The 135,609-nt window shown below is 38.7% G+C and overlaps 1 protein-coding gene across 4 annotated transcripts; it reads left to right on the top strand.

Moving 5' to 3' along the window:
• Window positions 1–20,012: 20,012 nt before the first annotated feature.
• On the top strand, window positions 20,013–82,135 carry Oma1 (OMA1 zinc metallopeptidase). Of its 4 annotated transcripts, none has more exons than XM_005326017.5 (9): window positions 20,013–20,126; window positions 28,770–29,291; window positions 33,119–33,347; window positions 35,739–35,912; window positions 36,010–36,117; window positions 38,719–38,847; window positions 41,408–41,482; window positions 61,560–61,709; window positions 81,685–82,135. In XM_005326017.5, exons 2-9 carry the CDS (start codon window positions 28,789–28,791, stop codon window positions 81,895–81,897), a joined length of 1,581 nt encoding a protein of 526 aa, XP_005326074.2. In that variant the 5' UTR covers window positions 20,013–20,126; window positions 28,770–28,788; the 3' UTR covers window positions 81,898–82,135. The 4 variants fall into 4 exon arrangements, with proteins under 4 accessions (XP_005326074.2, XP_077882476.1, XP_013214375.2 ...); XM_013358921.4 differs by lacking the exon at window positions 20,013–20,126 and adding an exon at window positions 20,237–20,830; XM_078026350.1 differs by lacking the exons at window positions 61,560–61,709; window positions 81,685–82,135 and adding an exon at window positions 54,627–54,976.
• Window positions 82,136–135,609: the final 53,474 nt, after the last annotated feature.

Below are 135,609 nucleotides of genomic sequence, written 5' to 3'. Positions count from 1 at the left end.
AATTGGAAATAATTCTGGTCCTAAGCATTTTGGATAAGGGATACTCTCATGTTATCAGATCTCCCTAACAGTTTTTTGTTTTTATTTTAGCTTATTCTTTTACCCTAATTGGCATAAGTGGCTGTATTATTCCTATAACAAAGGAGAAAACTAGGAGACAGAGAATGGCCCTTATGGGAGACAACCCAGAGAGTCCAATGTCTCTTCCCCACATGAGGATGCAGCAAAAATATGCTATCTCTGAGCCAGGAAGCAGACCCTCACCAGACACTGAATCTGCTGGCCCCTTGATACTAGACTCCCCAGCCTCCAGGACTATGATAAATAAGTTTATTTATAGGCCACTCAGTCTATGGTGTATTGCTAGAGCCATCCAGATGAACGTGGTTTAAAAGAGAGAACTCTATCTCTACAATCCTCGTCTTGGTTTCCCTTTTAAACAAAGTATTTTCCAAGGAGGAGAGAATGAACTCCTGGCAGAATTATTTCTATATCCCACATGGTGTCTTATGGGAAGCATAACATATAATGAGAACCCAGGAAACATGTTGAATTGAACTGGTGGGTTGCCAATTATTGAACACATAGACTGTGCCAATATTTTCATTCAAGCTCTAACCTCACAGTGTATATCACGGCAACCCGTGAATATGACGTATGTTATGTTCATTACTGTTTTACCAAGGAGGAAACCAGGATCTTAAACAAGAGGTCACATAGCTGGTAAGGAGCAAGGTAAAGTTCAAATGTGGGCTTGCCTTCTTCCAGAGATGTGCTCTTACCATTGCAGCCTAGAGCACAGCAGGACGAAGAACCCTGTCCCACAGCAAGCAGTGATGGTGCAGTAGTGAGATTTATTCTCAGGGACTTAGATGGACTCCCTCAAAGGACCATTCAGGAACTTAACAGATGTCTTTTACAATCAAGCATGTCATGGTGATCAGGACATTTCACACAACAGTGTCAGACAGCAAGGGAGTTCAGAGTGTGACGGAGACATCCAGTGTAGGGGCCATGAGGTCATACAGCTTCTCATGGGTTCCACTGATCTAGGCACGGTCCCTTTCCTCCCAAAGAGATGAGATGCCTTGGGAAGTTGAAATGCCTGTTGACTGCTGGCTAATGTGTTGACTCTTACTCTGGATCATTTCCTTCCCCTTACCCAGCTCAGCTGGACCTCCTTGTGCAGCATAGAACTGAGCTTTTACATTGAAATAGGAGAAGGGCTTGCCGTGGTACCAGGGGCACAGATCTCCTGTCTTCAGGGTGATTCCCTAACAGCGAACAGTACTAGCCCTGAAATTTATCCTTCCTGCCTTTCCAATAATCCTTTTCTTGAGCTTACCATGAGAGGCAATCATGAAACCCCGGGTGATATTTACCAGCCTCTGAGAATGTTTCCCGAAGGGAAATGACAACTGGAAGGTGTCCACCAGGACATGCTTGATTGTAAAAGACATCTGTTAAGTTCCCAAATGGTCCTTTGAGGGAGTCCATCTAAGTCCCTGAGAATCAATCTCGATACTGCACCATCACTGCTTGCTGTGGGACAGGGTTCTTCGTCCTGCTGTGCTCTAGGCTGCAGTGGTTGTCATTTCTCTTCTGGAAACATTCTCAGAGGCTGGTAAATATCACCTGAGGTTTCATGATTGCCTCTCATGGTAAGCTCAAGAAAAGGATTATTGGAAGGGCAAGGTGGGTAAATTACAGGGCTAGCACTGTTCGCTGTTAGAGAATTACCCTGAAGACAGGAGATCTGTGGCCCTGGTACCACAGCAAGCCCTTCTCCTATTTCAATGTAAAAGCTCAGTTCTATGCTGCACAAGGAGGTCCAGCTGAGCTGGGTAAGGGGAAGGAAATGATCCAGAGTAAGAGTCAACACATTAGCCAGCAGTCAACAGGCATTTCAACTTCCCAAGGCATCTCATCTCTTTGGGAGGAAAGGGACCGTGACTAGATCAGTGGAACCCATGAGAAGACGTATCACTTCGTGGCCCCTACACTGGATGTCTCCGTCACACTCTGAACTCCCTTGCTGTCTGACACTGTTGTATGAAATGTCCTGGCCACCCTATGAGGTTTTTTTTATTGTTTGTTTGGTTATTGAGTTATTTTTTGGTTGGGGGGGGGTCTGGAGAGTACTGGGGATTGAACCGGGGGGGGGGGGTCTCAGCCACTGTGCCACATCTCTAGCCCTTTTTATATTTTATTTCAAGACAGGTTCTCACAAAATTACTTAGGGCCTCACTAAGTTGCTGAAGCTAGCCTCAAACTTGCCATCCTCCTACCTCAGCCTTTCAAGTTACTAGGATTACAGATGTGTACCACTGCACCCAGCAACCTAGTGTTTTGATGTAAATGCACATTATCATATGCTACTGAACAATGTGCTACAGAATGGGGGGAGAAGTACTTGTTTTAGTCAGTTTTTTCATCTCTGTGACCAAATGCCTGACAAGAACAATGAGTGGAGGAAATTTTTATGTGGAAGCTCAGGGTTTCAGAGGTCTCCGTCCATAGATGACCTGCTCCATTGCTCTGTGCCAGAGGTGAGGCAGAACATCATGGTGGAGGGGTATAGAAGAGGAAAGCAAATCAAGACACGGCACCAGAAAGCAAAGGAGAGAGAGAGGGAGAGAGAGAGAGAGAGAGAGAGAGAGAGAGAGAGAGAGAGACAGAGAGAGAGAGAGAGACAGAGAGAGAGAGAGACAGAGAGAGAGAGAGACAGAGAGAGAGAGATCTCCTCTTAACAAGGACAAAATATATTTCCCAAATGCACACCCCTAATGTCATATCTCCTTCTGTCACATCCTACCTGTCTATGGTTACCATCCAGTCAACCCACTCAACTGGATCAATTTACTGATTAGGTTAAGGTTCTTAAGATCCAATCATTTCACCTCTCAACTTCTTTGCACTGTCTCACACATGAGCTTCTGGGGGAACCTCATATCTAAATCATAACAGCATTCATTAATCCAGCAGAGGAGACTTCAAGTCCTGATTCTTGCATTCTAACTGTGTGACCTTAAATACAGCAGTTCATCTTCCTGAATATCACCTTTGAATCATAAAATGAATTTAGTGAAGTCCACTCACTCTAGCTCATAGAGCTCTTATCTTCTTATCTTGCCTCAGTGGGACTGAGGTAAGCTTAGCCCAGTTTGACTTGGGCTGGCTATTGCTGGAGTGCAGAGGCTGCTTGCAATTGTGGTGGTCACTCTGGAGCAGTCACAAGTTGGGCCCCCTGTGTTTTTTAAGATGCAGAGCATTCCCAGCAGCTCAGGAGGCTGAGGCAGGAGAATCATGAGTTCAAAGCCAGCCTCAGCAAAAATGAGGCACTAAGCTGTACAGTGAGACCCTGTCTCAAAGAAAATACAAAACAGGGCTGGGGATATGACTCAGTAGCCGAGTGCCCCTGAGTTCAATCCCTGGTACCCACACCACCCAAAAAAAGATGCATTGATCATTTATCCATTCCTTCAAATACTTTTTGTTGTATTTTATGCATATATAGTACCCATTTGGGAATACAGGATGAAATAAACAGATGAAGTTTCTTTGGTGCTTATTTTACATTTTTTTCTTATCAGGAACCCCCACAACCTTCTCAATGGGAGAAATACCCCCATTTGTTGAGTCTTGGTGGGAGGCCAGATGGTTTGGCAGGTGGGACATGGGCATGTGACCTGGCTCAGCCAATTGAACACTCCTGCCTAGAACATTGTTCTCAAGGCCACAAAGTCATGATTCAGGCCAAATGAGAAATCACTCACAGCAAATTGACTTTGCCAAGAAGCACAGCTATGCTAGAGAAGGACCAATTGTCCACCAGTGGAGAAATACTTCTGTTGCCTCATAGCTTGACCTTGGCCATGTTCCCTGCTGCACAGCCTAACTTTAGTACTTGGTAATTTTCTGCATCTGATTTCTGCCTTCCCATTGATTCTTCAAACTTCCCCAAAATCCTCCAATAAATTCCTTTTTATGTTTAAGTGCAGCCAGAATCAGTTTCTGTTATTTACAATCAAGAATCTTGACTCCCAGAGTCTCTACCCTTATGGAACTTAAAGCCAGTTATTAACCACATAATCCCATAAGCAAGGGCACAATTACAAAATGAGACAAGAAAAAGAGCGACTATGGATTATGGGGAGTCACTTCCTTAAATAGTTAATGCTTGATCTGAGTTGCAAGATAGAAAATGTTATTTATGCATGAAGAAAAGCATTTTAGTCAGGGAAAAAGCACATGCAAGGAACCTGAGGCAGGAGGGTGTGGTTCATCTGATGACCTGAGAGTAGATCAGCAAGCATGGAACATGGATAGCGCTATGAACTGGTGCTGTATGAGGCTGGGACAGACTACGGACAACCATCTAAGCCTATGAAATGCTTTGAACCTTGTGCAAATGACAAAACCATGCCCTTCATGCAGACAGATTAGAAAAAAGCATTCTATATAGTTGTACTTAGGTTGCAGCATAGGACATGACAAATGCACCCATCACCCACTATAACTTAGCTTTGGCCGCTCCTCTGTCAAGAGCATAGAGATATCATTTAAAAAAAATAATTTTAGGAAGTAATATAATCATATTTGGGTTTAAAAATATCATTCTGGCTGGAATATGGAGACTAGGCTGAAAAGAAGCAAGAATGGAGATAAGGAAATAATACAAGTCCAGCAGTAGGAGCATTTTAGGTGATTGAGACAGCATGAACTAGGGATGGAGCATAGTGGTGCTGATGGGGGGATGTAGGGGTACTGGAGGGACAGTTAGGATGTAAAATCAATGGAACTTGGGCATGGAGTCTATATGGGGAAAAAGAGAGGCTGGATTAAGTGGCCAAGACTTGCCTAGGTACAACTTTGCAAGTAGCCAAGCTATTTGCCAGTGTGTGATCTTGGATCAAGTTACTTAACCTTGGGCCTCTGTTTCCTCACTTGCAAAGTGAGAACAAGGGTATATATACCCCTCCCCATAGGAATAGTGAGCGAAATAAAAACCTTAGTGTATATATACCTCTCTGACTAGTGCCTGGCATACCTTGAGCACTCATAAACCTTAGCAATTGTTAAGGTTTTCTGAAACAGGAATGCACCGTGCCTTTGCAAGCTCCTTGAAAGGGTGCTGCTCCTTTTATTCTCATATTTCATTGTGTAGAACAGTGCCTGGGGTATAGCCAATGCTCAATTATTAATGCTGATTGAATGGATGGATAGATAAGATGAGTGTAGATATCTCCCAGAAGGAGTCCTGGACTGTGAGTTTAGACAGGGCCAAATGTGTCTCTTTGACTGTGGGATCAACGGTTCAAGGGGGTTAGATTTCATAGAGTTCTATTTATATCTCACCACTGAAAATTATATTCAGAAACAAAAGGAAGAAAAAGAAAGCTACTTTGGATTCCAGAAGGTTTCTTAAGAAAAGCAACATAGAATGCAATTAGGTAATTTATGAGTAGAATAAATACAAGACAAGCGAAGAAAACAGTCAGTCCAATATAGTATGTAAAAAGTTAATAGCTTTAGTATATAAAGCTATTAACTTTTTAGTATATAAAGCTATTAACTTTTTAATTAATTTAAAAAACAGTTATCTAGTTCAGGCCTCAACTATATACCTTTGTGTAAATTAGAAAGGGCGCCCCCCTCTGGGCAGACAAATTAGAAAAAGGCATTCCATCTCTTTGAAGTGCTCTTGCAGGGCAGGACTGAGCAAGCATATGGGGACAATGGTGCCCTTGTAAGAAGAAACAAGGTGCTCCCTCCTGAGTTGAGGGTACACAGGTTGGTGACTGGAATCAGGCTTGATTTGGGCCTTTTGCACCCCCTTGGCCTTTGTGCGGCACATAACACAGAACAAACCCCTGAGATGACCCCGACTTTGGTAGAAGATGATCCAAGGTCATGAGTAGATAATTCCAGAAAAGGAGATTGAAATGGCAATTATTTAAATCTTTGAGTTTAAAGAACAGTGGATAAAAAACTTTCTTACAAAATTAATAAAATGGAATTGCCTCAGTGCTGGTGAGGGGGGTGTTAATTGATATGCCCTTTCTGGAAAACATGTAAACAATATCCATTGAATTGAGATGTTTTGGGTGTTTATTTTCTTTGACATCCTAATTCCATATCACAGATTTTATCTTAATAAAAAAAATGATGAAAACAAAGATTTACATAAAAGACATATTTCCTGCAGCAGTTCTAATAGTAAAAAGGTGAAAATAATCTAAACATCCAACAGGGGGATGGTTATACAGGTCTACAACTCCTTGAGATCTGGTACGTTTCAGAATCAGAAAGTTTTCAGATCACATCAAAACTTGGTGCATATATTATTTAATCTCAGCAGTGAATGGCATCCTTTAGTCACTACATCCAGATTTCTGTCATGAATCTTATAAATAATTCCACTAAATGATATAAATAGGCCATAACATCAATAGGTCACTTTAGGTCATCTTTAGTGACATAGGAATTTGCACCAAATTTGCAAAATAGCTTCTGGTTTTCAGAGCATTTTGGATTTGTAGGTAAGGAATTGTGATTTTGTACAAATTATGGTATAGTCCTTGATGACTTTTTAATATGGAAAAAATATACTCAGTGTTATTGTTTGGATGTGAGGTGTCCTCAAAAGCTCACGTGTGGGACAATACAAGAAAGTTTGGAGGAGAAACGATTGGGTCACAGCCTTAACTTAATCAATGAATTGATTCTTGATGGGATTAACTCAGTGGTGATTGTAGGAAGGTGGGGTGTGTCTGGAGGAAGTGGTTCATTGGAGGCGTGGCTATGGGGTATATATTTTGTATCTGGAGAGTGGAGTCTCTCTCTTGCTTCCTGATCATGTGAGCTGCTTCCCTCTGCCACACTCCTCCACCATGATGCTCAGTCTCACCTTGAGCCCTGAGGAATAGAATCTGCTATCTGTGGATTGCCATGAGCCCTCAAATCAACTTTTCCTCCTCTATGATTGTTCTGTTCAGATCTTTTAGTCACAAAAGTGGAAAAGCTGACTAAAACACTCAGTATACTATGGAGCTAAGTGAGGAGGGGAAATGTAACAAAATCACACAATGATTCTACTCCATTAAAAAAAAATGGGAACAAATTAAATCTGAACTGACCTACTGCTTTCCTCTCACTTCACATCCCCCACACCCCACATCCCTCTTTTTTAAAAAAATATCTTTGAGTAGAATGGTATGAGTGGTCTTCTTTAATATCTTTATTTTACTTATTTATTTTTATGTGGTACTGAGGATCGAACCCAGCGCCTTGCATGTGCTAGGCAATCGCCGTACCACTGAGCCCCAGCCCCAGCCCCTAGAATGATACACATTTTCTCAGTCGGGAAATCCACTGTTTTCTTTTAGTCTGTTTTGCTTCAATCTTGAAGAGCCTGTAAGAGCTGAAGCAAAGGAAACCTCCCTGTGTGGCCACCTCCTGTTTACTGAGACAGAGTAGGAGCCTTTGCACATACTGAGGGAGGCCCTGTGCTCAAGGGAGAGGCTAAAGAACAGGATTAGGAAAGATGTTTTGGACTCCACCGAGGAGGAGCGATGGGGGAGAAGATCACTTGCAGGAGATAGGACCACGTGTTAGTTTCCTGGAGATGCCATTCAAAGCACCACGAACTGGATGCCTTAAAATTGCAGACATTAAGTTCACATAGTTCTGGAGAAGGTGTCAGCGGGAGCATATTTTCTCTGAAGGCTCTGTGAAAATGCCCTACTTTGCATCTTCCAGCTCCTGGAAGTTGCTGACAATCCTTGGTGCTCCTGGGCCTGGGACAGTGTACCTGCAAACCCAACTCCCTTGCCATGCTGTCTCCCTTTTGCATGTCTCTGTGTCCAGGTTTCCACCTTCTTATGAGGACAGCAGCCACTGAATTGGGGCTCCCTCTGATCCAGCATGACCTCATCTTAACGTGATGACATCTGCAGAGACCCTATTGCCAAATAAGGTTACATTCACGGGTTCCAGGTAGACATGAGATTTTGTTTTTTATTTTTTAATTTTTTTGTGGGAGGGTACTCTTTGACTCAGTTCAGACACCTAGTGACACTCAAATGGAGCAGAAGGTACAGACATTTCTTCTACATCTCTTGCCCCCACACATGCATAGCCTCTTTGTGGGAGGCGGTCATGCTGAATGACTAGCGTTTTCCTTCCCGTGATGGGTAGAGGCTCTGTTGGTCACTTTCACAGTGATCTGGTCACTTTTACAGTGGTCCTAGACAGCTGCCCTGACCCTCAAAGTAGCAGAATGTGTCTTCATCCGTAGGCGTGCCTTCCTGCAGCTATACTCACCGGTTCCTTTGTGATATTACCCCTTTGCCCTGTTTGGGATAGAATGTTCCATGGAAATGCCCTTTGTGTGTCCCCTTCTCTTGCTCTGCCTTTCCGTGTGGCCTTTCTAGATGTCAGTCAACCTGCAGACAGCAGACATCATGAAGCTAGACTCAGCCCCTTGAAACCCGACCCCTTGCATCATTTGAATGGCTTCTCCTCAATAAAAGGGTCGGAACATCTGGCTCTCTCTTTCTGAGAACCCTTAAGTTCAGAGGAGCTGTTACAGGACTCCCAGAGAAAAAGGTATCTCTGTCTCTTGTGTGTTATTTCATACAGCCCAGTTCCTCTGGAGTGACCTTGAGTGTTTTAATTGCAAGGAACATGGCACCTCCTCCACTGTCAACATTCTCCATCAGAATGGTACTTCTCTTACAACCGATAAACCTGCATCGACACATTATTATCATCCAGAGTGCATAGTTCATATTAGGGCTTTCTCCTGGTATCATTCATCTTATGGATTTGGACAAATATATAATATCATGTATCTACTACCATAATGTTTTGACTACTGTGAAAATCTTCTGTGCTCTACTGTTCATTCCTGCATCCCTCCAACTTCTGACTACCTCTGATGTTCTTACCATGTTCATAGTTTAACCTTTTACAGAATGTCATATAGTTGGAGTAATACAGTCTGTAGCCTTCCCAGACTGGCTTCTTTAACTTAGTAACATGTGTTTAAGTTTCTTCCTTGTCTTTCATGGATCAATAGCTCATTTCTTTTTAGTGCTGAGTGACATTCCATTGTGTGGAAATACCACATTTATCCGTAGCCTATTAAGGAACATTGTGATTACTTCTAAACTTGGGAAATTATGAAAAAAAGCTGTTATAACTATGTGTGAAGTATTTTTTTTGACACAAGTTTCCTCCCCACCCCCCAACACCTTGGGTTAAAAATCAAGGAGCATGATTGCTGTATTGTCTGTTAAGAATATGTTTGGGGCTGGCGGGGGGTGGGGGGGGTGGGGGGGTGGGGGGGGTGGTGGCTGGTTGTGGCTCATCGGTAGAGCGCACTGGGTTCCATCCTCAGCACCATAAATAAATAAATAAATAAATAAATAAATAAATAAATAAATAAATAAATAAATGTATTGTGTCCAACTACAACTAAAAAGAATATTTTAAAAAAATAATGTTTGGTTTTGTAAGAAAATGGCAAACTGTATCCTAAAGTAGCTGTACCTTTTTGTAGTCTCACAAGCAATGAATGAGAGTTTATGTTGTTACACATACTCTTAAGAATTTGTTTACTGTCAGTGTTTTGAATTTTGACCTTTGCCAGGTATGAAGTGGTGGCTCACTGTTGTTTTAATTTGCATTTCCCTGATAACACACGATATGGGACTTTTACATATGCTTATTTCTTCTTTCATGAAATGTCTCTTAATGTATTTGGCTGAGTTCTTAATCAGAATGTTTGTTTTCTTACCATTGAATTTTAATTGTACATTTGGGATAACAATCTTTTATTTGACACCCTATTTTCTTCTGGTTTGTGTTTTTTCTTTTCACTCTATTGACAGTGTCTTCTGCAGATTAGAAAATTTCAACCTTAGTGAAGTCAGTTCATCAATTCCTTCTTGCATGGATTGATGATTTGTTGCATTTAAAAAGTCATTGCCAAATCCAAGGTCATCTAGATTTTCTCCTGTGTTCTTTTTCTCATTTGGTATTGTGTTAGTTAGGTTTTTGTTGCAGTGACCAAAATACTTGACCAGTTCAAATTAGAAAAGAAGTGTATTTTTAGCTCACATTTTCAGATTTTAGACCAAGGTGGAACCGAGTTTATTGCTTTGGGCCCAAGGTGAGGAGGAGCATCATGGCAGAGGGCATGTTGGAGGAAAGTTGCTCACCTTAGGGTAGCCTGAAAGGAGGGAGGGAAGGGAGAAGAGAGAGGAAGAGAGGGAGAGAATGAGAATGCAGGAGATGTTAGGGCAAAATATACAATCTCTAAGGCACACGGCCAGTGATCTGCTTCCTCCTGTCGGGCCCCACCTGCCTATAGTTACTACCCAGTAATCTATTTAAATTATTAATCTATCAAATGAATCTAAAAAGTGGATTAATTCATGATTAGAATATGGCTCTCATAATCTAATTCTTTAAATTATTGTATTAACAGAGGTGCTTTTGGGGGGAAACCTTATATCTAAACCATAACAGGTATTTTACATTTATGCCTGTGACCCTTTTTTGCGTTTTTTTTTTTTTTTGTAAAAAATGCAATCAGGTCTGTTCTTTATTCTCATTTTGCATTGTCGATGTCCTCTTATGTCAGCACTGTTTGTTGAAAACGCTACCTTTTCTCCATTGTATTATCTGCTCCACTGTCAAAGATCTATAGACTCTATTATGTGGGTCAATTTCTAGATCCTCAATTCTGTTGCATAGTTCTATTGTTTTTATTCTTTTGGCAACACCACTGTGTTGGTTACAGTTGTTTTGTGGCAAGTCTTGATGTTGAGTATTGTCAGACCTTTGATTTCCTCCTCCTTCAATATTGTATTGGTCATTCTGGGTCTTTTGTGTTTCCATGTAAATTTTGGAATCAATTTATCAATATTCACAAAGAAATTTGTCAGAATTTTGATTGAAATTGCATTGAATCTATAGATCAAGTTTTGAAGAATTAATAGTTTGACAATATTGAGACTTCCTATTCAGGTAAATGGAAGATCTCTTCATTTAGTTGGTTGTTTGATTTCTTTCATTAGATAATTGCACGTTGGCTTAGGGGTCTCAGCCTGGGTCTCTGCACTTGCATTTTCAATCTCAGTAGGAGCAATATGAGCTCCAGCTGTTTATAAGAGGGGAAACTCACTAGCTCTGGCCTAGATACATGCCAGATTGCCAGAGTTGGTGATTTTTGTCTTGTTTTGAATAGTGAATTAACCAGGTGATGGTAGAAAAGACATTTGTAGCAGGTGTCACTGGTGTTCCATTACATTTCCCTTCATTTTGGAGACCAGCCCAAATTTCTGCACATGTTGGTTCAACTTGCAACTGCCAACAGCTGAAGCTCTTTGCTTGAGGCTTTCTCTGATCAACAGAAGCCCACTTTGCTTACACAGATAGGAGGTTGAAAGTGCCAGAGGATTAATCACCTCCAGGACAGACTTCAACAAATGACTAGCAAAAGATGGTAGATAAATAGTCCAGCTCCTCATCCCTCAGTTGGAAAAACTCTGAATCATTTTTTATAGTGTTCCAGTCTTCCTCCTCAGGGTCAGACTCCATCTATCTGTTCTCATTTGCAACTTGGGTGTCAATACATCCTTTATTGGTGCTATTGCTTGGATGTTGAATGTTCCACAAAGCCCTGAGTGCTAAAGGCTTTATCTGCAGGGCAGTATTGGAAGGTAATGGGACCTTGGAAACCTTGTGAGAGACCCATAGGTCATTGGAGATGTGCCCTTAAGGAGTTTCTGAGACTCTGCTTCCTCTTTCTCTGTTGACTCCTGGCCTTGAGGGGGGCATTGTTTGCTCTGTCACGTGCTCCTGTCATGAGATGCTGCCTTGGTACAGGAACAAAACAATAATCAACGGATCATGGGACTGTAACCTTTAAAACTGATCCAAATAGACTGTTTCTCCTATGAGTTGATTACATTGGGCATTTTTTAGAATCATGCGTATCTACCTAACACAATTGGCTTCCTTTCCTTCCTTATCTCACTTCTCTACTCCCCAAATGGTGTCTCCTGGGATCACCTTCCCTGTCCCCAAATCACTTGCATTTGAATCCTTGTCCTAGAGTCTCCTTCTGGGGGAACCCCCATTAGGCAGCATTCCACACAGAAAGAGTGACATGTGCAAGAGCATGGGAGTAAAAGCATGGAGATCTCAAAGCAAATTTAAGAGGCTGTCCATCTTATTTGGGGATCTGCTGCTTGGTGATTTAATGTATGAAATAATCACCTGCAACTTTTTAATACATGGGCACCATGATGTAATGATCCATATTTTACTCTGGGGATTGTGCAATTGAGACAAGGCATTGAGGACTGCTAATTTCCCCCAAAGACCAGTTCTACACCATCTCTGGCACATAGCATATATTCCATAGTGTTATTAATCAATGTATTTGCCTATTGTATTAAAATCAGTGTACTAAAAATCCCCCGAATAGGGGTTGGGGTTGTGGCTCAGTGGTAGAGTGCTTGCCTAGCACCGATGAGGCAGTAGGTTTGATCCTCGGAACCACATAAAAATAAATAAATAAAATTAAAGGCATTGTGTTCATAGACAACTAAAAAAAGTATTTAAAAAAATTTTCCCCAATATAGACTATGGGCTCTGGATGATAATGATGTATCAATTTGAACAAATATACCACTGTGGGTAGTGAAGGAGACTGTATTTATGTGGGAAGAGGACATATATGAAAACCTTCCATGCTTTTCACTCAATCTAAAACTTCTCAAAAAAATAAAACTTGTCAGTTAAAAAATTCTAGTATGTATTATGCACTAGGATTCCTAATGCATGCTCAGAAAATAAGATTTGTCGAACAAAATGAAGGACCTTGGAAAACCAAAGGAATGGTTTTCCAAGGAATGTCTGCTTTTGAACTGAGCCACCTGCTGGTGACTTTTGACAAGGGACCTCTACAGACAGTGATTGTGTGCTCTAGAATTTTGGGGACTTTGACTTCAGAATTCATACTTGTGAGCAGAGTTTTTCATAACAGCAAAAGAGTACTAATGACTAAAGTGTTTATCAATAGAGGAATAATGGAGTTAATGATGCCAGTTGTTATGGTTTTGATCTGTAATGTCACCCAAATGCTCCTATGTTGAATAACTCGGTCCCAATGCAGCACTTTTAGGAAGTGATTGGATCATAAGAGCTCTAACTTCACCAGTGGATTAATCCAGTGATGGATTCATAATTTGATGGCATTATTGAGTGGTGGTAAAAATTAGGGAATAGGAGGTGGTATCTAATGGGGGAAAATAGATCACTTGGGGTTTGTCCTTCAAGGATACATCACATCCCTAGCTTTCCCTCTCTTTCTCTCCATCTCACTCTCTCATTCTTGGCTTCCTGATTTCCACAAGGTGAGCCACTCTACTCAACCACATGCTTCCTGCCATGATAATCTGCTTTGCAACAAACCCACACCAGTGGGGCCAAGTGATTATAGACTAAAACCTTTGAAACTGTGAGCCAAGACAAATCTTTCCTCTTTGGTTTTTCTCAGGTATGTTGTCACAGCAATGAGAAGCTGACTTACACACACATCCTTTGCACAGAACACCATGCAGTGAGTAAAATGGATTTAGTTGAGTAAAATGGATTTATCTGTATATATTGACATTCAAATTCCCCTTTATGTTATTCAAGTAATAAACTGGAAGTCACAGAAAATATATGTAGTTTGATTTTATCATGTTTTAAAACAGATATTTGGTTGTGCAAGATGGAAACTCAACAAGAGATGGGATGGGGTGATGAGGTGATTTTTGAGTCCCTTCTAGCTTTCAGATTTAGTAATCCTAAGAAATAAAAATTTATATTCCTTTTAAAAAATACTGCTTTGACCCATATAAGAAAACTGTAAAATGTTATAGAGAGACATAAAAGGAGACCTGGATAAAAGGAGATGCATACCAGTTTCCTGGATTGATAGTCAGCATTGCCAAGCTATAAAGTTCCTTAAAGTAATCTAAGATTAGAAACAATGACAAAATCAAAATCCCAGTGCATTTTGGGAAAAGAAAAATAGTTCTAAAGTAAAAAGAACCAGACAATATTTGGCAATAAAATGTAATGCATTCCACTGTTGTCATGTATTTAAAAAATAATAAAATCAGTTAAAAAATGTTCATTACAAAGTTACAATAGTTAGAATTATGTACTAGTGTATATACCACATTTTCTTTATCCATTCATCTACTGAAGGGCATCTAGGTTGGTTCCACAATTTTGCTATTGTAAATTGTGCTGCTATAAACATTGATGTAGCTTTGTCTCTGAAATATGCTGTTTTGTGGTATCTATACACAATGGAATATTACTCAGCAGTAAAAGAGAATAAAGTCATGGCATTTGCAGGTAAATGGATGGAGTTGGAGAATATTACGCTAAGTGAAGTAAGCCAATTCCAAAACAGCAAATGCCAAAAGTTTCCTCCGATATGAGGGTGCTGATGCATAATGGGAATGCGGGGGGCGGAGCATGGGAGGAATGGAGGAACTTTAGATAGGGCAAAGGGGAGGGAAGCGAAGGGAGGGGGCATAGGGGTAGGAAAGATGGCGGAATGAGGTGGACATCATTACCCCAAGTACATGTATGAAGACACGAATGGTATGACTCTACTTTGTGTGCAACCAGAGATATAAAAAATTGTGCTGTATATATGTACTATGAATTGAAATGCATTCTGTTGTTATATATAACAAATTAGAATAAATAAAAAACAAATAAAAGATATATACTAATGCCAGAACAGACTGATTGTGAAACAAAAGAGAAAATCTAGAAACATGTGAGAATTTAGTATGCAGCAAAAGTGATACTTCATCAGGCAAGGCTGGAATATTAGGTCAACTGTAGGGACATCAGTTGGCTTGGTGGTCCTGCCCATGGGGAGGACAATGCTTGTGTCTTTTGGAAAAGCTCTCTCAGCCTAATCATTCACAAAGAATTTTAGGTTCTGTTACTTTCTCTAATCTCATGCTGAAATATATTTCTAGTATATTAAAGCTTCTAAAAGACTTAAGAAAGAACAAAGTCATTAAAGTCCCACTAAAATATTGATAAAAATATAACATTGGGATAACATTGGGATTAAGACATAATATAAATGTTACCTCAGAGGCAGAGACCACAATGAAAAATAGATTTATTCATATCAGAAAATTGAAAATTAGGTACATTTGTATATGCAAATTAACAAAATTAAAAGACAACAACCAAGTGGGGGGAATGCTACATAAACCACAGACAACTCTTAAATACATACAGAAGTTTTATTAGTCAATACATTTTAAAAAATGAATATTTTATAGAAAGATTGGTTAAGGGAATGAAAAGGCTTTGCTGAAGTAGAAATTCAAGCAGCACATAAACATGAAAAAGTGTTTACCTTATCAGGAATAAAAAAATGCATATTAAAATAGCAGGGATCAATGTTTTAAGTTTTTAAATATGTAAAATAGTTTCATCTTGCTTTCATAGCAAAATGGTAGCAGTGTTCGTCACATTTCCAAAACTATTTGCTTCATTTGGATGTAGAAGACTGACAAGAATAATTTCCTTTGGATAAGCCCTCAGAAAAAGTGCTCCATTCTGAGCACTGCTTGATGAGGTGTGAGCATTTTTTGTAGGTGTTGCTTACTGATCATGCATGGTAGCGGAGCTGCTAAATGGGTTCTACAGAGGCATTTGTCCTGCGACACCAATGCTGCAGCGGGACCTTTACTCATTAACACTTACAGTAGACACTGTGCTGCACGCCAGATCCCATTCAAAGAGGCACCATTCCAGCAGGTGCCTGCCTCCTGGGAGATTTCACTTGGCAGAAGATACACCTGTTTCATCCAAGGATATGTCCTCTCCCCAGGGACAGCACTGTTCAACAACTAGTTGATTGGGGGTACAAAGTCTGGGACTCTGTACTTCAATGGAGGATAACTCTGCAGAGCTATCCCACTCCAGAACTCTTTCTGGGAGTAGCTGAAAAACTCCACATCTCCCTCTACCCTGGGCTCTTTTCCTTGCTTTCTTATAGGTGTTACTCCTGAGGACTCTCTCCAGTAACCTTGCACAGAAGGATTTATCACAATCTGCTTCTAGGGGATACAATCTAAGACAACTCAGCTTTCTCCAGTGGAAAGCCACCTTGATAGAGAGGGATATTTATTGATAACTCCTATAAGAAGTGCTGGAAATTGAATACTGAGTTACAGGTGATAGAAATGCCAAGAATTACGATGCATGACTTATTCTTTGACAGGTTCAGACAGAAGCTCAACACAACAATTGGATCTTTGCTGATCCAAATGCACACTGTGAACCAGTTGAAATGGCCCCAGAATTTGATGAGAGCGTCCCATTATTTGATGGGCTGCAATTCTTGGACAGCACCTTATTCTACTTAAATATGTGCCGACTGTTCAACATGGTGGAAGTGGATGGCGGTATATTTGAAATCACTTCAACCTGTAGGATTTGCATATCACCATTTACGTGCTCTATTCCAATAAAAATTAGTTTGGCATTTCCTTCATCCAGTGTGACTCCCTTTACTTTCTTGTCATCCAGATTGTTCTTCCCACATAACACAAGCAGATCTCCAATTAAAGCATTTGTCTTCTGCTCCAAAAGAATGGTCACACTGGGGCCCAGTATATTATATTTATAAGTTGTTATTTAGTTTATTATTATACCGGCTTCCTAACTGGTCTTCCCTGCCTCTAGCTTCACTCATTTTGTCTAGTTTTGTACCTACTAGGATCCAATTCCTGAAGTTAAATGTCAGAATGATTCAACATGGCCCAGCAGGCTTTAGGTAAAGCCAAAGGTGAAGGCCTAAACTCAAACCCATCCTGCTTATTCCCCAGAGATTTTTTTTCTTTAGAAATTCTAGTGGAACACTTTTCTAAGTGTTGGTGCAAGCAATTTTTTTTTGTTATACAAGCAAAATATTGATACCACAGAAAAGCAAAATAAAAAAAATTATCCTTACTTACCCCTACTATAGTCATCACTACCTTTTGATATGTAACTCTCTTGAAATGCCAGCTGGGCAGTGGGGGGCATAATTGACTGACAACTGTGCCTCTGATATTGTGGGTTCTTCCCCACATTGAAAACAAGCTCATGCTCACCCCAGGCTGCTCTAAACCAATGACTGGGCATAATGTGAGTTTTAGTAGGTACTCATTTTTGGGAGGTATGAAACTCCTCTAATAAATAAAAGAAGAGAGAGATTAAGGATGACTAGAATCCCCACAATCCCTTCTGAGGCACACCCCAGTGACCTAAGGAGCTCACACAATGTCCCGCCATAGTAAGTGGGAATCTGATGGAAAGAGTCACGAAGCCCTAGAGATGTTCCAATGCTTAGCCAAGGCAGATCTGAGCCCTGGTTGGGAAAACCTGAAGTATGGAATGGGACATCTGGATAGAATCCTTGAGGGTGTTGACTCTATAGACCCTTATAGCTTGTGGATGTGGCCAACTCCTCCACAGTAAGAGTGACACTTAACCTAAATGGCAAGGTCAAACCAAGAGTCTAATCACAAGGCAATAGGTGCTCATTCAGGGACTGCTCCCCATCTCCTCTTTGTTATCAGGAAGGGGAATAGCCAGGGTTCAATCCCAGCATCACTCAGTTAGAGATATATTGGGCCTGTTACAGAGGAGAGAGATTGCATAATGAGGCAGCTGCAAGAATTAGTAAGCATGTACCAGCAGGAGCTGACAGCAATTTTTGATTAAATTCGACTTTTTAAGGGTGCTTGATCAAGATATGCAAGAACATAAGCCAAGATAAATAACAATTTATTGTCTTTGGGAACCTTTTCTAGGGACATGAGATCCTGGTAAGACCCTAGAAGATAGGGTAAACTCAATGCTAGGTGATTCATAGCACCCAGGAGAGAGTCATGATTCATGCACAGTAAGGTAGAAATGTCTGAATTGCCCTAAGAAATGGTAGAGAAAGGAAAGAAGGAGCTGTGGGAAGTGGGCTTGCTGGGATGAATTTATTATGTGAAGGCAGAAGACCAGTCAGAGGCCTGTGTTCTGCCAGCACACGGATGCAAAAATAATGAATGGGGTGCACACAGATGAGGGGGGCACTGGCATCTAGGAAATTCAGAGGAGTCTGTCCTCTGTAGGCTAGGGATGAAGGAAAAAAATCAGTCACCATAAGGCTGGGCTAGATAATATCCAGGGGATAAGAGGATCCCAGAGTAATAGAAACTTGGTGGTGGCTTGAAGCATCAGAAGCCTGCAGGCTGTGATTACTGTTAACAGCTGTAAGCAAGCCTGGCCCTCCCTCTCTGTGCTTCCTATTTTGAGATAATGATGCTAGATTCTATATGTGCTTCTGCTATGACATGATGCCATCCATGGACCTCACCAGAGGCCAAACACATGGGGCTGCTTGATATTGTACTCTGAGCCTCCAAAACCGTGAGCTAGCTAGACTTCTTCCTTCTTAAAGTAGCATCCCTCCGACATATCTTATGGAATACCAAACTAATATAAGATCCTTAAACTTGAGTTAAAGTATTGGAGAAGACCAGATGGAAGTTGCTGGTGAAGTTGCTCCTTTTCCCAAGTCCAGATAATAAATAAAAACTAATATTTCCCCCAAGGAGGATGATGGTAGAGATAAGTGCTATCATGAAATATTTAAAGGATACAGAATTGGTTATCCCTGTCATATTTTCATTTAATTTGCCAGTGTAGCTTCTTTAGAAATCAGATGGCCCCAGAAGGAGGGCTTAAGATGGAGGCATTATTTGGTGAAGCACCAAGAGAGATGGAGGTGTTATCTGTCCAACTTACTGCTAAGGGACTGTCCCTGTAAGCACTTAAAAATAAACCTTGTGCCTTACATGCCACCTTCAGGTACTTTCTTTTGGTCTCTTAGCAACTTATCCCACTGCTCTAACACAACTGGGTTGTAGACAGTACAGAGGTGAACCACGTGGACATCCCACAGAATGCCTCCATTTATTACAACGATGACATCATGTTAAATAGGCATGATAAGTGGGCAGGTGCCTAGCATTCTGGAAACCTTGGTATGGCATATGTACTTCATAGGTTCAGAAAACAGCCCTAGAGAACTGAGGGAACTACTACTTCAGTTTTTAGGATCCAGGGGTCAGGGGTTTGCCAGGATGTTCCCTTCAAAACAAAAGGCAAATTATAAAATACACATAAGCCAGATAAAAGGAAAAAAATCACTTATAAATCCTCTGAAAGAGATACCTAAAATTGTTCATAGCGTTTATGTCCTTTGAATTTTTTTCCTTGTGCAGAGTCTAAATATGATAAATATAGGATCATACTACTCACCACGCTGATATCTTGTTTATTTATCGACGTACTTGTTTATTATCTACTTTCCTTTTTGTCATATAAGCTCTATGAGAGTCAGGTCTTTGTCTTGTTCATTACTAGATAACTGGCACCTAGAATGCAATTCGTGCTCAAGAATGTTATTTTGTGTGTGGAATGAAGTGCACTATATACACTCCTTTGTAGTTAGCTATTTTCAACTAATTTCCAGACACTTCAGGTAGTATTTCATCTTTCTTCATGTGAAAACGGAGTGCCCCCACACTCCAAAGATTGTGTAGCTTCAGAACCAAGAAGCTTGAATCTTTTGTAGCCCTCAAGTCTTTCTCCTTTGGCCAGTACTGCTTTAAATCTTCAGCAAGTACAGCCTTGCTCTAATCATTCTTCAAACAACCCAAATCAGCCAAAGCAAGTAGCAAGATCTGAATAAGTTAACTCACTCCAGGGCAAACCACCCAGCCCAGGGCCACATTCCTCCTCCGACCACACGGGGGCACTATAGCGCCATAGTCCGCACAGGGGCAGAGGTTTCCCCCAGGGAGGACGACTCTGGGCGGGAATATTGACTGCCCGGGGTGGGCGGAGAAAGGTTCTGGCCGAGCCAAGGGCAGGAAGTGAGGAGGCGGGGCTTCTCGGAGGGTTTTGCGCTTGCGCAGAAGTCGGTCCCGGAGGAACCCAGGTTTTCGCCATTGCGAGAGTCTGTGCTCACGGTGATGCCTTTGCCCTCTTCTTTAGTGTTGGGCGGGGCGGAGGGGACGGGGCGCCAAGTGGGAACTGGGGTGGGCAGGGCAAGGAGAGACGCTGGGTAAGAAGGGGACCTGTGAGGTTGCAGCGGGGCTGGGTGGCGAGGCCTGGGGCGCTGGAGAGAGGGCAGGTGCGAGGGCACAGCCTGGTCCTCCCCCGACCGGGATGCCAGGGAGCCAAGTTGCAAGTTGGCACAGCGGCGGTGTTTTCCGGGAAGATCCTCTCCTTCCCTCCCCCCACAGACTGCCCTTCTCATCAGCTGCCCTTAAGTGTCCCTTCCTAACACGGGACTGCGCGCCTCAGCCGAACCCCTTCACCTGTGCAAACCTCTTCTAGCTGCTTAAGGCATCTCAATGTCAGCCCCTCGCTTTTTTCTTCTTTCTGAGGGAGGAAAAAGTTTCCTGCCTATAGTCGACAGTGAAAACCAGAAAACTTCTTGCGTAAATAGTTCTGGAGAGTTTTAATAGTTTCTTTCTGAACTTGTCTATGAAATATCACTTTTATTCTATTTAAATGTCACCTATGTGTGTAAAATGGAGCAACAGTTTTACTGTGCCATGCAGTCCTCAGTTGGTCCAGGGACATGAAAATAACTCATTTGAAATTCAGGAGTTGATCAACTATAGTGACTGCGACCAAGGCCTTGGAACCCTAACTAAAAGGGTTTAAGGTTTGTATCAGTCATTCTCTGACAGGGTGAAGGGGGTGCAGTGTGGCTTTTGGAAGCTTAAGAACCCAGACTGCTGCCTTACATTTTTTTTTTTTAAACAGACTTCCGTTATGTGTGTACTTTGCTTGAATGATTATTTTAAAGTACTTGTCCTATTTTTGCCAATCTGAAAGCTGTTTCCATAGAAACTAGAGAAGAAATAGTCATTTTCAGCGAGAGTTGTTAAAACTGTCTTCCAGTCTTCAGCTGTGAGTGCCAGTGAGTGCTGTACTTGCTCATTCTGAGATGATACTTAAAGAATTAAGAATCTGAAATGTTCTTAGAGGCTCACAATTCAAATTGCTTAATTTTTCTCACATCATTAATTTAGTAATCCTAGAAGTCTGCCTGCTATGTTTGTTGACCTGTCTCAGTTCTTTGAAGAGGATGTGTCAGTTCCAATTCTTTCTTAGGTGCTGTATTGTCTAGTGATTGGCTCTTTGAAAATGTATAAATAGATTTCTTCCCCCATTCTTTACCCTATTTTAAGGATAAAGCAGGATTACAAAATATCAGGTACTGTTTCTATATAAATGACACTTGATTGTCAGTGATATAAATGGTAATGATTTAAATTATATATGGGTAGTATTTGGGGCTTTTGGCTCTGTTAGTAGAATACTTAAAACTTTTTACACAAGTTATGAGGGAAGAGCAGGAGTTTGCTTGTCATATGAGCAAAGCTAAGCAGTGTGAATAGATGCACGTAGGCATAGAGATGAGAGCTTTCTTTTCTCATGGGTACAAGTAAAGCAGAGATTCTGAAATTTAGGGATGGGTGAAGAAAGTTTGGGAAAAGTGCCTGGAGATGTAGTGGGGACAGCATTATGAAGGTTATTGAGCCTATAGAAAATGAATGGGAATAAAGTAGAGTTGGTTGATTTGGAGTTTATAAAAGTAATACATCCTGTAAAAATTTAAACTGCACAGAAATATGTAAGATGGAAATACTAAATCCTTATGACCACCATCCTGCTACTCAAAGCAGTCATTATAAATAGTAATCTTCCTTAAGATTTACTTATTTTTGCATACATTAACATATTTTAATATTACTATTTTTACAAATTGGGTAGGGATTTTTGTCTGTTTTGTTCTCTGTAATATCCTTACCACCCACAATTATGTCTGGCATGTAGTAGGAACTCATTAAATATTGAATAAATGAATAAATGAAATGAATAATATAATCCAGAGGTCAAAAACTGAATGAGATTTGTGAATATTTGGTAAAGGTGGTTAAAAAAATTATTTTGGTTGCCAGCATTTTACAATTGACAATTTTTAAGCCTGGATTTCTGCTGGTGGTTTTGAAACATTTGGGAACTTTAAGCTCAAATTCCACTATACTTGTATCTCCTTTAAGTTGGAGGTGAATCTGTGTTCATGTAAGTGTGGCTTTACTGATATTCACCCGCCTGAATCCTACAAACCTGCTGCCTGGTATGATAACCACTAGTCACACACAATATGGCCATTTAACTTTAATTAATTAAAATTAAGCTAGCTAAAAATTCTATTCCTTAGATGTTCCAAGTGCTCAATAACTACATGTAGGGGTTATCATTGGACAGTATAGATGCAGAATATGTCCATCACTGTAGAAAATTCTGTTATAAAATACTGCTTTAGATATTTCAGTTTGCCTTTCCTGGTATACAGAGTTTTTGCAAGTAGCATTTATTGTAATTATTTCTTAAATTCGCACATTTCTTGGTCATGATGTGGATCTCCATCTTTTTAGTGATTGTCTAATATTTAGCACCATATGATTTTATGTGAATTATGGAACTAAATTCTGTTGTCTAATCTGCATTTTAGAAAAGTTGCCTTGACTGTAGTTTGGGGGATGACCTGGAGTGGAAGAGATGGGGTGAAATGAGGCCAAATGATTAGAGACTATATAGTAATCAATGTTGTAGGATTGCAGAGCCCAGGAACTGGATTGATAGGAGGTGAATTCACAGGACTGATTTAATGTGGGCTTAGGTCTTTTGGATGTTACAGTCGCTGTAGAGATAATCCAGCATTTTCGGGAACTTTTGCAGTGCTGTAAATTGAGAGATTTGTAAAGTATAGAAGGCACATGAAGGTGGTTTCAATAAAGAACATATATAATACTAAAATGTTATCAATTTATATATAAATGAATGTGTAACTGTTTCATACCATGTAAATGTCTTTGAGATAATTTATTTGCAAGACACTCAATGAAGAGAGGGAATTATTTTAGGAATAAAATAAAAGCTTATAAAGCTCAATTAAATGTAGAAAGTACTGTAGTAATCACTTAGGAACCTGGAAGTTCTTATTCATTTTCCTGTGTCTCTATCTCTTGCTGGCTTCATGGCCTATCACTTGTCTCCTTTTCACACATGTATTCCATATTCCTTTCTGTATATCCTCCGCAAAGTTTTTGGTTTTCAGCTCTTGCTTGTATATTGCTTTGCATTTCTATAGCACCAACTATAGCCCCCCTTTATTCAAGCCCATATATTCCTGTGTTGAATACTGTCTTACATAAAACTTTTTCTATTTCAGATATCCAGTCTTAGTTTGGTGACCAGTGGCAGGGGTCATTAGGGACAAACATGACTCTTTAGGTACATCCCCTAAGTTGAGGTTGTGATTGGGCAAGTGTTTAAAGCTTATCTACCATATTAAACCCTCAGATTTGAAGTAAAGGAAGGAAAATGGATTTGTACTGTTTTTGCAGTTTGGTTTCTAGTAGAAGAACTTAAATACACTTTCCCATTTGAAACAATTCTTCAGAATTTTTGTCTCTTTACATCTACCCAGGTGGCATAAAGAATTATAGTTTTCTCGACTAGATTATAACCTCTGTTAGGGCAACGACTTTTTTTTTTTTATGCTGTTTCTATAACTCCTATGCTCCTATGCCTGCTAGACAAACTAAATACATGAGGATGGTCCCATTAAATTATAACAGAACTGAAAATCTCCCATGGCCTCATGACATTGTATATCTTATAATATGTTCCTGGCACAATATATTACTCACCTGCTTGTTGTGATACTGGTGTAAACAAACCTGCATTATGGGTCATATAATAGTATAACACCTATAGTATGTACTTTACATAATACTTGACAATAAACGACTATGTTACAGGCTTCTGTATTTACTATACTTTTTATTTTAGAGTACTCCCCTACTTATATTTTAAGAAGATTTGCTGTGAAACAGAATGCTATATTACTCTGGCAGCAGCCTCACACATTTTGTTTATCATGTCCCTCGATTGCCTTGAGAGGCCATGTTGAGTGTTTGACCTATACCATCTAGGTTTGTATAAGTGCACTCTATGATGTTTGTACAGTGATGAAATCGCCTAACAATGCATTTCTCAGAATGTATCCTAGTCATTAAGCAATGCATGACTACTATTTTTGAAAATGATTTTCAGGGTTAAATTATTTTACCACTTGTCATATTGGTTCAAAAAATAAAAATCCTATAAAACATCTTGTTAAAATGTCAAACTATTATAGATCAGCCTGGACTCTACTAATTAAAAATTGGTAGTAACTCAGAAGGGATTAACTTGGAGTTATTTTTACTTAGCATGAGCTTTATTCACTTTACACATTAATAGTATAAGCTCAGAGTATATAAACTACATACAAAATAAATTTGAATACTTTTCAAATGGTTTAGTATATAGATAATTTACTTATTAAAACTAGCAGTTCTAAAGCATCTCTTAGATAATGTTTTTTTTTTTTGAGAGAGAGAGAGAGAGAGAGAGAGAGAGAGAGAGAGAGAGAGAGAGAGAGAATTTATTTTTTAGTTTTTTCGGCGGACAACATCTTTGTTTGTATGTAGTGCTGAGGATCGAACCCGGGCCGCACACATGCCAGGCGAGCGCGATACCGCTTGAGCCATATCTCCAGCCCTAGATAATGTTGTATTAGCCAAGGTTGAGTTAGTTTTATATCTCCCCAATTTTTATTATAAAGATTTTAAAACATTCAGAAAAATTGGGGGGAAAAACATTTAAAGAACTCACATAGGGCTGGGTTGTGGCTCAGTAGTAGAGTGCTTGCCTAGCATGTGCAAGGCCCTGGGTTTGATCCTCAGCCCCACATAAAAATAAACAAAAAAAATAAAGGTATTGTGTCCAACTATAACTAAAAAAATAAATATTAAGAAAAAAGAACTCATATAACCATCACAGAAACAGTAATTGTTAATATTTACACTATTGGCTGTATGTCCTGTATGTATGTGCATTTGCAGTACAGTTTTTACAAAAGTAAGATTTGTACTTCAAGTATCTCTGGAATGAGATATTCACCTACATCACCACAATATCATTACCTAAGAAAATAAGTAATCATTATCTAAAATAACTTAAAAACAAATCCAAATTCAAATTCCTCCACTAGGTCTTTTAAAGCTGATGATTTTTTTCCAAACTGGATGCAATTTGTGCACATTGTATTTGGTTATTGTCTTTTTAGTATCTTTTAAATACTAAAAGATAGATAATTAATATGTAGTGATTTGTACATATGTAAACTGTACAGTGAAAGTTCTGACTTGTGGTTATCTGTAAAATCAACACTGTAATCAAGATGATGAACAAATTCATTACTGTTTGCAATGCCTTCCCCTGCCTCTTTTTACCTACCCATCCCCAGGTAATCATTGCTCAGATACTATAGATTACTTTGCATTTTTTTGCAGTGTATATTATAGATCTGGAATCGCAGAGTATTACATATACTTTCCCGGAGGGGTACATATGGTTTCTATCACTTGCTAGTATATAAAAATACAATATTTTTATATATTATTTTTGTATTCTGGTACCTTACTGAACTCTTATCATTTTTTGTTTGGATTTTCGATGTAGATAATCATGTTATCCAGAAGTAAAGACTGTTTTGCTTCCTTATTTTTGGTCTGGATATCTACCCTCCCTCCCTTCTTTCTTTCCCCCTTCTGTCTCTTTCTGACTAGGACCTCTAATGCAGTGTTGAGTAGAAGTGTTGAGAGCTGACATATATGCCTTGTTCATGATCTTAGGGGGAAAATGTAGTTTTTTTTAATCAATAAATGTATTATGTTTGCTTTCTGTATTGACTGTTTCCTCTCTTATGAGATTGAAGAAGTTTCCTTCTATTCCTAGTTTACTATGAGTTTTTTATTTTGAAATCTGTGATGGATGTTGAATTTTATGAAGTATTTTTTTCTGTGTCTATTGAGATGGTTATGTGGTGTTTCTTTCTCAGTCCATTAATAGGGTGAATTATTTTGATTTATGAATGTGTTACCATTCTGGGATAAATCTTTCTTAATCATGAGGCCACTTTTTTTTTTTTTTTTTTTTTGGTACCCAGGATTGAACTCAGAGGCACTTGCCCATTGAGTCACATCCCAAGCCCAATTTTTGTATTTTATTTAGAGACAGGGTCACTGAATTGCTTAGCACCTTGCCTTTGCTGAGGCTGGCTTTGAATTTGTGATCTTCCTGTTTCAGCCTCCTGAGGTACTGGGATTACGGGCGTGCACCACCAAGCCTAGCATTAGGCCACCTTTTTATACAATGAGTTAGATTTTCTAAAAATTTTTTAAGAACTTTGGTATCTATGGGCTGGGGATATAGCTGGGTTGGTAGAGTGCTTGCCTCCTTATGCACAAAGCTTTGGGTTCAATCCCCAGCACACCTTCCCCCTACCAGCCTTTCCCCCACAAAAGAACTTTTATATCTAGGTTCATGAGGGATATTACTTTATGGTCTGTCTTTAGTGTAGTTGTCTGGCTTTGGTATCAGGCTAATGGTGGTCTTAGGAATGTGTTGCAAATTATTCTTTCCTTTAAATTTACTGACAGCATTTATATAGAATTAATATTAATTCTTTATAGAATTCCTCAGTGAAGCCATTTGGGCCTGAACTCTTTTTGTGGGAAGATTTTTAACTGGACATTCAATTAAAAAGGTAGAGCTCTTCAGGTTATCTGTTTCTTCTTGAGTGAGCTTTGATTGTTTGTGTTTTTCAAGGAATTTATTCATTTCATCTAAGATGTCAAGTTTGACATTTTCTCTTTCATTGGTTTTAATAAATTATGATGTGCCTTGGAGTTGTTTCCTTTGGTTCATTACACTTTGTAGAATTGTGGGTTTATGGTTTTTATCAAGTTTAGGAAATTTTTGGCCATTATTTCTTCAAGAACTTTTCAGCTACCTCCCTTCCTCTGATTGGGAGGATTCTAGCTGTAAGCATGTTAGGCTGTGTGAAGTTATTCCATACTTCATTGATGCCCTATGCAGTTTTTTAAGTCTGTTTTGTCTCTTATATGTCTTCAGGTTCACAAGTCTTCGTTTCCACAATGTCTAATAAGGTGTTTAATCCTTTATGTCTTTCATCTTAGACATTATAGTTGTCTTCTTCAGAATTTAAATGTAGGCCCTTTAAAAACTATATTCCATGCCTCTACAGAACACGCTTAAATTTTCCTTTAACTTCTTAAACATGTAAAATATAGTTATAACTCCATGAATATCCTTCTCTACTAATGCTGTCATTTGTATTATTTAGGAGTGACTTCATTTCGATTGATTGATATTTCTCCTAATTATAGATCACATTTCCTGCTTCTTGAGAGCCTAGTAATTTTTAATTATAAATTATACCATGTTAAGTACTAGACTTTTTTTTTTTGATTCTTACATCTGTTCTTGAGGTTTTTGTTCTCTATTGGCATGTAGCTGTTTTATAGAAACAGTCTGATCTTTTAGGTATGTCTTGTGTGTGTTAGGATCAGAATAGCTTTCCGTGTTGGACTAATTTTTCTGTATGACTGCCAAACCCTTCTGAGCACTCTACCCAATTACCATGAATTGTAAGTTTTTCTGCTTCAGTGGGTGGAAACAGACACTGTGCCTGGTGCTGTGTAGCCTTGTGTGTATATGTGTGTGTGTGTGTGTGTGTGTGTGTGTGTGTGTGTGTGTGTGTGTGTGTGTGTGTGTATATATATAGTGCCCTTTATTCTTTTCAGGTAGTTCTTTGCAAACTTTAGTGGTTTTTGTTTTGTTTTACATATATGTGCCTACAGGACTCAGCTGAATGTGAGAGAGGGCTTCTCTGTAGATCTCCAGAACTCACTCTTTCTGCAGCTCTGTCTTTTCATTGTCTGCATTGTAAATTGGGCCTACTGGCACTCCCATCTTCATCTCTTCAGTTTATGGCAACCATTGAGCTTCACCTAGATTTCCCTGTCTGTATGGTCACCTGGAAACTCACCAGGTAGTATAGCAAGCTGGGTGAATAAAGGACTCATCTTGTTTGTTTCCCATCTTTCTCCTTTCATTATCTAATGCTCAATGTGTTGAAATGCACAGTTATTATATTATATAATCTTTTTTTTTTTTTTTAGGTGAGAGGGTAAATTTGGTCCCACTTTATTTTAATCCCAGTCAAAAGTCCTAGGATTTTATTTAAAAGAAAGACATTTGTATTTTAAAAGATATATTTTATCAGTTAATTTTTCTATCCTACTGCATCCTTCTTTTCCTATTATTGCCAACTGATAAAATTTTACTAGTGTCTTTTTAATCCTATCTATTCTTACTCCTCAAATAATTTACTATTAAAATAAAAAGTAGATTTCTTCTCAACAAAAGTTAAAAATAAAGTGAAAAAATGCAAGTTTTAAAAGTACATATTGTACAGTAATAGTGTTATACGTGTTCTTCTAGTTTGTTTTGGTGAAAGACATTACCATGGGGGTGATGAATAGAAGCCCAAGATAATTTAGGCTAAGATATGGCAAAAGAACTACCATCACACCTGTTTCATAAGTATTATGTTCTTGGTTTGGTGAATAAATTATTTTCCATAAATACTTATCTTTTATTTTTTTGTGTTCCAGATAATTAAGCAAAAGAAAGATGAGCTTCATCTATGGACTGCAGTCTGCTACTAGAAACTGTTTTCTCTCCCAATTTAATTCACTGACCAACTGGAGAAAATGGAATTCACCAGCAGTAACTTTAGTGGGCTGTTGTCAAGTACAAAATCTCCAAATAATTAAGAAGTATCAGGGTCTTAAATCATTCAGTCAGTGTGACCTGTCAACTTTTCTCCCTGGAAACTTTCATTTCTGTAGGACTTTCAGTAACAAAAGAATAGGATACATCTCAAGTGCCAAAAGTAAGGAAATTTGGATGGTTACTCACAAAGGTACTGCATGGAATGACTCTTTTCCAAGATGGGTGCTTACAAAAAAAGTTGCAGTTGATCCTGCTCTTGGAGCCTTGTGTCCACTGAGCTATTCCTCTGTCAGAGTTGGCAGGAGCTTCCACACTTCTTCACGGGTTCAAACTGCTCCAGTTCCTCTCTTCTTGATCATTCTGAAACCAGTGCAGAAGCTACTTGCAATTATTGTGGGCAGGTAAAATAATTAACAAAGTAACTTTTGTACATTTTGGTGTTCACATTTGTATCAACTTCTATGAAGTTTAATATTGAAAAATGGCACTTTTAAAGAAACCTTGTTTAGTCTTCCCCATACCATATTTAGCTCAAAATTGAGTTTTTATACAGTAGGTCCTACCCAGTTTTGTTATGTGTGATTTAATGCTCTCAAAATAATTTGCTGCATATTAATTTATGGTATAGAAATACAGTCTTGAAAAAGTTATGTATTCATGAGGCCCCTTTTGTTTAAAAAATATTTTTAGTTGTAGATGGACACAATATCTTTTTTTAAATTTTGATATATATGACAACAGAATGTATTATAATTCATATTACACACATAAAGCACAATTTTTCATATCTCTGGTTATACACAAAGTAGTGTCACATTCTTTGTGTCTTTTTACATGTACTTAGGGTAATGATGAGCGTCGCATTCCATCATCTTTCCTATCCCTATGTCCCCTCCCTCCCCCTTTCCCCTTTGCCCTATCTAGAGTTTATTTAATCTCTACCTACCCCCCAAGCATATTATGGATCACTATCCTTAAATCAGAGAAATCATTCAGCATTTGTTTTTTTGGGATTGGCTAATTTCACTTAGCATTATATTCTCCAGCTTCATCCATTTACCTGCAAATGCCATGATTTTATTCTCTTTTAATGCTGAATAACATTCCATATACCACGTTTTCTTTATCCGCTCATCTACTGAAGGGCATCTAGGTTGGTCTCACAGTTTAGCTATTGTTAATTGAGCTGCTATAAACATCGATGTGGCTGTGTCCCTGTAGTATGCTGTTTTTGAGTTCATTGAGTATGGACTGAGGAGTGGGATAGCTGGGTCAAATGGTGGTTCCATGTGGTTCCATTCCCAGTTTCCCAAGGATTCTTACTACTGTTTTCTATATTGGCTGCACCAATTTGCAGTCCCACCAGCAATGTATGAGTGGACACAATATTTATTTCTATGCTGAGGATTGAACCTAGTGCCTCACATGTGTGAGGCAGATTCTACTACTGAGCTATAGTCCCAGCCCATTTTGTCATGTAAATTTTAAATAGGAAAAAGTGTACCTTTTTAAAAGACTTTATAAGAAGAATCAGAAGTATTGACCATAGCTCATGCTATAGTACTTAACATTGCATTTTTATTTTGTAGAATTTGAGCCAGTGAATCATGAAACTGAAGAGCTTTTCTTTTTTTTTTTTAAAAAAAAAGTTTTATTTTTTTAAATACATGACAGTGGAATGCATTGTAATTCTTATTATTCATGTAGAACAATTTTTCATATCTCTGTTTGTATATAAAGTATGTTCACACCAAATCATGTCTTCATACATGTACTTTGGCTATTGATGTCCATCATATTCCTCCATCATTGCTAACTCCCTGCCCCCTTTCTTCCCCTTTCACCCCTCTGCCCTATCTAGAGTTTGTCAATTCCTCCCATGCTCCCTCTCCCTACCCAACTATGAGTCAGTCATCTTATATCAGAGAAAACATTCGCCCTTTGTTTTTTTGGGTTTGGATAACTTCACTTAGCATAATCTTCTCCAACTGCATCCATCTACCTGAAAATGCCATGATTTTATTCTCTTTTATTGCTGAGTTAATATTCCATTGTGTATATATGCCACATTTTTTAATACATTCATCTACTAAAGGGCATTTAGGTTGGTTCTGTTCTTACATAAGAAAGGGCTCATACCTAGTCAAGTTAACTTTTAAACCATTAATATGTAATTGTTCTGATTCTAAAATATTTATCTTAGTAGTCCTTTATAAAAATTACCATTTTTGCTTCATATAAATAAATTCTTTTTGCAGTTCTGGGAATTGAACCCGGAGCGCTCAACCACTGATTTATATCCCAACCTCTTTTTATTTTTAGCTTGAGACAGTATCTTGCTAAGTTTCTCAGGTTGGTTTTGATTTTGCAATATTTCTGCTTGACCTCCCATGTACCTGGGATTACAAAAAGTGCTTAAATAGTATATATTTTTTAAACCCTGGTTTTTCTTATTTCATTGAAATTGAAGAAAGCTCATCTCCTCATAAAGCTTTCTTAAATTTGGTAACTACAATGTCCCTTCTAGTCTTCTTTCTTCCTTAACAGCAACCCAATTTGCTTTTAATAAAAATAAAAAAGTTCTCTGTAGATTATTGTGTTCTTTATGATTTGGTGTTTGCACTCAGAAAATAAATAGTCATATTGGATCATAGGTTAAGTAACAAACTCTTCCCAGTTTCTTGGGATAATAGCTTTCTAATTTCTCATGTGTTCTCATTCTTTTAAATTTTTTATTTTTAATGATTTTGGTTTTGTTACAACTATCAGTTACGTAAAATTGTCTTTTAAAATATGTTCCATATACATTTTAATTAAGTAATAATGTCATGTAAATTTTAAATAGAAAATAAGTGTACTTTGATTTGTGTTTGATTTACTTATTTGTAGTTTGATTTATGTCTCTTCCGTTAGACCCTTTGTCTAAGGCATTTCATATATGTTATTGTGTTACGCAGCTTTCCATTATGACAAAATATGTGAAATAATCAAAGGCTTATTTTGCTCATGATTTCATAGGTTTCAGGCAATTGTCTTTTGGCCTTGTTGCTTTCGTCTTGTGGAGGTACAATGCATCATGGCCGAAGCCTGGAGGCAAAAAGGGAACTAGGAAGGGGCTAGGGTCCCAATATTCCCTTCAAGGGCATGCACTTCATGCCCAACTTCTTCTCACTAGGCCCCTACCTCTCAAAAGTTCCACCATCTCACAGTCCCAGTGGAGCCATAGGCTGTAACAAACTTTTTAACACTTGGACCTTTGGGGGTAACTTGTAAGCTATATTAGTAACTTAACAAAATTATGATAACTTTAAGATTTTTAAAGTAAATTTTTGTTGAGAATGATGTATACATATTAAATTTTTATTTTGATTTTATTGGTGAACTTATAAAGAAAACTTTTTATCCATTATTGAAAACATTACTTGTTGTCAAATGTTTATTGCCTGGTAGAAATTGGACCTTCTCAGATGTTATCTAGAAAATCTCTCATTTGCTTATTTATAGTGCTTCTGATCTTCTTTTTACCTCTCCTTTCTCCTGTTCTAGAGGGGGATAAAGGAGTTTTTGCTTCTGAACAATATTTATTTCCAAAATCAATGCTGAGGTAGTTTTCCTTATACCTTGCTGAAGCACTGACCAGAACTCTGAGAAGCAGTGGGAAAAATAGTGGTTAAAGGTCTAGATTCGTTGTACCGTAGTTCCTTATATGTTTATTTGGGCAATTTATCCCTATTAAGTGGTTAAATGGTCAGACTCTGGAATGTCATTGCCTTCATTGCCTGGCTTTCCTCTTATTACTCTGTGAACTTGCACAAATTGCTTAATTTCTTTGTGTCTCAATTTTCTGTAACATGGTTGTTAGGAAGATTAAATGAGATGACATCTGTGTAATGATTAAAAAGAGTGCTTTTTGTGTGGCAGATAGTCAATAAATGTTAATTAGGTAGTTGTAGTAAAATAATCAAATAACTCCTCATTTACTATTTGTCCTTAAAATAGCTGAAGAAAAAATTCAAATGAGCATTAGAATTTTTAGCTATATCTCTATATAGTTGATTACTCTTTGATCTTTTAGCTAACAATTTTATACATTAAAAATCCAACTACACTGAGAAAATGATCAGAGATTCAAGTGTTTAATGACATAAAATTCTAGCACATGCATTTGCATTTTGATGATATATGCTAGTACAGTTATCAGAACTTTGAACTTTTCTCTTTGCTCTAGGGGCATAAGGAAATGGTGGCAGGCACTTCCTCCTAACAAGAAGGAACTATTTAAAGAGAGTGTCAGGAGGAATAAATGGAAGTTATTCCTTGGTTTCACTGGCTTTGGACTGCTATTTGTAGTGTTTTATTTTACTCACTTGGAAGTGAGCCCAATCACAGGAAGAAGCAAGCTATTATTATTGGGGAAAGAGCATTTCAAACTTCTGTCAGAACTGGAATATGAAGCAGTAAGTAGTAAGAACTGTTTTTCATTAGATTGTTTACGATAATACTCAAAGCAGGAAAGTTTCATATATATGAAAGATGCACTGCTTTTTAGTTGTTGGAATGAAATAAATATCTTTTAGTTGTTGGAATGAAATTAACTTTTTTTTGCAAAAGTCCTGAGAACTTTCACATGTAGTATTCCCACTGTCTACATTGCTTTTTTCCCCATTCACCCAATAACTTCTTCTCAGCATGTGTTACCTTTACTTTTTCAGGAAAGCCTGTCTTGATTATTCAGACTGGGATAGGCAGGGTGACTAAATCAGGCTCTAGGAGTTATCCTTCATTCACATTGAACTATGAACCTGCTCATTTGTAGTTGTGGCTGGTGCTCGGTGATAGTGGGGTTAGGTCTCTTTTGTCTTCTTTTATCTTATTGTATTTTTGTCTTAAAGAACATACAGGAGGGTAACTTCATTATTTATATAATTATTTACTTGTTAGTTTGTCTCCCTTATTGAACTAAGGTCCATGGGGCCAAGGACCTTGTCTGTTTTGTTTGGTGTTTTATCTTAAAGATTAGCATGTACATGAAGTGTGTTTAGTGTGAATTTATTGAGTGAACACATATGTAGTGAGAATTTTTAATTGAAAGTCAAGTAAAATAAATATATATTTTTTCTAAACATTAGCTTTGGCAATTGTATTTCCTGATGCAAAAAAAAAAGGGGGTGGGTGGGTGGGTGAGAATTCTAATTCTTAACTCCTTGAAAAGTATAATAACTCAGATAGTTAAACATTTTGTACCCTAGTGAGCTACTTGGGGATATCAATATTCTGTCTCTAATGCCTAGGGCATACCATGATATGTGCTTAGGTCATGTTGGCTGAATTGATGTCTTTTAACTTCACTTGACCAAACTTTGATATGGCTAGGTCTTTTTTTTTTTTTTTTTAAGAGAGAGAGAGAGAGAGAAAGAGAGAGAGAGAGAGAGAGAGAGAGAGAGAGAGAGAGAGAGAGAGAGAATTTTAATATTTATTTATTAGTTTTCAGCGGACACAACATCTTTGTATGTGGTGCTGAGGATTGAACCTGGGGCCGCACGCATGCCAGGCGGGCGCCACATCCCCAGCCCAAGGTCTTTTTTTTTTTTTAATTGCAAATAAGCTGCTGAATTTATCAAAGAAAAGTTTCCATTAAAATAAAAAATAATAATGACTTGTCTCTGTAAAAATTGTTCTTAAGACTAATCTCTTATGAGAGTATATACAGAGACGTGAGATATTTTTTAGAATTTAGCCTAGTAGGCGACAATTTTGAGGAAAGTATTCTGGAAAGATTGAGATGGGCTTTCTATTAGTGCATCTTGTACCATTCATATTGCTAAGAAATTTTTAAAAATTATATATATATGTGCTTCTACATGTGTATATACATATACATATAGCCATAGATACACTTGTCTTTTTTTATTGTTTAATCTACAAATATAATACCTCTGTGATAAAAATTAAAGCAAATGTTCTTTTAGAGATAAAGTATTATAATTACATATAATTGGAACTCCTTCAGATAGGTTCATTGTAGTTTTTTTTGTTTCAGTCAGTTTACATTGATGTATTATGCTTTAAAAATGTTAATTGATATAAAGACTATTTTAATAGTCTTTAGAATATGGATTCTACAAAATATATGTTTTTAGTGAAGCTGAAAAAGAAGGTTGCTCACTTGTTGATTCATATGTGAACGACAACTTGGAAGTTAAAAGTAATGTATTTAGAACATCCTTAGTTATCTCAGTATACTTGAAAGGATCTCACATGAATATAGCTTCAGAAAAAGTTCTTGAAACATGAGGTGGCTAGTTTTGATCAGCATCATATGGAGAAAATTATGTAACCATTAGTTCTGATATTTTAGTAATTCCCTTTCAATTTATGTGAATAAATCACTTTAAAATGAATAAAACATCTTTTTAAAATTTTATTCTTCATAATGGTGTTGGTATGTGGGGTATTTTTCTAGTGAGTTATAAAATTAACTCTTATGTCTTGCTTTTTTATGTGAAATCTTTGTTTTCTGGGCAGTGTTTTGCTTTCTAAAATACTTAGAAAAATAGAAATAAAATTTAAGCACTTTACTGGCATATAGATTAATAGAATGAAATTTTGATTTCAACCATTTATGTGAAAAATATTCATATTAGAATTTGTTCCATTGTGAGAAACCACTTTGCCTTTCAATGAATAATTCAAATTTGAGAGATTTGAATGTTTAATATATGCAAACTTTTACGTAATTAATACTTAAAATGTTCAACACTAAGTAGTCATGTAACTCTTTATGAAGCAATATAAATGTTTTGTAAAATTCTTTTACAATAAAGAATACTTTCATTTTAATTTTTTAGTGGATGGAAGAATTTAAGAATGATATGCTAACTGAGAAAGACCCTCGATATCTGACTGTTAAAGAAGTGGTACATCATCTAATTGAATGTAATAAGGATATCCCAGGGATCTCTGAGCTCAATTGGATTATTCATGTGGTTGATTCTCCAGATATAAATGCCTTTGTGCTTCCAGTAAGTAAATGTTTTCAAACACATTTTTATTGCTAAATTTAATGTCCTTATATTTTATGTTGTTCTAATTGCTTGTATTATTTTCTTTATTTTGCAGAATGGACAAGTTTTTATTTTCACGGGCCTCTTAAATAGTGTAACTGATACGCATCAACTTTCCTTCCTTCTGGGTCATGAAATAGCACATGCAGTACTTGGGCATGCTGTAAGTACCTGAAGTGAATATTCAGTTGTCAGAATATTGCTGCAAAGGTAGCAGGTTACATCTCTTCAAGAACTGAGTCTTTTCAGTTTTCTGTTTTTAATGATGGAATTTTAGTATTTAGTAATTTCCTTATTCTGTTACCTAAAAAAAATGTGATTGGCTAATTTTGAGATTTTTTTATGATCTTTATACTTGATACTGAATCATTAGTGTTTCTTGTAAATACTGTATTTATTACCTTTCTCTTTTGCTAAAAAAGTAATTATTCTCAACCTCTAATTATTTCAAATTAGATTTAAACTTTCCATAGTTATTAACATACATATAATCTAGTCAGAAAATTAATTATATAAAATGATATTACTATTGAAGTGTGAAAACTAGTTTTCTTTTTGTTCATTCTCAGAGGATAGCTTAGAGCATCTCTGAAAATATATAGAATGATAGGCCATATATAATTAATGCAAAGTAATAATGATATCTTGTCATCTTACAGTTTACCAAGGTTTTTAATATGTATCTTTTCATTCATAACTTTAATACCTCATGAAGTATATATTTATTATCTCTATTTTATATATGAGGACTGGTATTTAAAAAGACTCTAAATAACACAACATGACAAAGTGACTGACTTGGGAATTTAAAATAGGTCTTCTGCTTGCAGGTCCAGCATTTCTTCCTTTTACCACAGTTACCTGTTTGTTGGCAGCACTTTTTAAAATACATTATAGAATTCAGGTTGATTTATGGTCTTTTGATTACACATCTATTTGACTTGGTATGAGTCCAGGAAAATAACATATACTTGTTTTATTCCTTTTTAAATTGCCACTCATTAAAAAATATGAATGGCTCTTTTGTCCACACAATTAGAGAGAAGTATATTTTCTGTAATTGAAAACCTGAAAGTAAATAGTGAAAGGATTATGAAATACTAAATCAGAAGTGCAAGTAATGTTAACCTCAAATGGAAACAATAATGTTTATGTTCCTTCTAAAAGTCTTCTTAAATTCTGCCTATTCCTAGAGTAATAAGAAAATAAGATAGGTCAAAGTTGTGCTTTTTCTGAAGTGCAAATAGTAATTTTCTCCCTTATTTCCTCAAAGTTAAAGGAAAATTTAAAAATTGTTTTTTTAAATATGTACAAAAAATAAGTCTAAGCAATTGTTAGTGTCATTATATGCACTCTGTCTTCCAATTAATGTTGTCATAATCACAAAAATAAATCAATCTGGCCACTTTAACATTTAAAAGGTTTTACTATTCATTATGTTTTTCTGGAATCTAGTTCAATGTCTCATTCTCATTATATTGTTGTTATCTTGTCAGTGCAAGAACAGTAATTAGATGAGACATAAAATGCAAATAGCACCCTTCATAGAAAATAGTTATTAATACTTCTATTTCAGAGGTCTTTATTATATGAACACATTTTTCTCTTTTGGGAGTCTAATTTTAATTAAATCTAACTTTGTATGGTGTTTTCTTTGTTTTACAAATACACAATTTTAAAAAATTTCTAGTTTTCTAAGACTGTGTAGTGGTAATCATATTCTTTAGTAATTAATAGCAAGGACTTTCTGTTCCATAATGGCTTCATTATTTTAAGTTTCACTCTTTCATGTTAAAATAATCCTGTACTTGTTTTTCATAGGGCACAGTTCTTATAATGAAGCAAAGTGTGTTTTGTGATGAAAGATGATATTTTTGAAGAATATAGTCCAAGTCATTGCTTTTAGTTTTCAGGCATGTTTCATATGTTCAAGTTAATAACTGCTATGTTATCATTCTCAGCATTCCATTAACATTTACTAATCAACATCAGTAGCAAACAAGAAACAATCCAGTGTATTAAACTTATATTAGACGTTACTATTCAAAACAACTATATTATGTATAACCTTATTTGGTTACTTTTATAGCTAAATACAAAAACTCAACCTAATTCTCTGGTGAGGGATACTAAAATTACAAAATTGACAAATTGTATAAATCAATCATACTTTCCTATATTAGATCATAAAGACCAAAAGACTTTTATTTAAAATAAACTTCCAGTCTTTTTCTGAATTATTCCTTACTTTAACTGCTTCATATGTTAGGTAGTGTTTAGTCTTTATCCAAAAATGTAAGTATAATAAACACATTTATTTTATGTTTAAAAAAATTTATGATTGTATTAGAAACTAAAACTTACTGGGTCTGTCTGATTTCTGGTCCTTTCACTAATAAAGGTGTGAATTTGGGCAGTATTTTTAAGGGCCTTCTCCATCTCAGTTTCATTATAAAATAGGAGTAATTTAACCTGTTTCACAGTATTGTGCTATTAATATAAGAAACTGTAGGTTAACAAACCTGTCATTGTCTGACTTGATAGTAAGCAGTCAGTAAGTGCATGACTATGTAAGTAAGGGACAGGAAAAAGAGACTAGGATGGATATGCACACAGAAGAAAGAGAAGTAAGGGTTTTATTTGTTGAGGACCACTTAAACACATGCAGTTATTTAATGTGATTACACATGATAACTAGAGAATATAAACACACTGTCTCAATTTATTGAATGTAATTTTTCACTTTTTTTTTTATTGTTCTCAGGCGGAAAAGGCTAGCTTGGTTCATTTACTGGATTTCCTTGGTATGATTTTTCTCACAATGATTTGGGCCATTTGTCCACGAGATAGTTTGGCAATTTTGGGCCAGTGGATACAGTCTAAACTGCAGGAGGTAAGTCTGAGATAATAACTTGAATTTATAAGGGTTACTTGCGGATATTTTAATACTGTTGTGAAGCAACAAATACCAGAGATGTTTCCACTTTTAGGGTGGAAATTTGATATTTAATATTTATTTTATTTAATATTTAATTTAACATGGGTATTGAATTTTAGTGTCTTATGTTTACTTATTTTAGGGAATATTCTTATGAGAATTTAAGGAATGCTACATCTCTCAAATAAGTGATGCGTATGGATGGTTTAAAAGGTTTAGGTAATTTTTAGCTAATATCTTTTTTTCACATAGTTGTTGGTCTTACAGAGAGAAAGCATAGTCCATGAACCCTTTCTTTCATTCTGTTATTGTAGTGTACTGACTCCCTTGTCCCCCAGATATTTTTGTTTTGGGGGAAAACTCTTCAAAGAAATCTCTAAACTTTAATGATATAGGGTTGCTAAGCTGCTTTATCACCCTCTCCTGCTCACTCCCATTTAAACTTACATTGCCTCAAAAATATTGAAAGGACAGTCTTACTAGGTATTTGTTAACTTTGGTTCTTAGTGCTTATGTGTAATGATAATCTCAAATGTATTAAGTCTTTCATTTTGTTTAAAAAGCTGCATTACTGAAAGTAGGTCTTGTAATCTTCATAAGTACTTTGTTAACCATGATTAACTATTTTACATTTTTCTTTATTTCTTCTTGTCCTGGGAGGTTTGGTTATTTAGGCACAATCTGTCATTTGTTTATTTAATGTTGTGGAGCACCCATCAGCGTGCCATCTGGGTGTTGTTCAAATCTAATGTTCAGAATTCTCTGAGACAAATTGCTTTTGAGATTCAATAACTAAGGCTTTTATTTAGAGTTCTCCTATCACTTGGCTTCATTTATATTGAAGTAAAGGTTCTCAAAGGGGAAAAAAGAAGGAATGGTTATTGCTTAGATTATAGGATCTCACATTTTGGACCTTTGTTTCTGTCACTGACCTGCTGGAATGTCAGAGGAGTTCATGTGGTCTTCCCCAACCCATCCATCTATAGATTACTTTTTCTGTGGTGGAATCAGATTTGGTTATAATAAAGATATCTTGTAGCTGTTTCTTGAAATTCTTGACGAAGCCTGCCTTTTCATGGTAATTCTTTAATTCAATAATTAAATTGAAAATAGAAGAGAGATGACTTTTGTTTGAATTCTTTTCCCCTCAAAACTTTTGGTGACACATATTTTTCTCTCTATAAAGCCCTGCTCACTGTGACTGGGAAGGAGAAAGGAATACTGATAGTAAAATTGTTAGGGAGTGGGAATTGCCTACATTCATTTGCTGTGGCTATTGAATACTACACTTAATGACAGGATTTCTCAATCTCAGAACTATACTTGTTTGTTGTGGGGAGTTTTCCAGTGCCTTGTAGTTATCAGGGTCTTTTCCTAGTTGTGACAATCAAAAAGTCTGTACTTAACAAATGTCCCTGGGGGACAGAGTCATACCAGATTGAGAATACTAATTTAAAGCATTTAGCACAGTCCTTGTCATAAAGTAAGGACATGGTAAATATGAGCTATTGATTTTATTATTGCTTCATTTAATTCTCTTTGTAAATCTAGGAATTTGGTGCTTGCCGTTATTAGTTCCATTTTACATATGATACTACTGGTTCTCCTTTTAAAGCCAATGTTTTAAATTGGTATTTTATGAGTAGACTCAATGCGACACATGAAGACTGCTCATGAGAGTGAAGAGACCGTGATGTCGTTTACCAACCTAAAACAGATATGATTGAGAAGAAAAAAATTCACATCTAATGATCACATACTGTTTTCAGATTGATTATTTTTAGTCATCACAAACATGTTGCTATGTTTGAAAATTCGTTTCCCCAATTAATAGCTCTTTTCTCAAAGAAAAAATGCCTATTGATCTGTCCTTTACAAAGTTTTGGTATTTACTGAAAATTAGAATTTAACTGAAAAGCATTCTCATAAATACAAGTAATTGGGAAAATAAAAGTTATAATATCTAATTCTTAAAAAATTGAAGTCAGAAGAAAATTTCATTTTCCTAACAAATTAATACTTAGAAAGGAAAGGGAAATTAAGATAATTTATCAAAGAAACAAAGTTCTGCTATATTGTTAATTTTCTTACTGAAATAAATCTTCTAATAGTATCACTGGTTATTATGGATTTATATTTTTTTAACTTCATTTTAAACTGCAATATCAAAATGTTCTTTGGACATATTAAGAGCTTGCATTAATAAGCTTTCTTAGAGATCCCTCTACTCAGTGGAGATTATAATTAGAAAACAGATATAATGATACTATTGACTGTCCAGAAATTTGTAGGCATGTTTTTTTCTATTTTTCCTTGTTTTTAAAGTATTAATCTGATGGAAGAAATAAAGGTTCCTTTTATATTTTAAACCATGGTGTTCTTTAAAGATGTAGGAAGTATAGAAATTTTATCCTAGATACTCTCTGAAATTGATTTTTAAAAATTTCATTTTGTTATTCCTTTTGTCAAAAAACAAATTACCTTAATGGAATTTTTCTATCATATTTCTTCTTAGTATATGTTTGATAGACCATACAGTAGAGCACTGGAAGCTGAAGCTGATCAAATTGGACTACAGTTTGCTGCAAAGGTAAAGTGATTATTAGTTGAAAGTAGTGTTCTTCACATAGTAAAAGATAAATGTGTGTTGTCTTAATGTTTGGCATGGGCAGAGATTAAGAATTAAAATATATCAATCCTAAATATTTATCAGCTTCCCATTACTACAACAAAATACCAGAGTCAGCTCATTTCAAGTGAGAAGAGATTTATGTAGTTTTTTAATTTTGGAGGTTCAAAAACATCATACCTGCATTGACTGCGTTCTGGTGTGGGTAGATGATGGTGACATGTCATGTCAGAAGCATGCATAGAAGCAAAGTGGTAATATCTATAATGGAAGTAGAGAGAAAGAGAAGACAGGTGAGGTCTCACAATCTCATTCAAGGACACACCTCCAGTGACTTAGGGATCTCCAACTTGTTCCCACCTTCTAAATGTTCCACTACCTCCCAGTAATGCCACCTGGGTCCAAGCCTTTAATGGTAATGGACTCTTGGGTGTCATTCAGACCTTATCCAAACCATAGTCCCCTTATGTAATTTTCATTAATCTGTAGAATTTGAAGATTGTCACCTTTGCAAGAATGCAAACTAAAGATGTTCACTTAACCCCCTCCTATATATGAGGTTTTGTTATGTCTTTAACAGAATATGTAAGATTATAGTGCCGTAATTATGGGGGTTATATAAAAGAGTCTTAATCTTTTATTGGAAATAATTTTTTGCATGTTACATTATTTGATTACAGACATGAATCATGTAAATTGAAAATTTTAAACGTAGGGATAAGTAATATCTTGATCTCCTTGCTCTATAGCCAGGAATGGTGGCACATGCCATTAATCCCAGTGCCTTGAGAGGCTGAGGCAGGAGAATGAGGTCAGTTTCAGCAACTTACCAAGGCCTAAGCAACTCAGGGAGATCGTGTCTCTAAATAAAATATAATACAGGGCTGGGGATGTGACTCAGAGGTTAAGTGCCCATGAGTTCAATTCCCAGTACCAAAGAAACAACAACAACAACAACAAAAATAACCAGTCAACCCCCCCCCCAAAAAAAAACCAAAAAAACAAAAAAACTTGCTCTCCCTAGAAAGCTAATGCAGTCTTTAGTTTCCTCCTGTCCTTGCGTTTCTGATCTAAGGAGGCTCTTTGAGTAAATAAGATGATGTATAGCTGTTACCCCACCTAGAGAAAGGCTAATCCTATTGTAGCTATGATTCTGATTGAGCAAAATGTTTTTACATTTTTACATACACGTAAATAGATGTGTGTTTTTGTTGTAGCAGGTGACTTTTTTTCCCTTTACTTATACTTAAATTGGTTTTGTTTCTCTCCTGAATGGGCACTTCATGCCTGACTACTATTTTAATCACCTGTAGTAACTTAGTTCCTGAATTTAACATTAGAAATAAAAGTATAGTTTTAATAAAAATGAGTGTAAACAATGCCACTTCACATATTAAGTTCAAGTTTTATTTGATCCTTTGTTAAGTTTCCAGTAGTTATTATTATTGAAATTACTATTACTTGAACCTCTCATAATGGGTTTTATAGTTTAATTTTATAAATCAAGATATTACTCATTTAAAAACCAGAAGTCATTATTTGAATATTAAGTAAGTAAAATTAAGTGAATTTTCAGACTGCATACATTGAGATTCCCAAATAAGGAGTGATAGATATGCTATATCAAGACCTTTCTAATTTTAATGTATTATGGTCTGTCAGATTTTCCCTTTATATTGTGTGTTCTTTGTTCTTGATAAAAACCTTGTTGATCTCAATAAATTGTGCCTGTTTAATTTCCAAGAAACTTCTTTATTATCTTTTTCATACCATATAAGAGGCTAAGATAATTTTTTTCTATATGTATAGCTAGTAGAGTTGGCACCATTTATTGATGAGTCATCTTTTCTTCACCGCACTTCAGTATCTTTTTGTTTTAAAGGTGGTGGTATATCTGGGGTCTATTTTCTGGACTCATTATTCTCTCCCATACCACATCATTACTATGTTTTTGTAATAAATGTTGACATCTGATAGCTTTTGTCCTCCAGTGTTTTGCAAGATGGATTCGACTATTCTTGGACCTTTGCGTTTTCATTTGAGTTTTAGAATCAGCTTTAAAATTATACAACTGTTTACAAAGCATGTCTAGAATTTTTATTAGAATTGCATTGCATTTATACATCAATTTGGGGACGACTGCATCCTGCTCAGGCAATGGGAATGGGATTCTCCTCTGTGGAATGGGTTGGCTGAGAAATAAAAGCTAAGAAAAATAGAACGACAACAAAAACCTCAAGACACAGAAAATATTTTCAAAAAGTTGGGGTGATATGGGCAAGCCAACCAGCCAGATCAAGCTTCTAGACTAAAAGGCAAAATGGAGCCCATGTCTGCTTTATTTATATTGGGGGACATCAAAGGCCTTCCATAGAATGTTCTTCTCCAAAAAATGTTCAAGGTGGGCTGCCCAGTTCCCAATAGGTTGCGCCCATCTCTAGAGAGACCTTGAGAGATTTTCCTAGCTGAACAAAGATAAAGGTCATGTGCCTTGGGCAATCTATTGCATGGAAGAGCCAGGAATAGTCCCCAAGGTTAAAACTGAAATCTCCCTGACTACATGCCAAGATCCTCATGTGTTTTTTACAGGTGGTGTCCTGTAGTCTACCATATTGATTTTCTCATCCATGATTATGATATATTTATCTATTTATTTAGATGTTTTTAAATTTTTCTCAGTAATATTTTGAAGAGTTTTTGTATGTAGGACTCAGACATATTTGGCTAGATTTATTGTTAAATGTGTGATGTTATGATAGATAGTTCTATCTATAAGCAATTTATTTTTAAAATGACACTATCATTTATTTATATAGCTAACTTGGTATTCAGCAATCTATTTCTTACTTTCCAGTCTGTATACTTTTTTCCTGCCTTATTGTAATAGCAAGAAACTTCAGATGATAGGCAACTTCGTTTCTTCTGGATCTTGTATTTTGCCATTAATTATGATGTGTGTTATAAGCTTTTTATAGAGACCTTTTATCAGATGAAAATTTCCCTTTTAATATTTTAATTGATTTTTAAAAATTATAAATATTATATTTTATCAAATGTATTTGCTACATTTACTGAGAGGATTATGTGATTTTTCTCCTAATCTGTTAGTGAGGCAAATTACATTGATTTTATTTTAAAGTAGTCAAACTTTTACTTGTAGAAATAAACTGGATTTTGTCATTTATATTATTCTTTAATATGTTGCTTGAATTAGTTTGCTGATGTATTTTTGAATGTTTATGTTTATAGGAGATGGTAGCCTGGAATTTTCTTTTCTTGTAATGTTTTTCTCAGTTTTTGGTATCAAGATTGTACTGACATAATAAAGTGAGTTGGGAAGTGAACTTAATTTTCTGCTCTCTGGAAGACAAGAATTGTAAGAAATGTAATGAAATGAAAGAATGTAATGTTAATCTTTCTATAAGAGTAGCATTATTTATTTTTTAAATGTTTGGATAATTCATAGGTAAAGCCACTTGGCTCTACAGATCTCTTTGTGGGATTGTTTTTAATTATGGGCTTAGTCTCATTAATAGATGTAGAAGTATTCCATTTTCTATTGTTTGTGTCAGTTTCTGTTGCTTGTTTCTCTAGGAATTTGTTTAAATTGGTATAAAATTATTTTAATATATTATTCCTATATTTTTAATGTCTAAAGGATACCTGTATTTTACATATTAAATTTTCAATATCCTCCTGGTTCCTAATATTGGTGATCTGTGCCCTATCTTTTTTTCTAGATTTTATCACTTTCATTAGAATGTTTTCAAAAACCATCTTTTGGTTTTATGTAATTTCTTTATTATATGTTTGTTTTCTATTATATAGTTACTTTTCCTATCTTTATTAATTTTTTTTCAGGTTTCATATGCTCTTCTTTTCCATTGTTTCTTAAAAGGATACTTATTGATTTTTTAAAATTCTGTTTTGCTTTTAACACACATGCTCTTTAACTTACAGTGGGGTTACATCTTTATTAACCTGTCAGAAGTTGAAAAATACGCTGTGGTTTGAAAGTGTTCCCCAGAGGCCCAGGTATTAGAGACTTGGTCCCCAGCCCATGGTGCTATTGGGAGGTGGGCCTATTGAGAAAAGTTAGATCACTGGGAGCACGCCCTTGAGGGAAATATTGGGTCTCTGGCTCCTTCCTCTTTTGCTTTCTGTTGCCATGAGGTGAACAGACCTCTTCTTCCATATGCTCCTCCCATGATGTATTGTGTCTCCACAGGCTCAAAGCTACAAGGCCAAGTGACCATGGCCGAAACCTCTGAAACTGTATGCCAAAATCAGTCTTTCCTCCATTTAAGTTGATTATGTCAGGTATTTTGTCACAGTGACAGAAAATTGACTAACAGCTCATTACACCTAAGTTTTTAACCATCATAGCTTAGTGGTTCAGTGCCTTTTACCATATTTGTGACTTACCTCTGTGGTCATGTGTCTGGCTGGGAGCTGTGACTCTGCTGCTGCCCAGGCTCATTAGAGTACCCTATATATATTGCTAGCCCAGGAAAAGATCAGAATTTGAAGTGTGATTTCTCCTGAATGCCTATCACTTTAACAATATCCTCTAGTCAAAAAAAAACTCCAAGTTAAACCATTGTAAGTTGAGGACTATGTATATATTTAAGGATATCCTTTAGGAGAATCTTTGCTTGCCACATTGCAGGAATTAATATGCATTTTTTTTCTTTAGTTTAAAATATATTCTTGTTTTCATTGTGGTTTTCTCTTTGACTCTTGGATTATTTAGAGGTTTATTGCCTTTTGTTTTTGATTTCTAAATTAATTACATTGATTAGAGAATATACTGAATGATTAATGTTATTGTTTGTATATGAGGTGTACCCCAGAACTCCTGTGTTGATGCAGGAATGTTCAGAGATAAAATGACTGGGATTGTGAGAGCTGTAACCTAATCTGGCAATCTTAGTTTGAATGGGCTAACTTGCTAACTGTAGGCAGATGGGCATGGCTGGGGGTGGGCATCTTCCCTGTGACCCTTTCCCCCACAGCTCTCTGCTTCCTGACCTGAACAGCTTTCCTCTGCTGGGCCCTTCTTACCTTGATCTCAGAGAAATGGCATCTACTGTCTATGGATTAAGGACTTTGAAACTGTGAACTCCAAATAAACTTTTCTTTCTCCTAGTTGTTTTTGTGGGGTCTTTTGATTATAGCCCTGGCAAAACTGGCCAAAGCAGAATCATTTTGGGGTCTTGCTTTGTGATTCAGCATGTGATCAAGATTATTAAAATGGTGTGCACTTGGAAGTTGACTCTGCTATGTGAATGCAGGGTTCTACAGATGCTAGTTTTCTCAATGTTGTTAATTTTGTTGTTTTAGGTCTTCTTGGTGAATTTTTTCCTCACATATCAGGGAAAAATTCTGAATGATTAATGTTATGGTTTGTATATGAGATTAGTTAGTCTTTCATTATTATTAAAGATTTTTCTTTTTCTCTTTTTAATTCTATCAATTTTTGCTTTATATATCTTTTAGCTATTTTAACCATCCACATTTAGAATCCTTACATCTTTCTGGTGGATTGATCACTTTATCAGTGTACAATGCCTTTTGTCTATAGCAATGCTTTTTGACTACTATTCAGCTTTTTCTTTATAAGTATTGTTATTCCGCATTATTATTATTTTTTTGGTTGATGCTTGAATGGCATCTTTTTCTTCCTTATTATTTTCAAACTTTCTATGTTCTTAACATGTGTTTCTTAACATGTGTTTCTCTTATAAGCAGAAATCCTGTTCTTGCGAGGCACTAAGTAACTCAATGAGATCCTGTCTCTAAATAAAATACAAAATAGGGCTGGGGATGTGACTCAGTGGTGGAGTGCTCCTGAGTTCAATCCCTGGTACTCCCCCCAGCCAGAAAGAAGAAATCCTGTTCTTTAATCTTTGCCTTTTATCTGTGAGTTTAACTTGCATTTCTTATTGACTAATGGTATTAGTGTAAGCACATTTTCATGTACACATTGGGCATCATTCATGTATTTTTCTTTGTGACCTGTCCAGGTATTTTGCCCTTTTTTGGGGCAGGGGGACAGAGTACTGGGGATTGAACTCAGGGACAATTGACCACCAAGCTACATCTCTAGCCCTGTTTTCTATTTTATGTAGAGACAGAGTGTCACTGAGTCGCTTAGCGCCTTGCTTTTGCCAAGGCTGGCTTTGAACTTGTGATTCTCCTGCGTTAGTCTCTGAACCGCTTGGATTACAGATGTGTGCCACTGTGCCTGGCTACTTTGCCCATTTTAAATTGAATTGTTTGTCTTCTTATTCTTGAGTTATAAAAAGTTTTTATATACTTGCTAGATAGAAATCCTTTGTCAGATGTGTGTATTTCATCATTCTTTTATTTTATGGCTTGTTCTTTTTGTTGTTGGAATGGATTTGGAGAACATTTAAAATCAAGCCCAATTTTCCACTTTGGATGTAATTATTATTCTTTGTTTCATTTTCTTCAGATGGATGTTTTAGCTTTTTAGACAATGAGACCAAAAGACCTGACAAGAACAATTAGAGGAGGAAATGATTATTTGGGGGCTCATGGCTTCAGAGATCATGGTCCATAGATGGTTGGCTCCATCGCTCTGGGTTTGAAGTAAGGTAGAACACCAGGGTGGAAGGTTGTGGAAGAGGAAAGCAGCTCAGGTCTTGGAAGCAGGAAGCAGAGAGAGGGGCTAAGCCTAGCTCACAAAATATATACCCCAAAGTCATATCCACCTAATAACCCACCTCCTCCAGTTATACCCTTCCTGACTACAGTTACCTCTCAATTAATACCTGTTAGGGGATTAATGCACTGATTAGGTTAAAACTCTCATAATTCAATCATTTCCCCTTTGAACTTTCTTGCATTGTCTCATGTGAACATTTGGGGGATACCTAATATCTAAACTCTAACAGTGAGAGCTAAGATCTTTGATTTTAGACTTTCTTGTTCTTTACCAAAGACGGTTAAAGCTATAAATTTCCCATTCTCCATTATTTTAGGTGAATTTGAAACATTGATATATTGTTATATTTATTATCATTTTAAGTAAAGATGTTTTCTGACTTTTTTGTTATTTCTTTTATCCCTGAGTTGTTCAGAAATGATTCATTTAATATCCAGATATTTGTGGTTTGTTTTAATGTTCTATTGTTGTTTATTTCTAATTTAATTCCTTTGTGGCCAGTAAACATGTTCTATAAGATCTTAATCTCTTAAAGATCTAGAAACTTGATTTGTGGTGCAACATTTGGTTTGTCATGGTGAACAGTCTATCATTTGGAGGAAAAAAAAAAGTGTTCTGCCATAGTTGAGTGTGTTTTTTCAAAAAATACAAGTTAGTTTATGCTGGTTTACACTGTCATTCAGATTTATATCCTTCTGATTGTTTTCTACAAGTCTGCTTTTTTGAGAGAGGAGTTTCAGAATCTTCAACTGTAATTTAGATTTGTCTATTTTCTGTTTCAGTTCTCTTGCTTTTTTGCTTCATGTAATTTGAAGCTCTGTATTAGGTGCATATGCATTTGGGATTATTTTACCTTCTTGATTTGATTAATCATTACAAAATATTTCTTTTTGTTTCTAATAATACTTCTTGATCTGAAGTCTATTTTATTTGACACTAATATAGCCTATTTAGCTTTCTTATGAATTACTTCACTTGGTATATCTTTTTCTACTAATTTATTTTCTAGCTTTTTGAGTTTTTACATTTAAAGCATGCCTTTTCTTTGCCTTTAAGTTGAAGTGATAGTCCATTTATATTTATTTAAATATTTTTGAGTGTGGTTGTATTTAGGTCTGCCAATTTGTTATTTTTTATTTGTCTTATCTTTTTTTGTTTGTTTGTTTCTCTGTTTCTTCTTTTTTGCCTTTTTTGATTCAGTCAATATATTTTTTATCTCATACCATTGACTTTCTAGGTATAGATTTTTGCATTGTTTTTAAATTGTTCCTTTTAAGATAATGGTAGTCATATTTAACTTATTCAAATCTAGTTGAGGTTAATATTGAATAATTTCTAAGAAAAAACAGAAGTCTTACCATGATGTTTGGCAGTCATCATGCATTTAGGCAAAGATAAAGTCCAATCTTCATATGATTTCTGAGGGTTTCTTCTTAAATTGTAACATGCTGCTGGCCTGAGTTTTTTTTCCACAAAAACTACAAACCATATCACTTTAGCTTTTTGTTGCTCAAACTCCTCTTGTTTGATGAATACATTGATTGGTGGCGGGGGGCCGGGGGAGTCTGCAGACCCTTAGATCTGGTCTCCAGCATTGCTCTTTTAAAAGTAGATGTCTGTCTATTCTCTGCCAACTTTTCAATAGTCCCCCAGAATACCCACCCTTGCATTTCCCCTTCTTCTTGTTAGATAATTTGGGCAGAGCTGACAGAGTTTCTCAGGCCTTTTGTTCTCTCACTGTAAGAATTTCCTCTTTCAGATTTCAAACTGCTATTTTATCCTTGAGCTCTGTTCTCTGGCACTGTAGCTGGTGAGTTGTTGTTTTTCACTACTATTTTCTGCAGCTTTGTCTGTGGAAGCTGGACAATATCTTTAGGCCAGAAAACCGTGAGCTTTTGTCTTACTTATTCTAAAAAAAGTTCAATATTTAATTCTCTCTTTTTTCCTCGGTGGGGGCAGTACCAGCTATTGAACTCAGTGGTGCTTGACCACTGAGCCACATCCCCAGCCCTATTATGTATTTTATTTAGAGACAGGGTCTCACTGAGTTGCTTAGTGCCTCCTTGTTGCTGAGGCTGGATTTGATCTTCCTGCTTCCCTCTCCCAGCAGCTGGGATTTCAGGCATGTGCCACTGTGCCTGGTTTAATTCTCTTTTGACTTGTTTGTTTTTGTTTACTGGCCAGTGTTATTAAATATTTGTTATTTTTGATCAAGTTTTTATAATTTTTTATTTATAAGGTAGTGTTCACACAACCCTTTTCTATCCTTACTGGAAGCTTCACATTCTTTGAAAGAATATTTTTAAAGGGCGTAATATTTTAAACTGACAGTTATTTTCTTTTAGCATGTTAATGATGACATTCTAGCATTTTCTAAGTTTATTGTTTCTTTTGAGACGTTGTGTTGTGGGATTCACACACAAAGAGACAAGGCATGGGGTGCTCAATAGAAAGCAGTATTTATTTTGTGCCAACACAGACTTGGTGGATTTTCATCCAAAGATGGAGTGCAGAGAGGCTTTGACTTATACAGCCCCTACTAATTCCCCTCCCCCCGACCTAATTACATATTAGCTCCTTCATCTCCCCTATATGGGTATTCTATACTTTAAAATCATAAGGAAGTCAGGACAGAGCTGTGCCTGCCACTGGGGAAAAGGAGCTTGTCAGGGTCATGCATGTACCCTGAGTGACAGCAGGGTTGCACATGCGTGCCACCTCGCCTTTTTTTTTGTCTGGGAAATGCATGGATGCATGGTTACTGAAGGTGCCATGTTGTCCTTCAGAGTCCCATATGCATCAGCTATCAGTCTTTCCATTGTTCTTTGGAAGCAATGCATCTTTTTTCCATGGCTGCTAAAATTTTCTATTTGTCTTTGCTTTTCTGTAATTTGAGTGTGATATGTCTACTTGTATTTTCTTTTTATTTATTGTGTCTGCTGTGGTTGCATATTTTTTCATTAGTCTGGGAAACTCTCAGCCATTATCTTTTAATGTATTATACTTGCTTTATTCTCTTCTCTCCTTCCGGTATCAGGATTACAGATAATGTTAAACTGTCATGTGTCTCTTTAATTCTTTTTAATTTTTTTATTTTCTACACATGATTGTGTTTTAGGATGCATGTTTTTCACTGCAGTGCAGTTCACTAATCTTATTTTCAACTGTGTTCATTCTGTGTTAAACTCATCTTTAAGTTTTAAATTTCAGTTACTATGTCTTTCCATTCTAGAATTTCCATTTGATTCCCTCTTATAAATCTTAATTCCTTGGTGAAATTCTCCATCTTGTAATATGTTTCTTCATATTTTCTTCAATGTGTTAATCATAATATTTTAAAATGTCACTGTTAATTCTAATGTCTGGATTATATCTGAGTTTGTTTCTGTTATCTGTTTTGCCTTTGGTCTTTTTTTCTTGAAATGGTTGCTTATTTTTGATTGAATGCTGAATATTTCATATAGATAGATATTTTAGCTCTAGTTGACATTTTATTTGATTAGAGCAATTTCTCCCAGTATTTGATGGCAGTTAGAGTAAAGCAGGTTATTTCACTCAATCAGGGGCCTGCCTACTATCTTTGTCGGGTACACCACATTTCTAAGGGTACTGTCCTCTAGGCAGGCATCCTGAAAGTCTGGAGTAGGCATTGTCTTCCTCCTCTTTAGTGGTCCTCAGCTTCATTTTTTTTTTTTTTTCTCATAGCAGCAAGGTACTGTTGGAATTGTTGAAATCTCTACTCAGTATTTTGGCTTCTTTTTATTTTTTGTACTAGGGATGGAACTCAGGGGTACTTTACTACTGAGCTACAGTCCCAGACCTTTTTAATTTTTTATTTTGAGACAGGGTCTTAGAAAGTTTCTGAGGGTCTTGTTATGCCAGGTTTCTGTTCTCAAGACTAAAAGGCTCAGGGGTCACTCCAGTTAAAGTGGGCTAACTGGGCTGCACGAAATAACCACGCAAGAGACACAAATACCTTTTTCTTTGGGGTCGCTGTGACAGCTCCTCTGACCTTAAGGGTCTGCAGAAAGAGAGAGAAAGCGAGAGCACACGCTGACCTCTTTTATTGAAGGAAGCTATTCAAATGAGGCAAGAGGTCAGGTTTCAGGGGGCTGAGTATCTTCATGATGTCCACTGTCAGCAGGTTGACTGACACCTGGGTAGGCCACACCCAAGGGCACAGTAAAAGAAGGGGACATACACAAGGCACTTCCATGGAAGATTCTATCCTAAACAGGGCAAGGGGTTATATTACAAAGAAACAGGTGAGCGTAGCTTCACCCATGGGGCTGTAGCAAGACACACCCATGCACGAGACAGCAACTCTCGCACCCAAGAAGGATGGGGAAAGCTTTGCCACATTTCTGCGACTGAGCGCCTCAGCACCCAGCCAGGGAGTGTAACCCAGTCACATGTAAGGTTGGTCTCCCACATTGTTAGGTTGCCCAGTCTGGCCTCAAACTTGTGATCCTCCTTCCTCAGCCTCCCAAGTCGCTGGGATTACAGGTGTGTGCTACCACACACAGATTAGCTGCTTCCTGTTTAACTTTAGCTGTTGCACTTGGGTGGCTTAAGAATGGCAGATACCTCTGCAAACTAGAATCAAGTGTAGTATCAGTGTTCCCCTTGCCTTTAGAAGCTCGACTTCTCAAATTTGGCAGCTTTGATGAATCTGATTCTGAAGTTTTTGGTTCTCTAGACCCACCAGGCAGCCAAACACTTTCCTTTGCCACCTCTTTCTGCTTGAAGTTTTCAGCCTCTTGCTCTTCATTGCTTAAAATTCCTCAGGTTCTCTGAGGGGGAAGAATGATACATAGAAAGGGAATTTCACTTCATTGAGCTCCCCTTTTAGGGATTTTTCTTCCTCCAGCCTTGGCTGACTTGTTAACTCTCCAAACTTTTGAACAAGATTTTCTTATTTTGTCCAGATTTTCTAATTGTTTATGGCAGAAACATTGGTCTGTTGCAAGCTGCTTTTTCAGGACTAGAAGAAGAAGTTCCTTAATTAGTAATTTTAATAATTACCTAATATTCCATAATAGAAACGATACATTTATTTATCTGCTATTAAAATTTTGGATTATTTCCAGGATATATTTTTTTGTGATTATTCTATAAAAAAGGCATCCTTATTTATATTTCTTTAAATTCCATGGACTTTTATACCTGTAGGAAGGGTAATGACAAGATTGCTAAAATTTTCATTTTTATATTTAGCACATACTCCCAAGTATTCTCAAATGTTAATAGCAGATTTCACCAACATATGAGAAAGCCCTTTTTCTCATACCCACATCAGTACTTTTTCAGTCTTTTTAACTTTTTGTCAATTTGGACGAAAAAGGATGTCTGGCTCCTTTTTTAAAAAATGTTTTCAGTGCTGGCAATGGAACTCAGTGCTTTGTGCATTCTAGGCAAGTGCTGTACCACTGACCTACTTCACCAATTCTTTTTATTTTATTTTGAGGTAGAGTCTTTTTAAACTGTACAGGCTGAACTCAAATTTAAGATCCTCTCAGTCTCCCGAGTAGCTGGGATTATAGATTATAGGCCTGTGCTACCAATTTAACTCATTACTTTTTAAATTTGTATTTTCTTACCTCATGGTAAATTGAACATTGTCTCTCTTCTGTTGACTTTTATTTTCTCTTTTGCAGATTATCTTTTTTTTTTTTTGGCTGAGTAGATTTTAAAAAATAGATATTGCAGGCTCTATACTTGAAAATTCTGAATTAGTAGGTAGATGATAAAGTTCTGATCTGAAAATATTTAAGGACAGTGATTCTGATACCCTGGTAAATTTAGACATTTCTGCTTTAAATAATCAAATTCCAATTTTGTGTTTTAGGGAGACTTGGTTAATTTTTTTTAAATAGAAAAATGAAATTAGAGAAATTAGTGGAGATTACCGATATTTCTTTGATTATTTGTAACAAACAAACCACTTTTTAAAAAGAGTACTTGGATAGATAAAAGTCTGATCCCATTTTCTAAAGTGCACTAAATATTGTTGTGTTTTGTAGTACGTCGTGACTTTTTTGCCAGTTGTGATAATATGGACTACTAAGCTCAAATGAGAAAGAAATATTGCTACAGATGTTAAGTCATAAATATGTAACAATGCAGATAATGTCTTTGCTGTGGAAAACTTATGTTATAAAAATGACATCCCTGAAATATAAGTTTTTATTTCCCGTCAAAAAAGAAAAATAGTGTAAAAGTTTCAAATATTTTATTTATATTGCCATTTATTTTTTGATAGCACCTTTTGGATAATAGCACCATTATCTGCCATTTAGTACTTATTATATGCCACTATTATGCTTAGTGTTTTATATATATTGCATAATCTGATCTGTCAAATAGTAATTCTATGAAGTGGTTATTGTTATGACTATCCTCTCCATTTTACAGATGAAGCTGCTGAAGCCCACGTAGGTTGTCACTTTCTTGCTCTCAAGTACAAATGGTAAAGCTGTGATTTCAATCCAAGTTTGTATGATTTTAAGGTCTATGCCTCTGTCTATCAGTTTTATTTCTCCAATCAGTTTTTCTACCTCTGTGTTGTATTCTATGCTTACATCCTTTTTCCTCACTCAACTTCTTAGTAGCCTTTGAAATTATTAACGACCTTCCCTTTTAAATGTATGTATATATTTGTGTGTATGTCCATCATTTCAATATAGTATAGAAAGGTATAAATATTATGAACTCATAATGGAAAATAATAGCCTTCTCTGCCCCACTTTACACAATCATCTTTTAATTCTTTTAGCTATTCCTATGTAATATGTTTATTTTGAAATTTTTTCATTTATTAAGTTTAGATATTATCTGTTGACTTCTCATTATGGAAGACTCAGCATTTATTATCTGACTAATGATTTTATGTGCTTATTTGTTCATGTGTATTTCTCTTTGATTAAATATCTGCTCAACACTTTTACCATACTCTAATTGGATTAGTTTTATTTACTTTTTTTACTACTAACTTTAGAATGTTCTTTATAATTTCTGGATATAGTCATTTGTTGGATATGCAATTTGAAAATAGTCTTTCTTTGTCTGTGGTCTGTCTGCTTTTTCTTAACAGGGTTCTTTGCTGTGCTGTTGCATTTGCAGAATAAACATTTCATTTTAATGAAGTCTAGTTTGAATTACCTGGATAGAACCTCTAAACCAATTTCTGGGGCCCTGCTTCCTTTTGGTACCTTATTATACAAATTCTAGCCATTTCTGGAACCCTTAACTCCTGTCCCCTAACTCCTCTCACTGAGACTTGCCATGTTCCATTTGGCTTCTGCCTTCCCATGCTTTGGTTAGGAAACTAATCCCAGGCAGAGATCAGGGGCACATTTTGGGATCACCTTGAGAGTTTTTCTTCAGTCTGGGATCACAGTTCTGTCTTACCTAATACATTTGCCTTATTTATTTTGTCTAGCTTTATAGATATTAAAAATGAGAACATCAGTCTAGGACTAGTTATTCTCTAATGACTAAAACTATACAATAAGATCCTTAACTTTTGATGCATAATTATCTGTCCATATTTTATAAGGCACTAGGAGATTTATCAGAATCTCTGTTTGCATAGGTTGGGTTAGTGAACTTCACTGTAAGATGAAGCATGGTCAGTGAGCTCTTTCTTGGAGAACCTTTACATAGAATATGGATAGGCCTTTTCTCCTTATTTCAGTGTGTTTTCAGATGAATTTTGTAAATTTGGTTATCAGTGTTTGGGGCTTCAGAGGGCAGAAGGAAGTAGTGTTTCCCATTAATTATCTCTATTAGAAAGAGATATTCTCTTAAGTATTTGATTTTGTTGACTGTGCGTATCTTAGCTTTTTCGTTGCTATGATCATAAAGACATGACAAAAACAATTTTAAGGAGGAAAAGTTTATTTGGGACTTACAGTTTCAGAGGTCTCAGTCCATAGACAGCCAGTTCCATTACTCAGGGCTCCAGATGAGACTGATCATCATGGCAGAAGAGTGTGGCAGAGGAAGTGGCTCACATGATGAACAAAAGGCAGAGATAGGGACTCCACTTGCCAGGTACAAAATACACACCCCAAAGGCATGCTTCCAAAGACTCACCTCCTGCAGCCACACCCTACCTGCCTTCAGCCACCACTCAGTTAATCCCATCATGGGATCAATGCATTGATTAGGTTAACACTCTAGTGACACAATCATTTCTCCTCTAAACCTTCTTGCATTGTCTCATACTTGAGCTTTTGGGGGATACTTCACATCCACACTGTAACATTGCATATTCATTTGTTATTGTAACAAATTTTGAGAGTTTACAGTCATTTACAGAAATTAATTTTTTTATTCCTTATTTTTAAAAAATTTTGATTTGTTATATGACAACAGAATGCATTACAATTCATATTACATATAAAGAGCACAATTTTTCATATATCTGGTTGTATACCAGAAATTAATTTCTTAAAAAAATTTCACAATTTAACTATTTATTCTTATTTTTGAGTATCTGTTTTTTTAAGTTTTGAAAAGAAAACTTTTTTTTTTTAAGTGGATCTAAACTGGGAGCATCCTTTTAGGAGGGCATTATATGTGATTGCTTTTTATTGTTAACAGTAATTAGAGAGGTATGAGGAGATTACTGTGTTTAATGGGGATTAGGAATGATAAATATCTTAAAGTCTTCACAGGACAAATTGTCTGGTGCTTGGAGCCTATGTTGTCCCTTTGGGAAACACTGCCTGCAGGTTTAACTAACATGAAATAACTGTGCCAATAGCACCATCTAGTGAGGGAATTAGGTACCATGCTGAATCTACTTTCCTCACAGAAATGAGAAAATTAAAAATTCTAAACTATGTAAAAATAATAAATTATAGACTCAGATTTTTGAAGCAGGAAGGAAATTTAGAGCTAGTATAATTTACCTTCCTTTTTTACTGGTAAGGAAACTTACCAAAGAGATGAAGTGATTTATCTAATAACATGCTTAGTAGCAAGATCCCTGGCACTTGTTTTCCAGGTCAGTATTTTGAGCCTTAATTACAGAGCACTATCTTTGTGTTTTATTTGGATTACTATCTTAGGTTCTTGAAAAGTTATTCATTTAAGAAGAAAAAGTAGTAAATTAGAACATCTCATTTAATAGGTGTGTTATAAAGTAACTTTTATATGCATACATTATGCCTAATATCTTTTTTGCATCTAATTTTATCACCCAGAGAAATGCATATTCACTTACTTTTTAACTGCTACAATTTAAACTCTGAGTATTGAATTTTATGATAAAACTTTACTGAACATAGAGAAAAATAGGTACATGAAATTTTATTTAAAACTTTATTGTACTGATTGATGAACTGGAACATTAGCAATCAAAAGAAGCAGAAAACTTGGGCAAAAAAATTTAAATTAAATGAACCTCAAAATAATATGCTCCCACTTCTCCTTTGTGTTGGGACATACAAAATTTTGGTGTAAATCAAATTTGGTTTTTCTTTTTTAGTGAGAAGGATTAGCAAATACTTTGAATAATTTAGATGAAGCTATCTTGAAACTCTGTCACATTCAGCTGGAAAGGAGAAATTTTAAATTATTTTCTGGAAAAATATCTAGAGAAGTGGGTTACAAAATAAAGTGAGTTTTAGCAAGTGACGCCATCAGTGGTGTTGGAAAACAATGAAGCTGTGTGAGTGTGTGAGACTAAAACAAGCTAGTTTCCTGGTAGATAACAAAAATGGTATGGTAGTGGCGATAACACTCATGATGGTCTTAACAGTGGTTATAATAGCAATGGCAGGTAACATTTTCCCACATCTGGACACTGTCTGAATGCATTACATATGTTATGGGGATCCCCATAAGGTATAGGTCCTGTATCGTTTTACAGGTGCAACTGAATGGTAGAGAACTTAAGTAGCTTGCAAAGATCTCACAGATAGTAAGTACCAGAGTAGAGGTATGTTTGTTTCTGACATGAAACTTTCTTGTTTTAACCCATTGAAACAATTTTAGTCTTTTGCATTATTGTTTCTAAAATAATGTTTATTTTTAAAATCCGTTTTGGTCTCTTTAAATTTTATCTCGGTTATTTTTCTAGCTCTAGGAATCCAAGTACCCTTCTGATACAGTCCTTTGTAGTGTTGTCTCACATGATTATTTTGTTTACCACAAGTCTATGTGGGATACAGGGGGGGATGTTAGAATGATTAAAGTGTTAATGAGAGTCAAAATTCAGAACAGCTAATACCAAGATTTAACCTCTTGCAGGGAATGAGGGCTGAACAAGTTTTGTTAGAGAGTCCAGTAAATAGAAATAGCAAAATTCAGACACTTTTCAGTTTTATTTTTAATGAACATTTTGTCTACAAGTAGAGTACCAGTAGGCTTCAATGTGGTCTAGACTTGTTATATATTTTTCTCTGTTATTGTATTGGCATTTGAGAAGTGTTCATACCATAAGAAAAGTTCTTATACTACTTCACTCTTTATGAATATCATATCCCACTGAGTTTCTAACTGAATAGTAGCAAATTCTTTCTCAATAATATGTCCCTTAATGTATATTTATGCATATTGCTACTATAGTCTAGATTAAACTAGATCCTTCTTCACTTACAAATTTATGACATCATCATTTATGATCAAACATAGCACCCTCTAACTACTACATGCCTCTGATTGCTCACCAGGGGGAAGGAAAAGTTGAAATAGTATTGACTGTATTCTGGGTTATGGACTGGATATTTTGCAAGATATCAAATTTTATTATCCTGATGATCCACTGCTTTAAGTTCAGTTTTATAAATGAATCTTAGACTCTTGGAGACTGAATTTTTGGTTCACAGGCACAAACTCTGGCACCAGATTACTTAGGATCAAATTGTGGCTCTGTCTAACTAGCTTTGCAAACTTCACCAAGTTATTACTTAACATCTGTGGCCCTTGGTTTCCTCATCTGCTCTTTAAAATGGGGGCAATGATAGTACTTATCTCATAAGATTGATATGAGGATTAAGTGAGTTAATATAGTGAGTTAATGTTTATAGTATCATTAGTATAGTACCTTGCACATGGTGTCATATAACTGATTATTACTTAAAAGAATAACTGGTATTTTGAACCCAAATGTTTTTGGTTCTAAAACCAATGGTCTTTTCATTAGCCTAGTTTTCTGCCTTACAAAACATTTCACTGAAACACATTACTTGTGTTTCTCTGATTGGATGTAGTCATTACTGATTCTGTTTTAAAAAGGAAAGGTTGTCTAGAAAATCTTATTCTTTCTTTGTTTTCATGTTTGATAAACACAAGTTCCTTATGTTTGCTATTATTTTTGTTGAGGCAAGTGAGTTAAGCTTATGATGAAGAGCATATTTATTTAAAAAATGTTTTCACTTGTTGTGTCTCTTTCTCTTTTGTAGTAAGAACATTTAACACAAGATTTACCCTTTTAGGTAGTCTAGCTTGTGCCATTGCCCTAGTGTTCCCTGTGAGTTGAGGCCAGAGTGTGCTCCTTGGGAAGCTTCTGGGAGTATTAGGGAAATTGGATAACTACTGCAATGCTCCTTTCCCTTGTAATACCTGTGGGCCCAGGGAAATCTGTCTTGTATTGGGCAAACTTGGGGGAGGCGAAGGGGTGAGACCATTTTGCCATTCTAGTTCAGAATTTATTCAATTCTGCAGAGTGCACTGGTATCTCAGGCTTGTTTCTAAGTGTGAGTATTTTCAGAAGGATGTTCCAAGCAAAGTCTATTCAAGTATCATCTTATAGTTTTCAGTATTTCATTTTTTTTTGTTTTGTTTTTACCCTATTAGCTAAGCTGTGCTTTATAAAATGATGTGATTTCAATTGGAACTCTTTCAAGTCACTGTATATTTTTATGAATTATTTTAGATTACCTGACTTGTTTGTCTCTGTCTCAGATTGTATTTATATTATGACTGTGATGGCCTGCTATTGAAAGATATATTCCTGTGGGTATTTGAAATTCAGCCATAAATATTTTTGTGTATATATGATATATAATATAATTACACACAACTTGTGCATTGATAGATATGTGTGTATGTATGTCTATACATATATATAACATAGGTTATATATTTATATGTTTGATATATGTATTCATCTGATATATTCCAGTTTATGCACACATATACATGTCTATCCATATCTGGGCAGTAGGAAGGTCTTCATTATTGTTCTTTAAAATATTGAATTTCAAAATTTTACTTGAATTTCAAATTATTTTTTCCTAAATTTTCCCAGCATTTGAAATGGTGTTTGGTAAGTATTGATGTAGCATCAATGTAGATGACTTCTATTAGCATGTGATGTACCATATTTGCCTCTTTGGGTGTCATAGTCACACTATTTTAAGAGTTTTTGAAATCACATTTTCATCAATATAATATTTTTTTCTTTGTTTTAATCAAAAGTAAAATATTTGGAAAATAGGTAATCACTTATTTTTCAGTTCTTGTAGAGAGAATAAGTTAAGAAATGTGAAGAAATTGAACAGGCTTATAAAAATATTTATTGTTACCTTATGGAGGATTTAATAATAATTTTTGTTACAAACATTTTAATATACTTCAGAAGTAAAATTTTTATTTCTTCTTTATCATCAAATACCTCCTTTATACTCTTAGGGGAACCACTACAACAGTTTTTAAAGTAGCCTTCCAGAAATATTCTGTTTATATTCAAGTATGTGTATGTAGGTATGAGGGTATGATGGAATTGTATGTGTGCTCATGTATATAAGATATAAGATCCATATATATGTCCTTTATAAATACTTTGTAAAGATATTCTGAATGGCTTAAATATATTCTTTCTCACTTACATTGAGGAAAAGTAGATAAGTTGATGTACATTAAAATATATAACTGTTTTTTTGTTTCTGCATGCTTATTTGAAATCTTGTAATTGTTCTAGTGGTATAGATTAGGAGTAAAATATCTTTAGTGTAGTGTAATAACTTTTTATATGTTAAAACATAAAAATTTAAAAATTTATTTTTATATAAGTATAAAAATTTTCATTTGTATAGAGATTTTACCTTTAGTACATATTCTTATTATCCATCATACTAAGAATAGTAGTTTATCTTTGGGGAGTTAGGTATTATTGTGAATGTTGTGTTGGGCGGGGAGTAAAAAGGGACAGTGGCAGTCTCTTTATTTCTATAATATCATAGTATTTGAATTTTTAAAGCCTATGAACATATTCTGCTTTTATTAAAATGGTGGTAGAAGATGTTTTAAAAACATATAGTGACATAAAGGTACATTTAAAAAAATGTCCTCATAACTAAGTTCATTGTGTGCTTTTATTAATTTTGGTTGTAGGCTTGTGTGGATGTAAGAGCCAGTTCAGTGTTTTGGCAGCAGATGGAGTTTGCAGATAGCCTCCAAGGTCATCCCAAGTTACCGGAATGGTTATCTACACATCCTTCTCATGAAAACCGAGCTGAACAATTGGATAGGCTCATACCACAGGTCAGCTAACACTGTACAAAGCAGGAAATTATTTTTGCTCTATCACTTGTCAGTAATGCTGTTATTTCTGTTGCATAGATAAAGAAAGTTCTAGTATGTCAGCTATTTGTTTATATGATTATGGATTATCAATTTTCAAGGAATTGGGCTGAAAAGTATAATCCTACATATCCAGAGTCGTGGGGAGTAAATTGCTCTGTTAGTTGACTTTTGTCAGTGGTGAAGACAATCCTTTAGTGTGCGACTTTTAATTTTAAATTGATTTGATAAAAGTTTAAAACTAAAATTTAAAATTAATATATGTGTGTGTGTGTGTGTGCGCACACATACATATATATACTACCCTGGTTATAATTTAAGTTTTCCTTGGTGATATAAGCTTTTTGTTAAAAATACCAGTAATTTTATTTTGCTATATATGGATTTCCAGTTTTCCCAGCATCATTTGTTGAAGAGGCTATCTTTTCTCCAATGTATATTTTTGGTGACTTTGTCAAATATAAGATAATTGTAATTATGTGGGTTAATGTCTGTATCCTCTATTCTGTACCATTGGTCTACAAGTCTATTTTGGTGCCAATACTATACTATTTTTGTTACTATTGCTCTGTAGTATAGTTTAAGGTCTGGTATAGTGATGCCACCTGCTTCACTTCTTCTTGATAAGAATTGCTTTAGCTATTCTGAGTCTCTTATTTTTACAAATGAATTTCATGACTGCTTTTTCTATTTCTATGAGGAATATCATTGGAATTTTGATTGAAATTGCATTAAATCTGTATAATGCTTTTGGTAGTATGGTCATTTTGACGATATTAATTTTGCCTATCTAAGAGTAAGGTAGATCTTTCCATCTTCTAAGATCTTTTTAAATTTCTTTCTTTAGCGTTCTATAGTTTCATTGTAGAGGTCTTTCACCTCTTTCATTAAGTTTATTCCCAAGTATTTTAATTTTTTTGAGGCTATTGTAAATGGGGTAGTTTTCCTCATTTCCCTTTCAAAGGATTTGTCACTGATATACAGAAATGCCTTTGAGTTATGGGTATTGATTTTGTATCCTGCTACTTTGCTGAATTCATTTACTAGTTCTAGAAGTTTTCTCATGGGATTTTTTGGGTCTTCTAGGTATAGACTTTCTCATCATGCACAACACTCAACTCAAAGTGGATCAAGAACCTAGGAATTAAACCAGAGACATTGCATCTATTAGAAGAAAAAGTAGGCCCAATGTTGGATTAGGCCCCAGCTTTCTTAATAAGACTCCTATAGCATAAGAATTAATATCAAGGATCAATAAATGGGATGGATTCAAACAAACTGTTTCTCAGCAAAAATCAGTGAGGTGAATAGAGAGCTACAAATTGGGAACAAATTCTTACCACACGTATATCAGATAGAGCACTAATTTCTAGAATATATAAAGAACTTAAAAATCTTAACAAACACCAAAAAAAAAAAAAAACCCAAATAGCCCAATTAATCAATAAATGGGCTAAGGAACTTAAATGACACTTCTCAGAAGATGATATACAATCAGTCAACTAATATATGAAAAAAATGTTCAACATCTCTAGCAATTAGAGAAATGCAAATCAAAACTACTCTAAGATTTCATCTCATTCCAGTCATAATGGCAGCTATTAAGAATATAAACAATAAGTGTTGGCGATAACGTGGGGAAAAAGGCATACTCATACATTGCTGGTGGGACTGCAAATTGGTAACCCAACATGGAAAGCAGTATGGAGAATCCTTGGAAAACTGGGAATGGAACCACCATTTGACCTAGCTATCCTACTCCTCGATCTATACCCAAAAGGCTTAAAAACAGGATACTACAGGGACACAGCCACATCAATGTTTATAGCAGCTCAATTCACATTAGCTAAACTATGGTCTGCTTCCCAACTCATACATGACTGTCTTCTATTGGTAATCTCACACTGTGGAAGAAGCAAGGGAATTCTCTGGAATATCTTATAAGGATACTAATCCCCTTCAAGAGGGCTTCATTCTCATGACCTACTTACTTCTCAAAGGCCTCAACCTCTAGCACCATGTTGGAATTTCAACATATGAATTTTTAGGGACATGATTATTTATGATATTTGGTTATTTACTCTAACCAAATTCCATTTATATTCTTAATTTAAAGAAAAGTTATTTGAGAAATGTCAGTAAAATGTACCAGGTATAATGTATGGTAATCATTTATCATAAAAGGGCAATGTAGACCTAGTCTCATCAGTTACTGATAATACTGAGGTTCATTGACTGTAAGAGACTCTTCAGTGCTACAAGACCCAGGGACCTGTGGTTCCTTAGGCATCCTGTCTCTAAAACCATAATAAACTAAGATTTCTTTTGGAAATTCCATTTTTTTAATTTATATCCAGTGAAATTCTTGAAAAAAAAAGTGGTTTATTTAAATGGACAAATGTACTAGCCAACTTTGATTTGAAGCCTTTCCTAAATTCTGAGTTGTCATTTCATCAGATTACTGAGGATCTTCAGAGAAGTTAAAAAAAATGTGCTTTAATTTTTTTTTTAAAGTAATGAGTTGATTCTTAAGTGTGGGAAAAATGGTTGGAGAAACTAATATTATTTTGAAGCCACTGATGAAGAAAAACATGGGAGGTATTTTTCTTCTAAAAATAAACTATCCTAGTTCAGAAACTTAATTTGAAAACCTCAGATACATTTTTTATATTTCCCCCCCAAGTGATTAAATTCAATTTGAAAGCAATAAAACTCTATTGCAATGTTGGGAATAATTCAGTGGTTGAAAAGAAACTGATAGTTAGTATACGGGTATATTGTTAATTAGAATACAAAGTCGTAACTCAAAGATTTTAATTCTCTACTATCATAGATCTAATTTTTATAATGAAAAAAAGCAATTCTTCAGGCAGTGTGTGGAATTATGTGAGTCTATACACTACTAAAGACAGTATTTTAAATTCCTATTTCATTTAGGATTTTTTTTCCTACTCAGATGAGTACAATATTATATTTTACCTTAGCCTCCTGTCCTTGGATGTTGCTGATGTTATGGCTAGTGATACATGTCTCAAAGGTAGTTGAGACATTGCATAGACATGTCTAGGCCAGAGGCAATGGCTTCAGTGTCATTCAAAAGAGGTGACAGTTGAAGCAGTGAGAGTGGGTGAGTTCACCAAGGAACTGATAAAGACCAAGATCTAGAACAGAGTAGCACCAGGAGTAGTTATTTTCTGTATTTAATTGGTCGGAAGAAGACAGCCTATTGTGGGTCAGATTCATAGGAGGAGAACCAAGAAAGCAAGATTCTGTGGTTCTATGATGAGAATACAAATTTTGGTAATTTTTACTTTGTTAATTTAAATTACTGATAGTTTAAAATTTTTCTTTTTGGATTCCTTGAATATCATTACAAATATGTATTATTTGTTACAATAGTATGTATTTATATATTTAAGATGTGAATTTATTTTATATATTTAGCAAATATTTATTAATCACCTATTATGCACTGTGTTGTAGGTGTTTTAGGTCATGTAAACTAGACAGAAATCTACACCTTCATAAATCTTATTATACAAAGGGGAGACAGACAATAAATAGGGAGGTAGGGTCTCTCTGTTGTCTCTTTTTGAGAAGAACACTCATTCTGTTGGATCAGTTCATCCTAAATTTAATTTAACCTTAACCTACTTCCTGTAGGCCCTATCACCAAATATGTACACACTGAGGGTTAGATATGAGTCTTGGGGGGAAACACTTCATTCTTTAGCAGAAAGGCAGTGTATGAGCAGAGATAGGATGGGGTGCTGGAATAGCCCTTTAAAACGGGGTTAGAGAAGGTGCCCCTATGAGGACTCTGGTTTCTTCTCAGAGATGGGTTGCTCGTAAAGAGTTTTGAGCAGAGAATTGGAGGAGTGACAAGTTCTAGCAGATGCTTGGAAGAATGTGATTTACATCTTCCACAGAGCAGTACAATTTTCATATAGTTTTGGAGTACTTTAGCATAGTATATTGTTCAGAAAATAAAATAGTTCCTTTCCTGTTTTGTTCATAAATTGAGATAATGCTTCCAAATAAGAAAAAAATCCTTGCTATTTTTTAATGTAAATTCTGAGATAAAACATGTATAAATGTGTATTTAAATACAATCCTGTGATCCACTAGCATTTAAAAAGGATAAATATAGGTTTGTAGTAATAATATTATTTGTGGTTAATAAGCTGATAAGCTATAATTTTATTTACTTGAAATAATCAGTTAAATTTAGGAAACATATCCCACATATTTTGGTTACCATAACAACTTGGGTGAAAAATTGAAGAACAGATGTTGTATCAACCTGTTGATGTTTAATAGTGTGACAGTTTTAAAATTATAGTTATACTGTTCAGACTTTAAATTCATGTACATCATAATTTGTCCTTGAAAGAGATACTCGTTTTTTCAATAAGAATTTTTATAAAATATGAGTGGACATAAATAAGTTAAATTTACTTAAATATTTATTTTAAAACCAAACATATTTAAATAGATATTTTTGTTCTCTATGTCTTTATTTTTTGTTCTTTTTTGTTATTCTCTACTTCTTATACTTTCCTTCCCCCTCTTTCCCTCCCATTCCTTCTTTGGGAGGTACAGGGAATGGAGGATGATAAAATGTATAGGAGAAGCATTTGAGGATTATTTGGGATTAATATTTTATTATAATTAATGTCATAATCATAATTTGAATAAGATTTATTTTGAAACATTTTTAGAGCTTTCAATGCCAGCTTTACTTGTTAACTGTTTTTAAAATCTTGATATTCATGTTCAATTTTTAGGTATCAAAATCACTCAGTAGCAGACTATAAATGCATTCATTTTAATCTCATTTTATTTTGAATCCTTTAAACTTTCAGGAAGCTAGGGGTTTGAACTCATGCGTAAATCATTCTTATGCCTTTATAATTGCACAAAGTAAATGAATAAATCATTACTATTATGCATCTCATGAGCAGAAAATATAAGAGTGTTTAACATTAAAGTGAAATGTCATTGTTGGCCAATGTACACAAACATACACTGCTCACCTTACAGAATTTCATTTTGTCTGACATGGAGAGTGTGGAGGAAAAGGCAAATATCACAGCAGCAACTGTAATTGAATTGGCCTCTGAATCATATAAAGCCAGGAGGCCTGACAGTAACAGTGTCTAAAACCTTAAAAAAAAAACCAAAACATTATATTATACGTGATGTGTATCTGCTTGAGGTTGAAATGAATGGGCTATTAGGAAAAATTGCTTGTGGATAAGGGAGGGACAGTAATGATATTTTTAGAAAAACATGTTAAAAATTGGAGGTGATTTTTTTTCCCTCCTTGATGTGTCTTGCCTTCTGTTTTCAAAGGACACTTTTAATCCAATAATGAGGTCCCTCTGGCATTATTTTCCCTCCTTTTTTCCTATTAAACTCAATTATTATTGTTTATATTCTAAGAATTAGTAATTGTTTTACTTGATGTAAAGTAGAATAATTCTGATGTGTATCAGTTGTTTCATGAATACTTTAGTTACTGGGAATAAATACAGTGAGTGCCATTCCTAAAATAAATAAATGGGTTTATTATTTACTTTAACCCTTAAAAATTGTATATATTTATAGAGTATGACATGTTTTGATATTTGCTCAAGTTGTGGAATGATTAGATCAAGCTAATTAATGTATCCCTCCCTCTAAGCTTTTTTTTGTGAGGGGTGGCAACATTTAAAATCTATACTCTTAACAGTTTTCAAATATATATTATATATTTTATAGTGTAGCATATTTTCATTAAACATGATCACAATGATGTACAATAGCTCTCTAAACTTATTCCTTCTACTTAAAACTTTGTGCCCTTTGACCAGTATCTCCCCATGCCCATCTCTTTCCCATAGTCCCTGAGAGCTATCATTCTTTCAAATTCTATGAGTTTAACATTTTAAGATTTCACATATAAGATAGATCATATAGTGTTTTTTTTCTGCAACTGGCTTATTTCACTTACCATAATGTCCTTGAGATATATCCATGTTGTTACAAATGACAGGATTTATCATTCGCCTATGTTAAGAGTGGTTGATTATAAAATGGTTTTGTTTGAAAACCTTTCCTGATTATTTTTTCATTATAGAGGACAATCAATAGGTTAAGGGGCCTGAATTTTTACTTTTTAAAATTCACTTTAAATGTTCTTATTCATGGTTATTTACTTTAAATCACTTCAAAAACTGGTCAGACTACAATTTCCATTGCAGATTATGAAAAGAGTTGAAGTATAAATTTTTTTAAAAGATGAAATCATTACTCATTCAAATATAAAATGAACACATGTGTGAAGTTTTACTTAACATTTGTTAATTAATGTGGGAAACTAATTGTTACAACTACTGCAAAGGACAACTCAAGAACCATAGTGTGAGCCAAGAAATCATAAATGAGGTTAAGGGAAAAAGCATAGACAGTTTTATTCAGATGCATAATAGATTGCAAATTAGGAACTCAGGCTCAGACCACACCAGCATTCCACAGCAGGAAAGTGGACTTCAGATTTTATCAAGTCCAGCAATTGGAAACTAATGCAAAGAAGGGTGGTCATAAGTTTTGTAGGTCCATCAGAATGTCCAGATCAAGGCAAGACTGGGTTACTCTGGTATTTCTTGAACATTACATGATATTATTAGATTCTAGAAAATGGTTCCCTTTGACAGACTCAGTTCCTGCATGATATCTGTGTGGTAATGTTGCTCCTGTCCGTAGATCTCTAAGGCACAGGAAATAATTTTTGCTTTTTCTTTTGTTTTTTTTTCCTCATGTTTTACATTCTGCAGCCATATTGACTTTTATTTCATTAAGAGTTATATAGGCAGTAAGGAATACAAATAGATGCAAAACTCCATTTATAGAGTAGTAATCAGATTCATCCTATGAGACATAGTTCATTTCCATTTCCCATTTCCATAGACAAGTATCATTTTCATTATTATTAATTTTCTATGACTTACAGAGTTGTGAAATAGCTCAAAGACCATGACAGGTACAGATAACCTAGAAGGGCACACTTAATAGACCACCTAATGATATTTTTTGCCCATTTCAAAGTCTTTTATAATTCTTTGTTTTTATTTTCTATTGACATTCTTTCTCCTTTCAAGACAAAAGATACCTAATCAAATATCCTATCAGACTAATATATAAGCATGTCTTGTTTTATTATTTTGAAGTCATGCAGGTATTATCCTTACCATATTTTTGTTCTGTCTCTTAAAAGTAACAACCCACTGTTATCATTACTTTTTGTCAGATCTATTGGATTGCAGTTAATTTTTATTTTATTTATTTATTTTAAATTAATTTTTAAATTTACATATGACAGTAGAATGCATTACAATTCTTATTACACATATAGAGCACAACTTTTCATATCTCTGGTTGTATAAAAAGTATATTCACACCAATTCGTGTCTTCAAACAAGTACTATGGATAATAATGTCCATCACATTCCACCATCATTTCTAACCCCATGCCTCCTCCCTTCCCCTTCCAACCCTCAGCCCTATCTAGAGTTTGTCTATTCCTCCCATGCTCCCTTTCCCTATCCCACTATGAATCAGCCTCCTTATATCAGAGAAAACATTCGGCATTTGGTTTTTTGGGATTGGCTATCTTCACTTAGCATTATCTTCTCTAACTCCATCCATTTACCTGCAAATGCCATGATTTTATTCTTTTTTATTGCTGAGTAATATTCTATTGTGTATATATGCCACTTTTTTATATATACATTCATCTATCAGTTTCCTTAAAAAGACTACTTTGGCACAAGAATTAAAACCAAGAATCAATAAATGGGATGAAATAAAACTAAAAAGTTTCTTAGCAAAAGAAACAATCTGTGAGGTGAATAGAGAGCCTGTATCTTGGGAGTAAATCTTTACCCCTCACACATCAGATAGAGCACTAATCTCTAGGATATATAAAGAACTCAAAAAGCTAAGCACCAAAAAAACAAATAACCCAATCAATAAATGGGCCAAGGACCTGAACAGACACTTCTCAGAAGATGATATACAAACAATATATGAAAAAATGTTCATCATCGCTAGCAATTAGAGAAAAGCAAGTCAAAACTACTCTAAGATTTCATCTCACTCTAGTCAGAATGGCAGCTATTAAGAACACAAACAACAGTAAGTGTTGGTGAGGATGTGGGGAAAAGGCACACTCATACATTGCTGGTGGGACTGCAAAATAGTGCAGCCAATATGGAAAGCAGTATGGAGATTTCTTAGAAAATTGGAAATGGAAACACCATTTGACCCAGCTATCCCTCTCCTCATTCTATACCCAAAGGACTTAAAATCATGGCATTTGCAGGTAAATGGATGGAGTTAGAGAAGATAATGCTAAGTGAAGTTAGCATATTACATGGATTGAAGTTCTTAATGTCAAATTCCTTAGGTATTTTGAAAAGTATATATATGCTTGCTTTCAGAAATTAAGGGATGGAGTTGGAAGTAGAGGTAGTAGTAAAGGGATTGGTTTCATTTTCCAGGAGGAACATTTAAAACTTTCATGAGCTATTTAAAACTAAAAACACCGCTGTAAAATCAAGAGTGAAGTTGCATAAAGGCAAAAGTGATGAAAAAAGTGAGGACAGAGAGGGAAAAGTACTTTAAAATGTATGTTTTAGTTTTAAATTCTAAAAACTTATGTAAAAGTAGAGAATGATTTGAATAATTAATGAAACTCAATTTCACTCATCTGACAGTATCAACCCTTTTATGCATTTGCTCATCTGTCCTTTTCTGTCTCTCCCCCAGATGTATTTCAATGTAAATAGCAGACATCAGGGTATTTTATCCCTAATTATCTGGGAGGAACAAATAACTCTTTACCCTTCATAGTTCTTCCTTAGGACAAGTTTCCTGTAACAAAGGGCAGATCAACAAGAGAGAAACAGATGCAAGTTTATTAACATGTAAACTTCATGTACACATAAGTGATACCAGGGAAAGAGGATTTTGAATTCAGGCTTAAATAACATCTTCAGCTGAAACAGAGAGAGCATAGTGAGGGCCTTGCTATGGGGAAATGGACAGAAAAGCATGGTAAGCAAGTGTGGTAAGGTGTGTTGTGCAGGTTTAAGTCAGTATCTTTCTATTGTTTAGATTCTCTAGTGATTTACGGAGTAATCTTTCTCTTCCTGGTACAGAGAAAGACATTTTCTTTATAGATGTAAATTTCTCTAACAAAAGGGTAACTTCTGCCATTTTCAGAGCTGCTTCTGTGTGTGTTGTTTCTTAAAATAAGTTCAAAATAATTATTGTGCTAAAGAGATATTTGGGATGTCATATTCTGGACTGTTAGTCATATTTTGGGATGATATATCTGGAACTTCATTGCAGGGGAACAAAATGTCTTCCCTCTACACTTCTATTTTTTTTTTTTTTGCTACCCTAGTTATTAAATTCATGTTAAACAGTTTAGTAGGAGAAAAACCATATTTAATTATATACATATGCACAGGAGTCCCACAACAATATGAAATTCAAAGAAGAGTCAGATCATTAGAGCTTATATAGCATCCTGAGCTACAGAAAGGAATAAGATTGGGGCTTTTAGGGTGGGGTGGGATAGAAGTTCCAGGAGGGTAAAGGGAGGAAATGTATGGTGAATAAAAGTTGCCTTGTTATACAGATAAAAAGTCTCTCAAGTAATAAAGTTGAAGAATAGATGATTATCTGGGCATGGCATCAACCTCCAGTCTCTTCTCCTGTGCTGTGAGTTAATCTTCCCTGATTGATAAGATTACCCAAGAAGAAATTCGTAACAGTTGAGTTCCTTTAGGAGTATCTATCTTTAGGCAGATGGGGGGTTTAGAGAAAGCCTTGCTTTCCTTCTGTGTTCTCCAAATGTCCTTAGTTCAAAGTAATCAGCATACCTAAGTGCCATATTCAGGGTAGCATTTCCTGAGCTTGTTCACTGTATACTTCAATATGCATTTCAGGAAGTAGTGTCCATATATTCTGTAAGTGTACCATTATCCTCTTACATGGGTTCAGCTTAACATGGCTGCAGCTAACTTGAGTTGTCATCTCCATGATTACTTTGGAGTAACCTTACTTAGTTTTCCGGCATTTATCAGGAAACTGCAAATAGACAAAACCATTAGTTATTCCAGCAAGGATGAAGTCGCTTTTGTCCTAACCAATATATATGATCTCTCTTTCTGACCCAAATTGAAGGGGTATAACTGGTCTCGCTGCCACATTTCTGACAGTAAGTCCCCAATAAATTGCACTCCGGTTTAATGATACTTTGGGGCCCAATTCTCATATACTGAGGCTAGGTTCTGTAACACCTGCTTAAGGAAATTGATAGTTTTTCCTTAAAATTAAACATCTGTTCATATTTAGATATTTAGATTTCTCTGTCTCAAAATAGAGTTTTATAGTGGGTTTGTTCAGATTGCAAACCATTATGGTACACATATTGCATTTTGTTCTCATGACCCTTCAGTCTCCTTGACTTTAGAACAGTACCCCTCACTTTGATCTTGCTTTTCAATATGTCATTGACTTGTTGAATAGATCTACTCCCACATTCTAGATTCTAGATTTATTTGATTGCTTCTTTGTGGTATCATCTAACTTGTTTCTCCACACACTTGTAACTTGAAGTCCAGTTGGGGCAAAAGCATTTTATAGGCAGTGTATTATGCTTCCCATTTCTTAATATCTGGCTACCCACATGCTCCAGAGTCCATCAGTGTGTTTTCCTGACTCTTCAATTGTGCATTAAGTTTTCCCCCTTATAGCTAACAAGAGATTGTGGGGTGATAATTTCATACCCTACAATTATCCAGTTCTCAACTTGAGCTTTCCTGATTGAAAGCTTTTCTATTTGAAGAGGCTGACCTTAGTGTATGTATTCAGGAGGAATCTATATAAAACAGTGAAGAAGGAAATTAGACCAGCCAAATCAACCCTACTGAAATAAGAATGTTAAAGTTATATTTTTCTCCTTTTCAAGAGTAGATTAAACAGGTAGGTAAGAAAGGCTTAAAAATCAGAATGATAATAAGTTACAAGAGTTACAAAAAATAGCTGAAAAGAAAAGAATAATAAAGGTAATTTTACCTAAAAAATTTATTGAACATTTCAGTGTCCTTAACTAGTAGCACCAGAGGAACTCATCTAAACTAAATCAAGTAATAACATTGAAAAACAAAGCCTCAGAAATGCCCATTGTCTCCTCATAAGTTAAGCCTTAATAGTAGAAAAACATAAAAAAGGAAAAACCAAATATCAGGTGTCATTTCAAAATTTCACTGCTGGAGTGAGCAGAGGAGGTAGCAAGAGCTCCTACAGAAGCAGTGCCACCTGAAGCTGGCATGATAAGCCTGACTTGACTGCTTCAAAGTGACAGAACAAAAAAGAATGACTATACAAATGTAAGATACATTCCTTTTCGAAAATTGCAAAACTTGTGAATACAGCAGAGGTATAAAACTTTCAGTGGAGGCTATAAAAACCAGAATTGATGCCTCAGAAAAAAGACTCATTGATTTGGAAGCTAGAGGAACATAGCACAACCGAATTAAAACACTCAAAGCCAAAAAATGCCCCCAAAATGAAAGAATATTGAAAGGCACCAGGAAATCTAAGTTGCATGCAACAATATGAGGGACAGATGCGTTCATTTTTTTACCAGTGTCTTCATTTCTTTGTGGCATCTATATCACTCACTTTCTGCTGTCGTCGTTTAGATACTATTTCTCAAGATGTGATTTTTAGAAGATACCCAGAATATCACGCATGAGAACTGCTGACATGGCAAAACTTGAATATTTAAATTTATGAAGGATCCACTCTTCATTGAAACGATGGGCTCTTACTGGCTACCTAGGTAAAAAAGCAGTCATACCAGAGTAAGAATGATTTTTAACCTTACTTTTCAGATTCTTGAAGAAGTATGAGTCTAGGGGAAAAGACAACCAAAAAAATACCAAAAAATTAATACACTTTGGTATGATATCTAGCCATACTGATATTCTTGTCTTTTAAGATGGAAGATCCTTCATAAATGTAACTCTAACAACATGTCAATGAAGTACTCATTAGCATCGGTGTTTTTTCCCCAGAATCTACTGATGATCAGGAACTAAATCAACTGCACAGTTTAGTTTCTATGATTATATCATTCTTAATTTTATATTATGCCCCTGTTAAAGAACCACAAAACAAGTAAGGAATTTAAAAATCAGTTGTATAATATGTAAAATAAGGTGTAACTGACATAAGAAACAAAATGCTAAGTAAAAGGAGTAAATCATGCACACTTTTCACAAAATATTATATTTGTAATATAAAATGTTATGATTTAAAATTTCAGAACATAGTATTATTAAGTTAGTATAACAAAAGTGAAAGGTAAATGACCACATAAAAATTAAAACAATGTGAATGAAAGATGAGAGACAAATCAACAAACATGAGAATACCTTATAATAAATAAATTTTATAATGACATTTTTCTGTTTTTATGGATTGCTGCCAAAGCTATATTTAGAAAGAATTTCATCAATTTAAATGTCTCTGTTAATTAAAGAAAAAGGGAAAAGATGTAGAGAATTATAAGAGCCTCAAATAAGGGAAATAGAATTAATAAAATTAAGCAGGAATCAAAGGACAGTAGTTGATTCTTTGGGAAATTTCGTTAAGGCAACAATCATTGGATCAGTTAGACAAGGAATAAAATGAATATAGTATCTGGAGAAGAGAAAAATTAGCATACTATAAAGCTGAATTATTTGGGAGAGTAGTTTTAGTTAGATGATGTTAATTGATAGCTCAGGTTAAAATCAGTAATTAAAGTGTGTGCATATGTGTATGTGCATGAATTGCCAGAGTAATTGCAGCTAGAAGTAGAAACTATAGTAAAATAGAATGAACCTCTTCAAATTAATTTTGGGAAGCAGTTAGGTACAAATAAATCAAATGGAAAAAAAAACAATTATTATAAACCCATAGAGTTTTAACATGTGAAGAAAGAAAAGGGCATCTATCCCTGATGGTGATTTACTTTGGAGATTTTTTTTCACAAGTTGAAAGAACAATTACCCAGTGACTAATCCCAGCCTCAAGATATAAAAAGAGTTGTTATCGAGTATCTGATTCATCCTATGTCATTTCATTAGCATAAATGATTTTGTTTCTACAATTTGATAAATATACCTTTAAAAGAATTTTTTGGACTGGTTTCATTAATCATCAGATGGTAGAATACTAGGTTTCAACAATTATTTATCATAAGCAAGTAAGTTATCCTTAGATTCACGGGGGTCATCTTAAAAGTAAAACTATTGCCCCCCAGGAGGAAATGTAGGGTTCATCTTTGCTGATTCTCTTTCCTTCCTGTCTGCATCCTATCAAGGAGAAGAACATCTTTTGACTTCCTCTAGAGTGCATTAGGAATCTGTCCTCCTCTTTCACCACTGCCACCATCCTGGTACAAGTCACCATCACCTTTCCCCAGTTACCACATGCACCCCCTATTTTAGTCTCCCTGTTCCATTTTCACCTCAATTCCTAAAACCCTGTTTTCAATAAATGTCCAGAATGATCTCTTTAATGTGATTTCCTTGCTTAAAACCTGCCAGAAGCTTCTTACCTAACTTAGAATAGAAATTCAGACTCTATACTCAGTCTTCAAGTCACATAATTTGGCCACTGCCTTCCTCTCCTGTTTTATCACTTGTTGCCCCTACCTCCAGGTTTTTCTTGGTTCCAGCCATTTTACATCAAGCTTGTTTCCTCTTAGAGCTCCTCTACTTGCCTATTTCTCTGCCTGGAACATCCTACTCTTCAGTTCTTCACACAGGCGTGACCTCCTTGGAGGTTTTCTGTGATCCCTCAATGTCAAGTAGCCTCTCTTCCACACAGTTGTTCTTCATTTTTCTACACAACACACTTTTCATTCTCTTCATGCAAAATGATGTTGTTTACTTTTTTATTGTCTGTCTCTACCCTAGAATGTAAAGCCCCTGTTCATTGTTTCCTTAGTGCCTGTGACAGTTTCTGAGATGCCTAGTGAATATATAAATGAGTGCATGGTGGGTAATGATAGGAAAAATAAGCAATATAATAGTGGGCTAAAAATAGAAAAGTTGGCAGTGGAATTGAATAGCACTTCCAGAGCTTTATAGAACATTAGCATCTAGGAAAATTAATAGTTGGTGATGGTGAAAAGAGGCTCATAGGAAGTTGAATTGTTTAAAAAAAATATCAGGGGGTCAGGAGTCTTGGCCTTTGTTTCTGACCTAGCCACTTAACTTTGAGAAAGGAAATCTAACCTTTGGTTTTCTTCATATTTAGAATCAGGGTAAGCAATATCTTAAAGGAGTTGCTTTATGTACTTGTGTGGATGAGGTTCTACCTGCTTCTCTCCTTCACTGCCTGCCTCCTTTATAAGACACTTTATGGTAAGGATTATATACCAGGCCCAGGACTTAAACTGTGACTCATGTTGTAACATCAGTTTCAAAAACATGTGAACCATACCTGGCATGGTGCAAGGCACAAAATGAACGGTCAGTGTCCGTGCACTTAGTCTGTTCAACAAATTGGGCTGGAAAAAACTGGAAATCCATATGCAACAAAATGAAATTAAACCCCTGTCTCTCACCATGCACAAAACTCAACTCAGAGTGGAGGACTTGGGAATTAAACCAGAGACACTGAGTTTATTAGAAGAAAAAATAGGCCCAAATCTTCATCATGTCGGATTAGGCCCCAACTTCCTTAATAAGACTCCTATAGCAGAAGAATTAATATCAAGAATCAATAAATGGAATGGATTCAAACTAAAAAGCTGCTTCTAAGCAAAAGAAACAATCAGTGAGGTTGAATAGAGAGCCTACTAATTGGGAGCAAATTCTTACCACACACATGTCAAATGGAGCAATAATCTCTAGAATATATAAAGAACTCAAAAATCTTAACACCCCCCAAAAATCCAATCAATAAATGGGCCAAGGAACTGAACATACACTTCTCAGAAGAAGATATACAGTCAACAAATATGTGAAAAAATGTTCATCATTGCTAGCAATTAGAGAAATGCAAACCAAAACTACCCTAGGTTGGCTCATCTATATGCACTTCAGATCTTCCTCAGGACTCTCAGAACCATATATTCTTGCCATTAAAGCCCCTTCTTGCTTTCTCTTAGACTATAAATTTCTTAGAATGTTCTCCTTATGACACTTATGACAATGACTAGTGTTCTATATATGTTTTATATACATTTAGCATGTATTAAGTGCCTATTATGTGCAGTACATAGAGTTAAACAAGACAACAAAATAAAAAAAGTAGAAAATCATATTCTAGCAGTATGTTAGGAAAGTATTTGCTCACTTTTGAAGATATAAAGGTATGTTTAATAAGATGGATTTGAATTTGAAATAAAAAGATGTCAGCATCCTAAAGCATAATAAAGCAAATAAAAATATTTTATCCAGATATCAGATAAAATTTTACTCTGCAAAATAGATGAAGCTTTTATAGAAATATATGTAGTGTATTATAGAATTTTGCTTTGATAATAGGAGGAGAGACACAGTTTACATATGAAGAAAACAATAGAAAATCTTTATGAAAGATAACATAGTTTTTCTAGCAATTAAAGAAACAGCTCAAACATGCCAAAGTACATTTATTCAGTAAAAGAATTTACTCAAGAAGCATATCGTGGTACAAGCAAGCGTTAGCACAAAAAAACCTGTTGAATGAAAGCATTAGATGGAAAACAGGTTCTGATCCCTGTTTTTTTACTTCCAAGATACTTAAAAAAACAGACTCTCTTTTTTTTAAAAAAAGAAAAACAGTTTTAGGTTTTCAGCACAATTGAGAGGGAGGAATAGAGAATTAGCTGACCCCAGGTACAGATTCCCATACCATCAAAATCCTGCAGCCAAGTATCATGTATTTGTTACAATTGATGAACCTACACCATCCCATTGTTACTACACAAAGTCCATAATTCATATTAGTGTTCACTTTTGGTGGTGTATATTCTGTTTTGGCAAAGGTATGGCATGCATCTGCCATTAGAGTATTATACAGAATAGTTTCAATGCCTTAAAAAAAAAATGATGCCTACTTATCCCTCCCAATGATTTTTAAATTTCTTTAGTTTTGTCTTTTCCAGACTGTCACATAACGTTCTCTTTTATACTTATTAATAAGCATTTGAAGTTCCTCCATGTCTTTTCATGACTTGATAGCGTATTTCTCTTCAGAGCCGAATAATATTCCATTGTCTGGATGTACCACAGTTTATTACTCATTTATCTACTAAAGGACATCTTGGTTACTTCCAAATTTTGGCAAATAAAGGTATTACAAAGATTTCCAAGGCAACTTTTTGTTCCCTATCAGTCATTTAACTTCTCTCGGGAATAATTTTCTCATCTGTAAAATTTACCTGATGATTTCTGAGGATTCTGGTGTTTGAAATATGTGGTTATCTTGATAAGAATTTGAAATCTTATGTTATCCTGATTGTGACTAAACTCAATATCATAATATATTGCTGATGTCATTATAAATTGATTAAGTTTTTCTGCTAGAAAGGTGTCTGGTCCTATATTACAGAAATTATAATCTGTTCTTTGATCAGATAGTTCTATTTTTGAGAGTTTTGCTTCAAGTAAACCCAAGTAGAGGTTAAAATGTAAGATTTTTTATACAAAGTTTTTTGTTTGTTTGTTTCTTATGGGTAATAGGGATTAAACATGGGGCACTCTACCACTGAGCTACATCTCCAGCCCTTCTGTTTATTTTTTATTTTTGACACAAGGTCTTCCTAATCTACCCAGGTTAGCTTGAACTTGTGATCCTTCTGAGTTGCTGGGATTGTAGGCATATATCACCACTACTCGCCCACAAATATTTTTATAGTAGGGTAATTTATAAAAGCCAAATAAAACTGTGTGAACAATTCAGATGCCCAGTAGTAGAGAAATACAAAGTAAATTACAGACAGCAACCATGACTATTCTGAATGATGTGTACCTACTACTTTCCTTTGATGGTCTAATTATTTGTAATATATGAAAAGACTGAATAAGAGAATTTAACAGTATTTACTAAATATAGAAAGATAATGGAGATGGCATCCTCTTCTGTTCTCTGTGCATTGCTTCATTGCTAAATGCTGTGCCAGCTGTTGCTGTGCTGGACTCCATACTTTCCCCTTTTAATGATGCCAGCATGGGTATAGCAGATAAACTTCTCACTTGGAAAAGAAGGTCGCTATAGTTGTGAAGGGTGCCTGTATGTTTCAGTTCAGCCAAGAAAGTCTTGGCTTATGCCTAAAATCTCAGTATCATCTCTTGCACCCTTAAAAGTATACCTGTTTGGACAGTAGCTCACCCTGAGGGTCTGGCTTTCTCAATTGTATAGAAGGGAAACCTTGTTATTTAAATTAAGTTTACTTTGACAAACAGTTAATGCTCATAGAGGTAATATCTTAAATCTATTGTATTGTGAGATTCAAAGGGAAGTAAGACAAAGCCTCTGCCAGCAAAGAACTTCAAATTTTATTTACTTATTTATTAGTTCTAATCAGTTATTCATGACAGTAGAAAGCTCTTTAATTCATTGTATACAAATGGAGCAGAATTTTTCACTTCTCTGGTTGTATATGAAATAGTGTCCCACCATTTGTGCATACCTCTTTAGTTTACTTTGGTAAAAAATAGCCTCATCTATCAGATGTGCTCCTATCCCTGGTTCCTGCCTTAGCCCCATCAACCAAAGAGGACTCCTTTCTGACTTTTCTCTGACTACATGCCACTTGCCTCTACCCTGCATTCCTGTGAGGTTTAAGGGGATATTCCTGTCTAAGAACCTGGGTGCCATTAGTCTGGGTACCTTGCCCAAATGGTTGAATCTGCTTCCAGGGCCTTTGTGGACCTATTCCTTTGGATACGTGTGCACATAGGCCCTTACAAGCCTGATGGGATGGGATGGGATGGGATGGGATGGGAAGGGAGGGGAGGGGAGGGGAGGGGAGCAGAGGGGAACAGACAGCAGTCTAGTAGAAGGAACTAGAGTAGACTCTCCCTCATCCTTATACATCCTGAAATTCAAGAATTTGTACCTGGACATTCAGGTAATTTTGAGTGAATATTCATTGAAGTAGGAGAATAGAACATACTTTATATAATAGTTTATTATCTTGAATTATAGCTTGTAGATACTTACACACATGGTAACCAGGCCTCCATTTGCAGTCTTGCCCTTGACCCTGCAAATATTAGAGGCAGGACTATTCACAGTACAATGTAAAGGATGTACCCGTGAGAGCCCATACAATCTTATTCTGTCCTTTAACCTGTGCTCTGCTGGTTCACCAGCTTTCCACACTTCCATCTCCTTTGCATTCCTTGCTGTTCGTTCCTTTGTGAAATGCTTTTCCCCAAAATTACCATGTGGTCTCTTAAGTCTTTTAGGTCTTCTCCTCTCTGCCTAGAGTCATTTTTTACTAGTAAGATCTTGTCTGTCCAGCCTTTCTAAAAATTTACCACTTCCCCAAATACTTACTATCCCCCTTTCTGTCTTTTTTACTTGCCTTAGTACTCATCACTATCAAAAAGTCAGAAGTCGGGGCTGGAATTGTGGCTCAGTGGTAGAGTGCTTGCCTAGCACAGGTGGGGCCCGGGTTCGAAACTCAGCACCACATAAAAATAAAGATATTGTGTTGTGTCCATTTACACCTAAAAAAATAAATATTAAAAAACAGTCAGAAGTGCTGAAAAAAAAATACTGAACCAACTTTTCTACTTAAATGTCCTTTTTTAAAAACCACCTAAATATTAAAACTTTTTTTCATACAAATATTTTAATTTTAAGGTCTTCAAGTTATTCATGTGCCTTCTTTAGAGTTAAGTCAGTAGTTAAGGGTATTTACTTGAAGCAGCAGTTCCCCCATCCTGCCCTCGGCTTTAGGTTAATTACTTTTCAAGTTTATTGCATAATTTTTAAAATTTCCCACTATATCTCAATAGCATGCTTATGTTGCGACTTCCTAACTTTTCAGTTTTAGGCCTTTTATTTGCTTTCCACTAAACAGTACCAGACATAAGCCCCCTTTTACCACTATCATACCTGTGCATGCACACACATGTATTCAGCTCTTTTCTTCCCCATAAATCTTAATCATTTAATGAAAATTGTGATTTTAGTTAGACCAAGATTTGGCATTTTATTTCTATTTTTTATTTGGTACTGGGACTGAACCCAGTGGCACTCTACCACTGAGCTACATCCCTAGGCCTTTTTTTTTTTTTTCTTCAGTTTGAGATAGGGTCTTGCTAAGTTCCAAATGTTGTCCTGGAACTTGCAACCACCCTGTAGTTGTAGCTGAGCCACATAATGCACTGTGATGACTTTTCCTTCCCCAACAGCATTTTATTTTTCCTACACTTTATAATTGTCCTGATTTTGATTTTGTTTCCTTTTCTGTTATTTGCATGAATTTCATCCCATGCTGTCCAAGTATGTCTTTTTTCAGTATGTTCAGACATGTATTTTCTACAGTTTTCCTTTTATTAAAAAAAATACTTTCAAGAGTTTTCAGATTATTGTTAATCTGAATGGTTGTTCTCAGGGTCTGCTTGAGTTTGACTGAAACTATAGAGATATCTCTAAGATTTATTTATCCTTTACAGAGCGTTTGGGCAGTTGTTGTAGATACAATTGCTGCTGTTTAAAAAATACTATTTGAGCAAATGATGGTAAGTAGGTACTTACCATGAATTTGTGTTTTATCTTTTATGTGTTTTAATTAAGATGACTTTTATTCTAAAATACAGAACGCATTATATTTGATTTGCATAAAATATATCAAGAATTGCACTGTATTCTTTTTTTATAGGCTCTCAAAATTCGAGAGATCTGTAATTGCCCACCGCTTTCTGGACCAGACCCTCGATTGCTATTCAAACTCAGCATGAAGCATTTTCTTGAAGAATCAGAAAAAGAGGACCTAAATATCACTGTTAAGAAACAGAAAATGGATACTCTTCCAATCCAAAAGCAGGAACAAATACCATTAACATATATAGTTGAGAAAAGAACTGGCAGTTGAATTAAAATTTATGAGACTAAGGACATGTGAAGAATACAGCAATCCTTATTTTTGTGCTATTTTTTAAGAAATGATGTTCAAAATGAAAAAAAAAAAAAGAATATCCAGGGTCAAATCATGTATATTACAGATATTATCTAAATTCTTCTATGAGGTATTTATTTTTCATAAAATAATGATGTATTTTAAAATATCTTTAATGAGAAAAATGTCACAGAATAAATTTATATTACACGTCTTGCTTTCTCATACTTGCCTTTGATTTGAAAGTCAGACCCCTAGCGGATAAGAAATCTGAATGTGTAATAGTTATAGGATTTCAGCCTAAACTGGATTCCAAAGTCTGGATGATTATGATGAACTGGGAATTGGACGTCTGAAGGTATCTGTTTGCAGGAAATGGTTTGCATTGGTGGGGAAAGTGGAGGTTATTGGACATGAGGACCTTGGGATAAAAAATTTCCTGGTCTTCACCTATGGATGGGATGACAAGGGAAACAGTCACAGGCTGATGCTGAAGAAGCCCTTTTAGTAGAGAAGTACAAGAAGTGCTGGTTTTGGTCTAGGCAAAGTAGAAACAACAAAGGGAGGAAGGTTCATTTTCATGTTGTCACAGCATATATGGTAAAGTCATGTTATTTTGGGTTCTCAGCAGTATTATAGTTTGGAAATCTCTGGGGTTCTCAGAGAAGACAGCCACTCTGTTCTCATTGAGGATACCACTAGGAGAAGGAATGAGATGCTGTCCCCATGTTCATCTCCTGCCTACCAGACATCAACAACAGTGCTGGAGGAGGAAGATGAGAAAAGAAGCACAAATCCCCAGTGATGCTCAGAAATTATGGTATTATATACATTTGGGAGAAAATTTTCAAATATGAGTTTTACTTATATAGTATTATTTGTGCTCCCAAACTGGTAAAGACTAACACTGTTCCAGTTATATTCCTAGGACAGATATTTTCCTTAAAACATATTTTATTGAACAAATAATTTTTTTGAGAAGGGAAAAGGAAAGTAACTATTTTTTTTAGCATCTACTATGAGTTGGACCCTATATTCATTTATTCTACCACCTTGTGAAGGTTTTATTTTCATGTTACAATAATAGGCTTGAAGAGGTTAAAAAAATGTAAGAAGACCAAATTTATATCTGACTTCCAATGTAAGAAGAGCAAAGGTATATCTGACTACCAATCTATTTCTCACAACTCTTAGGTATCTTAAGACTAAGCTATCAAAAGATAAGAAAAAAATTCTAGTTTTTTGGTTTCTTCATGTGTGACTTCAATATAGGTAAACATCTTTATGCCTCATCAAACCTGAGATCACTTACCTTGTCTGCAGGATGATGTTTCAGGTCTTCCTTTTAGACCCTTCTATCAAAATCTGCAGTGGTGAGGCAGCATAGGAAAGTGGGGCCCCTCCCTGCATGTGAGAGCCTGTGGAGTCTCATTTAGGATGTGTTTTAATACTGTTCAATTTGCTTTGACAAATTATTTGTTAATTGTTAAGAAGACAAGTTCAGAGCCTATTTTTTCTTTTCCAGGGTTTATTATGTATTGCTCAGAAAGTATTTCTTGATCTGCACACAAGACAACACTTGTAAGGGAGAGATTCACAGTGCCTGTTCTCCATACTGTCATTCTTCACTCTACTGGTGACTGGGTTTTGTAAGAGGTACTCCATAACATGTAAAGACGTTTGGAGAATGTCACCCAGAGGTAAACAGTAAACACAGTGTTTGATTTCCCTGCAGATTTCCTAAGAAAATAGTGTAGTGGAGACCCTCGTCTATTTTTCCTTCCACCCCATTGTCACATCTGATTGTGTTGTTCAGACTTTCTAGAAAACATATACCAGTTGACATCATGTCAAAGAAAAAAAAAAGCAAAGATAATAGAGATAATATCTTTATAGTGCATATGAAAAAAATATTTTTTAACCCATGGAATCAAATATAAAAGAAATACTACATTTTGGTCCAAGGTTTTAGGAACAAATAGCAATTAGAATGTAAGATATATGTGTGGTGTGTGTGTGGGGGGGTGTCTGTGTATTTGAAGTATCTTATTAAAACAACCTCTATATGTTTCAGCATTTAGTTGTAGAACTTTTCTTGTTGCTGTCTGCACTATGCCTGTGCCTATAAGATTTAAATGTTGGCTGTTTAGCTCAATCATTAGGGGTATGAGGCCAGTAAAGGCACAGACTTCATCTAATCTCTTTTACAATGCAGATAGTTGTGAAACTGTATCCTCTAAAACTAAAAGAGAATGTGTGTGTTATTGGTATATATTTAATACCTTATAGTCATGGCACATTATGGGCATACAATTAATATTTTATTATTACTGTATACTCAACATCAATCATCTGGTCAAAGGATAAGAGAATGAAAAAAGGAAAAACAGTCACATTTTGTGAAACTTTGCCTCTTGCGAGCTAGCTTTGGGACGCTGGCCAAATCACTGAAACTTTGTAATCCCCATGTCTTCATTTATTGTCCTCAGAGGTTTGATGCAATGATTAGGTGAAATGAAGTACTTAAAGCAGCATAAAGCCTAGAGCTTCAAACATAACCATTTTTTTTTTTTAGAAAAATCAAATGCTTGCTTTGTACCATGTGCCTTTGAACCTCAATCCTGTAAATGATAGATATTATAATGTCCCCTTTGGAGATCCGGAAACTGAAGTTTAGAGGGGCAGTGAAGTTTGCCCACGGCTAAGCTATGAAAAGATGAGGAAAAACTTTACTCGTAAGAACAGAAAAATAACTCAAACTGAGTCAAGAAAATTTATTGCCTCACCTAATGGAAAGCCCCAGAAGTGAACTAGCTTTTGGCATAGTTTAATCCAGAGGATCATGATGTAAGCAAAGCAATTGATCTTTTTCTTTTTAATTTTTCTCAACTGTGGCTTCACTCTTCCCTGATGTTATTTTGTGATTACATGCTTCATTCATACCCAATTGGAAAGAACAACTCAGCCTACAACTATTGCAACAGAGCCTTCAACACTCTTAACTGTGTCCCTGAAGCAATCGCCATGGCAAGGGACAGGATCATCCTGATTGGCCTGGACCCATCCGGATCCAGCCCTGGAATTGAGGAGGGGCACTATCAACACCACAAACAAAATGTGAGATGGGACATGCAACCACATGGCCCAGTGAAGAAGTGGCAGGACTAGAATTGAAACCTGTTAGGTTTATCCTTCTTCAGCAGGCAAAGAAATGGAGTAATTCCTTAAAATGAAGTGATATTTAATCTCAGCAAAAAGAACCTAAGTTTTATCTTGCTTTGATAGTAAATTTGATAGTTTATTTGCTTTACCATACAAGGATTTTTTTTTTTACCTGCACTGTATCCTCAAAACTAACCTATAATATTGGAAGAAAAAATGATATTATTTACTCATAGGGGAGAAACTAAGCTTAAAGGAATTAGGCAAATTATCTAAGCATATATTTCAAGTAAATGGCTAAACTGGGATTGGAAATAGAGGACTCACTGATTTGTAATCCAGTGTTCTTTCTGCAATACCACTCTCTTTGGAGAAGCAGGTATCACTTCCATTTTTTCTCTGTAAACTGATGCTCAAAGATATTAAGCAGTGTGCCCTGTACTGCTTGACTCTTAATGAAGAACTGAGCTGCAAATCTCATCTTTTGATTCTGAAGTCTGTATCTTTCTTTCATTTTCTGCCACTTCAGCTGGAAAATCTTATAAATGTATGGAAACTGTGTTTCCCTTCACCCCTCACTAGTAAACAGCAGGACCAGTACCTTTTATCCCCTACTTAAAACCATATTAATACTATTATGACAGAAGGTAAAAATACCATTTTAAGCATATCCATACACATGAAGGGTAAAAGTCCTATTCTTTTAGGGCCTAGAGTTTTGTAATCTGTGGTGAGAAATTCTTCATTCATTTCTGGAAAGAAAATCTCAATATTCCACTTGTTTTTGCACAGAAGCAAATTGAATTTAATTTTTTTCATAATTATTCCCCTTTGATGTTGTAAAAGAATCAAGTGCAACATACTGGGTCTTACTAATCTTATTTTTTCTTTGGGAAACAGGGATGGTAACATTTACCCTGCCTAGTTTTCAGGCTTATTCAGGGTTTTAAATACAGTAACAGGTGTATTCTTCAAACAGCATCCAAAGCGCTGTACTCACACGGAGTTTTACATGCTGGCATTATTAGCAAGGGCATTTCCAGAAAGATGGCCATTTACCTGGCCTATTACAGCTTAGAACTGATGATGTGCCCTGGTCTGGATAGTGCTTCTGATTTCCATTGTTGTGGCTTAGATATGAAATGCTCCCACCCCACCCGGGCCAAATTCATGTGTTGAAGGCTTGGTTTCCAAAGCAGTGTTCAGCAGTGGGGCCTTAAGAAGTGATTGGATCATGAGGGCTCTGATGTCATCAGTGGATTAATCCAGTGATGTATCAAAGTTCAACAGGTTATTGGGAAATGGTGGAACTTTATTAGATGGGGCCTTGTTGGAGAAAGTAAGTCACTGGGGGTATCCCCTTGGAGGGCATATTTTGTCCTCAGTCCCTACCTCTTGCATTCTGCTTCCTGACCACCATAGGTGAGCAGCCTTGCTTCACCATGCACGTCCCACCTTGATGTTCTGCTTCACCCCAAACAGTGGAGCCAAGTGACCAGGGACTGAAAACTCTAAAACTGTGAGCCAAAAGAAATCTTTCCTCCTTTAAGTTGATTTTCTCAAGTATTTTGTCATAGTGACAGAAAGCTAACTAAAACATTCACCTGTTTCTATATCCTGATGTTTAACTATAGAGAAATAAGGCCAGCCTTTTCCTAGAATCACCATTCCATTCTCCATATGATAGGCTGGGAGAATAGGAACTAATATTTGTTGATCCCTACTAAAGACAAGATCCTATAAACTTCTCTCCTTTTAATCCTCTCAGCAATCCTGTAAAGGCTGGCTGATTCTCTCAATTTATAACTAAAAAAAAAAAAAATGGGGTCACATAGGACTGTGGTGCTTGACCAGAGATACAAAGATAATCCAGGTCTATGAGACTCAAAAGGTTCAACTGTCGTAACATGCTTTTACACACAAATGAAAACAATTGACAGGGAAACATTTAGGGGTCCTTGCTTTGTTCTGTAGGAATAGCTTTTCTCCTGCTTCACAATCCCTGACACTTTCCAGTATCTTATTTCTCAATAGCAACTCTGCTTGCCATGAACCAATCACCTAACGGAAAGCTAGTCTTGACATGTTACTGTACATTGGTGCTAAGTGAATTCAAGCCAAAAGATTGAAAGCTTTAATGAATGGAGATATGAACAAATTAGTGCAAATAAGCAAGCAATTGTTGTTTCTTAAATGTTTGAAGTAGCTTTTGGGTGAACTTTACTAACATAGCAAAGGGAAAGTCTCACCCATGTACTCAGTGGCATTTTTATATCACCTCTTCCCATCTATGGCAGGATATAAAAAAGCCTCACCAGTTCTGCACTCTTTAGTCATTCGCCAATCCTATTTTTCTTCAGAGTTCCTATAACCCTCATTTGACACTTATGGCCACCTAGAATCTTTCAGGCCATCAGCTTGAACTAATCTCAATGTACTAGTTCTTAGGAAATAGCTGGGGATTTGAGTTCAGAAGTTGTAGATTCATAGTCTTCCTTACTGGCTGTGGGATCTGACAAGTCACTCTGCCTCTCAGCTCAGTTTGTCCTTGCCATTTGATGTGAAGACAGGAACTGAGTCCTATGACTGTCCCTGCTTCATTATACTGCAAGCCTGCCCTTGGCTACTGGCCCAAGAGTACCTTCAGGTCAGGAGCTCTGTTATTTTCCTCTATTTTTGTGTCCACAGTCCAAAGCACTGCTCAATACATGCTTCTTAAATCAATATAAAGAATAATAACTGTTATTGCCTTTTAATGTTGTGCCATTGAATTCTTCACAGTGGAGTCTCAGTGGTTCTACTAGACAGGCGGATTCCTTTCCAGGTTTGCCCCTAAGAGCTCAGCCTCTGCAGTCATCCAGACCTGGGTCTGAGGCTGGCTGATTGTGGGTGGGTTACCTCACTCTCTAAGACTCTTGTTTTCTGCCTAGAAAATGAAGATATCCACAATGGGTGCTTTGCAGGGTTATTGGGAGGACCCTGTGTGTGTCCAGGGCTCAGCACACTCTCCAGGGTGTAAGAAGTATTGTCAGGATATATTAGAGTTGGTTAGCATTCAGAGTTAGTGTCAGGACTGCTTGAGGAGCTACACCCATGTCTCCTGGCCTCGAGATCACCTGCCTCTGCTGGGGGTGCTTGCTTTTCTCCCTAGAGGTTCCTTTGGCACCACGGGATGTCACTTACCCAGCAGGGTCGGCTGGACATGCAGGAATTCATGCCCAAGCCCATCCCTCTGTTAGTAAGGTTGAGTCACTGGACACAGCCCTCAGCATCCACATCTTCTTGAGATGATTCTGTGGTTATGTCCCACACAGTTTGACAGAGGGGACCCTGTGGGACTGAGCCTCCTGGGGTCTAGAACTTTCACACATTGGCTTTTCTCTCTTTCCTGACTTAATTTCAGCCCCTCACAAGTGCTTGCTAAGATTATTTCCAATTAAACTAACTGAAGGCCACCTGCCCTGCCCTCGTGCTTGTCTCAGGGCATTTTTAGGGAAGCCCAAACTGTGAGGTTAGCTATCAAACATTATTATTAAATCCCCCAACAACCCCACTTAATAGGTAGAGAAATTGAAATTCAGAGAGGTGAAGTTATTGACTGCTGGGTTACACAACAGCTCTGAGACTCCTGAACTCCTGGAGTTGTTCTGAGGACATAAGAGTCTATTCTCAGGCAGAAATGGGTTTTGTAAATGTACTATTATGCACATGTTGCTTTCTATCTCTTCATAGTGCAACCTCTTCAAATGAGGATGACACGGAAGATGGTTCTGTGATGTCCAGAGTGGCCATAAACATGCTCAAGTACAATAGCTACTCAGTCCATTTTCAGGCCACACAGTTTGTCCCTGGAGCAGCCTCACAGTTTGAGCTTATAATCCATGATTCATAGGCTCTGGATCCAGAGTGACCCTAAGAGCCACCATGAAGTGAGAGCTTTGACTTGAAAATCATAGTCCAGGCAGAAAGTGATATATACACACACGTGACAGCTTGTCCTGTAGCAGAAAAAGTTTATTTAACAGCCAGAACAGATTGCAGATAACACTCAGTGGCCTCATCCAGAACACAGAAATCTGTCAGAGTGGAAATGCAGGCAGGAAAGACCAGGCTTGGGGAAACCTGTCCAGCAGTGCTCAGACTCACTCTGCAGAGAGCCCTTGAGTCAGATTGTTCTGGAGATGGGGTCACTGGGGCTCAGTAGGATCAAGTCACTAACAATACAAACAAACAGTAAGAAGAGCAATAATAACAGCCGCCACTCATTACTGAGACCTCTTACAAACCAAGACCTAAAAGCACTTGACACGCAGTAGCTGGTTTGACTCCTGCAGCAATTCTGTGAGACAGATATGATTGTCCCACTTTAGGAATGAGGACACTGGAGCCCAGAGTGCCTCAGTGTCTTATTCTAGTCAGTGTGAGGAGGTAGTGAGTTTAGGCTTCTAGGTCCCTGGCATAGGGTAAGTGATCGTTGCTTGCTACTCTTCTTTTTCTCTCACCTAATAGCTTACACTCTACCTTACTTCCAAAGCTGCTTTACAAAAGGAAGTTTGGGGCCAAAGCCTGAGAGGACATTCAGTTCTTGGCAGATCACTAAGAGATTCTTTTCATAAGACAGAGAATGTCAAAGAGACGAATTTAAGATGGCATTTTCAACCAAGTCTGTTTTGTACTCCAGGTAACATGAAGTAACAATCAGCCATCACCACAGTGGTCTCTGTAGTCTCTCTCCTGGAACCGTTTCATACATCCCAGCAGAACTGGGGAGCCTTCCTCACCCCAGTCTCAGTGACATAAGAAGGACAGATAGAGCTTCCATGGTCAAGCTCAAAGGTCACAACTGGACACTGGCTCTTCCTCAAAGGGAACTGCTTCTCCCTCTTTTTACCTATGTTGAAAGTTTCAGTGTGAGACTTATGAAAAGTGGTCATGACAACAATGAAGCTAAACTAAGAATAATATTATGTCAGGGCCAATAGAAGGTGACCACTTCTTAGATAAGAGGCTGTGGTAAAGACAGATAACACTAAAGAATACTCTCCTCCTAGTTGGGACCAAAGCTAATGGCCACACAAGTTGAACACTGCCGACTTGCAGAGTGCCATTCACCTGAACCGTGATGTGTGTCCCAGTTCATAGTTATGTGGCAAGGCAGCCCAGCCTTGGGTGCCTTTTTCTTTTCTGTTAGGAGCATGTTAATCAAGACCATTGCTGAGGATGAACAGGGATTCTAGGTGGGAATTCTGGTTGCTTTCATTAACATTTTTAATAACAGTAAGTCATAGTAATAGTTAACAATTATGGAACAAATTGCCAGGGATAGGGCAAGTGATCGTTGCTAAACATTGTCCAATTCTATACACTAAAATGCGACTGTTGCCCAGCCAACAATCACTGTTGCTCTTCTTTTCCAGCAAACATTATTTTGCTTTGTGGTGGTGTGCCCTGCCCAAGAGAATAGATCATGACCATCTCCGTCTATCATGGCAATGCTCCTCACCAGCCAGTGACTAAAAAGGCACGTGACCAGATATGACCAATGATAAATCAAACAAAGCAAATGTTTTCCAGGGAAAATGTTTCTTTGGAAAATAGAGAAGTCATGGAAAGGATTTTTTTTTTTTTTTTTGTACCAGGGATTGAACTCAGGGGCACTCAGACCACTGAGCCACATCCCCAGCCCTATTTTGTATTTTATTCAAGACAGGGTCTCACTGATTTGCTTAGTGCCTCGCAATTGCTAAGGCCGGCTTTGAAATTGCGATTCTCCTGTCTCAGCCTCCCAAGCCAGGATGTTTTAGTTTGGGGTCGAAGCCTATTGTTATTGCACTTTGTTTTCTATCCCTGCTTTGCAAGGATTGTGTCAAGCTATGAGGGTCTACAGCATTCTGGAGGTACTACTCCAGAACCCCAATATCCTTGAGTTGCTGGGCTAAGTGCATTGACACTTCCTCCATTTAAACATTTTGTGAAGTGAGATATTAAGTGTCTTTATTATTTATGCCACTATTAGGTGGTTATTCTCTTATGGGTGCCAAGAAATATTTCTACTGTCACAATATTGGTTCCACTTTACAAATGAGAACTTAAGAAAGTTAGGTCACTTTCCATATGTCAGACAGCTAGTAAGTGGGTAGGCTTCAAACCAGGTCTGCCTGAGCCTGGTTTCCTGCCCCTATTCTGCCAGTGGCCAAGTCAGGTCCAGGGGAATTATATTTCAAGGACAATATGCTGGTCCAATCAAATAAGAAGGGCTTGCAACAGTGGACAGTATGGCAGAGTAAGGAGCTCTCACTGCAACAGGACTGTTCAAGCAGATGAGGCAGTCATGTAGGTGGAGGTGACAATGACCACAAATGAGAGGCAAATGTTCCATGCATGTTTCCTGGAGTAAAACCAAAAGGGCCCAGAGAATAGGTGAGAAAGAAGTTGCAGTGTTAGTGAAGCAGGTTTTCAGTTTAATGTCATAACCGTATTTCAAACATCTGTGCTCAAGGAAATGGGTCTGATGACTGTGTTTCTGGACCAGGGAGGGCAATAAGGATTGGGTCCAGGGCTTCCATGGAAGTCCTAGCTCTGCTACCTTTAGACTGTTAACCTCAGCTTCCTCTTTTGTCAAATATAAAGTGGCCTCAGGGTACTTCATGGGGTCACTGAGAAGATCATATGAGATGATCATAGATGGTCCATTTCCAAAAGTACTTACTGAAGATCTACTATGTACCTATCCCTCAGATAAGTCTTGATGTCTGCATAAGCTGACAAAAGTTTCTCAAACTTAAAATAGTAAATATTATTCTTTGTTTTTAAAAATTGTTCAAGTCTTCTCTGTCTCCTATCCACCAAGGAAACAACAATAACAACAACAAAAAGAACCCCATCCATCTATTTTGAAATAAATTGAGCTCTTATCTAGGAAAATAGAAGAAATGGCTCCAACGGACAGAGTTTCCAGCAAGACAAATCCCCCAATGGCCTCTCTCTGCCACCGCTCAATAATGGTGTTTGCTATAAATCAGAGAGCTTCTTTATCAAGTGCCTGGGAAGCGCTTGGGACCGATTTAGCCCTAGAGTGAGATTAATCACAAATGCTGCTTTAGAAAGAGTGATGGGTGTGAATAAGAAGGTTTGGTGGAGATCACTCTGATTCATCCCAGTTGCTATAGCTGGAGTTTGCAGAACTAAGGCTGTAAGTTTTTAAACATTTCTCAGTTTGAGAAAAATTATTGCATCCAAGGATAGATTTCTTGATTTTTTACAATGGGCTGATAGGATGAGGAAGAAATTTCTTTTTTCCAAGCACCTACTACGTGTGTCAGGTACAGTGCTTACCTCATCTCTAATCAGTCCCCAGAACAACTCTTGAAATAGATCTGGTCATTCTCATTATGCATGTGAAAAAAATGAGAACCGTGGTAGTGGAATGTCTTGTACAAGGTTATGCAATGGCTAAGTGGCTACAATAAGAATGAAGTGCAGGTCTGTGAGACTTCAAAGCTTTACCTTGAAGCCTGCTAGAGCTTTGATTGTAGATCCCTGGCAGCAGAGCTCAACGGATATCAAGAAATAAATGGAAGTGGCTTACTGTGACTGCCGGCCCTAGCAATGATGCCCGAGATGGTCCTTTAGGACCCAGCTTTAATGACACCATACTCTGATGACCTTCTTCAACACCTCATTTTTTTTTTTTAAGATAGAGGATGAATGAAAAAAAGTCCCCCAGAAAAACTTCCTCTCTGCTCATGCACAATTGCAACCCTGGAGGGCACTCTTCAAGAAAACCTGCTATGGGAGCATGGTTGATGAATGCTGCAGCTGCTACACCTTTAGGTCTATCATGATGCATGTAGGGGTGTCACAGTGGGCCATTCTTGCCAACGCAGAACACCTCCAATGGACAACCTTTTTTCAGGGGATCATTGTCGGCCTGGCAAGATCTTCTTAGAACTTTACTACAGTGAAGCTCTCCTCCTCCATCCCCTTTCCTACCCACTCTCCTTTCACTCCTATCAGATCCACATCTTACCCCGCCTCCTCCTTTATCATTCATAAGGGGTTCTCCAATAAATCTCTTGCACCTCTAATTCCATCTTGACGTATGCTTCTTGGAAGATGCTAATGGACATATATGTTTTCCCAAACAAATATCTGTAATTAAGAAAATAGATTAATAGTATGATGTGTGCCATGCAATTGATTACTATAGAGCAGTGAAAATGAGTGAATAAGAGGTACAGGTATCGACATGGATATATCTCAGAAACATTTTGCTGAGCAAATCCAAAAATATTGCAGAGTGGTGTATACAGTATGCAACATTCATATAAAATTTTAAACAAGTCAAACAATGTAATATATCATTCATAGTCACATATATGTACAAATAAAGTATGAAAACACACTGGGGAATGATAAACACCTGAATCAGAAGAGAGATTACCACTGGGAAGAGAAAGAAGAAAGAACACAAATGCATTTTGTATTTTAAGCTCTGTGGTTGGTATGGTTGTTCATTGTATCTGTGCTTTTTAAAATGCCTAACGTATTTCACAATAAAAAATTAAAACATATTAAGTAGATCATACACAATGAATTGCCTCTAGTGAAAATAATAAAATGATTAGAATTAGCTATGTTTTGAGAATTTGGGATACATGTTGTCACATGCCAGCAGTCGAGTCTCAGTCTATTGTGGCTTTATTGCACTGAGTAGCAATTACTTATTTTTACATGTGTTTCTATTCTGTTTCTCTCTCCAACCCTCACTGGACCACCAGCTATAAGAAAGAAGACTCTCACCTCCTTATTTCTGAATCCCCAGTGGCCATGACAGCAGCAGGAGAGCAATATGTGTTTATTATGTCTTTAATAATCAGGAGATGAGAACGTGGGGCCCTGGGAAGAAAGATGGCAGGTAGTGCAGATGGCAGAGCATAAGTATTTTTTCAATATAGTCAGAAAGGCAGAGGCTCTGTCTTTGTGAGCGTAGCTACATTTGAGTGATAGGTCTGCAATGAGGTGGCTGAGGGGCCAGGTTAGAGGGTGTGACATATTTGAGCTCTTATTACTGTGCTAGTCACTTTGTTATACTTGACATGTAACTGGGAGAGTGAGGCACTATGGCCTCTACCGATAAGGAAACTGATGCTCAGCAAATTTGAGAATAGGGCCACCTGCCAGATTAGCAGAGCTAGACTCATACCAAAGCCTCTCTAGTCCTGGTTGCTCACTGGGAGGCACTGTATCCAGGTTCTGTATCTGCATGACAAGGCAGGTGGTGGGTCTGCTGTGAGGCCACACCTTCCTTATCAATGTGTTTGTTTATTCAATGCCCCCTACATTTTCAGGGACTGTTGCACCAGGCACTAGAGTATGGTGATAAGCAGCACAGGCTGAGATCCATCCTCAGGGAGCCCCCAGCTAGCAGGAGGTGCAGGTTCAGTGTGGTAAGGTCTGTGATATGTGAAGGTCAGGGCCTGTGGGTAGCCCAAAAGGGTAGAGCATCTCCCCAATTGGGCTTGAAGGAAATGGTCTCCAGATGAGATAGAGTAAGTGCAGAGGAAGGGGAGAGAGGAGAGTGTTCAAGAAATAATAGCTCCTGTGAGGCCTGCAGAGGAGAGGAAAGGGACAGAGCATCAATCAGCAGCTACTCTGAACATCCCCCTTTTTCTACCTTCCAGGCTCTGAATCCTGGGCTTCAGGACACCCACCTTGAGTCTGCTTTTATTTAGTCCTACCCACCTCATCTGTGTTAGTCCATGTCCCCAAGGAAAGTAGAAACTGAGACAGGATTAAACCTTCAAGAATCTGGTAGAGTAAGTGCCTGTGAGAAAAAGCAAAGAGGAAGCTCAAGGAGGCTGGAAAAGCCATGAGTTCATGATGCAGGATGGATACTCAGTGAAGAAGAGAGGGAGGGCAGGAAGTGTCTTAGGAATCCTAAAGAGCTCCTAGGGAAATGTTGGCAGGGCTGTCTAGGAGTCATGAGTTTCCCATGAGTGTTGTCCTGTGTTTCCAGAAATAGCCTTTCCTGAGAGTCTGTGCCTGAGAGTCTCCATTGACTAGGAGTGCCCAGGGACCAGCATGGTGTGGAGTTGGTGTTGGAGTTTGGAGGGCACTTGTTGGTTCCATTGATTAATTATGCCCCCTGAAATAGGACATCCGAGAGGCATATTCTTATAGCCTCCATATTGTTCTTGGTTTGTTTGTTTCAGGAGTCTGGGCTTAACTGGGCATGATGGCATATGTCTGACATCCAGCACTTGAGAGACCAAGGCAGGAGGATTAATTGAGCCCAGGATCTCTGAACCAGCATGGGCATGGGCACGGGCATGTTGCAAAACCCTGTTAAAAAATGAAAAGAAGAAAGAATAAAAAGAAAATAAATAAATCTGGATTTCTGCTTTGGCTCTTATTCCTGGGTTCTAACAAAAGAAACACATCTGACCCAAGGTGATGGAGTCCAGTAGATAGGGTACAACTTGAAAGCAGCCCCCAGCTCTGCCACTTACCAGTCAGAAACTGTAGATAAGTTACTTAACCCTCTGTTTCCTTGTATGAAAACACATGGTGTGTATGGTACCTAAGTATAATGGTACCTGTTACACTTAGGGGCCATTTTAATGTATCAGCCTGACGGTGCTACATCAAAATATAAAACCTCTGTGTCTGATCACTGCTGTGTTCCAAATAGATCTGAGCCTCTCTCCATTCTTGATGTTTCACCCATTTTTCTACAGTTTTCCTGAACCTGAGGTTTGGTTTGGGAATCCTCCTCTAATCTGTAGCCTTCCTTTCCCACGGGGCTTTTCACAATGATTGTTTGCTTGTTTTGTTATTTTCATTCCTTCTGATAGGCCGAGTTCCTGTGGGAGTGGGTACAATGTCCTGTTGCCTGTTGCATCTTCCAGTATTTGGCATGATGCCTGGACCCTATCCAGGCAATGGCCACTCTATAGGGTTACATAAGGCATCTGCCTGAGAGGGAACTAGGCCTGCATCCTGGTCAGGGCGCTGATCACTGACCTGGGTGCTCAGGGCCTATGCCTGCCTGAAGGAGGCAGTATTCTAATTTGCAGCTCACCAAGGTGGGCTCCATTGGGCTACAGCTATCGAAAGGAGGGTTTGTTTCTTATCTGAAAAATGTGCTCTTTTGGCTCACGGCAGCTCTGCCCCTGAGCCAGGCTGAGACTGTGCAAAGGCACCAGCGTAATACCTCTTGCTGTGTAGCTGCTCCTTCTACACACTCCTAGAAAGGGTATGGATGAGCCCCTCTCAATCTGTTTCTGCCTTAGTGACCTGAAGGGTTGGATTCCCATTTTATCTAAGGTCCTTTTCTGCCCCAGGTGTTTGGACACTGCTAGGTGAAGGAACAAGGGCTGCCCAACATGGAGCTCAGGATCATCACCTCCTCTCCTGGACTGGCATCAGCCTTGCCCACCAGGTCAGTTCTTACCTCCTCCTCCATAGAGCCTGCCTCACAAGCTCACATCCATAGTATTTGTTTTGTACTTTATTACCTGATTTCTCTTCTTCCTTCCCCCACTCCCCCCTTCTCCTTCTGCACTGGAGATTGAATCTAGAGCTTCCTGCATGCCAGACAAATGCTCTACACTGAGCCACATCCCTGACCGTTCGGTGACTTCTTACTTACTTCCTCCTTTAATTTCCCCCCAAACCTATTGTTATTATCTCATCTCATAGACAAGGGAAAAGAAATTCAGAGAGGTAATTTGCTAAGGCCATGAAGCTCATAAAAGGTGGAGTTCAGTCTTGAACACAAATCTAGCCAGTATAATCCCTATCCATCATCTTTTTGATGCTTATAATTTTTCTCTGAATTGTGTGATTCCTTGTTTCTGTCCCCTTGTAGAATAGAAAAACCTCAAGGATAGGGGACATGATCCCACTCCATTACAGTCATTCCCAAACACCCCATGCACCTAATAAGCCGTCTAAATGCTATCTGAGTAAAAGAAAACATACTTGGGATGAATCACATCATATGACAAACCCTGGGAAAGCCCTATACAAATTCACAACACTCACATTGATTTCTTTTATGCATACACATGGGGTAGTTGGTGTGACACATAGACGCTGGGCCAACAGACATGCATGTGTCTATAGAGGCAGGCACAGCATTTACATGCAAACCCATTCATATTTTATGTGAAGGATGTGACCAGAGCCATAAGAACATGTGCATGTAGACTGGGAAGCATGCAAATAACCTTATGTATGTGATACTTAGTATGTGGGTGCATGTATCCCTTAGAGGGTGGGTACCAGAGTAGGCAAACCCAGCACCATATAGCCTGTACATGAAGACTCACACAGCCAGGCAAGGGCCAGGAAGGCAGTGTTAGCCTCCTTCTCCCTGAGGTGCCACACTCAAATGGATTCCACTACAGCTCTTGGTCTTTTAAAGATACAGAGGGCTTACACTTTCTCCTCGGGGCTAGCTCTTCCTTTTTCAAGTTGTCTGGCCTTTGGAAGGTGCCAGGTTTAGTATGTGCTTTAGGATGCCTGTCACCTCCACACAGAGCCACTCCTCTCAATAGGAGCTCTCTGCTCTCAGTGGGGAAGGCATGAAGGCTCAAAGTAATTAAATCTCTCTCTGTTCCCTTCAGCAACATTGATCTGTACAGGGACACACTCTGACTCCTAAGGAACAAAGCTTTTAATTTCTCGGCTGGAATACACTGTTCTTAGACTTGTTTCATATGTGAGTCATTAAGAGTGAAAATTACAGCATACTTTCTCATCTTCAGAGCACGCTACAGCTTATAAACCACTTTTGCACTCCTTTGTCAGAGTATCACAATCATGCTATGGGAATGAAAATTCCCTGTTTTATGGATGAGGGAACTAAGGTGAACAACAGCAGGCACTGATGTCCTACTATGTCAAGTACGGTTTTTAGTGCATTTCAAGTTTCAATTTTTTAAAATCTTTGCAATAACACTAGGAGGTATGTCTATCCTCGTCCCCATTTTACAGATGAGGAAACTGAAGCACACAAGGTCAAATTAACCTGCTGAGATCACTTAGCAAGAGCCTGGCCAATGGTATACTATATGAAGTTAAAGGAATGTGACACAGGATATTTGTCTCCTGGGTAAAAACTTAAAGCAATGCCTCCCATATATTTTTTTTAAAGGTAAAACATTCTCAAAAAAATTGCTACTGATTCAAATACCTTGGGATTGAGGGGATCCAGATTGGAGATCCTTGAGATATGAAACCTGCTTCCTCAGGTTGTGGCTGTGTCATCTACCCATCATGTGTCCCTGAGTAACATTACCCCCTTGGCCTGTTTGTTTACCTGCAGTGTATGACGAAAACAATACAATTAAAGGGATAGAGGCACAATTGTGGATGTTCCACAAGTCCTTAGGGTGAGGGAAGAAATATTTGTAATTGTCAGAAGCATGATACAGCTGGCAGGAGAATATGAAATCAGTTACGTAAATTGTGAACTATATGTCAAAGTTCTATTTGTCTAGAGACAGGGTGAAAATCAGCACATTTCTCATCAAGACAGAAAATAAAAACAGAGGAAAGACTAGGAGGCTTTTAGAATAACTCAGCTACAGAGAGGGTTCAGTCCCTTCATCAGTACTCTCTAGGTGCCCATCCCATCGTTCATATCGAAGCTGGCTGGCTCTGCCTCCACTGGCATTTCCTCTCTGACTCCTATTTGGTTGTTTGGTAGTGTGGCTGGGGATGGTTGCAGTTTCTTCCTTAGTTTCTTTAAGTACATGGAAACAACTTCAGAATGAATTCCTCTTATGCTTTCTCCTTGACAATCCCTGAGTAGCTGTGCTCTCCAAAGCTCCCTTCTCTTGTGCATCTCCATCTCTCTCCTTTCTCATCTCTCCATGCCTTTCCCTTACTTTTAATTGCTTCAAGAGAGTGAGCAGGAGACTCAGTCCTGGTATAGGAAACAACTGGGCTCTGGAAAGGAGGTCTTTGATCTTTTTGATCATATGATGTCATCTTTTTTTTTTCCTGCTGTGACTAAAAGATCTGACTAGAACAATTTTAGAGGAAGAAAAGTTTATTTGGGGGCTCATGGTTTTAGAGATCTCAGTCCATAAATAGCCAGCTCCATTCTTCAGGGCACAACATCAGGGTTTCAGGGCTGAACATCATGGTAGAAGTTGTGGTAGAGGGAAGCAACTTACATGATCAAGAAGGAGAGAGAGAGAGAGAGAGAGAGAGAGAGAGAGAGAGAGAGAGAGAGAGAGAGAGAGAGAGAGAGAGAAAGAGAGAGACTCTCACCAGATACAAAATATATGCCCCCAAATCACTCCTCCAATGGCCCACTTCCTCCCACCATACCCCATCTACTTTTAGTTACCACTGAGTCCCATCAGGGAATTATTTCACTGATTAGGTTAAGGCTCTCATAACCCAATCGTTTAACCTCAGAACCTTCTTACATTGAGAGACATTTTGAGAGACACCTCATATTCAAATTATAATATGTGACTTTACTAGAAATAAAAAATTTGAGCATCTGATACTAGCACATGCATTTTTTTTTTTTTTTGTCTAAGGGGTTCAAATCCTAGATCTTATGTAAGCTAAGCAAGTACTCTATGACAGAGCTACAACCTGGTGCCACATCTACTTTTTAAACAAATCACATAGTTACTTCTGCACTAACATTTTATATATAAAACATACACTAATGAAGATTTTAGGATGGATATTTTTTAAAAGCATGAGATAAAGATTAACACTAACTTAAAAATATTAACAAAAGTCTGATGTTTTTGAAAACCTTGGTTTAACCCTTTCTCAAGTAGTTATTCAAAGGTACAATACAAAGTACAGTTTATACCAGAAACTGAATTTAATTGTCTTAGCTCCAAGAGACAATAGCTAATTTCATCACAAAAAAAGATCAGGAATTTGTAAACCCTTGTGTTTTTGAGTAACAATTACCTAACAGTTTGATTTTTGATGGCTACTTCAAGCCTCTAGTCCTGGGATAACCAGTGAATCTCTTTCTGGTGCAAAAGATTTTCATCATCTCTTGTCAACACTAACATTTCAGATAATACAATAAATGCACTTTATCTGTACCCACATCAATTATAAAATACAAAACAAAATGGACCCAAAACACACATGACCAAACATGCACAAACATGTGGAAAGCCAAACACTGAATGTGGGTTCCAAGGGTAGTTGTTTTGTACTGTGGGACACACAGTTCAGGTCTGATCTCTCAGAGTAGGTGAGAAGTCCTGGATAAGGACATCAATGTCCATGTCTGTATTATGTCTTAGTAAACTTCCATATTTTTAAAATCTAAACATATAACTAAAAGAGCCAATATGTCCCCCACTTAAGTTCCCACAAATCATTATGCATATTTTCTAGGTAGGTCAATTTCATTTTGGAGCCCTATTAGCTAGAGAACAAAATTCAGAACCATGGACAGCTACACACAAGTTTTGAGGGCACAGTGTTTCAAATGTTCTGCTTTGCCACCATCTGATAGGATGGTTATGAGACATGACCAAAATGGCATAGTAAGTGTCCAATAACTATTCCTTACTTTCTTGCTTCTCCTTCTCTACCGTTCAACCTGGTGACAGTGATGGGAGGGAGACAGGAATTCAGAGCAGATGGCCAGAAATAAAAACAATGCAATTTTGGAAGTGTTTCTAAGTAGAACTGTAATGGGACTAGCCATCGTATTTCTCATTTCTCATCCATTTCTGCCTTTTCCTTACTCTTTATTCCATCAAGAGAATGATCATGAGACTCAACTCTGATAGGAGAAACAGCTGGTCTCTAGAACAGTGGCTGAGGTTTAGAGAAGTTGAAAACACTGGCCAATATTAATATTTAAACATTGATATGACATATTGAAAACAATATGCTCTTTTTTGGTTGTATATCTCTACTAGCACTGAAAAATTTGAAAATATGGTACAAGTTTGTGCACATTTTTTTTTTATGGTTATGGGGATCAAACCTGGGCATTAGGTATGCCAGGCAAGCACTTTATCAGTGAGGTCGACTGCACTTTGTAAGAGACCCTGAGCCAGAGCCACCTAGCTGAATTGCTACCAGATTCCTGACCCTCAGAAACTTTGAGATATAAATGTTCATTGCTTAAGGCATTAAATTTTTAGTTATTTTGTTATGTAGCAATAGTTAAATAATACAGTTTTCAAAATCCCAAATCCGCTTTCCTCGTTTGTAATTGGTTTTAATTTTGACTTCTTGAGTTTTCCAAACAAATGATTTCTGGACCTATCTCTTATTTCTGGTCCTAAACTTACATTGTTGACTTTCTTAGTTACAGTTTAGTTTCCTTATCCCAAACAATAATAGCTCAATTTTTTTTAGCATTTACCACATTACAGGCATGATGCACACATATATTATCTCACCACTCATTTCTACCAAGATATGAAGTAACCTCATCATTATTCCTATATAATTAGTAAGATGAGGTTTAGAGAGGTTGAAAACACTGGCCAATATTAATATTTAAACATTGATATGTCATATTGCAGACAATATGCTCTTAACCACTCTGTTATCTATGGCTTTGATCCTGGCACATTTCTATTACTTATGGGTTTTTTTTGGTAAAATAAACCTGAGTTCAAATTGTGTCTTCAAAAGTGACCAGCTGATCACTGTCTCCTCTTCACCAAATGGGGAAAACAACATCCTCCTCAAAAGGCTTTGTGACGGACATACACAAGAATCTTTAGAAAATGTCTTCCTATCCCATTAGACCGGTGCTATCTGATAGAACTTTCTGTGATCATGGAGTTGTTTCCTGTCTATCCAATATGGAAGCCTGGTTACATGTGGCTATTGAGCATTAAAATGTGGCTAGGATAAATGAGCAACTGAATTTTTTTATTATTTTCAATTTAAATAAATTTAAATTTAGGAGGCATATGTGGCTAGTTTTACCATATTGAACAGAGCATTTCTAGATCATAAGCTCCAGGAAGGCAGGGGCCACAGCTATTTGGCTCGCCATGACACACTCAGCACTTTAGCAACAGTGCCTGACACAACAGTGGCACCTGTAATGAACTGTCAAATGAATGAATGTATGAATAAGTGGTCCATCTTGGGCACTGAATAAATAGCATCTATTGGTGAGGCAGAGCATTGATCTTTACTGGACCTTCCTTGCTTCTCCCCATAAAGCTCCCCTCCACCACAATAGCAGCCAATTATGCTCTCCTGCAGAAATGTCATTTGAGCTCTAGGAATTGGACAGAAACTAGATTTCAGGTGACTGTGGGGGACAGAGGAAGAGAAGCCCCCTACATCTTTAATGGGCCACAGAGGACAAGAGCCCCCCTCATCCCTCCAAGATTGACTAGAAAGTTTGTCTGTAACAGAGACAGTTAAATTAATGATGAGACCCAGTGACAGGGAGGCCAGAGCAGCCCCTTAAATGTCACCTTCGTTATTTTTCAAGCCAACAGGATGAACTGCCTTCCCGTTGGCTTCCATGTTGTTATTGTTCTGCCTCAGGGTGGAGGGATTTTTTTTTTCCTAATCCCTACAACATGAGCTGTGTAAGTTCAGTAAGGGCAGGAGGCAAGATGGCACAGGCTGCTTAATAAGGGGTCTGGCTGTCACTGAGCTGGAGCTCTTGTGCAGACGTGGGAGGTGGTGGGCGGGGGTGGCCTGCTGGGGCTCCCTTCCTCGCCACAGCCAACCTCAGCAGTGAGGGGCACTATGACTCTCAGATGGTTTTCCCCACTACCTCTTCTCTGGATCAATATCCAGTCTGAAACAAAATGCATCTGGCGGGGAGCGGTGAATTCTGGCCTGGGAGCTAGGAGATGGAGGTTGGAGTCTGGACTCTGACATGACTGGTGTGGGTGACCTCTGACAATTCATTTCCCCATATCAGGACCTCAAATTTTAATCCTGCAAAAGGAAAGGGGACTGGACATGGCGATCTTTAAGACCCTTTAGGCTCTATGCTTGCATAGGGATTGAAACTATGGACTAGGCAATCACCAAAACAAAGGGTGAGCGGACTCTGCTCTTCTGACCTATTATCCAGCCTCTCTGAGACAATAGTACAACCTCAAAGGGATGCTGTGAGGATTAAATGAGATAATGAATTCCAGTGGTCTCAGCTCTGGCTACATATTAGAATCACCAGGAGTGCTTTTAAAAAATCACAATGCCCACACCTAGCTCCCAGAGATATCGACTTTGTTGTCCATAGTGAGAGCTAAATGCTGAGATTTTAACAAAAGGCTCCTTAGGTGCTTCTGAATCATTTTTAAGGTTTAATTTGGGGAAAGGGTTCATATACTGCAGGAGCTTATTAAGTGTTTTGTGACTCAATGGATATTTTAAAGATCATTTTTGTAACCATCATTCTCCAAATCTGGCTCTCTGGACCTAAGTTACCCATGACAAAAAAAAAAAAAAAAAAAGTGTCCTAGAGTTGCAAAATGCAGCTTTATTGATTCTTCCTCGCTATTCTTCTCCAATCCTCCCTCACCTTCCCCAATTTGCATCTCTTTCCTATTCAGTGGACCTCCATTCCTCTCCTGCCCATATCAGCTCTGCGTTGGACCATCATTATTGTACTTGTGGATTCTTTCAATAGAAATAAATCACTGTATCATTTTCCCAGTTCCAGTATACAACTCAACACAGCCCTTTCTCTGCTGAATCGGTGAAGCATAGTGATCATGGGTATATTCTCCATAGCCAGACAATCTGGATTCTGATCCAACCTGAGCCATTAACTAGCTGTGTAAGTTTGAATGATGTTCTTTTGCTTTTTTTTTTTTTTTAAAAAAAAAACAACATATTTTTAAAATTTTAAGAACACAGAGTAATTGTACATATCTATAGCGTACATAGTGATATTTCAATACATACACATAATGTGTAATGGTCATAGCCATTACCTCAGACATTTATCATTTCTTGTGCTGGAAACATTTAAAATCCTCTTTACTATCTATTTTGAAATAGACACATTTATACTATTATGCTATAGAACATTAAAAGTTATTCTTCCTATCTAACTGCCCCCTGGGCCCACTAACTGCCTTCTCTCCATCTCTCCCTCCTCCACATCCTTTCCAGGGTCTGATATCCACTATTCTATTCTTTGCTTTTTTGAGATCAACTTTTTCACTTTGAAGAACATACAGCATTTGTCTTTCTGTTGCTCACTTGTTCCATTTAACATAATGTCCTTCAGTTCCATTGAATGATTTTTTCTTAACCTCTCTGTTCTCAGTTCTCTCCTATGTTTAAGGGGGATCCCTGAGACCCAGGCCTTTTTTGAAATCAGCTGGTCTTCACCATCAGGCCCTCCCTTACGGTATCACTCTGCATTCAAAGAAGGAGAGAACATTGAGGAATTGGATGTATCGAGCACCTATTGTATGTTTTCCGTATGTGGAAATGAATTTATATAAATTAATTTCCATAAAACTTAACGGCACAGATGTGTTCATTTTAAGATGACAAAAGCAAGATGCAGAAGTTGTTTATCCTGTCCCTCCGACCTGCAATGAGGAGAGGAAGAGCCAGGGGCTAGATTTGAAGCTGTGCGTGTGACTCTGCCTGCTGAAGCATCATCCTTTGGGGGACAGTTTTCAGCTTTGATTGACCTCTCAGCTGTGGGAGGGACACTGGTAACTTGAGAGGGGAGGGAAAGGAGACAGATACACCCACTTGTTCAATCACAGCTTCTGAACCCACGGCCCAATGGGTGATGGGTGTCAAATGAGGGGACATATTTGTGACTTTCTTTTTCAAGAAATGGCAGTAAGGAGGGAAAAGTGCACTTAGGAAACCAGCCTGAGAGCCCCAGGATTCATTTCTTCTTATGTATATCAATTTCTAGATACAAGAGATAAACAGTCAGTCCCCAGGACTCTGAGTGAGGTGGGCCGACCATGATTCAGTGGACCTTTGTTCTCCTGAGCTGCCTCTGCTATCCCTGCTCCTGGAGACTCTGTTTTGGTTGAAGCATGTCTTTGCTGAGGACTGCTCCAGCCTGCCTTTTGTGGCGGTTGGGGGTGGACCTGCAATCCCAGGAATGCAGGCCCTCTAGAGCATCCCTCCACTTGAAGCTAGAGGGTGTTGGTGTTCAATCCCCAGCTCCCTCCCACTCTGGTGGGTACAGAGCGCAGATCTCATACTCCAGGAATTTCCTAGCTGGATGAAGCTGCCATTACCCCACAAGGCGGCTGGTTTCTGTGGGCATCTTGGCTCACTCTCTTTTTCCTTGAAGGCTCCTGTCTCCTCAGGTGTCTCCTGGCTCCTCTCCCCATTGAAAATTGGAGGATTTTTTTTTTTTTTTTGGTGTGGGGGGTTACTGGGGATTAAACGCAGAGACACTCAGCCACTGAGCCACATCCCCAGCCCTATTTTGTATAGGGTCTTAGTGTCTCGCCATTGCTGAGGCTGGCTTTGAACTCGTGATTATCTTGCCTCAGCTTCCTAAGCCGCTGGGATTACAGGTGGGAGCCACGGTACCCAGTGTGAAAATTGGAGTTTTATAGAATAAATAGATATTCAAAGGTAGGAAGGGTATAAGACAACAAATCCCCTTTCCACAGAAGGAAGGGAAACACTTGACACACAAACTGGATCTGGAGAATTGTTTTGTCTGGGAGCAGGCAGAACTGGCGGGATCTCAGAATGCCTGTAACAGAGGCCCAGGCTGCAGCCTCTCTAAGGAGCAGGCCTGCACTCTGGCAGCAGGGAGGTGTGGCTCCTGTTGCCAGCTTCCTCTCCTGGCCTCCTTGAGAGCCCTTCACAGATCCGCCTCCTGCAGCCTCTAGGCCGCCCCTTCATCTGTTCATAAAGCTGCCCTGTGTGGCTGTAGTCACCTCTTGCTCAAGGTGAACTTTGAGTCTAGGTCAGCTCCTCCTCCAGGCATCTGGCCCTGGCTCTCCACTCTCTGAGGCTCCTCTGAGTAATATGAATGTATCTTCATGCTGGACCTTCTTGGCTACCCCAACCTGCTGCTGCCCCCAACAATTGGGTGTGCAGTCTTGACTTTGTGCCCCAGAGGGAGTGGTCTTTCCACAGCCTGGTATATCCACAAATGAATCTCAAGGGCACTATTGCGGTGCTGGCTCTTGCCACAGCCCCTGGAAGGAGCAGCGTGTGCCTCATTTGATCTTGGACTTCACCCAATTGCCAACTGGGTAAGAGGTGGAGACCTCATCCAAGACTAGAATTGTGTGATATGTGTAAGAAGTTGAGCCTAACCCATTTTGATTTCCTTCCCCAGAATTTGATGGAACATTTATAGAGACTGCTGCCAGTGTCTGTTAGGTCCTGGAGCCTGAGGGTCATGTGAGCCAAGAGTGGAGGGTGTGGGGACTCCGAACAACAACTGAGGTGTGAACAGAGGAAGGCAGGAGTCGGGGAGCACAGGAGGAGGCAGCAGAGCCACAGGGGGAGGAGCAGAGGCCAGCAGGCCCTCAGATAGAGCGCAGACCTCAGTTCTCCTGAGGCCTGGCTTTCCTGAAATTTCCATCACAGGTTCTGGGAGACCTCTGGAAAGCCCTGTGGTAAATGCTTTCCACTTTAGCTAGCACAAGGAGGTTCCCTTATACGGTCAAGTGTCCTGAAGTAAGCAGAACTCAAGGGGAATTGTGGTACAGCAAACCTTGGCAAGTGCCAGAGGGCACTGAGCAGCGGGCTGAGGAGCTGAGGATGAGTCACTCCAGAGTGGCCGTGGTGCCAGGTTTCCAGGTCTTCTCAGTGGAGTGTGGGCTATATGAGCAGCTGAGATACAAAAGGAGAGGTGTCAACCAAGACTGCTCTAGACTCAGGCTGATTGGTGTGAAAAAATTCCTCTCAGGTGGGATCAGGTAAGCAAAGGCCTCGAATTCATTCCCTGCTACTATTATTGTTATGATCAATTATTATGTTATTATGTGAGTTTATCTACAACCAAATTGACTTTCTTTTTCTGGGTGTGCATGAGTTATGGTGTAGAGGTGCTGCTCCCCAAAAGCTCACGTGTGAGACAATACAAGAAGGTTTGGAGGAGAAATGATTGGGTTACAGCCTTAACCTAGTCAGTGAATTAATCCCTGCTGGGATTAACTGAGTGGTAATTGGAGGCAGGTGGGGTGTGGCTGGAGGAAGCAGTTTACTGGGGCATGTCTAGTGGGCATGAATTATGTATATAGAGAGTACTCTCTCTGCTTCCTGATCATGATGTGAGCTGCTTCCCTCTACTCCACTCTTCCACCATGATGTCCTGCCTCACCTCCGGCTCCAACAAATGGAGCTGGCCTTCTGTGAACTAAGTCCTCTGAAACCGTGAGTCCTCAAATAAATTTTTCCTCCTCTACAATTGTTCTAGTTGGGTCTTTTAGTCACAGCCACAAAAAATTTATGTAACTACTATCACAATCATGACACACAGCAGCCCCGACCCCATGCCCTTGGCCTTGTAATCGAGATTTCTCCCCATCTTTAGCCCCTGGCAACCATAGACTGTCTCCATCCCTGCAGTTCTGCCTCTTCCACAGTGTCGTATTCATGGAGTCGTATATTGTGTACGCTTTTGAGGCCGTCTTCTTCCACTCGGAGCCATACGTTCCCAACCCATCCATGCTGTTTGTTATTGCTTTTAATTGTTTATTCACTTGACACTGTTGTCAATGTTTGACGATTATGAAAAGAGCAGCTATAACATTTATGTACAGGTTTCTGTGTGAACACAAGTTTTTATTTCTCCAAATTAAATACATAGTAACAGGACTGCTGGTTCCTATGGAATATGTATTTTTACCTCTATAAAAAAATTGTTTTGCAGAATGCCTTTATGATTTTGCATTCCACCACTGTGAGTAGAAGTTTCAGTTGCCCCATATCTTCCAACACTGGTTTTTCTTTTTCTTTCCCCCCCCCCAGCCATCCTTTTAGGGGTATTGTTATATCTCATTGTGATTTTAATTTGCATTTCATAAAGACTAATGATCTTGAATATCTTTTCAAGTGCATATTTGCCACATGAATAACTTTTTGGTGAAGTGTCTGATCACAAATTGTCCATTTTTAAAAATTGGGTGCTTGTTTCTTACTGCTGAGATTTGAGGCTTCTTATATATTCTGAATATAGGTCTTATGTGGTGAGTTTCTAATATATTCCTCTAGTCTTAAATTTGTCTTTTGTTTTTGTATTGTCCCCTTTATCACTAACCATCTCTTTCCCTTTATCTCTGGTATTTTTCTCACCCTGATGTGTATTTTTGTATTAATCTAGCCCTCTGGCTTTCTTATGATCAGTATTTGTATGGTATGTTTTTAAAAATACTTTTACTCTTTTATTTATTTTTAGTGCTGGGGACTGAACCCAAGGCCTCATACAACCTAAGCAGGTGTTCTACCATTGAGCTTTCCCATAACCTGTCTTTTACTTTAAAAAATATACTTTTATTTCAGAATAATTTTAGATATTCAGAGTTACCTATACCCTCACCCAGCTTCCCTGATGTTAATGTCTTATTTATCATGGTACATTTGACAAACTAAGAAAGTTACATGGATAGAGTCCCATTAGCTAAATTACAGGCTTTATTTGAATCTACCAGTTTCTCCACTAAAGTCTTTTTTTCTTTCCCTGTTCTAAGATCCAATTCAAGATTTGATACTGCATTTAATTATTATGTTTCCTTGGTACCCTCTGATCTATAACACTTGCTCAGGCTTTCCTTGTTTTTCCTGACCTTGACAGTTTTGACAAGTCCTGGTCAGGTATTTTCTGATATGCCCTCCAATTTGGGCTTGTCTGATGCTGCCTTGTGATGGACTGAGGTCCCATGGGTGAGGTGTCCTTCTCATTGTACCGTTTCAGGGACTACACGATGTCAACTTGGCTCATCTCTGCTTCTATAACCTTCATTACTTGACTATAGCCTTGCCTGCCTCTTTTCTCCCTTGTCAAGCTCATTTACACGCACACACACACACACACACTCACTCTCTCTCTCTCTCTCTCTCTCTCTCTCTCACACACACACACACACACACACACACACACACACACACACCTATTCTCTGCAAGTGAGTCCCTAAGTTTAGCCCACAGCCAGCACAGAGGAATCAAGCTTCACCTCCAGGAATGGGAAGCCACTCCTTTGACCACAATTAGAAGATTTTTTCTTAGAGATTCTTCTTCTGATTTTATGAAGGGCATGGCTCTAGACTTAATGCTATCTTTGAGTCTGGACTAGGAAACTCACTACCAGCTTGCTGTTACTTGAAGTTGTTTGCTTTGCAAATTCACCAGCAACACTTGCTTTTCAATACCCTTAGATAGTTGTTCCATGAATGTGTTACAGTGTTTCTAGTTGTTTTTAGTGAGAGCCAGACAGAGTGAAACTCCATATCCCATCTTGACTAGAACCCAAGCCCCTCATTTATTCAATAATTACTTACTCCCATTCTCATATTCAGTCATTTATTTACCCCTCAAAGTCATATCTATATCTATATCTGTATTTATCTATCTATCTATAATCAATACACATGATTTGAACACTTACTAATAGTCAGTGGTTATGTTAGTTACTGAAGATAGAGACATGAAGTAGACACAATTCTAGTCTACTTCTATTACTTGGGTATAATGGCCAAAATCTCATGCAGTTTAATATCTGAACCCACCTAACATAATTGAGTGCTTGTTATTCTAGAGCTTGTTTTTCTTGAGCTTGAGGGAAAGCAAAAGAATTATCAAATAAACATTAATATAGTGGAATGAGTGCTGTGATACTATAGAAGTGATTAACTGCCTTAAATGAGGGTACGTGAGTCCATTATCTGTGGCTAAAACAAAATATCTGAGACCATATAATTTATGAAGAACAGAGGTTTGGTTATTTATCTCAAGGTTTTGGAGACTGGAAAGTCTGTGAGCATGACCCTCTTGCTACATTTTAACATGGTAGAATACTTTACATGGTAAGATAGAGCAAGCAATACTAATAGCTCAAGTCCCTCTTCATTTTCTTATAAAGCCACTAATGCCATAATGGAAACCCCATCCTGATTACCTCATCTAATATTAATTACCTCCCAAAGACACTATCTCCCAATACCATTAACACATCACTTGGGGGATAATGATTCCAACACATGAACTTTTGGGGAATATATTCAAACCCTAGCAGAACATTTCTTTAATAAGGTAGTCTGCCTTCAGGAAGTGGTCTCTTTGGGGATAAGTGGATTTGGGCTAGGTCAGCCCAATTTCACTTTGAAGAATAGAATGAGCTGAGACATTGGTTTGGAAATCAAGGGGACATGGGTGAAGAAGTGGCGAGTCTTCTTTAACCTGGGAATTCCTAGGATTTCAGGACAGGGATGTGACTGAAAACAATCCCAAAGACTCCTTCAAGATAATCCTTGAGTTTAGAGAATTCATATTTGGTGGTCTCCTAACCTGCTCTCATCCACCTGGGCAGTTCCATATGCTTAGTATTCCATCATTTGTAAAAATACTGGCTTTGCTCCAAGGATGCAGACAAGGCTATCCGAAGGCTTGCATGTCTGTAAAGGGTAGGGAAGCACCAGGCCTGGTTCTTCAGCCACATCTGGAAAGGAGTGGGAACAAGCAGACTCTCACTGATGTTCAGGTCTGAGAAAGGCCAGGTCCTGAGACTTACCAGTCATCTTCAAGAGCATTACGTCGGCCTCATTTCTCTTGGATTCCAATCTTTGGGGTCTCAAAGCCTTCCTATTCATTCCCCTGATAGCTTCAAGTCCTGCCTCCTCTAGGACCTTTCTTTATGCATTAAATCAGCCATTTATTCATTCATACATGTGTGAAAGAAATGTGGAAGTTATCAGAATCCAAAGTAAGTCACTTGTGTCGTACCTAACAATAGCAACAAAAAGTAAATAAAGCCAGGAGGTCATAAAGGAAGGGTTCTTAGACCCAACTGCCTGATAGAACAAAAGACTCTTTCAGAACCACAGCTTGCAGAGAGGCCATTGCAATCTTATTCTGCAAGGACCTCTGCCCAGCAACTGTGTGTTCACCCTTGGACTGACACCACTTTCGTCCTTAATCATTATGGCCAAGGATAATGTTTCAAAATAGCTGATGTATTCCTGTTCATTTTTGCCTTATAAACTTCCACCAGCCCCAACGTCTTTGAATACACCCTTGGTTTACTATGACGTTCATACTCGCATACCCTGCTTCTCCCAAAGAAATGTCATGTTTCTTTGGAAAATCTCTCTCTGGTTGATTATTTTTAGATTGACACATGCACAGATGCATCCAAGTATATTCCCTCTGAATTCTATGCCAGATCTTTGTTTGACTCTTCCTTGCTGATGAGAATCTTGTTTAGCCTTCTACACTATCCCCTTTCTTGTACTTCTCTGACAACTCCTATTTCTCTTGACTGGCTCTTCTCTACTCTTTAGGCATGGATGGCTCACCTGAACTGTTCTCATGATCTGCTCTGCTCTCTCCCTCCTGCTCTGGTCCCACCCTGCTAATGGTCATGGCAGTGTTTAATGCGTTCTGAGATGGAGGAGGAGTACAAGGTTTTATCCAGTCATGAAGCCTGGCTCCTGGCTGCTGGTGGCTCAATCTAGGAGCTGGCATGTTTTCCTCATTTCTGCAACCCTATCCGGATCCTTTTTACAATTATATCTTCTACTCATTTTCCTTGTCTCCAAGTTTCTTCCTTGAAAATGCATTGGGGCTTTCCTGATCCCCACCTCTTCTCCTTCCATAGATGAGATCCTTCACCCACAGACACAGTGCCTGGATCAGTTCCATGTCTTGAGACACAGCATAAAACCCACATTGGGTCTGGTTGTCCTCATTGCATGCAGGGTGAGAAAAAGGCATGAACTTGGGGTCAGACTCATCTGAGCTCCAATTGAAAATTGTATATGAGCAAGTTGGGCAACCCTCCGACTTTAGTTTTCTAATTGCAAAATTGATTGTGGGTAAAATCCTGTTTTCTATGTTGCTGAAACAATGCTGTTTTTGTTTAGATAGTAAACAATCACAGACTTCTGGGGAGAAGGGTTGAAGCCCCCAGTGGGTTGACCTTGATCTAAGCGGATCATGGTAATTCCTTTCATCTTGCAAATGTGTGCTTTAGGACTGGGCCTGTGATGATTTTCTATCCAATGAAGCATCAAGGGGCTCTGCTGGGAAGCCCCTGGAAAGGATTTCTTCAACAGAAAAAGGAGACGGAGTGGGGGTGGGGTGGCAGGGGAAGAAGCTCACACTTTTTCTGCCTTAGAATATGGTCCCCTCTTGGGATGGCTGGAGCTGTAGCAGCCATTGCATGAGGCTGCGTGGCGTAAACCCAAAAGGTCAAGCCCATACCCAAGGAGGAGGGCAGGGCAGAAGCACATGAGAACCTGGTTCTGGATAACATTGTTAAACCACTTAACCCACCCTGAACCTGTGTCTTCTTGGGTTTTATTACAATTTTTTTTTAAGTTATTTCAGTTGAGTTTGCTGCTGCTCACTGCCAAAACATGGTGATATGTGGCGTGTTGAATGCCTATCTTACAATGTTCAAATGATAGAATTTCTGTTCATCCTTCAGCTCTCAGCCCCAATGTCACCTCCTTAAGGAAGCCTTCCCTTATTGCTCAGACTAGCGCCTGTTGTCCTGTCTACCTTGTTACCTTGTCACTAGCACCATGTATCTTTCCTTCTTTTTTTTTTACATGACATTACCTGATGATTCACTCTCCCTCACTCATCTACAAGCTCTGTGAAGGCAGGTGATGTTTCTTGGACTGACCACGGAGTGTCTCTTGTCTAGTATAATGTTCGACATGTAACTGCCCATGAATAAACATTTGTTGAGTGAAATAATGTGTTGACAGCAGTGTGTTGCTTAAGGACCAGGATGTATCCTGAGACATGCATCATTAGGCGATTTGGTCTCTGGGTGAACATCACAGAGTACACTCACACAAACCTGGATGGCACGGCTTGCCACATATATAGAATATATGGTACTATTGCTCTACCTTCAGATATGTGGCCTGTTCTTGACTGAAATGTCACTTAGCAGCACATGACTGCATGAAGAAGAAAAAAGTGGCACACAGCAGGAAAGTTTACCTTTGTGTCCTTTTTGAGCCTGAAAAGTTGATCAACTCTCGTTTTTTTTTTTTTTTTCATTTTGACAAATGACTTTGTACCCAATCACTAGTGATGTATTTCAAAACAATTTTAAACTTACTTTGAAAGGCACCATTATTTCCTCCTCTCAGGAGCAGGTGCTATTCCAATGTCCCACCCCTTGCTGCTATTCTTTTAGCATTAGTGACAGCTAAGCAAGCCCCTTCTTTGATTTTTCTTTCTCTGCAGACTCTCAGTGAGTGATAAGTCATTACTTGTGAATAATGACCTGGGAGGTTGCTGCACCTTGTAGGGATTTGGCCACCTCCCCACTGAGCATGGAGCTAGCTCTTGGCTAATGGGATGAGGGTGATTTTGCCCCTGATGCCATTCTCATGGGATGGCCAGAGTTGCCTTCCACAATTCAGGGATCATGGAGCTCGTGAACAGAGGTGACATGGGGCTTGGGAGGAACAAACTGGAGCAGCTTGTCATCCTTCAGGGGTGTTTGGGAAACAAGCCAGAATGCCATGGTGATTTATTTTTGTAAAGCATTAGTTTGCTGTAGAGGGTGAAAGCCTGGGAGTTTGCAGAGACAGAGCTACAGTAGGGGCAGAGTGTCTCCTCCTTGGCTCTCTCTTATGCACTGACCAGGCACAATGATGACATCAACAACAATGACGAAAACTACAGACTGGGAGGAGACAGGACGTGGAGTTGGCAGCAAGTGCACACATTCAGATATCTAGTCCAGCCTTTCTCAGAGGATGTTTTGTGCAGTGTAAATCCTCACATGCTCATGCTGAAGTCTCCATGGATAAAACGTTTGGAAAACACCATGTGCATTACCCGTCCCTCCCTTCCACCTCAGCCCTTTGACTGAACCTTGCTCAGTGAATATAAAGGTCACTGCAAAAATTTGAAAACCAGATTGATTGTTTAACTTGGCATTCTAGAGCTTCTTTCACCAAGGCAACCCTTATTTTTTGTAACCAATGTTAACAACTCCTGCAGGGAAGACATTTTGGGAAATGCTGATCTGAGCAAAGGTGGTTATTAGGTATTCTTATATATATAAAAAACATTCACTGAGCAGTTCGTTCATTCATTCATTCATTCATTCATTCATTCATTCATGTAATGGATAAGAAATAAGGGATACAGATTTGATCAACAGCTGCATGAAGCTTATAGTATAATAGACAAAACCAAATAACAAACTTCCCAATTGATTTTGTAATTACACCTGGGATGAGTGCTATGATAAAAAAAAAACAAAGCTATATCTATATTTAAATAACAGTGTAAAGGAAGTAGTTTGGGGGTACTCAGGGAAACTATTCTGCTTTGTCCAAGAACAGACCTGTCTTATGAAGGGTGACTGTTAGTTCTAAAACTGGGACAGTCCCAGGTAAATCAGGATGGTTGGTCTCCCTAAAAGAAAGTGGTTTCTGGGTGCCATCCAAAGATCTCACTGTGGCAGAGAGAACTCTGGTAGGTTGGAGATCTGTTTTCTAAGGTGGTTTTGCCTTCCTGAGCTGACCATCCCTCACTGGGAGGCAGAGGGGAGGAAGAGGAGTCGAGTGGTGGCCATGGGAAGCTTGGCTGGGTGTAATGTGCTTCCCAGGTGCAAAGCATTCCATCCCTTTAGGGGGACTCGCCACACAACCAGTTTTCTCACCCTCTAGCAAGAGGCCTTTCCCACAGACAAGAACAAGAGCTCACCCACAAGCTCAGCTTGGAGCCTAAATCACAGAAGGGTGACTGTGGGAACAACAGGATGCTACAAGCCAGCACATTCTCCAGGTCTGAGAAGGACTTCAGCCCAAGAGCCACTCACTGCTGTGGGCTCCCGGGCAGGGCAGGGCCCAAGGGCTGCACCTGGTCTCTGCAGCCATAGAGAGAAGGCCTGTGGCTGCTTGTGCATCCTGGGGGAGTCTCCTTATCTCTGACTATTCATCTGTAAAGTGGGAATATTGATATTTATTCCATGCAGTTATTAGGAGTTTGAGAATAATGATATCATCTGAATTTATAAATTATCAATGCACAAGGGATTCTATTAATTCACACAAAAAAGATTTGATTATTATCTCACCAATGTGAAAAATGGGGCTTAGAGAAGTTAAAAGACTTGCCAAGGTAGGGTGACCAACTGTCCTGGTTTGTCCGAGACTCAAAGTCCCAAACCTACAATCATTGATCAAGCTAGAAGCTCACAGAATTAGCAGCTAGTAGAGCTGTATCGATGGTTATTAAAAATTGTTAATTAAATAGCCAAAAATAATTATTACAGTTGTAATTTAACTATCATATTATATAATGTATACATATTCCTTTCTCTGTGCAAGAGTAAACATGCTTATTTATTAATTCACACGTCTTACATACACTTTGGGATATTTTCTACCTCACCTTTTTATGCCTGAGCTTCAAGCTTTAGAATAACTAGACTTACCAGAGGGTCCACCTGTGCTCCCCCAGCTTCCCTAAGGCTACCGTCTTGGTCATTGTGTGGAGCATTGGTTAGCCCCGGTGCCTCCCCATGAACTCCAGATCTCTGTCTTCAGCAGTTTTCCACTCATGTCCTTTGTCTGTCCCAGGGTCCATTCTGTGGTGGGAGGCAGGAGGCTACCAAACTTAAAGTAGAAAAACAACCTGAGTGCTGATATAGAAGTTTCTATGCTACCGGAACAAAGACTTCATAGGACTGTATAATCATGGGTGGTCCTTCTTTCTATATCGCCACACTGGCCACTGGGAAATGTTTTTCCAGGAAGGCTCCTATGTGATGGGAGGTTGGATTTATTTAACTCAGACCAGGCTTGGACTGGATAAGTCCTTAGATTACCTACTAGACCTCTGGAGTAGGGGCCATCTAGGTGTGTGTGGGTATCCAGGGGAGGCAACAATAAATATGCTTATTTACTCTTAATGAATAAGTAAGCTGAGCTACCACCATTGTCACTAAGGGAGGGGGGGAGTCAGGAACAGGTAGGGACTAGATGCATCTAAATTCTGCTGTGTGGTTCCATCATGTAGTGGTTGGTAAATCTAAAAGGGACTTAAACATTTCTTTCTAAATTTGAACTTCTGTGATTTTTCGTAAATGTAAGACTTTATGAAGCATCTCAAAGGTATAAGGACCTCTGTTGCCTACTTTATATATGTTATCTCCTGCAGTCCTCAAAACAAATCCTGCTTTACAGATCTCAATTTACATTTTAAAGATTAAAAGGGTGAGATCAGAGAGGCTAAATTACTTGCCCACAGACACACAGCCTGTTTGTGTCAAAGCCAGAATTAAAACTCAGGTTTTCCGATTACAGTGTTCTTTTATACCCCCAGCTGAACTCCTTTGACATCCCTTAATAAAAGTCTCTTTGGAATTAGGTATCAAAGGGTAACATTCTGCTGAACCTTTGGCTAAGGGATAACTTGGGAGGAGATAAGAAGGTTCTGGGAGGTACAGAGTGGTTTTGTGTGTGGATGTTTGTCATGGTTGTTGGGGGTAAACTATGGCTTCTTCCTCAGTTGAGCAATAATAAGAAATCTTGTGTCAGCTCTTGGTGGAAACCAGAGGCTTTGAAGGGGAGCCAGCTATTGCATGAATGAGCTGGGCCCAGTCGGCCTCCGGATGGTTCCAGGGGTTCCCTTGGGGCTGGCCAAGTAGAGTTTCCTGGGCCAGATGCTTGGGAAACCTCCAGCTTGGCTTTGGGGGTGAGGACAGGCACCCAAACAAAACCAACAGAGTGAGATGGGAAACCGGGAGGCACCCCGATGTGCCCTATTTACAAATTGCTGTAGTTCCTTCCGGGTTTTATTTGATTTTCTCCTTCACTGAGAAATGGGGAGACATCAGAATGACTTACGTGCCAAAGAGAGGACTCCAGGCCATCCTTCAGCCTCCCCTGCCCCCTCGGTCCCTTTCATGTGACAGGATGCCCTCAATTACTCTCTCTGGGGGGGTCCCAGTCAGAAAGAAGATGGAGCCAACCATCTGTTACCGACTCCAGTGAGCAATTTAATTTCCTCTTGTTCCCAATGAGGAGGGTTTTGAGAAGACATAAATTCCTGTCAGTCCTGGTTAATCAGGAGCCTGCTGTCGGAAGGGGTGGACACCTCCAAATCAGAGACGCCCACTGGTCGGGGGCCCACCAGGAGGGCACCCTGCACAGCGGTGGGGGAAGCCATATGAGGGAAGCAAAGAATATCAGAGAAACTTCCTTAGAGCTCATCCAATCTGACACCTCCTTTTATAGGAAATCGGTACCAGAGAGGGAAAGCAATCTGTCTAGCTAGGCAGGCAGTTAGGACTTGAACTAAAGATGCAATTCCCAAACCCCCTCTTTTTCCAGCGTGATGCAAGGTAGAATGGATGACTTAAATACTTGCCCTGGGGTTTAATCTGTACAGGTAGGGCCAGAGAACAATAATCAGGAAGACAATGACAACCACGGCAAGAGCCACCCTTTATGTGACCCGCTCTGCAAGGAGTGTGGAACTAGTAGAGTGGACATTGGAGCCAGGCGGCCTGGGCCTAAATCCTTCTGCTGCTCAACGGTTGTGTGTTGTGTGACCTTGGGCAAGTTCCTTACCCTCCTCTGGGACACTGGATGAGACACTGTCAGTTCTTGCTGTCTATCCAGCCTTACCTTTCCGTGGCCAGCACCTGTATCTTTTTTGGAGAGCTGCCCTTGGGTCGCCAGACTCTACTTTGTCCATGTGTCTTGCAGGTCTGGAATCTCCCAGGCACAGCCTTTAACCCACATGTGACAGATGTGGGATATAAACACCCCAGCTCCCTTGCCTGGGACTGGGATAATTCTAAGGCTTGCGTTTTGCCTGCTTTCCAGAGGAGCTAGTCTAATAATGCAGTAATGACTGCTTTGCCCTTTGCCGGTGTCACCTGTGCTCTTTACACTCCCCCACCCCCCCATAATCTGTTCGTGCTTTAGTCCTTGTGACAAGATGTGCTTCTGTGTGGTTAATCCAAGCTAAGACAGTCCTGAGCTCTCTCGTCTGTAAAATGGTGGGAACAATGGGGCTAAGGATGCAAAGGAGGATGCCTGACCCTCAGTGGCAATTCACCGAATGGTAGCCTTGTGTCTGATACATACTTATCAATTATGTCATTATGTTACGTGGTACACACTAGCACCTCCTCATTGTACAAACAGGACAATCCAAGTTCCAAGAGTCTAAATGATTTTCCCAAAGTTATGCCATTTAACAAGGATCCACATGCAAATCCACCTTTGAAGTTCCTTGCATATTTGCCTTCACCAGGAGATTTTCCTCCCTAATGCTCCCAGTCCAGGTCTGGTTCCCTGCTCTAGTGCTCCCATGCCCTCTGTCACAGTACTTGTCCTAGTATTAAAATGGCCCTCTTGCTTCTTGTACTTTCCCTGGAGCCACTAGCTCTTTGAAGCCTGTGACATGGCCTCAGGCATCTCTATAAGGTCAGCTTATAGCCTGGTGCTCAGCACACACAGGCTTCAGGTGGGTACTGAAATAGTAGTCCCCCTTTATCTACACCTTCGCTTTACTTACTACCCATGGTCAATTAAAGACTGAAAACACGTAAGGAAAAAAATCCAGAAAGAAAGAATTCATAAGTTTTAAATTCATACTGTTCTGAGGAGCATGGCAAAATCTCTTGTCAACCCCTCTCCTTCCCACCTGGAATGTGAATCATTGTCCAGTGCTGTATATGCCACCTGTCTATTAGTCATTCAGTAACTATCTTGGTTATCAGATCGACTATCACAATATCACAGTGCTTGCGTTAAGTAACTCTTATTTTTCTTGGCAGTGGCCCCAAAGTATAAGAACAGTGATGTAAAGGAAGGACATAAAACATGGAAGGACAGATGGGTGCTGTGTAGCAATGCTGCTGGGCATATGGGGGGGCCACGTAGTGTACCGAGGGTCGGCAGTTTCAGATTTCAACCAGACAGGACAGTAGGAAAATCCCACAGGAAATTCCTTTCCTCTGATCCTGCTGCAGAGAAGATTTTTAAATGGGGCTGATGGGCCTCCTGGAGGTTCCAAATTTTCATCAAGGCGACTAGTTCTCCCTAAAATCTTGTCAGGAAGACAAGGATCTCCCAGGCTACCACCTAGAGATAAGGGGGAATCTAATCACAGTAATTGTTTCATTGTGAGGTCACCTAGGAGTGACAGGAGTAGCTTTAAAGAACTGATAAAGAGCATGAGAAAGATGGGCCAGGAGACAAGAAGCAGGCTAAGGAGGCTAGAAACTCCGAGACCTTCTAATGAGAATGATAATCATAATTGCTATGATAATTATAACCATAACCGTACCCACCTCCTTTGAGAGCCTACATTATAGGGTGGCCCAACTGATAATTTTTTTTCTTCCCCTGAAATGCTCCAGAATAAACCCAAGGCCTCATGCATTCTAGGCATGCTAGGCACATGCTCTACCACTGAACCACATGTCCAGTCTGCTTTTCCCTGAGTTCGAATCCTGCTCTATCACTTACTAGCTGTAAGGTGTTAGGCAAATTAGTGTTTCTGTGCATCAGTGTCTTATGTGCAAAATGAAGTTAATAGTTACCTTCTTCACAGGACAGTCATATGCTGGGGACTGTGGCCTACCTGTGTGATCAAGCAGGCAAATGTTAGTTTTTACTAAGTGCTAATGAGACAGAAAGACATAGAGTGGACCATGATTATCTTTCCTCTCAAGAAGCTCAGAGTCTAGAGTTGAGATCCTGGAAGTGTTTTGATTACTTTATCTTTAATAAAAAGTTCCTCCAATAATGTTTATTTATTGAAAAAAAATGAATGTCAGAATTCTGGGCAGCATAGAGAAGCAGTGTCTAGTCCAGCCCTGGTGCAGGCTGTGGACAATGGACATCCGGTAGGGTTTCCTGGAGGAGGCCACACTGAAGCGAGTCCCCTAGGATCTGTCAGAGGCCACTGAGTGGAAAAAGGAGGAGAGGCCTTTCTAGGTAGAGGAAGTACCCCAGGCCAGAGTTGATGACTGGGCTGGGAGAGGGCTGTTGAAGCAATACGGACAAGTGTGCAGAGACTGAGACATGGGCCAAGAGTGGGTAACCAGCCGCTCTGCTGCGTAAAGACCCCCAGGGGCTCCACTGCTTTGGGGACAGAGATCAGAACCCCCTGCTTAGCCCATGATCGTCCCACACTGGTCCCTGCCCCTTAGTCTCACCTCTCCCCACCCCTGCTCTGGCCACACTGGCCATCTGAGGCCTTTCTCCCAGCACAGACTCTGAGCCAGATCCTCAGGCACAGGTGGTTCTTGTCCAGGTGTTCTTAGGAGCAAGGAGAGAAGCAGGTAATGGAAAAGAAGTTAAGGAAGAGTGACTTAGGTGATGTTCCAGATTTAGCTTAACCCACAAGAAAGTCAGGCCTGGCGATGGTGCTCCAGAACTTGTCCTGCTTCCTTCTCCCATGTCCCTGGCACTGGGCACCTGAGGAGGATGAGCCCAGGCCCTGCTGGCTGCCCTGCAGGGAAAGTAGGTGTCTCCACGGCCTTGGACGACTGTGGAGGCCCCCGGTGCAAGGTGAGCTTCTAGCAGCAGGTCACAAAGGCACAGAAAGGACCCCAGTGAGTGTGTGGGTTGGGGCAGTGGGGATAGTGCCCTACACTGGCCTTCTCTGGGGATGCTCAGTGCTCCTACCTGAGGGCCTTCATGCCTGCTCTCCCCTCCCTGGAATGCTCTCTCCCCCTGACTTCATCTAGTAAACTCTTTTCATCCTCTGGATCATGGCTACTTGACATTTCCTCAGAGAAGCAGTCTGGCTCTCAAGATGGGGTTAGGCCCACCGATTGTCTGTCCTCAGTGCGCTCTGCGTGTTCCTTCCTGGCACTTTATAGCAAGTTGTAATTCATTATATACATAATTCGTCTCTATGTATTAGGCAGAACTCTGTTGTTTGCAAATGGTGGAGAAACAAACTTCAGCTAGCTGAAGCAAGAGGGGAGGAATGGCTCCATAGCTGGAAGGGGTGTGGGGTGACTAGAGCATCAGGAGTACCTGTAGCCACCAGGGCTCCCACATGGCCAGCTGTTTCCCGCTCCTCATCTGGCCTCCTTCTCTGCTGCTGCCCAGGTGGAGGGAAACTGTCATGGACATCTCCAGATCAGTGTCCTCACTGCCACAGGAAGAAGTCTGATTGTTTTGCATCCATTCTCCCCTAGAACTATCTCCTAAGATGGAAATGCATCACTGTGATTGGCTGAGCCTTGGTCATGTGCTCACTTGGCTCTCTGAAGGCAAGATGTGGCTAAGGGTAGGGCCCCACAGTCACAGGACCCAAGGGCAGCATGACTCCCCTGAGAGGTGTGGGAGGGGTTTGGGCACGTGGTTTCCGTCTCTCTGATGTTGTATCTTTAGCAAACACAGATATGACCTAGTAGGAGTCCATCACTGATCTAGGTAACAAGGGATGTCAAAATAAACAGAAATCTCTGCTTACCTTAGAGCTGATATTGCAATGGGGAAAGGCAGAAAAGAAGCATGTTACTAATCAATGTGTCAGGTGGTGATATGTGTTTTGCAGAAAAAGCAGAGTAGAGAGGTGTGGAGAGTGCTGAGAGGAAGCTGTGTTCTCCAGAGGAGTCACAGGGGGCATCTTGGAGGGTGGTGAGGAAGGGCCAGAGGGTGGAGGATACCCTGGCCACTCAGGAATTTGAAGGGAGTCCTCCTGCCTGGCCTCCTCCTCCCTCCCTCTCTGCCCTTCTGAAGCATATCTTTCGACTATGTCAGAATGCCCAGTGGGGCAGGTCCTTGTTAGAAATGTGGGCTCCCAAGTCTCTCTCAGGACCCACAGAGCGAGGCCTAAGATTTGGATTATTGACAGTCTCCCAGTGACTCTCATGCACACTTAAGTCTGGGCATTACTTCCTGGGGCTGTGGAGAGACAGGAAAGGCTCTGAATAGGAAAAATGTTGATCTCACTTGTGTTTTAGGAAGATTCCTCTCGGAAAGCTCTGTGGAGGACAGGCTAGAGGCTCCGAGACAGAGGAGCACCAGTGTCAGGAGGTGCTGGGACAGAAGAGAAGGCTCAGGAGGGAGGAGGAGGGTGCCAAGGCTCCCTGAGCTCTGACTCGGTGGTTGCCATCACCCAAAGAGGACCCCCTGGCGTCACTGACATTGGGTTTTTTTCTTTAGATACTCTACATTTAAGGAGGGATTTACAGTCACATATTATAATGATGTCACTTGATTGTACTTAGGAGACAAATAAAAAATTCTTTGTTCTTTTTTTTCCTTCCTCCTCTTTCACATTTTTTTTTTTGAACTTTTGGATCTTGACTTGAAAGATCCAATTTCTGCTGTTATGTGACTCATTTGCCACGGGGAGATCACTAGGAAGGTTCCAGCCTCATCTCGGGGGTGGAGATGGGGAATGATACAAGAGCTAAGAGAGTCAAAGGGTTAAGAATCTGGGGGCCAGAACTGGTTATTCCAACTGGGAACCTCGGATATAGTGATGGCTCTGTTGGGGGTTGGTTCCCACTCCCTTACGCGTGTGCCTGTAGGATAGAGGATAATATGTCCTTATCTCCCCTGGCTCTCCCCCAAACCCCAAACTCCAGTGTTCTATTTATGTTCTAGGTAATAGCCAGCCGATAATTGGGTGCAAGGATTATTTGAGATAATATTTGCAAAATTCTTAGCACTTAATGTAATCCATGCATTTTCTCAATATAGCAATTCAGGCAGGTATTATTAAATTCATTCTACATGCTCAGAGAAGTAAAGTGACTCGCCTGAGATCACACAGCCAAGATGAAGAGCCGGTTTCAACCCGTGACCAACTAGACTCTAAAATGTATATGTGTGTGTGTGTGTGTGTGTGTGTGTGTGTGTGTGTGTGGTGGGGAGGGTTGGATATTGACTACCAGGAGGTGAGGACTTTGCAGCTTGTCAGGTCTTCAGTTAAACAGGCAGGAGTTGGTCACAGCTTCTGTCCTAGTGAGGAAGACCATGACTAGTTTGAAAAGCTGAGGGAGCCATCTGATGCTCTTCCCCCACCGTGGCCCTGCCCACACTGCAGGTCCTGTGCTCCTCAGCGACCAAATCCAAATACTCTCTGATATTTGTTCAATAAATCAGACCTGCTAGGGTTAGCTGTCTTATAAATTATGGAACAGATTAACTGAGTTAGGCTGAGGCATAAATAACAGGGATTCTCCACCCAGTGACAGGACAATGCTGGGGTAGCCAAAACAAGGACTGGTGACAGAAGAAGGGGCCACCCTCCTCTTTTAGGACAAAGCTGGCAGCAGGCAGGTCCAGGGGGAAAGTAGGCAAGAAGGGGGCTTTGAAAGGGGGATCCCAGGAAGAGGGGATGACAGAGCAAACTGAGGAGGCTCTTGGGAGGGGAGGGCTTTGTGCAGGCAGAAGCTCGCCTTGCTGGTGCACAAGGACTTGGAGGGGTCCGTGGGACATCACTGGAGGTGCCTGGTGAGTAGCTGAACACAGGGGCCACCACATCACTGTGAAGGTGTGGGAAAGAGCTATAGCTGCTGTGTTCCATGGTGTGTAAGATCCGCGTGGGAGCCCCAACCACGGGGAGAACACGGCCATCAATATCAGGTACAATGAGGAAAGAAGACAAAATGAGTGAGGCTGGGCCACCCGCATTAATATACAGAAGGAGGTGAGCCAGTCACGGAGACTGAGACAGAAAGGCCAGAACCAGGAGAGGAAAGAGTTCTGCCAGAGCTCAGTGAGGATGAGAACCCAGAAAGAGGGGGATGCAGCTATCACCAGATGTGGAAACCAGGGGAAAGCAGAGCACAAAAATGCCTCACTTCTCTCCTCCTGCCCACCAGTCTCCCGTTGGGTGAACCCAATCCCAAGTCACCCAGAAAGGGGTCCCAGTTGAAGCACTCCACGGGGTCTATTTCTCAAAGGGGCAAGTCCTCGTGGTCCTCTGTTGTTTCGCATAGGCTGGAGATGAGAGTTTGTAAAGATAAGAATGCCCTTGAAGCAGTGCCAGGTGACGCTGAGGACCCTTCCCTGGAAGACTTTGATGGCTTTGGGGGAAGAAGTTTTCATGGAATGGCTGGAACCACAGCTAGATTTCTGGGTGGGGAGAAAGTAGAGGCTGTGGAGTTACAATCTTGGTTAAGAAGCTTGAAAAGCGAGTGAGTGAGCTGGGGCATGGGGGGAACGTAGTTTGTTTAATTTTCCAAGTGTGTCTAACTTCTCTTCAAAGTCAAAGCCACCTCCTACCATTGGCATATACCAGGAGACTCTGATATGTTTTCCTACCTACACTCACTCTACTGGTGATCTCATCCACTCTAATGGCGATGCACGCTATCTGTATGGGGATAGATCCCTAATTGATATCTCCCACTCAGATCTTTCTCCTAAACCCGACTCCTAAATCCAACAAGTCAAAATGGTTCCCTTGATTCTCCCTTCTCTGAAATCTGCTCTATCTGCAGCCTCCTCCATCTTGGTGGGCAACAACTTTGTCCTTTCTGTTTCTCTGCTGTTCTGACATGGAATCACTCTTGGATTTTCTTTTGCCGTCACATCCCACATCCAAGGTCTCAGGAAATCCTGCTGGCTCCCTTTTTTTACACCAAGAGCGTGACTTGTCACTGTCATAGTTCCACCAGCCCAGTTCAGAGCGACATCCCTGCTTCCTTTGCTTGGGTTAGTTTGGTATCCTCCTGAACCAGTGTCTCCTGATGCTTTATCCTCGACACAGCAGCTGGAGTAGTCAGTTAGAAACCCAAGGTCCTTCGGTGGCCTCAGTGATCTGTCCAGCATCCTTTCCTCTCTTCTGTCACCACCTCCTACCCTCAACAGCATCACTCTACTCCGACATCATTAGCCTCCTTGCTGTTCTTCCAAAAGCCATGGAAGCTCCACCTCGGGGCTTTGGCTTCGGCTCCCCCCCCCTTGGAATGCCCCCCCACAGGTGTTCACATGGGTAAGCCCTCACTGCCTGAAATCTCTCTTCAGCTGCCACCTTTTCAGCGAGATTTTGAGATTTTCCCTGTCCACCCTCCTGCAAATGCAGCCCCCCTTCCCCGTTCCCACACTCGTGACCCGCCTGCCTCTCCCTCCTGTTTCTTCATAGGACTGTTGGTTAAGAGTAGCTGAGACCACCGTGTGAAATACCCACCAAATGTGCAATCCTACCACCTTCCAGAGAGAAGCCCCACCGTCTGGCTGGCGCCTGGGTGAGAAGGAAAAAGGCGGGTGTGGGAGGCCCTCTCGCTGCTCAGACTGCTGCCTCACGCAGCCTCACGCAGCCTCCAACCTCATTATCCACAGGCAGGAGCACAGGCACTCGCCTCGGGGTAGAGTCAGCTTGCAAAGAGGAGCGCCTGGGAGGCAGACAGGATGTGGAGGCAAAGCTGGCAGCCAGCAGAAGGGCCGGCTCGCCTCCCTTCCCTGATGTCACCCAGGACGCGAAGGGAGCTGGAGGAGGGCTGTGGAGCTTCCCTAAGGGGAGCCCTGTTCACCCAGGGCCCTCTCCCCATGGGGTGGGAAGATGAGAGATCACAGTAGGGGCTGGATCTCCTCCTGCCCCCAGCAGAACACTCTTGCTCCTGGGACAAAGTGTCAGTTCAGCAACCCTGTGTGCCAGGCTCCGGGCAGGGGAGACTGAGGTGGCTCCTGCTTAATGGGGCTCTAGGCTGGGGCAGCAGGGGAGCGAGGCAGGCACTCTGCAGCAGGGCTGTTAACAGTGCTGTCCGTGAGCACGGCACACGGAAAGGCACACGGGCAGAACCCAGTTCCCCGTTTGGAGGAAAAGCCTGGAGGACGAGTGCCCTTGCTCTGTGCCCGTTCACCCATGAGTGCTGCCCTCATCCACTCAGCCAGTACCAGGGAGGATCTTCCTGTGAGAAGGCTTTGGGTCAGGTGCTGGGGATACAGTCCTGGGTCCAAAAATGTTCTCCTACTTCAAGGAGCTTAGAATCTAGGAGAAAAAAAACAAATATAGCAAGTAAACACAAACAAAATGTTTTGTCATTGTGGGCCATGAAGAAAGTTGGCAGGAACTTGAGGTAGAGATTTTAGGGAAGAGTCGGTCCCCTCCTAAGGGAGCCAGGTAGCAAGCAGGGGCTGCAGGCTCGGGGAGGCAGTGTAGAGGAGAGCATTCTGGAGAGAGGCCCTGGGTTGGAAAGACAGGCAAAGAGCAGCTTGGAGGGACTTTCTTGGCACGACATGGATCCAAGTGGGAGTCCAAGCTCTTCTTGTGCTTCTAAGCTCCAGAGCCTCTGTGAATTCTGGGCACCAGCCCTGCTTAAACTGGCACTGGTGCTCAGGCCACTGGCCCATAGTACCATGTGTCCAATCCCAGTGGTCCTTCAAGAGTATCTCCAATTTATGAACCTCACCTAAAGCTTGCAGACCAGGATGGTAACACTGTCCTCTGGTTTACCAGCCTGTATTTGTCACCCATCTGTGCACATATCTGTCCCGGCAGCCAGTCTGTCCAACCTCTGTGTGTGAGCCTGTGGCTATGACCAGGCATGTGCTCCATGACTGTGTCCAGTGAAGGAAGGAAAGCAGGGAAGGGGAGGAGGAAATGAAGGGAGGAGCTGACTTTTTAAAAACAGCATAGGTATTTAACACTGGCAAAGGATGTATTCAGAAACCTTGTAAATCAAGATCTTTGCAAATGTCAACCTAAAATACAGTATTTTTTTTTTTTTGCCCTAAAACTTTTCCTAAGAGTCGTTGCTTGCTTCGTCATCACTACTTTTTCTTCCTTTCCATCGCCACCATTAGCTCTTGGCTTTCTTTTTTGGGAGCACAATTCATGGAGAAACCATTTTTTTTTTTTTTTTGGTACAGTTTCCGTGATCACGAGTTTTCTCTTGTATACCGCAAAGACCACGCTGAGATCTGGATGCTGGGGTTCGCAAACCTGCTCACTCGCTAGCAAAGCAAATGGTTCTCAAAAACCAAATTAATGATGCTTCAAAATAACAAATTACTACATGTCATAGACCTCAGGGATCCCCGGGGAATACTGCAGATGCAAAGCGTGCAGGCAGGAATGCTAATGGCGCCTGCTCTCACCTGTAAGGTACAGGGGCCCCTGGGAAAGACTTGGCAAGTGGTTCTTCCCTCCAGATGCTGCTTACTCTCTATCACACTGGGCCACAGGTTTAGCTAAGTACTCGGTTACTAAGGAAACCCAAGTTGTCAGTCCTGAGCCTTATGGGAATAATGGTGATTTATTTAGGAAAAGCAAGCTTTGTCACTTTAAGCTTACTGCTACAAAATTGCTTTTTGATTACCTCCCTCCTTATTGCATTGTCTTGTCACAATAAACTTACAGAAACAAGTGGCAAGGTTAATAATTACAGGCTCTGTTCTTGTCACTGTCAGGGCCCAGCAAGGTCATGGCTGCAACCCGAGTGTAGCCAGCAGTCTACTTCAAACCCCTGCTCTAGAGAGGAGGGCTTTGAGGAGGGCCCAGGCATACCCACTGATTTGGGGTGGCTCTTCCTTCACTCTTGACTTTCCACCACCTCAGGGCTTTTCTGGAGCCAGAGTTCCTGAAAATCAACTCTCCTAACTTCTTTTATTTTTTTTTAAATAAAAATTATTTTTTTAAAATGAGATAATCTCTTAATTTAATTTCCCCTCTAGGTCTCCCAGGTGTGAATGCCATTCATCTTCCATTGCTTTGGTGTGAAGCTTTGTATCCTGGTTTTGTATCTCCCACCTTCAAAATCCATGCCAAAATCCTACCCCAACAAGTGATAGTTTTTAGAAGGTAGAGCCTATGGAGGTGCTTAGGTCATAAGGGCAGAACCCCTGTGAATGCGATTAGTGCCCTTATAGAAGAGGCCACAGAGAGAGAGAGAGACCCTGGCTCCCTCTGCCCTGTGAGAAAACAGTGAAATGTCCTCAGAGATCCCCCATATAATCTATGAACCAGGTAGCAGATCCTCATTAGATACCAGGTCTGCTGGGGCTTTGATCTTGAACTTCCAGCCTGCAGAACAGCAAGAAATAAGGTTCAGTTGATTTGAAGCCATCTAGTCTATGCAATATTTTTATATAGCAACTCGAACAGACTAAGACAAAAGTCACTATTTGTTTCATACCCGAGGACTGCAAGGCTCAGTAAAGTGGGGTTGTTTGGCTCTGGTCACAGGTCTGCAAATAGAGTTACTGGATGGACCCACCCAGACCAGCACCGCCAAGTCCTGACCATTCTTCTGTGCTGTCTCTCTCTTAGCATTCTGGAACAGCCTTCACACCAAGTCCTGACTTTGGCTGCCTTTCTCCCTCTACTGGGAACTCTTTGGAAGGTGCTCAAGAGCACTCCTCAGTGCATTGCGGCGTCTTACCCAGAAGAGACCTTCCTTCAGTTGGCTCCTGATGCCCCTCACTGTCATGCTGTCCTTTCACCCCACTGACTGTCCTCCACCGCCTATTCTGTTTTTTTTCCCCATCTCCTAGGCTCTTAGAAGTTGAAAAGCCTCCAAACACAGCTCTTGATCCTTTTTCCATTCCCCACCCACTTGCTCTTTAACAATTTCATCTAGTCTTATAAATTTGGAAACCATTTATGTGCTGGTGACTCTCCTACTCATTTTTTAAATGAATTGAGATATAATTTTTACCTACAATAAAATGTGCATATCTTATAGCTTTGTGACTATTTATATGATTGCAAACACATAGGAAAGCCTCACCTAGGATAGAGATATAGGACATTTTCACCACTCCAGAAAGTTTCCTGGTTCCCCTTTATTATCCCTAATGTATCTCTCACTGGGAGCCCTTTGCAATAAATGATTTTACTTGTCCTTGAATTTTTTATATGCTTTTGGTGTTGGGTTCATTGTGGGAAAGTTCGAGCATATTATGTTAATAACTATCTTATTAAGCATTTTTATAATTATAGATAATTTAAAGCATATACTATTGTATTACAAATTGTATAATAAATGCCCATGTTCCATCCCTCTACTCCCATCTGCAGTATCACAGTTTGAACTGTAGATATTCTAATATAGGTTTTTAAAAACCTTCAGATTTTTTCTCCAACATAATTGCATTATTATTATTATCACACTTGAAAATGGCAATAGCTCCTTAATATTATCAAATATCTACTCAATAGTATATTTGAAAGGGCATCTAGAGGTATTCATATGTCACATTAAGTTGATATATAGCTCTTAAGTATCTTAATTTATGAATGTTTCACCTTCTTATTGTATAGCAGTTCACTTGTTGAAGAAACCGGGCTGCTTTTGCTGTGAGTTTTGCATTCTGGACCTGGCTCATTGTAACTACTGAGTGTCCCTCAGCATGTCCTCTGTGCCTCCTGTTTTTCCTGTGAACTAGTAAATAGATCTGGAGGCTTAACTGGAGCCCGTTTCCATTTCAGGGGTAAGAATACTTCACAGCTGGTGTCTGACAGGAGGCACATCTTGTCCAGCGAGAAGCTTTGGCTGCTATGGATTACTGTCTGGGATCAATATTTCCTAAGGGTTCACAGGATGGTGATTGTCTACCTCCATTGTTCCTTCTTAATGTATCAGAATACTTCTATTTAAAAAAAAAAACAACTTTCCTTCATCAACTGTTTGATCATCAGGAAGTGCAATTCATAAAGGAAAGGCAATTTAAATGCTTAATTATTTTCTCTTATTTACCAGTTTTTGAATAATGAGTGTGTTCTGTAGCATCCTTAAAGGAACCAATGACACTTTCTAGTAATGTATGAACACACGGAATTTTAAACATATTCTCTGTGTGCCAATGAATTGCAGTTAACAGTCTTGTTAATTGTCTGGTCTTTGGCTGGTAGGAACCTTCTCATGTTGTCTGATCTGATGATCCTTTATTTTCTTTTTTGATTTCACACCTCTCCCCCGAACTGCAGACTTAGATGGCCAGCTTCCTATCTGACACTTGGGTACATGGCACCTCAAAATTTCCTAAGTGAAACACCAGGTCCGCTTGATCCTGGTCCTGCAGACTCCCAAGTCAATTCAGTGGCAACTGCATCTTTCTAGTTGCTCAGATTAAAACCTTGAAAATGTCCTGAACTCTCCCTTCCCCCTCACATTCAAGGATCCAGCACAGACATTTCTATTTTAAAAATAACTCCCCAATTTGATCATTTTCCAGTTGCCACCTTGGTCTAAGCCTCCAAAACTTCTCACCTGAATTAAGTCCATCAGCTCCTGGCTGGGCTCCTGGGTCCCGCCCTCTCTCCCTACAGTCTATTCTCAATACAGTGGTGTGGTTGGTGCTGTTAAAATGTAGTCAGGTCATGGCACTCTAGAGGTCAACACTGCCTAGGGCTCCCCACCTTGCTGGGAGCCAAAGTCTTACTGCTATATGTCTAGAAGGCCCCAGTTTTCTCTGTCCAGCTCCACCCCTAGCCTATTACCTTGACCAAATATATCCCACCCCATCACAATCAGCCCTTCCTCTCTCTACTACACCCCTTGCCTTCTCACTCACATCTTCTTTGCTCCACCCCCATCCAGCCCCTTCCAACCCACCCACCCTTCTCATTGCACTCCATCCCATGTCACCTCCCCTCAATTCACTCCACCCCACTCCAGTCACTCAAACAGCCCCCCACACCTGATCCCTCCACATTCCACTTCATCTGTCCTATCCCAATCTATCTAGCCCACCCCACTTCACCCCACCTGACTATCCCATCCTATTTACCCCCAGCCACTGTACCCCTCCTCGCTCTACCCCACTCCCCTGCCATCCACACCACACATACACTGACCTCCCTGGTATTCCTGGAATACTCCTGGCATGTGCTCACCCTGGGGCCTTGGTACTTCCTGTTCCCTCTTGATGCAGATGTCCCCAGAGTCCACTCCCTCACCTCACAGAGTCTTGCTTAAACCTTCTCTTCTCAGTGGTGTCTTCTCTAACCACCCTTCTGAACATTGCGATCCCCCCACTCCACAGTCCTGATTCCTCCCTTTCTTCATTTGTTCTCCATGATATTTATTACCATGTAAATTTTATTTACTTATTTAAATTGGTTCTTTTTAGTTTATAACAGCAAAATCCATTTTGATATGATGATACAAGTACAGAAGACATCTTATTCTAGTTAGCACCTCATTCTTATGGAGGCACATCCTGGTGGGATTCACTGCTGTTTTCATGCAGGTACATGGGAAAGCTGGGTCAGTCACGCCACTGTCTACCTGGGCTTATCCCCCTCCTTTCCTCCATTCCCCACTGTCTACTGCACTTCCGTTCTCCTCACTGCCTCCCCTTTATTGTGGGTTAGCTTCACCTATTGGGAAAACATTTGACCTTTGGTTTTTTGTTTGTTTGTTCTTATATTTTGTTTATTTTTTTAACTAATTAATTTGTTCTAATCAGTTATGTATGACAGCAGAAATGCTCTTTGATTCGTTGTATACAAATGGAGTAGAAATTTTCATTTCTCTGGTTGTACCCAAAGTAGGGTCACAACATTTGTGAAATCATACATGTACCTAGGGTAATGATGACCATCTCATTCCACCTTCTTTCCTACTCCCGTGCCCCCTCCCCTTCCCTTTTTCACCATCCAAAATTCCTCCACTCATCCCAATCCTCCCTACCCATTATGGATCAACATCCACTTATCAGAGAAAACATTTGGCCTTTGGTTTTTTTAGATTGGCTTGCTTTGCTTAGCATGATATTCTCTAACTCCATCCATTTATCTGCAAATACCATAATCCAGTTCTCTTTTATTGCTGAGTAATACTTCATTGTGTATATATACCACATTTTCTTTATCCATTCATCTATTGAAGGGCATCTAGGTGGGTTCCACGGTTTGTCTATTGTGAATTGTGCTGCTCTGAACATTGATGTGGCTGCGTCACTGGAGTATGCTGTTTTTAAATCCTCTAGGTATAGACCAAGGAGTAAGATAGCTGGGTCAAATGGTAGTTCCATTTCAAGTTTGCAATTTTTTAATTTCTTCATTACTTGGAAAGATGTAAAGACTTAATAAACTCTCATGCAAAAACTTGGATCCAAGAAATATTCTTGCTCACTTGAAATGCACCCTTGACTTCTTCCTTCTAGCTGGCTTAGGAAAACTAAATGTCCTTCAAAGGCAAGTAAATCAGAAGGAACCAGCAGAAAAATGTGAATAGATCTGTTTGGTCAACCTTTTCACTACTGTGACCAAAAGACCTGACAAGAACAATATTTTTAAATTTACATATTTTGGGGACTGGCTTACTTTACTTAACATGATAGTCTCCAGATCCATTCATTTGCTGGCAAATGTCTTAAAGCCATTCTTCTTGATGGCTGAGTAATACTTCATTTGTGTGTGTGTGTGTGTGTGTGTGTGTGTGTGTATATAACATTTTCTTTATCCATTCATCTAATGAAGGGCACCTAGATTGATGCCATAGCTTGGCTATTGTGAATTGAGTAGCTATGAACATTTACATGGCTATGTCACTGTAGTATGCTGATTTTAACTCCTTTGGCTATATACCAAGGAGTGGGATAACTAGGACAAATTGGTGGTTCCACTCCCATCAAAATTCCAACAATGTTATTAATAGAAATAGAAAAAGCACTCATGAAATTCATCTGCAAACATAAGAGGTCTAGAAGAGCCAATTTGTTCACTGCTATATCTCTAGCTCCTACATAGATTGTGGCACATAGTATGCACTCCATAGGAGGTTGCTGAGTGTAAGCATTCAAGGAGTCCTCTTGTTCCTCCATCTGTCCCCGATGGAATGTAATCCCCACAGGATTGAGCTTGTCTGTTGTTTCCTGTTTTTTTCTCAGTTCCTATGCCTGGCATATAATGAGTACTGCTGAGTGACTCCCAGTGTTCAGCATGGTGTCAGTACTTGGGCCTTCGTACTTCCTGAGTACCAAGCAAGTGTCCTCAATGTGGGTTAATTCCCTTTCTTCCTAAAGCCCTTCATTAAATCCAGAGCAGAGATCTGCTTTAGCCTGAGCAGTAAGGAAGATGTGGTTATAGGAGAAAAAGCATGAGGTCAAAAGACCTCTTATTTTGGGATCTACCATTTACTAAGGATGTTTGGTTATAACTTAATTCCTCTGAAATTCAGCTTTATAACTAAAAATGGGATGCTAATAAACTCCCCAGGAACCAGCTCATAAGTGTAGTGAGGAAGAAAAAATATTCGAGGAAATGCTTTGCAAACTTTAGTCCTCCATTGTGCATGGATCCTCTCCAGTCCCCAGAATCACCTCTCCTTACTTTCCTTCACCATCTTCTTATTACTTCAAGCTCACTCCTGCCCCCACATCCTAGTACCCCAACTATTATCCTGGGCCTTTCCTTTCCTGTCTTTTTTCCTCACCTCCTACCAATCCTTAGGCTTGGGGCAAGAAGGTTTCTGCCCCTGATACTCTGCCTGATCAGAGCGAATGGCCACTTTTTATTTGCCATCTCTGCCATGTTGGATTTGAGAAAAATCTCCATTTATTTCAAGGGCCGCACTCCCTGAATGCTTCTTTCATCTTTTAAAAAACTTCTTATTCTCCTCTTGCTTTTCTTCTTTCTCCTTTTCTTAAAATATCGGGGTTTCCTCAATTCTGTCCTGCACTATTTCTTTTTTCAGTCTATTATACAGTTGTTCCTAGAAATCTCTTTGCCCTGAAGGTTAAGGTTATCTCTGCTGTGTAACTCAGATCTGCATCCAGCACCCAACGATCTTCTGACCTTCAGACCCTACAGAAGGCAAATGCTAAGGGAAGGGACTGGTCCACACACCAGTCCAGGGAAGGGCAGGGATGCAGCTGGCCCTGGGCTGGCTAGAATCAGGGATGTTAGTACTATCAGAATGGCTGGTCTTTCCTTCTTGGATGTATTGTTTATGAATTGCTTCTCCATGATTTTCTGGCAGTCCATATCTCTAGACTCATAATCTTTTTGTTTTTATTCTAATTTGTTATACACAACAGCAGAATTCATTGCAATTCATATTACACATATAGAACACAAATTTTCATATCTCTGGTTGTATACAAAGTAGAGTCACACCACTCGTGTCTTCATACATGTACTTAGGGTAATGATATCCATCTCATTCCACCATCTTTTTTACCCCCATGCCCTCTCCCTTTCCCTCCCATCCCTTTGTCTTAGCTAGAGTTCATCAAATTCTCCCAAACTCCCCCTCCCAAACCCACTATGAATCAGCCTCCTTATGTCAGAGAGAACATTGGTCTTTTGGGATTGGCTAACTTAGCATTATTTTCTCCAACTCCATCCATTTACCTGCAAATGCCATGATTTTATTCTCTTTTATTGCTGAGTAATATTCCATCGTGTATATATACCACATTTTCTTTATTCATTCATCTACTAAAGGGCATCTAGTTTGGCTAAGCTCATAATCTTTATTTTTTTTTTTTAAAAAAAAGGAGAAAGTGATTCCCTTCCCTCAGTAAAAGATGCAAATTGGTTTTCATAGTTCAGGGTTTTTCTGTCTCCAGGAACTAAATCAACCAGGTAAGCAGATTTCAGACAAGATATCAGTTTCCATTTAGATCTTTTATTTAGAACAATCTTTGAAAACAGAAGGGCTCCTGTCATTAGCAGGAAGGGGTTCTGGGATAGAGAATGATAAATGTCCTTATAAAGCTATATACTCAAATGTCCCCTGTGTTCCCTGTGGCCAACACATCCAAAACAGCACTCGCCACTTGCAGTGCCTTACTGAATGGCTCCATCTCTCAGTGCTCCTCAAGCCAGAGACTTAGGACTCATGCAGCTGCCTTCTTTCCCAGGGTTAGGATTTGATCACCAAATCCTAATGTTCTGCTTCTCAAGTGCTTCTTGATTTCTCTTCTCTCTCCTTCAACCCACTGTCGTAGTTTTGAGCCTCCATCCTGTCATCCCAAAACAATTGTCACTACTCCTAATTAGTCTCCTAATCTCTAGTCTTGCTCACGGTATTAGGCAGGGTCCACTGAAATGGGACCCACAGAAAATGCAATCTACTCTAGGTTTTTCTGTAAGGGCATTTAAGCAGAGAGCATGTAATTCAGTGCATAAATCAGGTAGAATGTTATAGATAGGAATGAAAGGGAAATTCAGGTAAAGGTTGTGTGTTTGCCTTATGGAATCTTTTGTGAATTCTCCCCCCCCCCACACACACAAACACACGCACACACCCCTATTGTGTTTTTTTGTGAACCCTGACTAATGTGGCTGGTTATTCCATTTTGGATGACTCAGCCTCCTTTCCAGATCTGGGGATTCATCTGAGGCTTGGTGAATCCTACATGGGCTTGGTCTCTGGTGATTTTGCAGCAATGCTCATTCGTGCTTTCAGGGATTTGTTCAATAATAATGGAGTTTGTCATCGGGTTGCTATCACAAGTACAGCATGGTATCAAGCAAGAGGAATCTAT

The sequence above is a fragment of the Ictidomys tridecemlineatus genome, chromosome 11, assembly GCF_052094955.1.
Source record: "Ictidomys tridecemlineatus isolate mIctTri1 chromosome 11, mIctTri1.hap1, whole genome shotgun sequence".
Classification (NCBI taxonomy): Eukaryota; Metazoa; Chordata; class Mammalia; order Rodentia; family Sciuridae; genus Ictidomys; species Ictidomys tridecemlineatus.
Note: the sequence above shows the minus strand (reverse complement) of the source record. Positions and strands in the feature narration are given on the sequence as shown.

Excerpts from the sequence above, each read along its gene's own strand:
- Oma1 (XM_005326017.5), top strand. The coding sequence starts at position 28,789 with ATGAGCTTCATCTATGGACTGCAGTCTGCTACTAGAAACTGTTTTCTC. Across the intron at positions 35,913-36,009 it reads TAAATGCCTTTGTGCTTCCA|AATGGACAAGTTTTTATTTT; the intron begins GTAAGTAAATGT and ends TTTATTTTGCAG. Across the intron at positions 41,483-61,559 it reads GACTACAGTTTGCTGCAAAG|GCTTGTGTGGATGTAAGAGC; the intron begins GTAAAGTGATTA and ends TTTTGGTTGTAG.